At 45.2% G+C, this 101,048-nt stretch overlaps 3 protein-coding genes across 8 annotated transcripts; 1 reads left to right on the top strand and 2 right to left on the bottom strand.

Annotated features, from left to right (window-relative positions):
• Positions 1-5,813: 5,813 nt before the first annotated feature.
• RCAN3 (RCAN family member 3) lies at positions 5,814-28,594 on the bottom strand. 2 transcript variants are annotated; one of them, XM_077337629.1, is made up of 5 exons: positions 28,365-28,594; positions 20,010-20,262; positions 11,753-11,926; positions 9,999-10,170; positions 5,814-8,624 (listed from the first exon to the last, which is right to left on the bottom strand). In XM_077337629.1, exons 2-5 carry the CDS (start codon positions 20,202-20,204, stop codon positions 8,416-8,418), a joined length of 750 nt encoding a protein of 249 aa, XP_077193744.1. In that variant the 5' UTR covers positions 20,205-20,262; positions 28,365-28,594; the 3' UTR covers positions 5,814-8,415. The 2 variants fall into 2 exon arrangements, with proteins under 2 accessions (XP_077193744.1, XP_077193745.1); XM_077337630.1 differs by lacking the exon at positions 28,365-28,594 and adding an exon at positions 27,009-28,039.
• Positions 28,595-33,653: 5,059 nt separating this feature from the next.
• NIPAL3 (NIPA like domain containing 3) lies at positions 33,654-56,240 on the bottom strand. Of its 3 annotated transcripts, XM_077337627.1 has the most exons (13): positions 56,072-56,240; positions 53,209-53,487; positions 49,884-49,952; positions 49,627-49,798; positions 48,532-48,591; positions 46,710-46,855; positions 45,317-45,413; positions 44,231-44,366; positions 41,738-41,826; positions 40,839-40,902; positions 39,244-39,338; positions 36,241-36,460; positions 33,654-35,315 (listed from the first exon to the last, which is right to left on the bottom strand). In XM_077337627.1, the coding sequence occupies exons 2-12, from the start codon at positions 53,305-53,307 to the stop codon at positions 36,261-36,263; spliced, it is 1,227 nt and encodes a 408-aa protein (XP_077193742.1). In that variant the 5' UTR covers positions 53,308-53,487; positions 56,072-56,240; the 3' UTR covers positions 33,654-35,315; positions 36,241-36,260. The 3 variants fall into 3 exon arrangements, with proteins under 3 accessions (XP_077193742.1, XP_077193740.1, XP_077193743.1); XM_077337625.1 differs by having other exon boundaries at positions 33,654-36,460; XM_077337628.1 differs by having other exon boundaries at positions 33,654-36,460; positions 46,710-46,831.
• A 2,856-nt stretch (positions 56,241-59,096) lies between these two features.
• On the top strand, positions 59,097-97,232 carry STPG1 (sperm tail PG-rich repeat containing 1). 3 transcript variants are annotated; one of them, XM_077337622.1, is made up of 9 exons: positions 59,097-59,148; positions 60,962-61,095; positions 64,598-64,701; positions 71,835-71,936; positions 75,572-75,745; positions 80,229-80,340; positions 81,372-81,540; positions 88,355-88,545; positions 97,092-97,232. In XM_077337622.1, the coding sequence occupies exons 2-9, from the start codon at positions 61,077-61,079 to the stop codon at positions 97,166-97,168; spliced, it is 948 nt and encodes a 315-aa protein (XP_077193737.1). In that variant the 5' UTR covers positions 59,097-59,148; positions 60,962-61,076; the 3' UTR covers positions 97,169-97,232. The 3 variants fall into 3 exon arrangements, with proteins under 3 accessions (XP_077193737.1, XP_077193739.1, XP_077193738.1); XM_077337624.1 differs by having other exon boundaries at positions 59,148-59,213; XM_077337623.1 differs by lacking the exon at positions 59,097-59,148 and adding an exon at positions 59,222-59,361.
• Positions 97,233-101,048: the final 3,816 nt, after the last annotated feature.

Genomic DNA, 101,048 nt, shown 5'->3' with positions numbered 1-101,048 from the left:
GTAGGCAAAGGGTGGGATTTGATTGGGGGTGGCAGTTCACAACATGACACTAGCTGTATTTTGTCCAATTAGAATCTTCCTGGCCAGATAATAAAAGGCACATAAATCAGATCGCCTGCGAGATATAAAAATTCACTTCCTCATTGCCAGCGACGTCTTTGGAGCCATAGGCTTACTGAGGCAAAGGCTTACTTCTCTGTTGCATAATAAAATGGATGTGCCTACTTGCCTCCTCCATTGTTTCCCATGTGCTGAAAAGAAAGGAAAGGGGAGCGTCTACAGGCAGAGTTTCGGTTCAGCCCCAAAGTCTATTGGAAAGTCGGTCTGTGATTTGGGGAGGGGCTGTGGCTAAGTGGTAGAGCAGTGGTCCCCAACCTGCGGGCCGCGGCCCGGCGTCGGGCCGCAAAGGCCATGGCGCCCCCCCCCCCCCCCGCAGTAAAAAACTTCCCAGGCCGCAAGTTTGCGGCCCGGGAAGCTACTTACTGCGGGAGGGCGGGGAGAGGGAATCAGGGCCGGGCCGCGCCTGTGCAGGCCGCGCCCGCTCGTGGGTGCGGCCGGGCGCGGCTCGCGGGCGCGGCCGGGCGCGGCCCGATCCGCGGGTGCGGCTCGCGGGCGCGGCCCGAAGCATGGGCGTGGCCCGCGCGGGAGCGGTCCCTGCGGGCGCGACCCAATACCCTGCCGGTCCCCAGCCTAATAAAGGTTGGGGACCACTGTGGTAGAGCACCAGTTCTGCACATAGCAGGTCCCAGGTTCAGTTCCCAGCATCTCAACTTCAGATGGGAAAGCCCTCTCTGAAATCCTGAAGAGCTTCCACCAGTCAGGGTAGACAAGAGGGACCTTGATAGATCAGTAGAAGGCAGGTTCCTGTGCTCCATTTGGTGGACTCTAACTGGGAAGCAATCTAGATTCAGGTGGGTAGCTGCGTTAGTCTGAAGCAGCAGAACATAGTTTGAGTCCAGGGGCACCTTTAAGACCAATGAAGTTTTATTCAAGGCATAAGCTTTTGTGGCACCCACAGTCTGTATCCTGTGGCACCTTTAAGACTAACAAAGTGGCACACAAATGCTTACACCTTGAATAAGACTTTGTTAGTCTTAAAGGTGCCACTGGACTCAAACTTTGTTCTGGGAAGGAATCTGTCACTAAATTCAGGAATACAAAATTCACACCAGCAAAATTTCCCAGGTTGTAAGATTTTGCAAGTCACAGCTTGCTTTGTCAAATGAAAATGGGGATCCATCGTTGCACTTCTGCATCCTGTCTCTAGGAGGCCCTTTAGAACAGCGGTCCGCTAGCTTTCCGCCGCTGCGGACTGCTGCGGCGGAGTGGGGGGAGAGGGTGGCCCAGGGGCCCGCGCGTGCGCGGCAGCCCCAGCGCAAACGCGCATGTGCGGCCTGCCGCGCACGTGCGTTTGCGCCCGGCAGGGGCGCAAATGCACATGCGCGGCAGTCCGCTCATGCGTGTTTGCGCTGCTGCCATGCCGGCGGCCGCGGCTCCCCCTCCCGGCCCCTCCGGGCCGCCAGCAAATTGGCTGCTAAAGTGGCCAATTAACTTGCGGCTCAGCAAGCTTCTCTTCCCTCCCCTCCCGAAACAAGAAGCTTGCCGGGCCGCGAGCTAATCGGCTGCTTTGGCGGCCAATTTGCTCGCTGCCTGGCGAGCTTCTCGCTTCGGGGAGGGGGAGGGAAGAAGGAGCTGCGACCCGGTGCCAAGGCCTTCACGGCCCGGCACCGGGCCGCAGCCCACAGGTTGGGGACCACTGCTTTAGAACATAACCACAACTTTTGACCTTGATAAAAGGCCACAGGGATCCTCATTTGTATCTGACAAAGTGAGCTTTGACTCACAAAGTTTATATCCTGGAAAATTTTGTTGGCTTTTAAAGTGCTACTGGATTCACACTTGGAACAAAATAGTTGAGGTGCTAATTTTGAGACTATGTTCATGCATAGCTTGTTGGCAGAGTTTAGATATGCAAAGAGGAACAGAGCACCAGAATGTTTAAAAGAATAAAGTAGTTTTATGAAGAGTAACAACTTTGTACAGACAGTGGAGAGTCCTATAGTCAGTCACTGACTAATATTCTTATTCTGGAGGCAAGTGGGGAGGAAGTGTGTTCAAAGCAGCAGGAAGTCTCCAGTGAACCAATCAGAACATAGGAGGAGACTATTTGAAAAATATCAGGAAGTACCTAACCTATGTTAAATACATGTCTCCTTCAATGCCCCCTGCATGATATTCTTCATGTCCTCTTGAATCGTGCACACTACATATCTTGCATATTCCAACATAGCTTGGGATCAGAATAACATGAGGGGCTAGACGGGAAGCTCTTGAGGACTGGGGCTGCTAGTAAGAGGGCTGCTAGTTGCCAAACTGTGTCTCACCAGATGTCCTTGTACTACAATCACCATGAGCCCTGGCCAGTATTGTGCTGTCAGAGGCTCGTGGTAATTGTAGTCCATAGACATCTGGAGATCCACAGTTTGGCCACCCCTGAGTCTAGTACTTTCCGTTTAAATCAGAAAAGGGGCACAGTGCCATCCTAAATAGAGTCAACAGCCTTTTGTGGCCATTTAGTTTTGTGCCCTTAAAAAGGTAAAGGTATCCCCTGTGCAAGCACAGGGTCATGTCTGACCCTTGGGGTGACACCCTCTAGCGTTTTCATGGCAGACTCAATACAGGGTGGTTTGCCAGTGCCTTCCCCAGTCATTTGTGCCCTTATAGAAGGGTGTAAATGTTTAGGACTGGCCTGTAAATGAAATAAGTCTACAGGAAAATGAGTGGCTTCTAAATTCCTGAATTCTTCATTTAGGTTTCTCAGTTGCTTCTGCAGAAATTCACTAAAAGCAACTAGTAGTATCACTGAACTGTGATCGCTGAAGCATTCTCACTGCCTCTCATCTATTTTGTAATGATGAAAATGACACTGTGTAGAATATGCAATTGCTTGTAGAAAGTGGGAAGCTCAATCAGCCCATCAAACTAAGAAGAGGATTAGAGAAGAATCATTAACCAAAGGATTTCGAGAGGCAGCGTGCCCGCAGGATTATTCCTCAAACAGAATGTATGTGCTGTGGTTTAATACTTGCACCCTGCAAGGACAACACCACACTCTGAAACACAAATGTTTGCAAAAGCAAACCACACGCTTAGCTGCACCAGGGAGAGGCACTTGTACATTTGTCATCGCACGCATTTACAGATGGAATTGACTGAAACAGGAAAAGTGCTGTATTTATCCAGAAGGAAGAGGATTCAGAAGGCCACACAATCCCCCTGAAGAAATACACAAAAAGGGGTTTGGGCGGTTAAAAAAAATGGTATAAACTATAATTTGTATGCCAGCTGAAAAAAAGCCCCCATTTTTTACTTGACAGCAGTGTGTGCATGTGTGTGTGTATGTGTAAATGCTGGTCTTCCTTTCAGGCAAATGGGTCACCAAGAAGCAAACCAGTAATAAAGTGGGAGTGGTGAGTGAGTGTACTCTTGGGTAGTGGGCCCAGGGTTGCTGTCCTCTCTCCTCTTTCCCTCCCTTTAGGTAAGGTTACTTTCTAGGCTTGAAGTCCCACTAGGAGACTAGGTAGTTTGGGAATGGTATGTATGTGCAATACCTTGCCATAATGAATTGTAAGGGGGTGGGATCACAACAAACTGCCTGCCACAATATCCCATTCAATCTGGGCCTAAAACACATCTGACTTCACCAGAAAAATAGAGATGAAAAGTGGAAAGAAATGTGATGGGTTTGGGGGGGGGGGATAAACATCAGCAGATATGGCTTGTAAAAATTATTGCTGCTTTTCACTTTAAACAAACATGTCACATAGTAAATTCAGCATAATGGAATTTAATGCACTGGTAATAAGTAATCTTCCATCTGCTTCAATGTTGTTGTTGTTTTTAAATGATACACAGGAAAGTGATGCAGCACATCTTCCAATTTAATTTGCATATATAATTTTAAAAATTCATTTACATGATTACCTATCCCACTCATCCTCAGTCTAAATGGCAGAGCAATAACAGATACAACAGGAAAAAATGCTCCTAACCAATGACAGGAAACCAACACAGAGATGCATTCCGGACACATTCCTCCCCAAACTGAAAGTTCCCTACGCCGAATCACCCAAACCTAGGCTCTGCCCTTATGCCCATTACCCTTCAAGGGATTTGTTGCAAGGATCAAGGAAAGAGCTCAGAAGTTGGTATGAAGAATGATACAGGCAACCATTTATCAAGCAGTCATGTACCACTGTTGGCACATAACCATTGGGAAAACTGGCTGTATCTGCAAGATGATAAGGATAATTTTACCATTCCTCTGCTTCTCCAGATTTCTGTTCAAGTAGAGAAAAATTATAAAGATGGCTACTGTACTTTTCCACATTACCACATTCCCTTTGCCACATCACTTTTGGGTCTATTTCCTTGCTCCCCCCTTCTTTATCTTTAGCTCACAAGTCAGGGAACCAGAAACCCCAAGCTATGTGAAGTGAAGAAACAAGCTTAGCTTCATAAACAGGAGACAGGTAGCATCCTTCAGCATACAAACCAAGCAGCAGCAGCAGCAATGAAACAAAACATTGGAACTGCAATAAAAGCCCTCAGACCAAGTGATTTACTGCCTGTAGATATCCAAGGGTGTCTCTTTTTTTCCTAATGGAAAAAAATGTTGATTGTTCATGTTGAAAAGCTTTTGGACATTGGATTCTCCCTCCCTTTCTCGCATCCTTTCCAAGCATTTAATTGTCCAGGTAAATACGCCCCCAGCATCTCGAGATAAAACTCTCTCCCAATCAGTGCTAAAGGGAAAAAATTACGTCAGCAGTTGAAAGATATATAGGCCATGTCAAATGCAGAACGTATGTAACACTTGAGGGCTTTTCTATGGAGACAGCTTTGAAAAGGCAAGCAAACGAAGAATGAGAACTAACTCCACAGACATGGAGAGCGTAAGAAAGCCTGTGTGTGGTTGCAACTGGCATCCATAGAGAGAAACACGCACCACAACGTTCCTGGGGATTTTACAGTGTTAATATAGGTTTATTATTGAGTACCTAGAAACAGGTTTATACAGCCAATTTACAACAGAAGTATCAAGTTTGTCCATGAATTCCCTGCAGACTGATGCAACTCTTCTCTCCCACCCACCCTCACTCCCCAAATAACTCTCAATGCACTTAAAGTTTGCTTGCTACCTTATACTTGACAGGTGCGGAATAATCCTTTGAAGCCAAGAATACTTTTAAACTTCTACCTTCACCCCATCCAGCACCCAGTCCATCTTGCTACATTTCACAGGCCCACACGGGAGACCGAAAATCTGAATGGCACCCTCTCACCTGCTAGTTCATGTGAAGCTCAACCCACCAAAATTTTGAAACCGGAATTGCAGCAAGGATGACAGAGACCTGCCGCCACCGCTACTTCAGAGAAAGAAAACAAGGCACGGAAATGGGAAAGCATTTTTATTAGTCTTCTTTAAAAATACCAGCTGTGGTAACACCGAACCATTGTACATGCATCTTTGTGTCCCAACTATTTTGATTCTAATGCCACAATACTCTCAAAGCTCTATGGTTCTGACCCACCAATATAGTGCTTATTTGATTTATTTACAATGTTGATAAGCTCTCTTTCTGCCCTCATGAGGGCCACCCAGTATTCCAGACCCTGCTCTTAAAATTACTGGCAGGCCCCTTTGGCACAGCTGCTGGTCCCACCCTCCTCTCTCCTCCACCCTCTCCACTGTCAACTGAGGCAGCACCTTTCATGTGATCTGATTTGGCACAAGGGCTGCTTTTTATTGCTTGGGGGGGGGGGGGGGGAGAGACAGGAGCCTTAGAATTTTGGCAAGTGCTTGGAAAGCAATTTTTGTCATTAACATGATTTGTCTGCTGCATGCAATCCTGAAGCAGACAGATTCCCAAATTCATTTCTTGATGGCTTTTCCCCATTTACTTTACCAAGAAGAAAAAGGCAGCTGTGGATTCAATACTCTTCATTATTCTCTACTAAAAATAGGGCAGGGGCTCTGAGTATTTATTTAAAATAATTCTACTGTCAATTAAAAAAAATACAGAAAAACATTTAAGGTGGAATTGTAGGATTCTGTTAACATACAATTAGAATACAAGACACAACTTTGTTATACTGGAAGAAATTTCTGTTCCCCCAAAACGCTTTTATAATACTGTTGTAGAAAAACAACAGGCAGAAGAAGAACTATATTTTGTACCCCAGCTTTTACTACCTGAGGGAGTCTCAAAGTGGCTTACAATCACCTACCCCTCCTCTCCCCACAACAGACACCCTGTGAGGTAGGTGAGTCTGAGAGAGCTCTGAGAGAACTGTGACTGGTCCAAGGTCACCCAGCCGGCTGCATGTAGATGAGGGAATCAAACCTGGTTCTCCAGATTAGAAGCCACCACTCTTAACCACTATGCCCAGCTGGCTCTTAACCACTATACCAAGATTGCTGCTTTGCTAGAATAAATTGTGTTTAACCCCTGCTTTTATGTGTCACATTTAGCTCCAAGGAACTCAAAGACAGGTAATATTAAATGTCATTCTTTGACAAGCCGCTTTAGACTGATTAAGTATCATTGGCCTAAGGCAAGCTGTAAACTTCTTTGCTTATGGGATATGAAACATCTAGATCCATTCAAATTACTGTATTCTGCACTCTTAAAGCCAGCTTTCAAGCAAAGAAGAAAGGCTTGGATTATATATACTAACAAAGAAGTTTAGCTGGCCTCAGAAACCACTTAGGTGTGGGTCCACATTTTCTTCTTTGCCACAGGAAGTGGTCGGCCTTTCACCTTTCATTGGGTTTTGAAGCCCCTTGGAAGCAAAGCATTTCTTGTTGCTCAGAGTCTCCAAAATGTAGAGGTTGGAAGAGGATTTCCCCCAATTAGAATACTTGCCACATGCCAAAGAGCATGCCAAGGAAGAAAGATGACAGACAAGGGGGGGGTGGATGGTGGGTGTCTCTTTCTCCCACGGTACTGGTCACTGTAATTTTACAGACAAAATGGGGACAGAGAAAAATATTGCAAAAACCTTGTGAAAATATTCCAGCACTTTGGCTGCTGTGTGTCCCCCTCCCCCAATTCTATATCAGTAAAATATTAGCTGTTGGAAAGAGCACATTACAAAAATGTCAGAAACTGGGATCTTAAGGTGGAGTTCTCTTGGAAAATGCTGGAAAGAAAAGGCTTATACAAGGAGTACTGGCAGCATTTATGAAATCTTATTTCACAGGCTAGTTGTGGGGATAAAATGGAGGGGGGTAGAATGATGAAACGTGGGGTATAAATGAAGTAAATAAATAATAAATGTAACTGAAAATGGGTAGCTGATAAAAGGTTGGTAGGTTGTAGATGGGAAGGGGATATCATGATTGCTAGGTGAAAGGAAAGAGGAAATATTGGGGGGGTTGCCCCCCAGAAGTCCTTGTAGGTCCCCCGCTTGTCAAACTCTATTATTCTGCAACTCAAACTAATTAGATACAGAGAACAAGTTGTTGTGCTCTTGCAAGAAGGATTAATGCGTTCAAATACATTCGAAATACTTTCCAGCCTTGTGTGGGGCGTGGCCGTACTCCTGCACAATGGGGCTGTGCAGGGAGTGGGAGGCAGGTAGTGAGACGGCACGACAAGAAGTTGCCAGGAGCTGTACAGACTGCCTTATTTCTGCTGCCAGCTTAAATAAATATACACCATTTGGAAAAGCCACATCCTAAGAAACATTAGGAAATAAGTACAAAAGGAGTTGGCCTCTAATATGCAGCTTCCCTGCCTGCATTTCAGTTTTCACAGTTGCAGTGAGCACAAAGACAGCCTATCAGACTTACTTGTGGTTTTTGCCTCACATTATTTCACAAAAGTACTTTGAAATTCAACACACACACACACACAAAACTATGGCATTTCTAAGGAAGAACGAAAGCACAAAACAGACCTGGAAATTTGCTTCTAAAACCCCAAACCATTTAGAGATTTCTCTACTTGATAACAATGTACATTGTACATAATGTTTTATCAATATATTACTTCGAACATCATGTTAACTGGATAATGCACACAAAATATACATGAGAAACTCGCGTACAAAACCACGTGGCAACCAATACAAAGATGGCAGCGTTCGAGTTTCTTCCAGCCTTTTTATACACCAAGAAAATGGCAACACACACACATTCCAAAATGGCATCCTCCTAGTCTAGTGTGCTAGGACTCAAAACCCCAAAGGATTTGCTACATCTTGGGAGTTAAAACCTTAAAGTGCTCTTCAGGACATTGGCATCTAAAGTCTTTTTGATGCGAGATGACTACATGTCTGTCGCCGCTACACGTCATGAAGCAACACAAACATGATTTCCACCCACGGCTGCTGTTAGATCTGCTCAGATCAAAAGTGCATCCCACCCCCTACCTCTAGCGTACATTCAAAAGTTTTTGCTTCACTCAGCAACGTGGATGGTAGATCGGGGCGCCTTGTCTGCACAATCTTATGTTTGGGATTTTTAATTTCATCCTCCTCTTCCGTTTCGCTTTCACACACATGGACAACCACGCTGGGTGTGGATTCTGTTCCTGCGTGAAGCTCATACTTCTCCCCTAGAGGCAGAACAGGTCACAACATTACAATACCAGCAAAGTGATACTATCATAGTTTCAGAAACATAAAGTTTTAGTCCCTTTTATTTCTTCTAGCATATATGGAAAATAACGAAGTCTATACACGTAGGTTGCATTCAAAGTGGGTTTGGGATATGCACTGTCAGGTAGGTGTCACCATTTCCCCTCATGCCAGCCATGCCCCTACCACCACCAATGCAGCCTTTTTGCTGTTTTTAGATTTTTTTTTCCAATTAGTAGTACTTGAGGAACAACCAGGAAGACATTGGCACAAGGATGCACCCCAAAATAATATTGGGACAGAATTCAACCTCATTTACCACTAAAGCCATGGGTGATTCCCCACATGATGCCAGCAAGCTCCCAAGGCAAGGATAGGAAGCTCTCTTCTCTTTCCTCCATAATGGAAGGAAATTGGGCAGAACAACCAACAGGAAGGGCTGGGTCTCCATGGGTGTTCTGGGCAGCATGCAGCGGAAATCCTAGCCTCCCCCATCTGTCTGGGAGCCCCAAGCAAGGAAACAAACACCAAGGGTGGTACAGCCTGCAGGTGGAAAACATATGCAAGCTGCCTGCCACTCACCCAGGACTGTGCCAGGGAGGGCTAGGTATACAGCAGGCTGGCATCCTCAATTACAGTTCCAGAGAGTACACCCTTAAAACATTCATTTCCTTTAGGGGAACTGTTCTCTTTAGTCTGGAGCTGTAATTCTAGGGGGCCCTCTCTTCTCCCTGGCATTCTCTCCTGGCCCTCCACTCAGTTTGCCATTTAGGCCGGGGCCGTGGGGCTTTTCTTGGCCTGCAGGTATACCTCAGAGTTGGCAGGAGGCGGTGTGGAGGCATGTGCTGGTGGCCTCTGTGTCAGGTGGGCAGGAGGGACCACCTAGTGACCATTGTGCCCCAGGGTCCGTAAGAGGGGGAGGCTGGCGGTTGGGGGAGTGGGCAGGGGCGGGCACTCCCCCTCAGAGAAGACACAGGCTGGCTTCCCTGAGCTCTGTAAGCCATTGCCTCAGGAGGGTGAAGCTGAAGAATCCCCATGCACCCCACTCACCTCAGGAGAGGTGCCTGAGGGGTCAGAGACTGCGAAGAAGTGGCAGAATTGTGGGAAGACCGTTAGGGGCAGGAGTTCTAATCTGATTGGGCAGCCAGTGGGCAGACGGCCAATCAAAGGCATACAGGTGCCAATGATGGATCTGATCGGCCCAACACCAGGACCCCTTACTCCTTTTATTTAGTCGCTCATGGTTACGCACACCTCCTCAGATACAGTGCATCTGTGGTACTGTGCCTGCTTGATCATTTTTGCTAAGCAATGGGAGAAAGTAGAGCAGGAAGTTGGAAAGAATGCCATACCAGGCCCCAATTTTGATACAGCACAGAGCAAGTCGTAGTTTATCATAGGTGTGGCATCTTCACTCTGCTTCCATCCTACAGGTGGAGAGGCTGGTGGTGAGATCAGAAACTGTTTGACAGGCTGTGGGGGCAAGAGGTAAGATTTGTCTCCCACTTCATTGGCCATCTGCACCTGGGGGAGGGAAAAAAGCCAACACTGCCACAACAATAATGCAAGGCTACAATTTTCAGATATGAGTCACAAGAACACTCTTTTTTGGTGGAATTTTTGATAATCTAGCACCTTATCCTATCTCACTCCAGTACTAGTAAAACAGTTTCAGTGACTAGAAAAGGAATGTGGATATGAAATGCAGTTTCTTCCCCTTAATTTCTTATCATTAAACACTGACAATGTACTTGGCACTGAACCCCTAACAAAAACTAACAAAAATTCTTACCCTTGTTCATTCTTCCAAAATCCCTACAGAGTCACTTGTGGTCCTTGGTTTTCATTTTACAGGCGGGGATATTCAGGCAGGGGTATTCAACAAGGGATTTGGGGTAATGAATAAACAACAATTTATTTTTATTTAATAAATTTTTATTCTGTTCGTCTTCCATGAAGCTCAGCATAACATACATAGTTCCTTTCCTATTTTATTACCACAAACCCCTTGTGAAGTAGGTTAGCCTGAGAGATAGTGCCAACCCCAAGGGCACACAATAATGTGAATTCAAATTTTCTTAATCCAGTCCTACAATAACCACTATTTCACCTGGAGGGAAGAATGAGAGCCATTTGCACATGATAAACATCATAATGATGCGCAGGGCTGTGATTTGCAAGAGAGGAGGAAAAAGTACAGAATGCTGTATCTGCATTCTGTGCTTCTTCTCTCCTGCAAATCATAGCCCTGCACATCATTATGACCTTTTTCATTTGCAAATGGATCTCATTTTTCCCTCCAGGTGAAATAGTGGTTATGGTGGGACTAGTTGTGAGACTACTGCGAATCTGGGGGGGGGGGGAGAAGGGCTGAATTAAATGATAGAATATGACTGTGTCCTCCAATAGGAGGGATAACAACCAAAGTCTAGCAAACCTAGATCGAGTTATTCAGCATAGCTTTTTAAAATGCAGAATTACACAAACTAGGAATCTAAACATATTTCATAATGTATGTTGGACCCAGGTTTCTTTCTTTGGCGCAGTTCTGATCATTTTGCAAGTTTTAAAACAAAGCGCTGAACACACCCAACTCCAATTATGTTAGTTACATACCAATGCAAGACTTCTATGAAGAACGCATGGGTTCTATATACACAGGTTTCTACCTGGAAAATGTTCTGCCCCCAGGTTACCAACTGTCTAAAGAGTGAGCAGTTTTAAAGGATTGTGTAGCACTCGATTTCAAAAATGGGAGTCAGGCAACCTATAAGAAAACTCTCTCTAACCCCCGGGAAGCAGCAGGACAGGCAGAGCTTATCATTACAAGTATGTGTTGCTCCTGAAGGAAGATACTTTCATTTCTTTTACTTGTTTTTTTAATTAGCAAAATAACGGTATAGAGGTTGGCACCTTTTCTTCTCATTGCATTAAAAAAATCAGGTATTAAGTAATTCCCAGAATCCATTGGCTAACTTTTGACAATCATCATCATCATCATCATCATATTAATATAAAATGTGGCAAAATTCACAAAAAGCATAAATTCTAGTATGAGGTGCTTGCTCCAGGGTTGTATCAGAGAGAAAGGAAGAGGCCAACATACCTGAGCAAAATACAACTTCAACTTTTTCCCATCGAAGTCAGTCTCATGTAGTTCTATCCGTGCCCTTGCTGCTGCTTCTGGATTGCTAAAGTTTATCCTTACTCTTCTAAAACTTTTAAATAACTGGAATGTAACGTGATCATCATAGATGGAGAAAAGCGCTTCAAACCGTTCCTAAGGGTAAAAGAAAGAGCAGTCTTATTATCTCTGGCTATTAGTATGCAGCAAAAGGGCATATCTGGTATTTATAATTATTTTTAGGTAATTTATAGTCCATCTTTCTCACTAAGAAGCAAGGTGGATTACACAGTGCAAGTCACTACAATCAACAGGCTGGGAAATCCAATAAACAGTGCAATCCAATAAACAGTTTGGCTTGCAGAAATTTGGTACAAAACTGAAACAAAACATAACCATTTAAATGTGTTAAACGAGGCTAAACTTACAGCAACAGAGAACTTAGAAACATAGTCCACAGTCCCCCCCTAGCCCTTTACCAAAGCATCTTTTGAACCCTTTCACTGTATGACAGTCCTATTACCTTATGTAAAGAAGCCTTCTTGAATAATTTGCATAGTTTTTGGGAGGTCACAAGAGAGGGAGCCAGCTTGGTGTAGTGGTTAGGATTGCAGACTTCTAATCTGGTGAGCCGGGTTTGATTCTCCGCTCCCCCCACATGCAGCCAGCTGGGTGACCTTGGGCTCGCCACAGCACTGAGAAAGCTGTTCTGACTGAGCAGTGATATCAGAGCTCTCTCAGCCTCACCTACCTCACAGGATGTCTGTTGTGGGGAGAGGAAAGGGAAGGTGATTGTAAGCCACTTTGAGACTCCTGGTAGAGAAAAGCGGCATTTAAGATGATCCTCCTCCTCTTCTTCAGGCAGCCCATTCTACAAGGTGGGGACCACAATAGACAATGCCTATATATGAACAGTTTCTGGGTGGCACCTACAGAATGTCCTGCTCAGATGTGTGAAGCTATCATGGTAGAGCATGAAGAAATAGCAATCCTGCAGGTATGATGGACCAAGGCCACAGAGAATTTTGGATGTGATCACCAAAACTGTGCCCAGTAACTGATAGGCAACATGACCTGGATAGCTCAGGTGAAGCAGGGCCAACCCTAGCTAGTACTTGGATGGGAGACCACCGAGGTTTGTGATGCAGAGGAAGGCAATGGCAACCACCTCTTGACTTGAAAACTCTATGAGGTTGCCATGTCAGCTGTATCCTGATGGTACTTTCCACCATCAATTGATGGGCAGCCAATGGAGCAATTGCAGAATGGGAGAAATATACATGTGTTGCCTAGCTTTTGATAAGAACTAAGTTGCAGCATTCTGCAACAACTGGAAACTCCAAGCTGAATTTGAGGGGAGACCTATGTAGAGTGCATTTCAGTAGTCTATTCTTGATGTTACTGTGACACAGTTCCATGTGGCCGAAATGGCCACAGCAAGGGAGGGAATCATCTTGTGCATTAACTTGCTTCGCCATCTGGATCCAGTATAATCCCTAAATTCTTAACGGAGTCAGCTGAACCCCAACCAGCATCACTTCCATCTTGTTTCAGTTTTAATTTGTTCACTTTCAGCCCTCTGACCACAGCAGCCAGGCAGTAGATTAAGGTAAATGTACAAACTAGTGCCCTCTACTGGCAATATTTTAGGTTAAAGTATTACATACTGCTACTGTTTAAATGCTATTTAAAAAATAGTTTAAAGAGTTGCTGTATTACATGAAATTTACATCTCTATCTCCAAATTAATCCATAGATGACATGGCTCAGTTGGGAACTGAACCCAGGTGTCTTAAGGTGTGAGAGGAAAGCTGCATGTCACATGATTTGATCAGCAAGTTGTTTTGTCACCTCATGCCACTTCTATCTATGCCCCAGCCTTCTCCAGTCTTTCTGTAAGGCAGATGCAGGATTGAGCTCAATATTCATTGCAACTGAGCTGATGCCAAACAGACAAATATTCCATGAAATCAAGAATCTGTGTGCATAAACAACACCCCATGTTTGGGTTGTAAGCAATTGCCACTTGCTCCCAAGTCTTGTAAAAGAATTTACAGGCAACACAGTCCTTGCCTAATTGTAGTCACTCTGTTCCATAATTTTCCACTGGCAGCTTGTGTGTAGCTTCTCCAACAGGCCACATGTTATAGTTGCCTGCATTTCTGATCCCATTCAGAACTCCTATGTAACATGCAGCTAGGACAGGGCAGCTGTCCTAGAACCCATGCTGATGAGCCCCTAACTTCCCTGTAGCTGGCTGCCTTGCTGAAGCTATGGTGACACTGCCCTACAGCTGATCATGTTGCCTTCCCACCAACACCACCTTACAGCTGAAAGCTGCCACCATAACTCTATAGTCTTGGTGGGAGCAGCTTCACTCAGGCAGCAGCTTGGGACAATCAGGTGAACAGCACAGGGGATGCAGCCTTCCCAGGGTCCAGGGATTCTGAGGTTTCACTGTCAAGTTTCACCTGGAGCCTCAGAATCACTATAAGTCTGCTCAAATAGGACAAAAGTAGGGTATGCAGCTTGGTGTATTGGTTAAGAATGGTGGCCTCTAATCTGGAGAATCAGGTACAATTCCGCACTCCTCCTCCACATGCAGCCAGCTGGGTGCCCTGAAGCCAGTCACAGTTCTTTCAGAGCTCTCTCAGCCTCTCCCATCTCACCCATGTTGTGGGGAAAGAAAGAGAAAGCAATTGCAGGCTGCTTTGAAACTCCTTTGGGTAGTGAAAAGCGGGGCACAAAAAACTAGCTCTTCTTCTTCCTTTTGCTCTGAGCTAAACTTTAGCTCATTATTTTGGAGACATGGAATGCCAGTGAGTTCTGAGCCATGAATGACAGTGTTTATACTGAGTCTTTCCTTAGCAACATGCTTTAAGCAGCTGCATCATTAGGTGGTTAGTTTTTATTCCAGGAAAGCATAATCCAGCCTCATCAAGGCTCCTCTAATCTTTGAGATTTGACGATATTCCAGAAAAGAAGAATCTGTTGCTAGATTACAAATGATCCAATACGTGTTTGGATAGTCATAAAAACAGGACAGATTCAAATGGGTAGCCATGTTGGTATGAAGTAGCACAATAAAATCAGAGTCCAGTAGCACCTTTAAGACCAACAAAAATTTATTCAGGGTGTGAGCTTTTGAGTGCAAGCACTTTTTCTCAGACTATGATCATGTGAGAAGTCTGAGGAAGAGTGCTTGCACTCGAAAGCTCACGCTCTGAATAAATCTTTGTTGATCTTAAAAGTGCTATTGGACTCTGATTTTATAAAAACAGAATATAAGGGAAAGCACAAAATCACTAAAACAAAACAGACAGACCATTGCATGAGAAAGCCCTTTAAAGTCCATTAAATTCATCACAGCCCAGAAATCTGCTGACATATTTAGTATTGTGATCTGGAAAACTCATCAGGCTCTACTAACTGCTTTTGGAACAAGCAATATGGAATTTACAAGACTTAAGCAAGAATGCCTGCTATCAAGTAAAACACTGCCTCCAGCATCTACGACACACTTCAATGGAAATATGCACTTTAAATCTAGGGATAAGGTTAATTTGCATTCACTGGAAATGAAGCTTTTAATGAAAGGGTTAAACGAATGTGTGCCCCCCACCAAATTTACTTGTGTCATTTCCTCCCCACTTTCTTACAGCCACAGGAGTGTTCTTACATAATTCCTCCTCATCTAGCCAAAGGCTATTAAGTGAGCTGCTTTAAAAATGGTGTGCATATCTGGTTTGCAACAACATGCTGCCAGCAGAGCATACTCACTGTGTACATTTTGCAACAGCAATGAAAAGAAAAGCTAAAAGGAACACGCTACATCAAGTTACAAACAAGTAAAAAAAACAACGGATGAGATGAAAGGACATTTTGACTTTCTCCCACCACCTCCTCTAGTTTTTTTAAAAGCTCTAGAATCTAGAAAGTACACCTATAACACACGCTGTTCCTGCAACCATTGAAGCAAGTAAGCTTTCACCAGTATATGCCTGCGGCTACTTCCAACCAAAAATACAGCTCTCTCTGTCTGTCAACCCCTTTTATGCCTTAGTACTAACCCAAAAGCCCCCCCTATCCCCTGGCACTAGGAATTGTACTTTGAGAGAAATGCTTGCAAGCAGAGAAAAAGAAAGCTGAACACAGTATTTCAATGTTGCTGATCAAATGTGCTTGCATAAGAGAGGTGTGATTCTGTTAAGTCACCATGTTTTTTCAGAACACCAGGAAACAAACACTTTCAAGCAGCCGGTTGACTAAATCAGGCTTATCAGATAACATATTAGGCAATTAATGAAATGAGATAGTAAGGGGTAGAGGAAATAAAATCCAAATAATCCAACCAGGTATTTTACAGTGAAACATCCTAGGATGGTTTCCTGCCACTGTCCCTGCACATGGTGAGCCAGAAACAACTACACAGGGCTCTGCAGAAAGAAGGCAGGACATATAAGGATTTCCATGGTGGACCAGGCCAACACTCTTCCGCTATACATCTTATGAACTTCAGGCATTATGGAATGGATGCTTTCTAAAAATGCAGTGAATAAGACAAACCTACACGTTTGTTTAAAGGAAGTATAGAGTTAAGAGCATACATTTCACAGATGGTGAAGATACAATCTAGATTTGCTACTGTTTCAATGGACTTACTTAAGGTGATTTTTTAATCACACACTGTCCCATGAGCTCTGAAAAGAGGACAGTCTTAACAAATATAAAGTGAACCAAGAGCTACAGCACACAACTCTTTTATTTCCCAAATATCTTGGAAGTCTGGGACTTCTCAAAAAATATTAACAAAAGGTGTATGCAAGAGGACAGAAATTGGAAAAAAACTGCAGCCCTTATCCAATGGAAATTCCCACCACGGTCCTATTGTACTGAAACCATGGGGACCCACATTCTGTCCCCAAAAATCCCTATGGAGCCAGTTTTTGAACACCAAATAACAACAAAACCTCCTTTGTGAAGCAATACACCATCCCATCCTTATCCATCCATTGTGCCCCTATATATTTGTCAAATGTTCTGGTGGGTGGAGTGTTTCTGACCTGCTAAGATGGTCTAGTCAGACTGGGCTAGCCCCTACACACACCGTCCTCCCAAGCTGGCCGCTTGCATCTCCGGTAGCCTGGCTACCGTGATTCACGCATGTGCCACGCTCCCCCAGGGTGGCGGCGGACTGGAGAAGGCAGCGGCGGTGGCCAGGAGGAGGCGGTGGCAGAGCTCCCAGGAGGGGGCACCAGCAGCTGCCAGGAGGGGGTGCCGGAGCCACCGCCAAAGAGGTGGACATGGCCCGCATGAGGAGCCGGTGATGGCAGCACTGTCAAGCCAGCGTGCAAAGCTGCACCAAGCACGCCACTTAGACTATGAGTCCTCGAACGAGCCTCCGGCTGTGCAGTGGTAGAGCATGGCGCCACAGAAGGCACCCACCTCAAGGTAATTGCGCGCCCTCTCCGCCCCTTATCATCGCTCCCCCCCAAAGGCTGTCCCACTAGTGCCCGCTGCTTTTCTGCTTGAAGCAGTCCTTGTACTAGTTGAATCATAAACACCCAACCTACAGCAGTATCAAAGACTGCCGTTCTGGGTCTTGCATCTCAAGCTCCAGAGTACACCCTGTTCATGTTTTCTCATTTATAAGCACAATAACTCCCCCTTTCAACTTCTCCCCCAGCACCTAACAATTTAAAACCTTCAAAGGAAGATCTCTTCCCTACTATTATACATTCTCTTTATTTTCCCTCATCCATCATGCTTTTCTTCTTATTTAGGGTGGTGGGCACAGAACAGCTCCTTATATTGCTTTTAAATGGATGTTTGAACTCACTAGGGCAGTGGTTCTCAACCTTCCTAATGCCGCGACCCTTTAATACAGTTCCTCATGTTGTGGTGATCCCCAACCATAAAATTATGCAAGTGTTCTTTCACAGAAATTAAACTGAAACTGAACAGTCGCGTGAAAATCCATGGTTCATGATTGTATACAAACTGTTTTTGTTCTGGGGTTTCCCAGTTCAGCTCTGCCTCTCGTCCCACCATGCTGATCTAGCTCTTTTCTGCTGCTCCAGACGGACGAACGCTCTATCTCGATCTACACCGCAAGGCTGTTGTGTAGATCGCGCCCACCCCCGGCCAAGCTGCTAGCCCTGCCGTGACCGCTGTGAAAGGGTCGGTCGACCCCCAAAGGGATCCCAACCCCAAGGCTGAGAACCACGGCCCTAGGGAAAGTGCTAGCAAGGCTGTTGTGTGGATGGTGCCCCCCCCCCGGCCAAGCTGCTTGCCCTGCTGCGACCCCTGTGAAAGGGTCGTTCGACCCCTAGACTGAGAACCACAGCACTAGGGGCAGTTCTACAATAAACTAAATGCCAGCACTAAAGGGATAGTGACATGAAGTCAGAAGCTGAAATCTGTTGTTCATGAATTCACTAATAATGGCAATTTTACCTAAAAAAGAAAATTACTAATATACCTAGCTAAAATTTGGCTGACATATTGCAGAAATGTGAAACACTGGTATGAATCTCATACTTATGTCCTGTTAACTCATCTAATAATAACTGGGAAAGAGTCACGAATAATAATATTGAATTGTATCATCCCAGATTATTTTCAGTTACAGATACCATCTCTGAATGGTATCCGTAAACTGCAGAACAGAGTACAAAATGTATAAATACTGTCCTATCAATTGGTACACTGCGTTTCATCTATTAAAACAAATGAGACATCCATCACACAATGCTCTCTAAAAGCCTCCTGTTTCACACAGCAGAAGATAAAATGTTTTGTCAGCAATACGTATTATAAAAATTGGGATCCGAGTTCCTTTAGAAAACACATTCAGCCACAATTATAGCTGTCATGGAAACATTCCTACCTATGCCTGATCTACCTAGCTTGATGTGATTGTCATGACAATGAAAAGTAATAGTGGTATTTTATTTCCTCTGCTGGAAAAAAAAGAACATGGAAACAAGATAGGGGACAGAATACTATTTTACTGAGCAGAAGCTCTTGACTTCACTTTCTCTTACAAAAGAGAATGACCATTTGTTTATGTGAAACTTCAGCACTTGCAAAATGGAGCTAAAGTGACCCAGAGAAGAGCATTCGCAATGAATAGAGAAGCAAAGATGTTTAAATCCCAGTACTGTGTGGAGCTCAAACCTAGTGATCTTTACAATGGTATGGTGGATGACACCTCATAACACTGACTGTAGAACAGAACAAGACATCATTAAAAGGCACTGCTACGGATTGCAGAGGGGTAGCTGTATTATCTTTCCCTTCTTCATATTTTGTTAAGGGCTAAGTGGGCGGAGATTGGGCGGGGCCAGTCCGGGTTTGGCCCCTGACCAGGACAGACAGCAGCTCTAGCCAACTGAGTGAAGGCACAATCTAGGCCCTCACCAGGACAGCCCAGAAAGGCTCCTAGGCCCTCACCAGGACAGGTCAGAAAGCAACGGGGGGGCCCCGGGTGTGCTTCTAGGCCCGAGGGGAAGGCCATGCTGCCGCCAGGGGTGGGGAGGGGGGAAGCAGGCCTTGCCACTGGGCCTAGAAACGCCGCACCCGGGGGCAATGCCACCTCTATGTGTCTGCTGGGCGGCCACGGCAAAATAAAACAGGAGAGCAGTGAGCACTCAGATCTAGAGGTGTGCAGAGTTCCCCCACCCTTTTTTTCTCCAGTTTCGGTCTATTGGACCCTCCAAATTTTTTCTGAAAAATCCTGGATTCTAATACCAACAAAATAGTTGGATCTGGGATTTTTTGGAACTCCCAATTTTTTTCTGGATCCAATAGATTTGAGATGGAAAAAAAATGGGGGAAAGTGGCAAAGCCACAAAACACAGCTCAATGACAGCTCCTGCCTCTCAGGTGTTTTCCCAGTCTTTTCTGCAATCACTTTAAACCAGCCTGGTTTGAATCACAGAGTTGGATAGGACCATACAGGCCATCTAGTCCAACCCCCTGCTCAATGCAGGATCAGCATAAAGCACCCATGCTAAGTATCTGTCCAGGAAGATCTGAATGCATACCTCTAACCAGAATGCAAGTGAGCTCTGATTCATGAAAGCTCATGTTGAAATAAACGTTGTTAGTCCACTGGACTTTTGTTTTATGTTGCAAGCAAGGCCATCCATCACTTTAAGCCACAGTAACATCCTTGATTTTTGTAGCAACATTTATCAATCAACATATCTCTCTATTTCTTTGCACATCTCCTTACCTTTTGTTCTTGAACTTCAAATACTGCTTCATGAACACTACATGCAAAAAGTGAGGTAGGCAGGTCGCTTAAATCCATCATCTCTTCCAAGTCATCTTTATTTTCTCCAAAAATCATCTCTTCCTCTTCTTCTAGATCACTGTTGTAAAGGTCCAACTGGCTGTCACTCCAGGCCTTCATTGTCTCTCTAATCATTGCCCACTCAAATCAACTTTCCTTTCTCTGTATTTCACGGTCTGGGACAACAGCTTTTCTAAAGGAGACAAAAAAGAGAAAGGCATGGCACGAGGCAGATTTACCCCCCAAAATTCATTACTTCTGTTTTTAAAGATTATTCATGATGTGCAAGAAATAAATACTTGTGTGAACTGCCTTTTACCAGCACCGCAGAGCTATTCTTAGTTCAAGGTTTCAAATGCAAAGAATAATCTGTTCATCTATGAATGATGATCATCATAAACCAATCAATCCCTAAGGATGAGAATATGGCTTACAACCAGATGAAATAAAGAAATGCTATTTAAAATACTTATGCTGGTATCTCTTTTAAAAGCTCTCCAAAAATTAAAGCAGCTACAGGAAGGGAGCATTATGGGACCCAACCCAACACTGTAAAGACTCTGAACTTTGCCCTAGCTAATGTTAGCATTCAGAATAGACTCCAAACCAGTGGACAGCTCATATACAGAAGACAGAGAAGTAACCTAGGAACACAGGAGTGATGCACCTAGATTCAGAAACAAGTAACAAGGTCACAAAATCTGAGGAGAAACAATGCATATTAAGTAAAACAGTGGAACATTTTTTTCTCCTAAGATTGTGAGAAGATAGGGACAGTGAGATAGAGGTGTAGGCAAAGCAGGTAAATGCTTAGTGCTGCTTTGCTGCTTTTCATGGCTGCTTACTGCTTTTAGGATGGTGGCTACTCTGATGTTGCAGCAGAAAATTTGACATTATGTCTTAATCGCAGGCTCATAAAAAGGCATCAGAAAGCAGACACGTCCCTCTCCTGCAGGGAGGGCTGTTTTAAATTAAATCAGTTTTAAGTGAGCTGAATAAGAACAATTTACGTAACTAATTTTTAAATTATTGTTTGTGTTTTGAAATGTTTGTGTTTTGAAATCACTTCCTGGTGACCAGGAATACCAATGGTCGATATAATATTTAAACTATCATTTACAACGGAAGGAAACCATTATACACTCTGGGAGGAGACTAATCCAAAATGTCTGCACAGTCTACAAGCTCTTTGCAGTGGAGAACTCTGTTGTGGGGAAGATAATGGAGCAGATATTAAAGGGAGCGATCTGCAAACATCTGGAGGACAATTTGGTGATCCAAGGAAGTCAGCATGGATTTGTCTCCAACAGGTCCTGCCAGACCAACCTGGTTTCCTTTTTTGACCAAGTAACAGGTTTGCTGGATCGGGGAAATTCGGGTGATGTCATTTACTTTTAGTAAAGCTTTTGACAAGGTTCCCCATGATGTTCTGATGGATAAGTTGAAGGACTGCAATCTGGATTTTCAGATAGTCAGGTGGATAGGGAATTGGTTAGAGAACCGCACTCAAAGAGTTGTTGTCAATGGTGTTTCATCAGACTGGAGAGAGGTGAGTAGCGGGGTACCTCAGGGCTCGGTGCTTGGCCTGGTACTTTTTAACATATTTATTAATGATCTAGATGAGGGGGTGGAGGGACTACTCATCAAGTTTGCAGATGACACCAAATTGGGAGGACTGGCAAATACTCCGGAAGATAGAGACTGAGTTCAACGAGATCTGAACACAATGGAAAAATGGGCAAATGAGAACAAGATGCAATTTAATAAAGATAAGTGTAAAGTTCTGCATCTGGGTCAGAAAAATGAAAAGCATGGCTACTGGATGGGGGATACGCTTCTAGGTAACACTGTGTGTGAACGAGACCTTGGGGTACTTGTGGATTGTAAACTAAACATGAGCAGGCAGTGTGATGCAGCGGTAAAAAAGGCAAATGCCATTTTGGGCTGTATCAACAGAGGCATCACATCAAAATCACAAGATGTCATAGTCCCATTGTATACGGCACTGGTCAGACCACACTTGGAGTACTGTGTGCAGTTCTGGAGGCCTCACTTCAAGAAGGACGTAGATAAAATTGAAAGGGTACAGAGGAGAGCGACGAGGATGATCTGGGGCCAAGGGACCAAGCCCTATGAAGATAGGTTGAGGGACTTGGGAATGTTCAGCCTGGAGAAAAGGAGGTTGAGAGGGGACATGATAGCCCTCTTTAAGTATTTGAAAGGTTGTCACTTGGAGGAGGGCAGGATGCTGTTTCTGTTGGCTGCAGAGGAGAGGACACGCAGTAATGCAGGGGTAGTCAAACTGCGGCCCTCCAGATGTCCATGGACTACAATTCCCAGGAGCCCCCTGCCAGCATTTGGTGGCAGGGGGCTCCTGGGAATTGTAGTCTATGGACATCTGGAAGGCCGCAGTTTGACTACCCCTGCAGTAATGGGTTTAAACTTCAAGTACAACGATATAGGCTAGATATCAGGAAAAAAATTTTCACAGTCAGAGTAGTTCAGCAGTGGAATAGGCTGCCTAAGGAGGTGGTGAGCTCCCCCTCACTGGCAGTCTTCAAGCAAAGGTTGGATACACACTTTTCTTGGATGCTTTAGGATGCTTAGGGCTAATCCTGCGTTGAGCAGGGGATTGGACTAGATGGCCTGTATGGCCCCTTCCAACTCTATGATTCTATGATTCTGTACATATACTAATGAAGCAAGAAACACTTAGTTGAAGGCCAAGGCTGAAGTCATATAGAATAAAGAGGGGCTTATTATGTCTATTTAGCTTATTTTTATCCAACTCTTCCTCCAAGGAGCTCAGGGCAAAGTATAAGGGTCTTCCTTTTTCCATTTTATCTTCTTAACAACCCTGTAAGGTAGGTTAAGCTGAAAGAGTGCTTGGCCCAAGGCTCAGTCCCCCCGGGCCTAGGCCACAAGTCCAAACACTACACCACTCCATAAGTAAACAGACAAAACTGAGTATGCAGTCCAAAATCGGGCAGAATATCCCTGAGATAGCAAATAGATGGCCATGGTATTTGATTGGTAAGTACAAGAAGATTTGAGGAGTGAATATATTGCAAAGATCAGATAGCTAGAGGAAACTCAGCTAGAGGAAACTCAGATAGCTGGAGTATAAAATTGTGTGCATGGACTGCATAGATTATCCTGGTGAGATTCAAGATGGCATCTCCTGGATCCTAGGACCTGTGATAACCATGACCTAGTCACAATGATCCACACTCTGAGTTGCCAACAGGCTTATCACTGTAAAGTGGAGGTCTGCCAAAGCTGATGGACCTGAGACTACTGAACAAGACCTGGAGCTGAGTGCCTGTCCCTCCTCCTTTTGCATATAAGTCTGGGTCTTCCCAAAGTTAGAATAGTTCAATGGGACCCAAAGGGGGCTCAGACTGTGAAAGGCCTACTGCCAGAACCAGCCTGAATCCAGAACAACTTTATATCTTACTGAATTGCGTTGTATCTTGCATGTACATTTTATGTAAGAAAAGTGAGGCATTTATTTAAATAGGCAACCAAACAGAAGTTTGCTGTCAGTGCATGATGGAATTAAAGTGTTGGGAAAGGATCAGGACAATACTATGCCTAAAAATAGATCAAAACGATTCAAGAAATGGAAAAAAAAATCTGTTCCTCAAGTAATTAAAGTCTGAACAGAATATTCCACTTGTTGATAGGAACTCCAAATGAGACTACAAATCTGATGGTTTAATAAGAGTCTCAAGAATTTCAGCAAGCAAAAGGTATGGCAAGACAAGAAGGGATTTACAATTACTGTAGATCAGTAGCATGAAGTTTGCACAAAACATCCTTGTTCTTGACTACTAATCAGAATAGTCTGATTAGCAACACACTATTTCAGATGAGTAAAGGAAGGGGCAGGGAGCTGATTGTTCTAAAATTATCAATTGAAATGAGTCCCTAAACACAGCAGAGCTTTTTCTTTAAAGTAGGGAGGGGAGCACAATGAGAAAGGAGGAACACCCAAAGAAACTGATTTGCTTAAAGGACTGGCAGTTTGATTAAAGGACAGAATTCTGTTTTCTTTAACACTCTTTCCTGCTTTGCAGTCCATGACTGTTAAGCAAGATTCCCAGAGGGGGGAAATCTCTTAATAAATACAAAAAGTTAATCTTATAAGAAATATATGATGCAGTGAAATATTCTGCACTATTCCACAAAAACAGGAGGCTGTACCTCAACATTTATAGCACAGAACACTAGCTCCCAGCTTTGGAGACTGGTGAACTGAGATGACATAAGTAACCTCAAATGACCTCTGTTTCAATTTTTTTTCCAATCTACAAAACAGAACTGTAGATTCACAGCTGCATGTTTCTTCAAGAGAAACCACTATAGCCATAACAGAATACAAATTGGCTCATAACCCCTTAGTCACTTTATCAGATTATGAGAAGATATTGGGTCATGAGACTGCCATTTGATGATGAATTTACCTGATTTCCCACAATAATTTTGCGGCAAGGAACTGCAAATTGCCTCAATGGAAAAATGTTTTTTGGGAAATTTGGAGCAAAAAAACAGAAAGGATAGATTTTTTCCAAGACTATTATAGTTACTAGTATTTCAGTAACTAGTTCATTAAAAAAAAAGCAAGGACCCTGTTAAGATTATATACATGTGTACGTTGTATAATTAAACACATACTGATTTCAATTATACAATATTCCTTTAAATTATCCCGAATGTAATACATGAAATTTAAAACACAGGCTCCTGCAGTTATTGGCTTATACAGCAAGGCCATGTTTTAAATCATAAGAAAAAAGGAACAAAAGTTGTAGGTAGCTGTGAAGACCCATGGGGAAAATATCCTTTATTAGGATTAACCAAAATATCACAAAACAGAGATTAGTCTTAAATACCCAAATCATGTACAGCCTAATACTGAGTGTTCGAAGTAGTGGAACGGATTTTTGTTAAAACAATTTGATAGAGGACAAAGAGTAAGCTGCTGTGAAAGATTAACTGAATGGAATCTATTACTGTCAAAAAACTTATGACAACATGTTTGGCAACTGTCAAGTATTTTCCCACAGTAGAGAAACTTGTTTGTTTGACTCCAAGACATAAGAACACAATGAGGAAATAATTGAGGGGTGAGAGAAAAACATATGAGGAGAAAATACAAACAAATTCTAACAGAAGAGGTCTGCCATCTACTAGCATTTGTCTCAAATCCCAAACATTCATGATTGTAGGAAGCCAGATTTGTAAACTGACATATGATAGAAAGTTAATCTCCAAAGTTAATTGCTATAGCACTGGTGGAAATTTACTCAACTTTGACATGTAAATGCAAATGCTGTTAAAGATTATATTCCATTTTCCATTGTAAAGTAATCACTGCATCCTGAAGGAAGATATCCAGGGGTGAAACAGTAGCTTTGTAATATCTGTATTATTTTGACTGAAATTATATGTTCACAACACACTTCCAAAAGGTGAGAGCCCTCCCTCCCACTCCCCAAATCAATGAAATAATTAACGATATAGTTAAACTGAGGAGTCAACTATTCCCCTTCTTCCCCAATGTAAGAAGTACTACCCTCCTACCCCCTCCTTGTCTTCTTGGTATGTGAATGGCTTCTTATCCTGAAAGGGAAAAAGGACAAATGATCCCTACAGGAGTAAAGTCTGAAAGCAACATAGGTGGGGAGTTAGCAGCAGTAAATAAAGTGCTCAAGGATAACATGTGCATATGATGGAGGGGAAAGGCATTTGGAAGAATTAGTCTTCTGGAAGTCAGATGGATAACGTGACTGACTGACTCAGCAAAGAACATGTTTACAAAGAAGTAATAATGAATAGCAAGGATACAAATGGAAGGAAACAGGAAAGCTACACAGAAAAGGTGAGACATGGCAACAGCATCTGTTTGAAAACAGGGAAGTAAGCTAAGCAGAGGAGAAAAGCATAGATTCCTTATGAAACAGACAGGACAGAAACATATGAAACAACAATTGGACAACACAAAGCAGAAATTGAGGGAATGGCAGGGAAGGAAGCAAGAGTACAGTAAGTCTTCATGATAGAGAAGTTAAGAGGCATTGCCAATACATTTTTTTAAGGAACAAGAAAGTATGGAGGACCATACTGCAAGTCAAAAACAGTAAAAGGAGAATGGGTGAAGGCAATAAATCCCTGCAAAGATAGGGAAGGGGATGGGGGGGGGAGAATCCAGGGAAAGTAACAAGAGATTTATGGGGGCAACAATAACTAACACTAATTGATGTGTGTGTATGTGGGGGGAAACAAGCTCCCTTGCTAAAGCTCAATGGAGCAATTATGAGATTTGACATGGGCTGTGTGAAGGAAAATATTCACAGAGATATCAGCAGTATTGTGGAAACAAAAAGGTTCTACAAAAGGACAGGTGAAGGTAAAATGCCTTTTTCAGGGAGAGAAGAGAAGAAGAGAAACATGAAGGGAAAGGACAACAGATTTTTGAAATGGAAGAATCGAAGGGGTTAAGAGAAGCATCTGTGGACAAGAATTTTTTAAAGATCATCTTTGAAGGAGAAGGATAGTCTGTGGCTCAGCAGCAGAGTAGCCACTTTACATGCAATAAGTCTCACGTGCAATCCTCTGCATGTTAAGGATCTCAGGTAACAGGTGATAGAAAAGTTTTTTTTTTTTCTAATCCTGAAGTTTTACTTATTTACTTATACTTTGCTTATACTCACCCTTCCTCCTCAATACAGATCCACAGCAGCCTACATCTTTCTCCTTTCCTCCATCTTACCCTCCCAACAACCCCATGAAATAGCTTAGACCAGCGGTCCCCAACTCCCGGTCCGGGGACTGGGACCGGTCCGTAGATCAGTCGGTATTGGGCCGCAGCTCCTCCTCGTACTCCTCCCCAGCTGCTGCCTTGGGGGCTGCCCTGCCACTCTGCCGCCGGCTCACCTTTGGTGCTCTCCAGTGGCCACCATGGCTGGGGCTCCCAATCGGCGTGGCACTGCACAAATGCTGCTGGCAGTGCCTCCCAGCAGACGGCAGGAAGTCAGGGGCACCACCAGGAAAGCAGGTGGAGCAGGGGCTCAGGCAGCGACGTCCTTCAGCAAAAGACTACCCCCCCCCCGGGCCTCAGTAAAATTGTCAAGCGTTGACTGGTCCCCGGTGATAAAAAGGTTGGGGACCACTGGCTTAGACTAAGAGTGTGTGACTGGCTCAATGTCAGCCAATAAACTTCCACAACCTATTGGGGATGTGACCCCTAGTCCAACACTCTAACCAGTGCACCACACGGCTCTCTGGATAGCTGCTGCCAAACAAACAAAGCTGAGCTAGATGCAGTTATTATAAGACAATTTCTTATGTTCAGTGTTCCCCTGTCCCAGAACCCTGTTGCCAACAGCAGCCAACCTAACTGACTTTGAACACATGAAGCTGCCTTATACTGAGCCTGGCTATTGTTCTGCCAAGGTATTGCCTGCTCTGGCTGGCAGGAATTCTCCAGGGTTCCAGACAGAGGTCTTTTACATCACTTGCTACCTGCCCCTTTGCTTTTCAAATGCCAGGAATTAACCCTTGGGCCTTCTGCATGGAAAGCATTGAGAGACAGTCCCACCTAACTCGGAACCAGAGCATGAAGGCAGATGGCCATCCTCCACCCTTCGTATGGTATGTAATAACGATCTGCCTCTCACTGGTCAGCGGAGCAGCCAGGATGCTGGGAGAACCCGGTCCAAATCCCCAGTCTGCCATGGGAGGTCACTGAGTGACCTTGGACTAGTCTAAATTTCTCAGCCCAATTTACTACACAGGCTTTTTGCCAGGAGAATAAAAGAGAGGATGGGAGAACCGTGGCATAAGCTGCTTCGGGTCTTCACTGGGTGCAAACAAATATGGAGTATAAATAAGCGAACATCCTGGAGAGATATACTGCCCCTGTTCACAGAGGCTCCACTTTACACACCAGCGGATGCGTCCGAAGGGAAAAAGAAAACCTCCCCCTTCCCGACTGCTCTGCAAAATCTCGAAGCGGCAGCAGCTGCGGGAGCGGCCGGGGCCGTTTTGTGCCCTGATGACCCTGCGGGGTGGGGGAGAGGGGGCGGCCCAGGCAGGCAACAGGTCGACGAAAAGCACGAAGCGTCGGGAGGGAGGCCAGGGGGTGCAGGAGACTGGCGGGGCTGCGGCGGAATGAGAGGGGAGGCAGAGGACAGGGAAGGACAAGCAGCACAGCCGGAACGTGGCTTTTTTTTTGGGGGGGGGAGAAACCAGCCCTTGCTCGCGCGCGCTCTCTTGCTCTCTCTCACTCACCGCGTCCTTCTCCTCAGCCGCCGCCTCCCAAATTAATCTCATAGATGTGGATGAGGGAATGGGGGGGGGGACCGGAGCCTCCCAAAGCACCACGAGAGCAGCTACGGACGATGCTCACCCCGCCTCCCTCGGAGCCTGCGGAGCGGCGCGCCTCAAGAAAGCCCTCCCCCTCCACACTCCCTTTGCCAGTCTTGACGGAGGGACGAATTCGACACCTCCCCCCCCCGCGCGAGCCCTCCCCTAAAGGCTAGTGAATCTGCGCATGCGCGCGGCTATTCCGACTCCGGCTTCTTTAGGAAGGAGTGACCCGGATGGAGGAGGTGGGGGCGAGGGAGCAAAGGCGCCGCTTCTCTGCGGGGAGTACCGGGAGAGGCGTTGGCGGTTTTTGCAGTTGGTGGCCTCGGTCACGTGGCGTAAAGGGCGGTTTTGGTTGGGGGGGGGGAGTGCTGGCGAGGCGCTTCCGAGTCGCTTCCGAGTCATGGCGTCCACATGAATTAATGACCTCCTAAACGTCCTATCGTCTTGCAAACTGAGGGCCGCGGCTTGCTTGCTTGAGGCGTTCCAGCTTAAGTTGGTCTTCCAGTGGCACCTTCAAAACCAGCAAAGTTTTATTCGAGATGTGAGCTTTTGTATGCATGCGCGTTTCCTCAGACAATAGAAGTGGGCGTGCACACGAGAAAGCTTATACCTTGAGTGAAACTTTGTTGCTCTTAAAGGGGACACGCCACTCAAATTTTGTTCTGCTACTTCAGACCAACACAGCTACCCACCGAAATTTGTTCAACAATTTACCTAATTCAGCTTTTCCAGTGACTCTTCTCATAATGTGACCAAAGTACCATAGCCTCACTTGAGTCATTTCTGCTTCTAAGGAGAGTTCAGGCTTCACAGCATCCGAGTGGGTAGGCTGCAAGAGTTGCATCCACGCTTGGTTCTTGGGGCCCTTTCTTGCATGCCCAGGGAAATGCCAACTGCCACTTTAGAAGTAGGAGGTGAATTTCCTCCAAGCCAGATTGTGGGTAGGCAGGTAGTTGTGAGTTTGCTGTATTGTGCAGGGGTTGCACTAGATCAGTGGTCCCCAATCTTTTTGAGGCTGGGGACCGGCAGGGCAACTGCCCGCCCGTGCATCATACATGCGTGCCCACGCATTGCGCATGAGTGGTCGGGCTGCACATGCGCCATGCGCGGCCAAAATTGCACATGCGCAAAAGTGCTGCACATGCGCGATTTCGGCCGCGCATGGCGCATGTGCAGGCACAGCCCTGATTCCCTCTCCCCCCCCCCCACAGTAAGAAGCTTCCCGGGCTGCAAGCTTGCGGCCTGGGAAGTTTTTTACTGTGGGGGGGGGGGAGAGGGAGCTGCGGCCAGGCACCAAGACCTTCGCGGCCCGGCACCGGGCCTCGACCCACGGGTTGGGGACCACTGGACTAGATGACCCTGGAGACCCAGTCCAACTCCATGATTCTGTCATTTAGAACCCACTTGTATGGCTTCTTATTGGCTGACTCTTACCCCTCCAGCACTACATTTGAAATGAATCTTCCTTCTCTAGCACGGAAAGAGATTAAAAGGAACACAAGGAGGTTTCTCCTGTGCCCTGCAAAACATACATTCTGGCACGCACATACTTAAAAATAGTTTTACTTCATATATTTATGTTATATTTATAGTCTGCCTTTTGTCACTGAGACTCAAGGCAGATTACACAGCAATGCAACATGTTGCAGAAAATCAAAGCAAGCAGAATTGGAAAACAGCTGAAACAACATAAGTATTAACACAAAATAATGTAGAAATTACATAGTAGGATAATACACATGGCAGTAGCTAGTATATACTACACACACACAGTGGTACAGTCCACATTCCTTTATTAAAGCAGCATTCTGCAAAGCGGTGACAGGGTTGTCATCCTCCAGGTGGGGCCTAGAGATCGCTTAGAATTATAACAGACAACAGAGATTAGTTTGGAGGACTCTATGGTGGACTCTATGGCGTTATTACCCCTAAGATCCCTTCCCAAACCCTGCGTTCCAACGTTCCAACCCACCCCCCTCCAGTCACAAAGTTTTCTGACCCAGAGCTGTTCTACATCACATAATGGGCCAAATGTGAAATGGGATAATTTTGATGGTTTATGGCATTTTTGTGCATGTGGACTAAACCTGGCATGAGACAGGGACCTTGTGATTATTTCACTATATACCCTTCTTGGCTCCTTTCTTGTAGCAGCTTTTCCTTGCCACACTAAACCTTAAATCTGGGTCTGAACAACAAAATGAAGTGACCCCCTTACCATGTGTTATTTTCAACCTACATACCATTACCAATGAAAGCCAGGTTATAGTGTCTCACCAGTATCTGGGAGACTCAGATTTTAATCTTCACTCTGCCATAAGGAGCTCACTGGGTGACCTTGGGCCAGGTACATATTCTTAGCCAAACTTACCTCACAACGTGGCTGTGATGATTAATCTGGGTCCCTATTGGGGGGAGAGTCGGGGTAGAAATGAAGTAAATTAATAAACAATTGGATGAATAACTGGGAAACGAGTTTTCCAGAATATACTACTCTCCCTACAGCAAGTGCATGGTTATATGCACTTAACATAGTGGCAAATAGGAGCATGCTTACAAGCTCTAGTAGTGGACATAATCTATTGATACAGGCTTGCTAAGCTCCAGGTGAAGCCTGGAGTTCTCCTATAATTACAACTGATCTCCACATTACAAAGATCGGTTCCCTGCTTTGGAGGGTGGACTTTGTAGCATCACATCAGGACCCTTTGCACTTAAAGCAGCTCTAAACAGTCCCAATTTAAAAACTTCCTAAAGGGTATCTGATGAAGGGAGCTTTATACCCCTATGGTCTGGTTGGTCTTCAAGGTGCTATTCAAATTTAACTCTCCTAAAAGGTTCTTGTTTCCAAGATCATTATATATATATAATATATATATATATATAATATATATCATTTTATATATATACACACACACACACACACAGAAAAGTGGCATAGATGTCAACAGCTATTACAAATAGTGAAAAAATAGAACCTGTTTAAAACCCAATGGCCATTTTAACATAATAAGCAGCTTCTGAATTACATGCTCCTTTTCAGTCACCAGTCTTCTTTCTATTATCATCCACTAAGTGCCCCCTTATTATGACAGCAGATGGTTTCTAGTTCTCCCCTTCCCTTAGTCTTTTAGTACTCAAATATCAAACAAATGAAAGATTTTCTCCAGATCAGCTTCTGTTTACATCTTTGGAATAAAATCCATATGGCCAGTGCTTAGGCAAGTTTAATTGGCAGCATTCCATGTATGATCAACTGCATTTCAAATTTATTAGTTGTATAAGTCTTCAAATCCCGTAGTATTCCTTACACTCGTCTGACTGCTTTGTAGTCAATGGGCTTAAGCGTCATAATTCCTCTGGGGATTGTGCAATAAGAAATGTACATTCAAATTAAGATATTGTATCTTATGCATCTCAAAGCTTTTGGATCCACTTCTGTTTTCCTATATGCTTATACATGCTTGTTCTTTAGTTTCATACTAGAATTGTGTTTTCATTCAGGCTATGAGTGAATGGATACAATCCTTCACCAGTTTTGCATTCCAAACATGCCTTTGCCAAGATTACACATTCTGCCCCCACATCCATATTGAAGAGTATTGGCAAGAGAAGATAGTGCTTAACTCTTCCCATGCCTACTGTCCTTGCAAATGCCACCTCTGTCATTCCTATTAACCCATCCCTCCCACCCACTCCAAGCAGAGTTTATTTTGCTCTCAGAGTCCAGATTCTTGAGATGGGGCGGGAGCAAAAAAAGCCTGATGGGGCCATTGCTGTGAATAATAGGCAGGGGAAGTAAACATTAAGGTTCTTTCCATCTGCCAGTTCTCCACTGCCAAAATCTTATTACCAGCATCAGAGTTTTATATGCCACATATCTCTCAAAATGGTGAAGGCTTCCCATGTGCTATCTGGCAAATGCCTTCACTTATCTTCTACTGAATTCTCCAGTCCCACTTGCCTTTATCATTTAATTTCCTTCCATGTATAGGCCAGCTTTATGAGCAAGATTTTCCAAGAACAAGGGCACCACAGATCTTAGTCGGGTGTACCATAAAACTCAGTTTATTAACACATACTAATGTGAAAGCTGTCAGCCAGCATTCAGTCTGACAGTGTGGAGTTATTAAACAAGGTGCAAAAAGCCTACTAGGAGGCATGGGGAAGTGCATGGGGAAGTGCTGGAAGTGCATGGGGAGGTGCAGAAGTGTTCATACTGTAACCAAGCACATTTTTAGTATGACACTTCTGGAAAGATGGTACCTAGGCAGGTTTGAGAAAACTGGTGAAGAAGAGCAGTTTTTTTTTTGGGTACCCTGCTTTTTAACTAGCCAAAGCAGTCTCAAAGCAGTTTACAAATAATCTACCCTTCCTCTCCCACAACAAACACCCTGTGAGGTAAGTGAGGCAGAGAGGCCTGAGAGAACTGTAACTGGCCCAAGGTCACCCAGCTGGTGCAAGTGGAGGAGTGGGGAATCAAACCTGGTCCTCTAGATTAGCAGTCCCCAACCTTTTTCCGGTTGAGGACCACCTCCGGGGTTGAGGGAAAGCTGCCGGCCCGGCTGCGCGTATGCAAGTTTTCGCCAGCAGGTGGTGCTAACATGCATGCGCAGAATAGCTACGCGTACGCGTTTTCGCCAGTAGGAGCATCCGCTGGCATGCCAGAGGCCGCGCTTGCCTCTTCCCCCCACTCTCACAGCAAGCTTCTCGTAGCAGGGGGGGGAGGGGGGAGAGGCAGGTACGGTTGCTGGCGGCCCGGCACTGAGGCCTTTGTGGACCGTACTGGGCCACGGGCCGCGGGTTGGCGACCCCTGCTCTAGATTAGAGGCTGCCACTCTACTACTACACCAAGCTAGCTCTCGAGAAATATGATGATATGTAGAAGAAAAAACAGAACTGCTGCAGCTTATGGGGGACCATGTAGCAAAAGGTCATCTCTCCCCAAGAACCCTGAAGGCTCACACCTGCTATTATGTATCCCTCCCCACTAAGTGACAGTGGCAAAGCCAGGGGACCACCTGTATGTTGATTTCCTGAATAAATATGTTTGCTACATACACATTAATACCTTCTAAGACAATCCTGACAACAACAAAGAGCCTTGGAATGGGAACATAAACAGGTCAAAATGCAAAGTACAAGGTGCTTCTTGCATTGTGGAAAACAGTACATATACTTATACAAATCAAAGAAAGGAAGTCAACAAACTTTAGGAAGAAATTTTAATGCCAGAACTATAAGAAATTTCCTTTAGCTCTCAGCGTTCTATGGAAACATTTTGGCCCCGTGATCTGCTTTAAAAAAAAGGCCTCGCCACAAAGTTATTTTCAAACTTTAGCCATCATTCTGGGGAAGTTTAAGAAGAGGGATTTTAAAAATGATCTAATGATGCACTGTTCTTTCCACATGGCCCTTCTGAAGCAGGAACCAACAATGTGACTACTAGACTTTTTTTCCCCCGTCTGAAATAACAGGGTGGATACCAGAAAGGCTCATAATATGGGAAATGGAAGATTTAAAAAGCCAGACAGCTAGCCCACCACAAAACCAGAGCAGGAAGAAAAAAAAACCCTGCATATGCAAACCCTCCTGTCCACAGTTTGTACAAACAAAACTTTTAAAACATTTTAAACAAAAAGTGCAAACTATATGCAACTGAATTGTTCCCATTTTATAAATACCACATCAGAAACCATCAAGAATAAATAACGCAAAGTTCAATCCATTCACGCAGACTACCACTTGGGATTTCAGCCCAAAGAGAGACACAGATGAATCACTGAGACACAATATTCTGCCGTTGGAGGAGCCAGTTTAAAACACATGCCACTTTGTGGTTATAAACAGACGAGGTCTTTAGTACATTCACAATGACAAAAAGACAGCCTTCTGAATCAATAATGGCAACAAGGAAATTCAAAGGACTGTTTCTCCCCACACGCTCTCGGCTCCTCAGCGATATCACTCCTTAAAGACAGCATTTTGCATAGTTCATAAATCAGCTAAATGAAATTTGTGGGGGGTTCTTCAAGTCAATAATGCTGGGTCAGTGTTTGCCATTAGCCCAATAACATGCATGACCCTGCTGTATTAGTCTAATAGTGAAGTTATCTTGCTAAAAAGGATAGAATGTGTTGTGGCAAATGTACGCCAAAGATAAAAATCTGACCCAGTCAATGAAAGCAATTGTGCAGAGGTTTACACACACAATATAAGCAACAACCAATGTTGTTTTCAAGCAGACTGTATAAAAGATGGTGGTGGTAAAGCCAATCAGCATTCCTGACATTGTGGAAATGCAGAAAGGAATGTTCAGTGCCCACACACCTAAGACATTCACAGAACAATCCTAAATATGTATACTTGGAAGCAGCCTCCATATATCCACTGGACAAATTCCCATTGAAAGAATACAGAATGCAGCAGACTCAGGCATTACGAAAGGTAACAAACCAAAAGGTAACTCAGTGACACTTTTACAGCAGACACATGCATTGGTATCGCTGGGATGCGGGGGAGGGGAGCAGAATTTAGGATTCTATAGCCTCCCTTGTATGATGAACAGAGGAATGGTCTGCACAAAGGAGGAGGCAGACAGAGTAATACCTAAGTATCTCTGCAGGGCACACCTGTTCTAGAGCAACACACTTCTAGTTGAGTGAACCTTCCAAGGCTTATTGCAAGTTCATTAGAAGAAGTGGTCCATGTACAGATACCTGCTTGTCCTTCCCCCTCTTTTAAAGCTCCTGCATCTGATGAGGATTGCAATTCATGTGAGTCATTGATTTCAACAGGACATAAGCGTAAATAATTTTTCTTTGGCTCAAAGCTGTAGAGCTCCACATGCCCAATGTAGAAAGCAACTGCAATCTAAAAAAAAAAATCTCCATTTTAATTTCATCAACTTGCCAAAAAGCCTGGGCTCCAAACCACCTGTTACGGATGGCTGGAAAGCTGACAGACATCTATATATTATATTAAAATATATAAAATACCCTAGTGGAAACGAGTTAGCCACCTGGGGGGAAAAATCCTAATATTAAGGGGTATTACAGTGTAGCCAGTATGGAAAGCACAGATGGTTAGGTGCAAATACTAAACAATGGCAAATATTGTTAAAAATCAGTGGATTTTGAGTATCTGGGTTTTCTAATGGTAGGAGCTACTAAATTAGTCCACGTTCTATGTGTGTATTTTTAGGAGTTAGGCAAATTATTTGGTTAACTTTCACTGAGATAGAGATGGTACGATACCAGATCAGTGCTGAAGGAGAAACTTAAAAAAAAAATCATTCCTACTTAAATATCATCAAGCTTCACTGCCCCTGCAGGTTTTCTTTCTGAACTACAAAGCAGCTAGTGGATAGCACAGAATTCACACTTGAAGATCCACTTCATATGAAAGAGGCCGAGCCCAGTGGAGAGCGGTACATGAACACAAAATACAGCTTACACAGTGTGAGTGTGTGTATGTTCAGGACAACATACAGCTTAAGCACAACATTATTGCCTCCAGTTTTACCATCACAAGTACAGTCACCACCATATTGCCTTTTGCACTTCCTTCTGTGTAGCAGCTCACATCCTCAAAAGGAGGACTACAGTTTAGCTTACAAAGGAATGCTTGAGTTTACAACAATGGGGAAACCTTAATTAACACGACTAATTCTTAGAAGTTAAACATCTGATACTTATTTAAGCCACAGTTCAGCTGATTTTTGTTTTTCCAGTGGAGCAAAAAAAAAAAAAGAAAAGAAAAGAAGAGAGATAAACACACACACACTCTGCAAGCTTACACCAGTCCTTCTGAGAGCATTCACTCTTCTTTGCTGTGTTCTGTGATCCGGTAGGGAGGGATAGGTGGTCCTTTGGAACCATGTTCTTCTTGAACTATTGGTAATGTAGCAGGCGCATAGATTTCAGAGATGGCATCGTTGCTCTCCAGGGCACCATAAGAAAAGGAAGTTTTGAGGTCAGGTTGAACTGCAGTTCCGTTGTCATGCAAGTTCTGCATGCCTGAAAATGGGGGAAAGAACAAAGCCAAGCGTCAACAGCAGGGGAGGGAGAAACCACTGATTTGCCATGGGTCAGAGCCTCCTCCACTATGTGGGAAAAAATCTCACTAGCCCCCAAATCCCACCACTTATTTTTCAACGACAACAAAAATGCTATGCTGACCTTCCACATCATTCAGAGAAGCATATGCCATGTGAAACAAACTTGTAAGGTACACTGAAAACCATCTTCCAAATATTTTGATGATCAGCAGAATTTACCTGAAAAATACTACCCTCAGGGCAGGGATTCTCTGCCAGGGTTCTGAGGAACCCTGGGGTTATGCGAGAGCTCCCCAGAGGTTACACAGCCTTTCTCAGAAGTTTGGATGGCTGCTGACATCATGGATTCCACTTCCCCTGTTGCTCTACAGGCCTAGTCTCTGTCTCCACAATGGAAATGGTAAATGATTGATTGGCTGGCTCCCACATCCACTTCTCTGAAGGGGCTTGTCACCACTTCCTTAAGACTGAAAAATATTTCAGGAGTTCCTCCATGGCCAAAAGGTTGAAAAAGGCTGCCTCAGAGAATGGTTAAAACTTAAGGTTTCCACAAAAAGCCTTCTCATACGCAGCTTTTACATGCCTTCTGAAAGGCTGCCAGGCATTTACAAACAAGATCAAGATGAAAGAAGGTGCTCTCCACAACCAAACCACCTTGTCTACAATGTTAAGCCCAAAGAGCTCCCTGCAGACTCTGCATTGGATTAGGTAATGATATCTGAAACTCCTCAAGAGGAAATGTCATTCAGAAATTCTGCTCTCTCAGCCAATATCACCTCCTCATCAGGATTCAATTTCAGGTAAGTAGTCAAGCAACTTTGGAAGAAAACAGTTCATTGTGGTAGCATTCAGGTTCTAGTTTCGGCTCAAATATATGTTGGCTTCATATAGAGTTAACAAAAACATCTTCCTGAAAAAAAATATTTGGAACTGTATGCTGATGAAATGTTAAGGAATCTCTTTCTCGGTATAATCCATGAACAAGAAGCAACTATTAAAAACCAGACTCTTCTGAAGTTGAGTGTCATGATTGTAAACTCTGTTGTGTTCTAGGGATGGGCATGAACCAGTTTACAACCCTAAATTCCTCATAAATTTGGCCAGTTTCTGCTCTCCTGAACATTATCTGGACCTTTTATCTGGTTTAGGGTTTGGGCCATTTAAACCTAGCAGGTGACTGGGATGGTCCACTCATTAGCTGTAAGGTTTTAATGACTTCAAGTCCATTTAAACTGTCCATTTTGCTCCCCTCTCTTCCATTTCAGCCTCACAGTGGACGGATACACCATTCAAACTCCCTGTTTCTCTTCCCCTCTCCGAGCAGGAGGGAGAAAAATCCACTGCTGAAATGGCTGGCAGCCATTTCAATCCTCCTTTTTGCTTCCCTTTTTTTTGGGGGGGGGGAGTTTAAATGGCTCCCAACCATTTCAGCAGTACATTTTGCTTCTCCCCACTTCCTAGTGGGGTTCATTTTAAGGCCTTTGGTTTGAATGAGTTTGGTTCAGAATATCTTGAACAAGAATTTTCCAGTTTGTGCCCATCCCTATTCAACACAAAGCACTTCAAGCAGCTAACAAACAGGCCACTGCTGAATGGTATGTGTGTGTGTGTTTAAATTCACGGTAGATAAACTGCTGTATACCATGACTCCTCCCCTCTCGGCCTCCAACCATTCATCTGGGAAGGTACAGAGTCCAACACCCCACCCCATTCCTTATGAAAATAGATTCAGGGTTGTGGAGAAAGGAAGTAACATGTTTTATGTCACTCGCCATTCCCCCAAAATCTACAGGAATCAAGATTGTGAAGGGAAACAGGAGCGGGGGGAAATGGCTGCATAATGAGAGTCTTCCATGAAGACTCCAATACCCTTCCATGAAGACATTAAAATAATCTTGGCCAGTTCTTAAAAGAAAGCCCATAAGGCAGTGGTCCCCAACCTGCGGGCCGCGGCCCGGTGCCGGGCCGCAAAGGCCATGGCGCCGGGCCGCGGCTCCCTCTCCCCGCCCCCCCCGCAGTAAAAAACTTCCCAGGCCGCAAGTTTGCGGCCCGGGAAGCTTATTACTGCGGAAGGGCAGGGAGAGGGAATCAGGGCCGGGCCGCGCATCACGCGGGCGCGGCCCGAAGCGCGGGCGCGGCCGGTCCATGCGGACGCGGCCCGATGCCCTGCCGGTCCCCAGCCTCGGAAAGGTTGGGGACCACTGCCATAAGGAATATATGGGCAAACAGTCACAACAGGCAAATATTGCTAAAGAAAGAGCACAAAGGGGAAACCAGGACACATATAGGCTTCAGCCCATATTCCCCCTTGCCCTAGGCTCTTTCGTGCCAAAAGTCTTTCCCACATAAAAGCCCTTTCATTCCCAAAGTGAAAGCAACTCGAGATTTAGTACCTGAATGCTAAACATTTCCCAAGAACATTTATTCCCTTCAACACTACACAGGCCTTCTCCAAAAGATAACTAGTTATAAACAATATATATGCCAGGTGATCTAAAAATCCAAAAGGCAGGATCGGATGAGGCAAAACAGACAGAACATGGAAAAATACCACAGGTGAGGGACCCCTGATGGAAGACAGGAAGCCAGTAAGAGTGACATGACAGTGACACTCATTCCACCATCAATTTGACGGACCTTTCACAGGCAGGAAATAAAAAAATCCTGGGGAAGGATGTGGATGACTAACATAATATCTTGCCATTTTAATAGGCCTGTAATAGGATAGTTTCTAAACATTACCTGGCATAGCATCCATAGAGATGTAAGGTTCAAAAAGGATAGATTTCCTCTTGTTTCTCGTGATCAAGAAGACCCCTACAAATGCAATGAGACACCTGAAAGAGAGAGGGGAAAAAAACAGTGGTGAGAAAAAATAGTTCAGCAGAGTAAATGCAGCAAAAGAGGATCATCATGGAAAAAGTTGCTGGCTCTCCTGTTTCTTTTCTTTCAACTTGTACACCTATATACACTCAACGTCATATTTTCCTTCATATTATCCCACCTTATAGCACTTGCCAGTTCTCTGGGAAAAATTAAAATTCTGCGTTCTGTACCCACCCTGTATAAGAAAAGCAGAGACTTGTTTTTACAACATTTCAAAAGGGCCATTGTATTTGCTCCCCTAATTTTATTATCTTCCTTTAAAGCAGTGGTTCCCAAACTTATCTGGCCTACCGCCCCCTTTCCAGAAAAAATATTACTCAGCCCCCTGGAAATTAAAAATTTTAAATTTTAATAGTTATTCATCGCCCCCAAATGCACCTGTGGCCCATTGCCGCCCCCCTGGATCGCTGCAGCACCCACCAGGGGGCGGTAGCGCCCACTTTGGGAATTACTGCTTTAAAGCCTGCTTTTCTTCTCAACAGGGACCCAAAGTGGCTTACATACGTAGTTCTTTCCTGGACTTTATCTTCACAACCCTGTGAGGTTGGGTTAGGCTGGTAGAAAGTGATTGGTCCAAGATCAGCAAGCTTTCATGGCAGAGTGGGGATTTAAAGCTATCTTCAAACCAGAGAGAGACCATTATATATAACCTATCCCCTCCTGCAGAAACTGTTGGAATTCCTATTTTAGAGACTTCCCAGTTGTGCTAGAAACTATGGATTTTGTTAATTAACCAAAGCTGGACAGGAACAGGCTGCAGAAGGCTGAAAATGCACCATTAGAGACAGGGTGCTCAGTGACCCCGGGTGTAGGGATAAAAAACTGAAGGTGAAGAGAAATCAAGACCTGGCGCACTTACAGAAGGGTAGACTTTCTCATGGAAGAGGAGAAAGAACGGATTTCTAAATTCTCTCCCTTGCAGTTTCTCGTAGCCCCCAGCTCACAATAATTTAACAGCTCAAAGGATATTCAAAAGCTTATTTTGTTTTTTTTTTAAATAATAAGGTGGTGAACAGAGAACTAACACAGAGAATGTACCATGAACTGAAAAGGTTGATTCTGGCATTTAAAAATATGGAACCATCTGAGATCCCAAACTACAACTGACTCACTATTTTAATGATTGTTGCAGATTCTGTAGGTGATGCATTGCTCAGAGTCTTTGCAAGCAGTTTCTGGAGTAGCAGGATTGAGAACTGCTGCTGTTTATGGTTGTTCCCCCCCTACCCGCATACTAAGGACTGAGCTTGAAAATCAAGCACTTGCATATTAACAATGTGAATTATAATGATTTCACACTCACACATATATATATGATTATATATATTTAATCATTATATATATTCAAAGTTGCAGACTTTACTCTGCTATGAATTTGGCTGCTTGGGATCTTCGGTGGGGTTGAATATAACCACAGTTCCAAAGCCACTGCCCCTATACTGTAAACTTACCCCAAGGCAAACATACATATATGGAGGACATCCTCTCCTGTAAAGTCCAAGTAAAAGGTTGCACCTGACCCAGAGGGAGGAAGAAGATGAAACAGAACGTTTAATGAGCAAACACTACTCAAATGCACAGGTGAGGTGGTTGACCTCATTCTTATGAGGATTATTCCCCCCTCTACTTCCCACTGTACATTAATGGGTAGACTTGTGCAATTTCTCTTTGGCTGCCAGCTCAGGGCAATGGCAACAAGGCTTCTACATAACAAGTGTCTTCACATTTTCAGTTTAATTATACTCCATTTTCCTCCCCAAGGGGGACCAAAAGAAATTTACAAGTTGGTTCTCCCCTTTTCCATTTTGGCTTCACAACCAACAGCCTTGTGAGGTAGATTAGGCTGAGAGGGAGTGACTGCTTGAGGTCAGCAAAATTCAGTGGCACAGTGGGAATTTGAACTTGGTTCTCCCAGGTCCTACTCCCAATGTTTTAACCACTACTCCATGCTCTGGTGAACTGCTCTGTTAATCATTTTCTCACAGAAGGAGGGAATCTCATTCTTCCTATGCTGCCTTCCTCTTTTTGGTCCATTTTCACTTCCTCCCCACATTCTGGCTCTGCTTCCTTCCTCACCCACTCACTTCTCCCCCACCCCAACATTTCAGCTTGTCCTGATTACCCACTACCTTCTCTCCTTCTCAAAGTGGAATACATGATGACTGAAATCTTGTGAGATGCTTTCAGCTCTTGGCAGCCATTGTAAGTTGCTTAGGCAACCAAAAATGGCTGCCAAGATTTCATGCAGTGATTGCATAAGATTGACACTTTAAAGAAAATATTGCTTTATTTTATTCCCTTCTTTTAAAAAGTTTTCAGATTTATCAGCTATATGATTGATTGATGTTACCTGCAGTAATCGCTACCGTGGTCGACAAAATATAACCGACACTAGCAATCTGTGATGCATCATAGAGCTGTGATGCTTGGGTTAAAAACCTACAGTCAAAAAACAAGAATAATCAGATAATAAGTTGACAGTTGGGACACAGTTAATAACATTTGCTGGCAGACTTTAAAACATGAAGCTGCTCTGACCTTAATCACATTGTTGCTATCTCAAGGTTAGTTTTGTCTACTCAGATTTTACAGATCTGAGTTATTTCACATCACCTGCTACCCGGTTCTTTTAGCTTTAGTTCGCAGGGCTTGATCCTGGGATTTTCTGCATGCAAATCAGATTGCCACTGAGCCACAGCCCTGCATAGATTCACTTGCAAGGGCAATTTTGTTCCCCCCTATCTCCCCCTCCCAATATTTCTGTCTGAATCACTTAGTAGATGGGCCCTGGATTTTCATTTGCAAGTCAGAGAAAGAAGGAAGTCTCTTGAAGTAAGAGGACCATTTGACTCCATGTTACTAAAATGGGCTCACAAACAACTAGATTAACTCATTGGCAGGACTCCAAGCCGAGCCCTGCAATGAGTGCTTTTCCATCAGCAGAGGGGGGCCTTGTTCAGTTCTTCACTTCAGTGAAACCTGTGCAAGATAATTTATCAACAGATTCTACCTACAGACAAGGCCTGTCAGACTCTCTCAAGGGCATCCAATATCTGCCTCTGGCTTCCGTTCAAACCAAACCATCCCACTGGCAAATGCACATCCCTCAGAACATTACTGTCTTTTAGGCACCAAGTCAAAGTACTTCTTTTTAAGTAGGATCTTAAATAAGGGGTTGCATCTTTTTGTGCTCTTTTACAGTCTGCTGCTCCAGATAGATAAATGTTTTAAAATTACCACTTTACACAGCGCTGTTTTTATTTCATGTGTTTTTACGATCTGGCCTGTTTTTTATTGGAATGAATTACTCTGCCTCTTTTTAAAAACAAACAAACAATGGGAGGCACCTCAAGCAAGGCTGGAGAAGTGGCATGCTAATTTTCTGAATAAATAAATAAACTGATGAGACTGATGTGGTCCAGATATGGTCCCCATCCTTCCAGAAGCATGGAGGTTATCTTGGGAAAAGATACACTTGCTTCCACCAAGCCTGAGAGTAACACCTACTCGAGGGGATGAAAGAACATTTCTCCTAACAGGTGCAAAACCCCGCAAAAATGCACACCAAGATTACATCAAGTCCAGTATCCCATTACCAGTGTGCCCAAGGCATTTATTTATTACATTCCCCCCATCAAGGAGCTCAGGGCAGCATATAACATTCTTCCTTCCTTCATTTTATCCTCCTGTGAGGTAGAGGTTAGGGCTGAGAGAGCCCGACTGGCCAATGGCGAAAGCCAGTATGGTGCAGTTGTTAGAGTGTTAGACCTTGTAGAACTCAGGTTCAAACTTCCATTCAGTTTATGAAACCAACTGGATGATCTTGGGCCAGGCTCTCTTCTGTAGCCCAACCTACCTCACAGAGTCGTTGAAAAGATAAAATGGAGAAAAGGAGACTTATGTATGCCACCCTGAGGTCACTGGAAAAAGGGAAATAATTAGAAATATCCTAAATAAACCTAAGTTGTCAAGTTGTTGCCACAACTTGTGGCATTGAATTCTGTAAAATAATATTGCACTATTTGAAAGAGTACTTTGTTCTGAGATATACCAAACCCACCACCAATTGGATTTACTTTTGTGTACATTCCTGTCATGTTCCCCTGTACCTGCCCTCTCAAAGAAACCCTAACAAACCCCACAAATGTTTAGCCTTTCCCCCACAGATACAAATGAGCATCCATGTTCAGAGACAGGTTACCAGATGCTCAGGACAAACAACAAGGAAGGCCACCTCCCATTTGTTAACAGACCTCCTGGGGGAATCTGACGGGCCACCAGGGGAGCCAGAGCACCAAACTGGATGGACTTTGCAATCTGACCCAGCAGGGCAATCCTCTTTTGTCCCAGCAGTTGACTTGCAGTGGAAGTAGATATTATGCAAAAAGCTGTGAAGCAGGAAGAAGAGCTGTTTCTTTCTACCCTCCACTACCCGAAGGAGTCTCAAAGCAGTTTACAATCGCCCTCCCTCCCTCTCCCTACAACAGACACCCTATGAGGTAAGTGGGGCTGTGAGAGCTCTGAGAGAACTGTAGATTGCCCAAGGTCACCCAGCTGGCTGCACATCGAGGAGGAGTGGGAACACAAACCCGGCTCTCCAGATTAGAAGCCACCACTGTTAACCACAAGCTGGAAGCAAGGAAACAAATTAAAAGTCCCTAAAATACCTCTAATGTCTGCCCAAGACAGTAATAACAACACAATCACCTCCTCTTTTCCCCTCAGGGTTGAGTTTAATTTTTTAAGTACATAATTCATTTAAACTATATTTATGTTGCCATTCAATAGCAGGCTACAGATTTTTTGAGAGTCAAGAGAGGGGAGGAGGTTCTAAACCACTCACGTTGCCTGGAAGGCGGCTGTTGCTACCATGCAAACCACCATGATGTAGAAAATAGGATAACCCAGCTGGAGGTTTCCTCGGATTGAGACTGCAATCATGCCTGCAACTGCCTTCACTGTAATGGCCGTCATGGACCCTGGAAAACATTAAAGGCAAAACTCCTGAGGCTAGAAGTCAAGGAAAATAGACATCCCATAAACAGACAACACTGCCTGGTTCTGAGCCAGGTCTGAGTTGACCAGTTTAGGCTGTCCAGGATCTCAAGAGAGCTCCTTCACAACAGCAGCTACAAGTTCGTTTCAAATGGAATACTAAGGGTATTGAAAGAGCCTCTTGTGGCGCAAAGTGGTAAGGCAGCTGTCTGAAAGCTTTGCCCATGAGGCTGGGAGTTCAATCCCAGCAGCCGGCTCAAGGTTGACTCAGCCTTCCATCCTTCCAAGGTCGGTAAAATGAGTACCCAGCTTGCTGGGGGGTAAACGGTAATGACTGGGGAAGGCACTGGCAAACCACCCCGTATTGAGTCTGCCATGAAAACGCTGGAGGGCGTCACCCCAAGGGTCAGACATGACCCGATGCTTGCACAGGGGATACCTTTACCTTTAAGGGTATTGAAGAAGAGTTGGTTTTTATACTTCACTACCTGAAGAAGTCTTAAAAAGCAGTGTGCAATCGCCTTCCCTTCCTCTCCTGATAACAGATGCCCTGTGAGCTGGGTGGGGTTGAGAGAACTGACAGAACGGCTCCGTGAGAACAGATCTAACATGACTGTGACTAGTCCAAGGTCACTCAGCTGGCCCTGACTGTGGCTCAGGAGATCCTCAAACGTGGAATTTTAGGAGTAGGTAGCTGGTACCACTGCAAAATGGCTGTCCTGCTTCCAACAGACCCAAATGTGATAGTCTGGGCTCTTTTTAAGGCCCTTCCTGTTCTGCTACTCACAAGAAGCAAGCGGGCACTGGAATGCCACGCTGCAGATGTCAACTGGACCTAAACATGCAAACATGCCTTCTGTTGCATGCAAAGGTTAGAAAATTGAGTCTCTTACTATCCTGACTGCATCCACAGCAAAACACATGTGAAACTTACCTAGCAATGATACCAACAGAAGAATCACAACTATATAGTTTGCTTTCCTTTCCTTGTAGAAATACAGCAGTAAGCAGAAGAGGATTATCTCCACCAGCTAAGACAAAGAAGATAGTAAAAGTAATGCAGAGCTATAATTAAGTCCAAAAAGTGTCCATTTTGCAGGTGGCCACATTCAGTGGCTTAGATCCCTGGCAACCTCAGAACTGATTTTTCCCCCCATGAAATTTATGTTACAAAAGTGTCTCAGTAAAAGAAACACGACTTACACCTCCCAACATTAACATCATCACCACCACAAGAAAGAATTCACCTCTTTCCTGGGGTAGTCATTCTCAATATTAAGAACACAAGAGTCACCGAGCTAGATCAGATCAAGAAATTCATCAAGTTGGACCCCTTTCCAATGTGGCCTGGCCAGAGCTTGTTTTGGGAAGCACCCAAGCAGTGCATGAAGGCAAATGATGACTACGCCCTACTTGTCACCAGGGTTGGAAGATGTTATTCACACCACCAGCCCGAAATGGATAAGGCTGCTTGAAGGCTGTACACTCCCATGGACAGAAGCATGGGGGATTGCCCCCTTCCCTCTACTTCCTTTATTGTGGAAGGCTTTGCCAGCTTCCCAAACCATTGTTGTCATGACATTGTATTGTCTACATTTCTGGAGTGCATCTTCTTTTGAGAGTAATCTTCTCCCTCATATATTCTCCTTTCCAAAAAACCTCTAGTGGGTTATGAGCTGACAGTATTCTCGATAAAATTTCTGTCTTTTTAATTTTTTAATTGAACGTTTTTGAAACCCAACACACATCAGTACTCAAATATGTCCCATAGACATATGTCTGAGTAGAACATACAGTCGCTTTCTTACAGATGGTATAGTCTCCAAATATTTTCCAGTAGTTTTCCACCTGTATTTTTAGACCTGTCTTTTTTGGTATCTAATACACCACTCATATCTCCTAATATTAACATTTCACGTTCCTGAAAATCTACGATATCTTTAAAAAGCTTTCCATAAATGTATTCTGATCATTGTTTGGAGCATGATATTGTTACTAATGTTAGGATTTGACCTTCCTGTAATCTGATCTTCAAAAACAGATTATCTTCCCTTTGGGTCTTTTGAATTGTTCCATTACTTCCACATGTGGATTTTTTAAAATACAGAAAGCCACTTCTTTCTTTTTGTTCTTAGCAGATCCCTTCACCTTCCAGACATAATTGTCTTACACTATTTATTTATTCACGAGGAAGGCCATGGACACTGGGCATACATTTTTGAGCCACCTTAAAAAAGATTTTGTTAAGAGTGCCCTACACCCATCCAGCCTCATTTTAACAGGGGTGTGTGTGTGGGGGGGAGGGTGGGGGGGTATGTGTCCCTTACCGTGTACAGGAGAAAAGGCCAGCTGACTAAATGCTTTGTGATGTTCTCTCCCGTCATGGGCTCATGACTGTTAGGCCCAAAGGTTATCAGCAGGTATGTCCCGACGACAGCCAAGCCACAGCCTACGAAGGATAAAACATAGCGTCCTTTGGCAGGAGGAGGACAGGAAAAGCCTGGTTAGTGGGTTAATCAGAAGGTGCAAAACTACACAATACAGACAACAAAGCAAGGCATGGAGGAATTTGTGAACTTTGTGGTGAGCAAACCACTCCCCACTCCTCACTGGTAACCTCCTTTCCTTCCATTAGCTCTTCCTGACAGACGACTCAAGAAGATGGCGGCAGGTTTATGACTGGCTTTCCCACCTTTTCTAAAAAGACTATGGTAGCTGTTACCCAAATGAGGATAAATGAGTGACAAGGATTTTAGAGAGTATGTCTTGGGTGGGTTAAGCTCTTCTCCCTGTGATGTTTTCCCCACAGAAACCATTCCCCTCCTACTTGGAGGGAAAACATACAGGTCACATATAGTAAACACCATTTACTCCTGCATGAACTCTATCCCTGAGAATCTCAGCCTTTAAAACTTGAAAGCAAGAGGCTTCAAGATCATCATGGTGGTAGATAAAAGGCTTAGGTGGTGATTCTGCATTAACTCTGGATCTGATGCCACAAATACATTTCTCATTAGAGAAAAAAAAGTTTTCTTTTGAAATAGAATGGAGAACTCGTATAGACTTCTTGTCTCATCATGACAAAATGATTTGCTAACTGAAGGATTTACAGACTAAATGAGGGGATACTGAATACCATAGATCAAGTTACATAGAAATGTTGAATAACTTTAGATTGTTAAGCTACAATAAGGTATCTTAATGTATCTTATTAGGTATGAAAAATGAGAGACTGATGAATCGTATTTTATATGTTTTCTATATGTCTGTTCCTTCTATGGTATTTTCTTCTTATTGTTTTAAACTTTAAACTTTCCCTTCTTACCAACTTCATTTCTTCTTTTTAAAAATGTAACCTAAAACTTCTCAGGGGGGGGGTCTCAGCCCATAGATTGGCAGAAACCAAGAGATAAAAAGATGGCTTGATATTGCAGAGGCCCTTTCTGAGGTGATGAGTTGTGAGTACACAAATCAACTGGTGAGTGAATTTTTAAAAGCTTTGTGTTGGGACCCACTGGAATGCCACCAGTTTGGGAATCAGTGCTACAAGGGAGGCTAAAACTCAGTTGAGGATCTTGGGAGGCTGAGGGACAGTGCGGGAAACATACAGACATCACAGTCCACAAATTGTTGTTAATTTGCCATTCCTACGGCAACTTGAAGCCAGGAGTACATCCTGGGCAAAAGGTTTCTTTTCTTGGTGAAGAAGGCTAGTGGGGAAGGTTCCACAAGTACAATGCCTGTCAACTGCCTGCCACTGTTTTAAGCCTGGTTTGTGAACTGCTGCTTGTCTGCTCCCCTAGGATGAAGCAAGGATCGCCTCTAGGTGACCAGGCAAGGAAGCTTTTGAAAATGTGAGGGTAATTTTTTCCTTACCTCCCCTCCCTCTTGCAGGCTGCCAAAAGCACTGGAAACTATTACAGGCAGGCAGGCAGGCTAGATCATTTAGCAAGTTAGTAATTAAAAAAAACAGAAACAAAGAATGCTGGGAAAAGCAGCCATTTGTAAGAACAGCAGGAATTTCTGGACTGGAATGCCAGCAAGCAATTTGGTATGACTGGTATGGCTGGGAATGAAGGAAGCAAAACAAAATAAATCATGTGGTACAGAGAAACAAATAACTACAACAATTATGCATCTGGAACTTACTCAAGAAGTCTTTGGGCTTCCATTTTTCCTTAATGAATATGATTCCTATAATTGCACTTGCTAAGGGGATAAAAATAAAAAGTTAAGAGTTCATTGGTGGGTTGTCACCAAAGGAAACTGGAGCTGGGGGCATCAGTTTCTCCCCCTCTATCAATACTTCTGTCTTCCCATCCCATTCCCTGCCTGATCTGGATAGTTTTTATTTTTATTTATTATAATTACATTTATAACCCGCCACTCCTATAACTAGTTTGTGGTGGGTAAGAATTTTTTTTAAACCCCTGATCTTGTCACATTCCAGAGGCTAATCTCCAGCCCCACCTCTGAAGACTGGCTTTCCAATCTTCCCTTCTTGGAGCGTTACTTTGCAGAAGGATCCAAGTTAGCCCCACCTTAGTGATATCTCTGAGGGCTCCTTTTAATTCCTCTTATATCACATAATAGTTGCTATTCACATCTTACAGAGAAGAGTAAAGTGCTTGACCATGATATGGTAGGAAGGTAGGGGAGACACCCCTGATAATGAGGGCTCATACAGATGAAGTGAAGACCAAACTTTGCATTAAAAAGAAATATGCAGAAATGGGCTCTGCAGCCCCAGTTTGCCTGGGTGCACGCAGTGGGATTAACCCTTCAACCCCCACTCAGCTTTGCTACTCGTAACTGAGTTCCTTGCATTTTAAAAAGGAAATGTTAATGCACATGTCCACACCCCTAACCTTTAAACTGTTAAGTGCACAATGGGGGACCTATTTTGAACACCAAAACCTAGCAAAGTTTGAATGGTTAAACTTCTCCCTTCCCTTCCCAGCACGGCTCAAAGGCAAACTGAGGCCACAAAGCCTGCAACTAGACTTTTATGAACACAAGCAGAGCGGGGTGTGTCATCTTGTCATCTCTTTGAATCCTCAGCAGCCCAGTGCTTACTGACAGGGACCCCTCATAGGGTTTCAGCACAGATCTGCACCCACACTCTCTGCTGCTTAGAATGCTGGGCTTTTTACTAGTTTTCTATTTAGAAGCTGTTAACTATTGGGCCTCGCCCACCCTGGGATAGCTTTAATCAATACAATGAATGCATACAGAGGGACTTACCTATGACCGACACGGCACCAAGCGGCACAATCAGGGAAAGAGGAGCAAAGGCATAGGCAGAGAATACCCCGAGTTCTCCAAGGAGGAGCAGAAACAGCCCACACCACCACGTCTTGGTCTTGAAGTAGATGCGGTGGTCTTTGCTGCCAGCCAGCCGGATATGGCTGTACTTCTAGGAAATGAACAAAAAGGCAGTCAAGCTACCAGTCACAACAAGGTTGGTTTCAGAGTCAGTTCTTTGTCCTTCTCATGCCCACCTGGAGGTTAAGTGCAATGCTGATGAGGAGATGCCCAAAAATCGCCAGCAATGCACCGATCAGGTTTTCCTGCAAGGGAAAGAAATACACAGCTATTAGTTTTCCCTTCCACATGTCTGTGGGGGAAATATATCAAGCATGAAATACTTGGAACGCAAGGATCCAAAAATCTGGGGAACGTAGCCTCTCGCACACACCCTTTCCCCATTAGTTGTTACAAAGGCCCCTTCTCCTGAGGGCCAACTCAACAAGATGGCGGCAGTTTCATGACTGGATCGTTGACTTTTCAGAAAAAGTCAATGGCAGCAGTTGTCCTCCTTTCCCTCCCCCAAGCTGGACTGTCGTGTGCATGTAATTTGTAATTGGGGGGGGGCATAACTGTCTTTGGCTTTCATGTTTCCCCCACTGAATTCATTCTACCTTCTTCCCTACAGGAAAAAACAAAACCCAGTTGTCTTTTGCATCTCCTCCAGAGAGGCAAATAGCTAAGGGAGGGGAAAGATGCAATAAAAGGATAGCTGGAAAACAGCACAGAAGAACAAGTTACAGTTCCTCTTCCCCCAGTCCAAATGCCACCTCCTCCCAAGATGCTGCTGGTTCAGGTTTTTATCGAAGCAGATGACTCCAGCAGAGCCCATCCACTATCCTGTCTAATTGGGACGTGGGGGAAGGGTGACCCCTCCCTTCGCACAGAGCTTTTCAAGAAACAGCTACGCTCCCTCATGGCGTCTGATAATCAATCTTTATTTCTCTATCCCGCCCTTCTTGTGAGGCTCAGGGCGGGCTCCATCCAAGTATAAAACACAACAATTACTAAAATCACATTTTATAAACCCGTTTGCCATCTAAATAATATTAAATGTTAAGCGGGGTGTTCCTATTTTGGCAATGTATTTTGCCTTGTTGTTGTAATAGGTTTATCTTCAAGGGGTGCTTTCAAGGAAGGCCAGCCAATTAGATGTTATAGAGTGTTACTCCTGGCCTCAACCACAGGCCTGGTGGAATAGCTCAGTCTTGCAGGCCTTGTGAAACTGGTTAAGGATCTGCAGGACCCTGATCTTGGATGGCAGAGTATTCCACCAGGCCGGGGCCCAGGCTGAAAAAGATATGACCTTTGTTCAAGGCCAGTTTCACCTCTTTGGGGCCATGGACCATAAGCAGATTTTGGTCCACTGACCGTAGTGCTCTTTTGGAGGTGTGATGGGAGTGTAATCTCAGAGCTTTTCAAAGGATGGGGAGGGGGTGGGGAATAAGGATCAGTGGCAGCCAAGCGACATGGCTTGGCACTAAATCAAGGCAAAATATACAGACTGCTCTACACGAGTGTGTATGATGTGCTTCCCATATATTATCTCAGTAATTCCATCAATCCTACAAGGCAGGGCACAATACAGATGTCTCCCCATGGTATAGATGTCAAGCTGAGACATCGTCCCCCTCTCATCTCACCCCAGGCCACTTCCACTGCCCACTCTGGCCAGGCTTTCCCCCCACTTTCTCTGAAGGGAGATGCCTCCCTGTAGAAAGCTCTGCTCTTGAACCACAGGCCTGTGGAAACAGGAAGGTATAAGAAGGTCCTCCAGCCAATCCCATCTAAAGCTTAGAGAAACATCAACCATGCAAGAGGAGAAGGGCAAGGACCATTCCATGGAGCTTGGAACTTAGCAGGTTCTGCGGGTTTTGGCCAAACCTTAACAGAGCAGGTTGAGGCAACGGCCTGCCCAGAATGTTACAGCTGTGCTCATTAAATGACATCAAAAGAGTCTGAATCATAGCCCGACAAAAGGAAGCCGCACAGTATTTTTAAACAAGCAACTACCCCACATCAAATTAAAATGACCTCAATGATAACTCCATCTATCTAGTATTTTCTCCTTGCAAGTTGTGGGACTTTTGACAACCAAATCTAAAGTTTGTTTTTTCTTTTCCCTACCATTTCTTAGGAATTCTAAGGATTTGCATTTGACTTCTTTGTGCCGTGTAAGAGTGCAGCACAGAAATCAGAGTTTCAGACGTGGGATGGAGAGCCCTTTGATCAAATTCCCACTCCAGCCCTGACCAAATGTGATGTTTTCCTCATGTACATTTACAGTTAACTGCACTGTGTCCATCTGGCTACTGCCATCAGTGTGGAGGTGGTCACCCCCCACAGATATGAGAAAAGTGTGATTCTGAGGCTTGAACAAAAGGGAACATGGAGATTTTTTAACTACTCTTGTGAGGAGAGAAGGGACTGTGGAGGAAGCAGATGGAGAGGCCACTCTGGTGGCTTTCACCCTCTCAGAGGCCATGTCTGCTGCCACCACCATCTTCCTTTAATTCTTTTCTCTTTCCTGTGGTCCCCTCTTGGTATGAAGCCTCTTTGGAGGAAACAGCACATGTACAGTGATGTACAGTTTCTCTCCTGTGCAGCCATATTACTCCCTACCTATAAGTAGGGTTGTCAAAGTTTTCTCACAGTCATCTAGCCCAGGTTAGTCATCTAGCCCAGAATCACATCTCCATTTTTTCCCCTCTGCAAGGTGAGTTTGTGTGTGTGTGTTTTTAAAAAAAAAATCAGTTTCCTTCTCTACAGAAGGACCAACAACCTCTATGGTGATAGACAGATAGACACTGGACTTATGATGTCCCTATGAAGGTACAAATGGAGAAAGGTCACCTCTGGCCAAGCCAGAAGATCAGGCATAGACTTTGGGTCAACCATACTCTTTCTCTCAGCCTAACCAACCTCACACTGTTGGAGAATAAAGCAGGGAAAGGGAAAGATTAAGGACAGATTAAGAATGAAGCATGTTTTAGTTAGTTTGTAAGCCTTCTGGTAAGAGCCTCTTGTGGCCCAGGGTGGTAAGGCAGCCGACGTGCTGTCTGAAGCTCTGACCATGAAGCTGGGAGTTTGATCCCAACAGCCGGCTCAAGGTTGACTCAGCCTTCCATCCTACTGAGGTCGGTAAAGCTTGCTGGGCGGTAAAATGGTAATGACGGGGGAAAGGAATGGCAAGCCACCCTGTATTCTGCCAAGAAAATGCTAGAGGGCGTCACCCCAAGGGTCAGACATGACTCGGTGCTTGCACAGGGGATACCTTTACCTTTAAGCCTTCTGATATGGCTTCCTTAGATGTGACTCAGATTCTAAATGTGTGCAACCACTGGTTGCTTTCCCCTGACGGTGTAACTCTCAGAATCATTGACTAAACTAGGACTGTGGGGAAACCTGAAGCTGCACAAACAGGCTTCCAACATAATAACGAACCATCATACTACCGGACAGAAGTCTCCACTCTTTAATCCCCCTCCTGTACCAAGCCTTGGGTGAAAACAATCTTACCTTATATGAGAAGGAATCCTCGTGGACCAGTCGGGGTCCAGCTGCAGTCGCAAGCGGAAGGTGCTGCAGCTGCAGACCAGGGCCGTTCATTCGTTCCATTGTGGCTCATTCGTACTCTTGACCTTGCTGGCCCGCTCAATTAACCACAGCAGTGCTTTAAAAAGGAGACTTGGGGGGATGGGGACTCATCATAGTCCACCTCTACATTGTGCAGTCCAAGGTGCAGAAACACTGCTCAGCAAGTCTGGGCGTCCATTGTCATTCTCCTGTTTCCCCACCCTACAAACATAAAACACAGAAATGGAGGAATTTATCCAAGAAAGAAAGCATTGCTGTCCTGATTCTTTTGTTTTCCAGATGAAGAAGCTGAGAGCTGAAATTATGAGGTTGGCTGGAGGACAAGTCAACATTTACTAGGTCAGTGGTTCTCAGACTGCATCAGGGCCCCCAAACCTGCTGCAGCTCTCTTGCTCAGATGAATCATGAGGCCAGGAGGGAGTGGGTGGAATAGAATGAGCTAGAAGAAAAGACAGAAGGGGGAGGACAAGGTTGAGTGGCAGAGTACCTGCTGACCCGGCACCACCTGCTTGAGCACCCTGCCAAAAAGTGAGAGATTTGCAAGTGGCTGATAGCTAGAACTGTAACCAGCATCCAAGCAGGGTGTCTTTCTACCTTTACCAAAGTTGACTATTTCCTCTCACAGACATTTATAGGCTCCTGGATGCAAAGGTTTCTCTACCCACCTTCAGCCTGGAAGGAATCTAGCCCTCTAGAAGATAATCTTGATGCACCTAGACAAGCTGAAGCTCTGGTGCCATCTTCCCACACTCAGTGCCTTGGGGGACAGGACTGTGTATGTCACTCTGAACCCTGCTACCCCTTAGCCACAAAGACTGCCTCCATAAATGTCATTTGCATTGGAATAAACATGTTGGGATCTCATCTCAACTCAAATGCCCCTTCTAGGCCCTTTATAAACCCCAGCCCAATGCATTGTTTGCCTCTAGTTTTATCAGCCCAGCCCCGTGTGTGGTTGCATAATGGAACTGGGCTGCTAAGTATGCACAGATGCAACCGCAGCCCTTGCAGGTTCGATCACAAGCTGTGCTTTTGATCAGATTCAGCATTCACTTGCAATGCAATTCCTCTCTATCATGCTCAACCACTTGGCTTCACTCCAGAATGTCATAATCTCTCCATGCCCAGTATTTAGAGGTGTCCAACAGGTAGTTTAAGGGCTGCTGCACAGCAGCATCATGTGCATCCCCTTGAAAATCCAAGAAAAGACCTGATTTTGGCTTTTCTTTAAAGTTTTAATTATGTTTTTTGTTATTGTTTGTTTACCCTGTAAAGGTAAAGGTATCCCCTGTGCAAGCACCGAGTCATGTCTGACCCTTGGGGTGACGCCCTCTAGCGTTTTCATGGCAGACTCAATACGGGGTGGTTTGCCAGTGCCTTCCCCAGTCATTACCGTTTACCCCCCAGCAAGCTGGGTACTCATTTTACCGACCTCGGAAGGATGGAAGGCTGAGTCAACCTTGAGCCGGCTGCTGGGATTGAACTCCCAGCCTCATGGGCAGAGCTTTCAGACTGCATGACTGCTGCCTTACCACTCTGTGCCACAAGAGGCTCTTCTTTTACCCTGTAGGGCTGTCAAAAGAGACACCAAAGCAAGAGACATTCAGAGCTGGTTTGCCATTGCTTGACTGTGTAGTGATGCTGGTATTTCTTGGTGGCTTCCCATCCAAATATTGACCAGAGTTGATACTATTTAGCTTCCAAGAATAGGCTAACCTGGGCTAGAACAAGTTAGCCTGGGCTATCCAGACCAAGTTATTTATATATTTACACTCCACTTTCCTCCCAATAAGTACCCATCCCTCTCCCCTCCTTTGTTTCTTTTACCCTAATGACCTTCTGAGATAGGATGAGGGGAGAGTGTGTGTCTGGCCCAAGGTCAGCCAGTGAGCTTCCCTGACAAAGTGGGGGATTCAAATCCAGATACTAGTCCCACATTCCAACCACTAAGCCAACTTATTTCATAGAATTTTTATCTGCCCTGCTGAACAGGTAGCTTAATTTCTGGTACTTTTCCATTCTGCACACATTGGATTGTGCACTTTCAATGTGCTTTCACAGCTGGATTTTCCTGTGCGAAACAGAAAAATCTACTTCTAAAGTGCATTGAAAATGGCATTAACCAATGTGAGTGCAGAATAAGCCCTGTGGCCTATGCTCTATTTCGAAGTCAGAACAAAACATGTTTATTTATTTATTATATTTAACATCCAGGGGGTGGAGCTCCAGTACTGTATATTTTCCATTCATCAGGAGCAGCTCTCATTAAACGCTGGCGATCCCTAAGATTAGTGCAAGCCCCAAAGAGCACATCAGGACATAATTCTTAATGTTCACGTACCGGAAAAGCAGCCCTGGCACCCAGAGACTTCTGCCAACCTACATTTGTCAATAATCACAAATAAGGGTAGTTGTGTTAGTCTGCAAAACATACAAGAATAGTGTGGCACTTGAAGGATGAACAACATCTTATTTCACCACAAACTGGCCGGAAACAGCTGGAACGCATCCCTCCAAGAACATTTTGGGAAAGCAACTTCTAATCAAAAAAGAGCGCGTGGGGACCGGGGGAAGGGAGTTATCCGCCCTGCAAAGTTCTTCCTTTTTACTTTCGGGTTCAATGAAATCCACATTGAACCCGCTCCCGGCCCCTAAGCAATAGCTTCGGTTTATCAGCCAAGCCTTCCCGCAAAGTGCGGCGTCTCAACTACACAACCACAACAACATACGTTCAAGATCACAGCACAGCGGCACAAAATGCTAAGCAAGCAACCCAAACGCTCACCGGGTTTCCTTCTCTTCCCACTGAATGATGCCGCTGCTTTGCACGGCCGGGAAGCGAAATCAAATTTATGCAGCGCCGCCACCAAGAAGGGAGAAAAAGAAGAAAAACCCTTTGAACGTCTTCTTCCTCAGGTGCAGTTCTTGTCCAACCCGGATCTCGCGTTTGCGTTTCCAACCCGAGCGCGGCGATTTGCCCCGGAAGCTGCCAGTCACTGCCCGGGAACTTGGCTCCGAAAGGCGATTGGTCGCCCTGGAGAAGGGAAACTACAATCGCAGGTTGGCTGTGAAAATTTCTGCTGAGCTTGGCTGACGCGCGCAAGGATGCGAAAAGAGACGGACAGGAAGCAATAATCATCAGTTTCTAATAAGTCAGGGCTGTTTGTAGGCATTTAAACACACCGAATAATCACATGCATCTCTTTAAGGAGAATATAATATTTATGTTTACACACATATTTATAATTTAGATGGTCGCAAACTGAAAGTAGACTTTATTTGTATTCTAGTGGGATCAGCATGACCTAGATGGCCTGAGCTAGCCAGATCTCAGTTGGTCTTGGTAAGTGCTTGGATGGGACACCACCAAGGAACGCCTAGGCTGCTATGTAGCAGTGGCCAATGATAAGCCACATCTGTTCTCCTTTATCTTGAATCCCCCCACATCCTGGAGAGTTGCCATAGGTCAGCTGTGACTTGATCATACTTTCCAGGAGTAATCATAGACCCTAGCCCACAAGAGGTTATACAACAATACAGAGCAGTGCCTAGTCTAGTCTGCTTTTCATAACTTTTATTGTAAAAAAAAGGCTATAATTTGTTGTTTGCATTGTACTGTAACTTTGTAACCCTAGTTCACTGGTTATGATGTCTGATTGCATTGTTTTATATCCTATAATCTTCCTTGGTGCTCAGTGGGAAAGGCAGATTATAAAGCAAATAAAGTTAATTTTAAAATGCAGGCTGTATATTATTAGGGTTGATGAAAATGAGAAAGGAATGTCCTGTTCCTTTGTTAAAGACTTAATGGAAATTTTTATTTACCTCCATACCATGAAAAACTTCAGGAGCATCATATTAACTCCCCATTCAAGGGATGAGACATTTTTCTGCATACCTGCTGGCGATTCTGTATCTTATATAAAAATAATTTTGGGGGGGGGGTATTTTATTGCTCCTAGTTAAGTGATTTCAGTTCCATTGGACTTTGATAACTTTGGCATGTTTCCCCCTGTGAATTCAAGAGGACATTTACTCCCAAAATGTATAGGCTATCTTGTGCTAGATGGTTGTGTTTTATTGATTTCCTTTCAACCACATATTCTAGCCATCCTAGACCTTGCCCTGCCAACAAAAATATGTAATTCACCAACCGGGCCATCCTAAGCAGCATGACACCCTTCTAAGCTGATGTACCGCTGTCTAGGATTGCCGTGTGAGTGTCCTAGCAAAGGTTTGCTGTTGGGGTTATCCAGTGCTGGCTCTTTTCTGCCTCAGGGATCTCTAACCAGGGTTTTAGGGAACCATGGGGTTATATATAAGAGATCCCCAGGGGCTGCAAGTCTTTCCCCAGAAGTTTGGATGGTCGCTGACATCACAAAACATCACTGGAGCCCACTTTCCCTGTTGCTGTACAGTCCTAGTCTTTTTCTCCACAATGGAAATAGTAAACGATGGATTGGCTGGCTCCCGCATCTTACCTCTGCACCCACTTCTCTGATGGGGCATGTCACCACTTCTGGGTTCCTTGAAGGCTGAAAAAATATTTCAGGGGTTCCTCAACGGTAAAAAAGTTGAAAAAGGCTTCTCTATCTGCTGTTCCCCCCAAATTTTGCAACACTTTGTGCTAGAAAATTGTAATTGTCTTTCTGCCTGTTTACATCAACAGTTAAAATTATGTCTCACCTGTCATGCAAAACCTGTGGTTTAATGTTTATGTGTATGTGTTAGGGGCAGGATACAAAGTAAAACAGTGATCCAAAAGTACTTTAAAGACTAACAGAATTTATTCCAGCATGAACATTTTGTGGGCTGAGGAGGCTCACTGCCTCCTCAGTTACACAGAAATGTACATACAACAGGCCAGATTAATAGAAAAAAGGAGGTGGGGAAGGTGATGTTACAAGCGGGGAGTCCTGCCAGGAATTCTCCAAGGATTACAGCTGATTTCCAGATCACAGAGATCAATTCCCTTGGAAGAAATGACAGCTTTGGAGAGTGAACCTAATGAGCTTCTTCCATACCCTAAACCCTGCCCTTGCTAGATATATCCCCACATCTCAAGCTGCAGTTGACATGCTATAGTAGTTAGAATGTCAGACTAGGATCCAGCAGACCCAGGTTTGAATCACTGCCATGGAAGTTTGCTGGTGACCTTGGGCTACTCACACTTTCATCCTAATGAACATGAGGAGAAAAATGCTGTAAACTGCTGAGTCCCAAGAGGAGATTAAAGCAGGTTACAAATATCTAAAGAAAGAATTTAGCACCTTGCTTGAGAATTTGATCAAAAATGGGGTCCTAATCTTGAGAATAAAGCAATATGGCTATTTGATGAATACTAGGGGGTTCCCCCAGCCCAGAGAGGCACTCTGCATATACTCAGAGACATGAAGTGTGATCCACCACTCCCTCCCAAGGAGGTAAAGGCACATGCTGAAAGATGCCTGAGGGCGTAAAAAAAATTTGCAAACTGAAGCTGCCCACGGTACTTCCTCAGCACCAGAAACAATAACCACTACGAAATCTAACTGGCTCTGCTTTACATTTCATTGCAGCCTTTTTTGTTCCATGGTGAAATTTGCAAATCTCATCCTGAAAGTCACCTTTGAAAAGAATACAAAGTGGCCTTGCTTTGCCCAGAAGCACACAGCCGAACTTGCAGGGATGCCATCAAGTTCAGTTTCCAGTCAGCCTCTGGAAGAAGAGGCCACTTCAGAAAGCTTCCCTGTGATTGGGCCACTTTTAAGCTAACAAATGTGACAAGCAAAATGATTGGGAGATGCTTTTGTCCCTTGTTGCCTAGGCAACAGAATGCCACCTTGCTCGGCATTCTGTTCTGAGGCAGCCCCTGAAAGCCAGGTAAGAGCAAGGTCAGGGGAGCCGGACTCCATGCTGCAGCTCCCGAAATAAGCCAGCCCATGCAGGTACTGCACAGCCACCAACTCGCAGCCATGAGATCTGGCTCCAGCAGTAAACCAGAGACAAAAAGCTTTGGGAGCCAAACTGGGGGAGTCCCGAAGCCTTGCAGGAGGTGTAGGGACTCCGCTGGGTAGACCTGCAGCTCCCCATTAGGTAGGTTTACAAATTTCACCCTCCCCAGGTCCTCCCCCCCCCCCAATCTCCAGGACTTTCTCTCCCTGGGATTTGACAGCCCTACTTGCCACACTATTTTGAAAGAGGGCTGGGGGACAAGCAGTAGGGACAGATGATGCTCTGACTCCCAGGTGGAGGCAGAAGAAGGAGGAAGCAGCAGCAGGAGCACACGTGCATGTGGAGTCCTAATCCGTGCAGGGAGGAGCAGTAAGCCACAGAGACTGGGGCGGGTGGAAGGCATTGTGTACTCTGCGTCAGGCTATTAGGATAACAAATACATCTGTGCTAGTATTGATCCCTCATGCCATTGCTAGCTGAGGCCCCAGAGTAAAATAAAAATGTAGGCTGCTACTTAAAAAAAATATGAATGTTGTTCTCTTGTGCTTCCCACTTCTATGAGCAGGCGAGCAACAAGATGTTCCTGGAGATTCTGGGAATGGAACTGGGGCGGATGGGATTTGGGCAGAGGAGCGCCTTGGTGGGGTATCATGCCATTATCAACCCCCTCCCCCTCAAAGCAGCCACTTTTTTAAAGTGAATAGATCTCTTCTTGGAATATCCAGGTCCCACCTAGAGATTGGCAACCCTAGATTGGGTATTTGTAAGCTTGCCCAATGGGGTATGTGGCCTAAGGTCGCCAGATGCCCATTGGGGAATGAGACCGGCAGACATTTAACTTCTCCACTCCAGCAGGCAGTGTGATGAATTACCGTCTTCCCCCCCCAAAAACCTCCTATCTGAGATGATGCAACATCACAACTCTCTAGGAATTGTAGGAAAGTGGTGATTTCTATAGATGGCCAGTCATTGGACAGTTGCTGGCAGAATCACCCACATGTACCCACTGCCCTCCCCATCTCCTGCCAGGCCTGCCAGTCTTGACATAGCTTCTCTTGGGGCCATTTTAGATCAGAAAAACAGCATGAGGGGAAGATTGACATGCCCTTTCTCTAGATCCCATGGTCCTGATCTGAATCAAGTCTCCCACGCATCTGGGAACTGAATTACCAGCAGGAATCCTGTAATGCAGTGGTCCCCAACCCCAGTCCAGGAACCGGTCCCGGTCCGTGGATCAGTTGGTACCGGGCTGCAGCTCCTCCTCATCCTCCTCCCCAGCTGCTGCCTTGGGGGTTGCCCTGCCACTCTGCTGCCGGTTCACCTCTGGTGCTCTCCAATTGCTGTCATGGCTGGGGCTCCCTCTTGGTTTGGCACTGCACAGCTGCTCCTGGCAGCGCCCTGCAGTGGGTGGTGGGAAGTCAGGGGCACCAGCAGGAAAGCAAGTGGAGCAGGGGCTCAGGTGGCAGCGACATGCCTCAGCAAAAGACTAACCCCCCCTGGGCCTCAGTAAAATTATCAAACGTTGACCGGTCCCCAGTGATAAAAAGGTTGGGGACCACTGCTGTAATGCATCTGGCTGGAAATCCTGGTAGTAGATTCGGACATGAACTGAGGCATTCATAATGTGTATTTAGGGTTGTATGGTCAGTAAGAAGGACTGCATCCTTTTCTCTTCCCAGATGTTTAGCAAAAGATAATTTCCAGCCTCCTTCTTGGCTTAATGTATCTCTTAATATTTTAGAAGCAAGATGGCAAGGCTGATCCAAAGAGATGGTTTAGCTCACGTAAGATAGCTGCGTTACCACGGAGAATTTCTTTGAGCCTTCCTGCCCGCAGCTAGTAGATTCCAAAGGAAGATGGCCGTAGTGAAAACAGGTATGGCAGATTTCTGAACAAGCCACCAATTCATGCCTCTGTCTACCCTTGCCTTATTGCCCATCCAAAAGCTACAACAAAAGCACTTTCAGGATTTCAAGTGGCATGGAGCTTCTAACTTTTAATTGTCGTGGACTACCCTACTGTCTGTGGCATGGCAACAGAATATGGTTGTATGTGAACCACCTAGGAGCCAGCTGGTGAATTATTTCAGCTTTCAAGGCAAACACTAGTGTTCCACCATTACAGCTGAACTGCCATACTGTGATTTGGGAGAGCCTGTAGTGGTTAAGAGTGGTGGCCTCTAATCTGGATAAAAGGTAAAGGTATCCCCCTGTGCAAGCACCGGGTCATGTCTGACCCTTGGGATGACACCCTCTAGTGTTTTCTTGGCAGACTCAATACAGGGTGGTTTGCCAGTGCCTTCCCCAGTCATTACCGTTTACCCCCCAGCAAGCTGGGTACTCATTTTACCGACCTCGGAAGGATGGAAGGCTGAGTCAACCTTGAGCTGGCTGCTGGGATTGAACTCCCAGCCTCATGGTCAGAGCTTCAGACAGCACGTTGGCTGCCTTACCACCCTGCACCACAAGAGGCTCCTAATCTGGATAGCCTGGTCTGATTCCTTGCTCCTGCACATGCAGTCAGCTGGGTGACCTTGTCCTGTTAGAGCTGTTCTCAGAAAGCAGTTCTTCCAGAAATCTCTCAGCCCCACCTACCTCACGGGGTGTCTGTTGTGGGGAGAGGAAGGGAAGACGATTGTAAGCCATTTTAGGGACCTTTTGAGAAGTGAAAAGTGGGTTATGAAAAACAACTTTTCTTCTTTAACTGCAAACCAGGATTCCAAACTTAATACTAATCCTAGGGCCAGTTCTTCACACATTATAAAGTCTTCCTGCTCTGCACCTGGCCACCTTGGATTCTGTTAATCAGATGTTCTCTGGATGCTTAGAACAATCTCCATGCATATGTGTGGGCTAGAGATGCCAGCCTCCAGGTAGGACCTGGGGAGCCATTGAAATTATAGCTCATCTCCAGACTACAAAGATCAATTCCCCTGGAGAATATGTATGTTTTGGAGGGTGATCTCTGACATTGTACCCCACTGAGATCCGTGTCCTTTCCAGGCTGCATCCTGAAATCTCCAGGAGTTTCCAAAAATGGATTTAACAACCCTACCCCCTCCATACCCAGCTGGTGGACACAGGACTCGGGGAGTTAGAGACTTGCACCTTCCCCTTGTCCACTTTCCTGACCTGCACTGGCCTTAGGGAGCTGCTGTTTTCCCCAGTGGGGAAGCTTATGTGTAGGATGTATATAGACCCCCATAAGGGAAACAACAACTCCCTGCAGCCATTTCCAGTTGGGAAAATAGTGTGGTTTGGAAGGCGAATGCCTCTTCTCCCTGTCAGCTTTAGGCCTGATCTGAATTGGTCACATGCCTCTGTGCAAATTAAGTTCCAGGAGTGCAGAACTCTCTCGTGTAGAACGCCCAGACCACACCTGATTGACAGGACCCATGGCAGCCAAATGGACTTTGTGCTATGTGAACTGGCTCCTGGCTGGTCAGTTTGACATTACATAACAGTAAAAAGCACAGCCTATATTCATTCCTTATTTCCTAAGGACTGCTTCAATACTATAATGCCTATAGGTTGCTCATTGCCTTTTCTACAATCAGCACCAAGAAGAATTGCAACTGGGGTTCCTCTAAAAAGCCAGCAATGCTCCTACACATGGACAAGATCCTCCTATATGTTTACACTGAAGGTCCTGGCTCTCCCTGTAATTATACTTCGGTCCCTTTGTTTTATAGGCTACTTAATTGCTCCTTGTTCTCTCCATAGCCAGCTAGCTAGTCCTTAACTATTTATTTTTATTTATTATATTTATATACTACCCTCCCCGAAGGCGCGGGGTGGTTTACAGAGAACAGAAAAAAGAGATACAGATAACATATGGTAACAACAGGTGATAATAACAATAACATTATAACAACAACATTAACATGATAATAACATGAGAGAATAATGGAATTGCAAAGGAGCCTCAGCTCAACTCTTACTGAGACCCAGTGGATTGTGCAGGTTTGTAGCAGTCATAGTAGGGGGTGGGGTAGATAGGAATAAAGAGAACCAATGTGGTGGAGTGGTTCAGAGTGGCAGCCTCTAATCTGGAGAACCAGGTTTAATTCCCCACTCCTCCACTTGCAGGCAGCTGGGTGACCTTGGGCTAGTCACAGTTCTATTATACCTGTTCTCACAAAGCAGCTCTGTTAGAGCTCTCTCATCCCGAGAGGAAGAGAAAGCGATTGTAAGCTGCTTTGAGACTCCTTCAGGTAGTGAAAAGTGGGGTATAAAAACCAACTTTCTTCTTCTTCCTTAGTAGTCAAAACCAGGGATAGTCAACCTGTGGTCCTCCAGATGTTCATGGACTACAATTTCCATGAGCCCCTGTCTGCGTTTGCTTTATATCTGGAGGATATGGATGCTTTATATCTGGAGGACTGCAGGTTGGCTACCCCTGGTCAAAACCATTGCTCATTACTTCCAAATGACTGTACCTGTGTAAAAGCGCTATTGTGATAATAAGCAGTTTTTTTAAATGCTGAATTTTGCCAGCAAAGTGAAATATAGTATTGCTCCTGACCCCACCCTAAAGAACTGATAATTAACAGCTGACTCATGAGGGCTGAGGCTGGCATAAGGAGAGAACGGGAAGTAATTAATTAACCATAGCCAAACGGAGGGAAATGTATAGGGTCATTAGTGGTTTGACTCCATACAAGGGACAGCCTAACAGAGCAATTGTATTTTATAATTTATGATGATTTTTTTTACAATCCTTACCCAAACCCTTTAATTACTTCAGAGTGATTTGTTCTGATAGTTAAATGAACTCAATCAACGTTAAAACAAATATTTTCCTTTGCACAAATATTAGAATTGGACTTCATAAAAACTCTCTCAGGACCCCCCCCCCCTCCCCACACACACATACACACATATTATGGACCCTAACAGTTTTACAAGCCTTCCTATAGGCCTGGTAAAGCTAGAACTTTTTATACTGCTTCAGTAAGCTCATTCCAAAGAATGTGCACAGCAAAACAGAAAACGCCTCACCACCGGCAGCAGGAGGGAGAGCCACCTGTAAAGGAGGAAGCATGCCCAGAAACTATCAGGGGCCATATAGCCACTGCATAGGTTCAGCAAGAAGGGCAGTTTTTTTTTTATATTAAGAAAACTACCACTAATCAGTACTGGAGAAAAGATGGGAGGGGGATGCATTGGGTAACTGACAACATTTTCTGGATTCTCCATGAAAACCGAATGTATTAATCATGGCAGGTTCAGACAAACAGTGTACAAGTAACCTAGCCAATGGGGAAAAGCAGACATTACATGACTATGTAATTAGACAAATCAAATTTGATACATACATTGTACATTTTCCCCCTTTGCGTATGTGGTAAAGTTCTGTAATCCCCTTTCCTTTCCAGACAGGCACTTTTCTTCCATTCCTTTAAAGTTCCAGACTTCTGTGATCTCAAACACTGAAAGGAAAGGTTTTAATTCTCAAACAAAGAGATTTTTGTTTATCCCGGTAAGCAAGTTCCTTTTCCTGAAATTCAGACACTGTTTCTAGAAAAAATTCGGTCACACCAGAAGCAACTAACAGTCTTGTGGCACCTTGAAGAAGTAGACCTTGACCCCCAAGTGTCTCCCTGCCTGGATCCTGTTGACCAGACGTGCACTTGGAGCTCCATGCTGGGAACTTAACTCTCAGGGACATGGGTCCTATTCAGGTTGGAACCCCAGGATACAGGGAAAGAGAGCTCAAGCATTCCCCATCAACTGTTTCCCTAGCTGGAAATGGTTCCAGAAACTGTAGGTTGCCCTGCTGGGGAGACATGCTGATGTGTTACAAATGTAGCAGTAGGCTACATGTAAGTTTCCTCAAGATTCTTAGGCTAGTCTTAGACAGTTCATGGGAAATACCTAGTGGATGTCTCATCTTTTACAGCTTCACACAGAACATTTTACATATCCGCTAAAGTGCATAGGCTTCCCAGCAGCAAGATAGAATACTGGCAAATCTCTACATTCAGTCAACAGAGCAAAGGATTTGGGATACATAAGAGTTCTGGGGTTTGTTTGCAGCTAGAGTGAGTTTCAGCTGGTAAAGCAGTGCTACAAAACAATTTGGAGAATTGCTTCCAGTGGTACTCCCATACCAGCTGGAAAATTTCCACTCGGCTGGTCACCAGGTCTTCTCTAGATGAATGGGCAAAGAAGTTGGTTGTTTGGTTTTAAGATCAAAAATGATTAAGAATGGAAGTATGCTTTATATGTCATTCTGTTACCTGTTCCCCCAATTATTTATAAAATCATGCAATTGCTGGAGCTGAGGTTCTGAGTGCCACAGGAGATTATTAAAGCATTTCCTTTCCTCCTTCCCCCTAAGCCAGTTTGGTGTAGTGGTTAGGAGTGCGGACTTCTAATCTGGCATGCTGGTTTCGATTCTGCGCTCCTCCACATGCAACCATCTGGGTGACCTTGGGCTCGCCATGGCACTGATAAAACTGTTCTGACCGAGCAGTGATATCAGGGCTCTCTCAGCCTCACCCACCCCACAGGGTGTCTGTTGTGGGGAGAGGAATGGGAAGGTGACTGTAAGCCGCTTTGAGCCTCCTTCGGGTAGGGAAAAGCGGCATATAAGAACCAACTCTTCTTCTAATGCACATAGTCTCTCCTAAATGTCTCTTACCTCCATTTCTCTGAAACCCTAAGACATTCCCCAGTGGAAGTGAATGTGGCAATTTCAGTGGCATATAAGGGAAGACAATGTAATAGTGTCGCTTCTCCAGCCCCCCGTAATGTAATAGTGTCCCTTCACCTTTAAATCACAGCTCCAACAGCTAAATTACATATTTAAAGAGTGATGGTCTATGGCAGTTTCCAATGGCCAGTTTCAGGTGGGTAGCAGAGTTGGTCCAAAGTAGCGAGCAAGATTCAAGTCCCTAGCACTTTTGAAAAGTGACCACATTTCTCTGCCAAATTTTCTCAGACTATGATGGGTGCTCTTCTCTTGACCAGCAGGTGGCAGCAGAATTTCACAGAAGGGATTAGTTCAGCCCCTTGGAGAAAGCCAATGCCCAGAAAGGAGGACAGGTTTTCTCCAGCAGGAGCAGCTGTGCCCAAAGCATTGGTGACCCCTGGTTGTTTGGGAGTGCATGTTTTTCACTGCTGCACTCACAGAGACAGAACTGCACAACACTGCAATCCTTGTTGGCACTTCTGGCCTAAAATTGCTCTGATTTTGCGCACTAAAAAGAGCCAGCTTGGTGTAGAGGTTAGGAGTGCGGACTTCTAATCTGGTGAGCAGAGTTTGATTCCACGCTCCCCCACATGAAGCCAGCGGGTGACCTTGGGCTCGCCACGGCACTGATAACACTGTTCTGACCAAGCAGTGACATCTGGGCTCTCTCAGCCTCACCTACCCCACAGGCTGTCTGCTGTGGGGAGAGGAAAGAGAAGGTGATTATAAGCCGCTTTGAGACTCCTTCAGGTAGAGAAAAGAGGTATATAAGGATCAATTCTCCCCCCCCACACATAATATTTGGGAATGCCTCCCCCCCCCCCCTTTATGGGAATGCTCCTTGGAAGGCTGCTGCAAGTCAAGCCCCAATGATGGAAGCGCTACCAAGAAAGGATGATTTCTTTGCCCTGACCTTTGTTTGAACAAAGCAACCACACACATGAATAGTCCCCCATCTAGACCTGCTTTAGGGACCCCTGAGCGGTTGCACTTCTGCAGCATGTGTATGGCACGGTGAAATGATGCACTGAGCAGTTTTCCATAATGCACAACACACGGCCCCAGACACGATGGGTCTTTTCACACTGAGGTTTTGTGTGCCAAACATCACGTGAGCTTTTTTTCTCACACCCTGTTTTCCATTTGTTTCTTCCTCATTTCTCCACGCTGTCTCCAGTTGGTTTGAGGGAGCACAAGGAAAAGCTGAGGAAAACACGGAAAGAGAACAACTCCAAAACAAAGAAGGGACGATGCCCAAAGGGGGAAAAGCTGTAGTTTGTCACCCAAACCCCAAGTAAACCTTCATGTGAAATACCCTGGGATCTCGATGATTCAAGGGTAAAGGTAAAGGTAAAGGTATCCCCTGTGCAAGCACTGAGTCATGTCTGACCCTTGGGGTGACGCCCTCCAGCGTTTTCATGGCAGACTCAATACGGGGTGGTTTGCCAGTGCCTTCCCCAGTCATTACCGTTTACCCCCCCCCCAGCAAGCTGGATACTCATTTTACCGACCTCGGAAGGATGGAAGGCTGAGTCAACCTTGAGCCGGCTGCTGGGATCGAACTCCCAGCCTCATGGGCAGAGCTTTCAGACAGCTGCCTTACCACTCTGCGCCACAAGAGGCTCATGATTCAAGGGTACACAAATGCTATTGCAAGTCCCTGAATACCTTTCTTGCAATAGCATTTGTGTACCAATAGATTCAAGGGTACACAAATGCTATTGCAAGAAAGGTATTCAGGGACTGTCTATGCAGTGCACCTGGTGTATGTTGGGACATGGGTAAGGTGACCAGATTGTCCCACTTTTGGAGGGACATCTGGGGGCACCTGGCAAATTGTACTTATATTGAAATTAAATATATATATATATTACAATACTATTGCATTCTATGCATTCTATGAAAATATTAGTTGCTCCTTATAGACCAAATTTTTAATCAAGAACTCCCCTGGTCAATGGTGTCCCACTTTACCAATGTTAAAATCTGGTCACCTTAGACATGGGTACACAACCGGACTCAGTCAGACGTGCATTGGGAAAACTCATCTTTAAAAGCACTTGTGCTCTCTGTGCTATGAGGGAAAGAAGGAGCTTTCTATTTTCCCCCCTCCAGAACCAAGGCAAAGTGCCCTTCCTATTAGAACAAATATGGTAGAAGCTTCTTCCCTCTCGCAGCACAGAGTGAATGAGCACCTTTTAAGGTGGGTTCCCCCAATGCATATCTTACTGTCAGTTTGTTCAAACCCCAGTGACCAAACACGTGTGGGGTATGAAACATAATTATGCCCTTAATGTCTCCTTTTACTACTCCATGGAGTTACTATCCTACTTGCTCAAATGTCCAGGAATTAATACAGATATCTCATCTGGAGATACTTCTCCTTTGTATTATCTACAAATCAGGTCAGTTGCTAAGGTCTCAGACTAGAAGCCTGAAAGCTTGAAAGGTCCGGAGCTAGACCCATAATGTGCTCCTTTCCGTGCCCGAGAATTTCTTGCTTCAACGCACTAGTAGGCAGTGAGCCAAACCACAAAGGCATCAAAGACTGGCAACGGCTAGATTATCCCTAGGCAATAGGATGGCTTCTTCAGACATTATTGGAGAGGGCGGGGCAATGTATCACATCCCTTTCTTGGGACTATAGGAAACCTGAATTTCAGAGCTGGTCTGGGGGGCCTAACAGACTTCACCACGTGGCCAGATTTGTCCTGGTTTTCCACACTCAATTGCTATCCAGAACATTAGTGGGAAGGGGTTAACCGTTTCGCTCGACCTTTCTCAACCTTTTTTTTACCATTGAGAACCCCCTGAAATATCCTTCAGGCTTCGCAAAACCCCAGAAGTGATGACATCGTACAGAATATGGCAGGGAAGCACAGCTGTGTACATACCCACTTGAGGCCCCTCCCCACCCCCTCCAGGCCCAGGACTGGCCATTTTGGGAAGGATGGGTGGATATATCTATATATATTCCCAACCCTTTCAGGGTTATAATAAGTGCTTAAGGAGACAAGAAGTCTTTTATATGCGAAGTCTGTAAAAGATAGCAGCTCGCTAGGATTTATTTAGGCTGCATCCCAAGCATACTTTGGTAGGGAAAAAGCTCATTGAGCATGAGACTGGCTTCTGTAAATAAGCATAAGTTTAAGATATTAATCGTAATCCGATATTCAATTTTAATCAAATAAAAGATAAGGCATGCATCTAATACATGGGGTAGAGTTCTGCCTACTGGTACATGCCTGTCTTGTTTCTTTAAATACAAGAACTAGAGGCTGACTTTTTGACACTCAGGGGAAGGGCCTGACATATACAAGCGGAGATCGACCCTTGCAGCTACAGCCCTTGCAGCCTGAATGTGCTGTGCAGAAGTTCAATGAGAAGATGCAATACGTGCCCCTCTCTGCCTGACAGGCTGCTCTCACTAAGCCTCGGGATTGCTGGGTAGCCTGTCCCCCCTCCCACATGATCTTGAAAATGCAACAAAATGTTACATAATTGAACATGACTTTTAAGCGGTATTCCATGTATTTACAGGAGATTTCAGGTATGCTGTGTACACCACAATTTTGCCTGTAGCACCTGTCACCTCACACTACTGACACAACTGTCTGATATTGTCCGTAGTTGTGTTTTGTGTATATATGGTGAACCTATACATCTTCTGCTGTACTGTCTTCTTCACCCAGGTGGCCTCATAGAGAAAAAAAAGTCTAAATTGAAAGAGTCTTGGTAGGAAAAGGATTAGTTTCAAGCACCAGAGGTCAGAAACCAGGAACTCCAGGAAAAAAAAGCACAGGGTTTGCTGAACCAGCATGCCTGAGGAAGAAATTTCTGGCCGATATCAGCAGTCGTGTACCTACCCTATTTTGCACCCAGGGCAAGCTAGTGTGTGGAGCTTGGTGATGCAGGGGCTGGCGTCTTTGCAGAGAAATGCTCGACTGCAAACTTGCCCCCCTTCCCAGTGTCTGATGTCCTGCCACCCCCATCGAAGGCAGTGGCAGAGGGGCTGGCTGACTCAGGTCACAAGTTCCTTGGCTTGTCTTTGCTGTTGGGAAGGTGGGACTGGCAGTCTACATCAGCACCCATCCCAGAGGGACGATCACCAGGGTTTCCTCCCATCCCAGAGGAAAGATCACCAGGCTGTCGCCCCGTTGTAAGCAGCCATCACATCCACCCTGAGGTCCACAGCATTGGGGGAGGGGGGCAGGCTGCCTGCATCCAGCGTGTGTGCCACTGAGCTATCCTTCACCCACTGGGTCACTGGATGTGAGCAGGTCGCAGCATGTAATTCCAGCCTATGGGTGTTTGACAGGGCCTGGTGTGCCCTCCTCAGGTATAGTGCCCAGGGCATGAGCCCTGGTCACCATTACTTAAGAACACCATTGTCTGTCAGAGCATAAGAACCTGGACTGGACTTCACCAGAGATCTAGCTAGATAATCATTCCCCTTTCCATAGCGGTCAGTCAGATAGCCCTGAGAAACAGCCTTATTTCTAATACATTCTGCCTGCTTGTCCTGCTAGAGGCTGATGTCAAAAGCCAACCCTTCAACAGTATCAGAGCTGAGTAGTTGTTCCACCAACTCCTGAGCAGGAATGGAGGCCTTCAAGACTCCAGCAAACAGATGATGAAAGCCCTACTGCTCCAGAAGCAGACTACTAGTTTTTAAAGGGGCCCCACCTGGTTATGTCAGTGTGCCCTCTGACACGGTTGGTGTGGCCAGGGGCTGCTGAGGCTTCAGGGGTCAGTTGGGGACAGACTCCAGGAGCCTCTGGGAAGTGGGGATTCTGGTTCCAAGTCTTAGTCAGGGTTGTATCCCAAGGTGAGTGGGCTGACACAGACTTTCGGGACCTCTGACCGCATCAAAATGGACTCCTGGATGTGTAGTTAATGGCTCCACTCCCTCCTCATTTGAATATTTTATCTCTCTGCTTGGAAAAGAGAAGTTGGTACTGTGGTCTGTGAGAGCCTCCTGGCAATTTTGGGATTTTACAAACTGGTAAAGGGTGCGAAAACAAAGTGGCTACCATGCCAGGCAGAACTGATCACAAAACGGTTCACCATCCAACTCCTCTTAGTAGCTTGATTGTAAGAGTCACCCTCAAGACAACTGGATTGACCCTCAACTTCTTGACATGAGCCATGCCCGTTCTTAAGCCCTGTTTGTTTGTTTGCAACGTATTGTCCTGGACAGCCAATTAGTTTCGTTTTCTTTCATTCTATAAATAGAAATCCCACCCAGAACACATTCTGGAATAAAAAGAAAAGCCCTTTTTGGAAGGGCGGTTGAGTCAGGGAGGGGTGAGGCACCTTGAAATAATATACTCTGCCCACACACTGAAATAATTTTGGCCAAGTCAAGATGTAAAGGTGGGATTAGGGATGCAATGGATTTGAACTCCCCAAGCCTCTCTCTTGCTGCTGTGTAGACACCGGAGAAATCTAATCCCCTGCTTCAGGCCCATTTTGCCATGCAATTTGAGACTATCCATTAAAATGAGATTATTTTGATTTTGAAACAAGCAAAGAGCCTGCTTAGTGTACAGTGACAATTGACAAAAACCAGCCAAAAAATCCAGAGGCTTAAGTCATGGGAGGGGATGCATTGAGCCCACGTTGTAATGCCATTGTGTAGAACTCCACCCACAAGGTCATGCTCATGTCATGCGTATGCTGGATGGAGGAAAACAGCCTGCCCTCGTTTTGACATCTCGTGCCTTTTCTCATAGGACTGACAATCGTTGGTAGAATGTTCAGTTGATCAACCGAATGCCTAACCAGTTAATGAGTTTAACAACAGAACAGGGTTCATTGGTGTGTAGAAAACTCCATCAAGGCTTTCCTGTGTATTGGCAGTATCGCTTCACAATATCCCTCTACCTAATTGCGATGATATGTTGTGTTTTTCCTAGAATGACAATCCTGGCCCGGGATTTTATAATGTCACTCATCAATCTACGCTTTTCAGCAACGTCTCCCAGTCCCGGAAGGGAACCTGTTCTTTTCCTTCCTTGGTAAGAGAAATGGTAGAGTGGTTGTAAAATGGAATGGTTCAGGAGGACGCTAAAGGGAAGAGGGCTGTAGCCAATTGCATTTTTCAGTGCCTCAGCAAATGCCTAAATGTTTTGAAGGAGGTGGCTGGGAAGGGTGGACTTTGGGGAGAATTATGACATTGCTTCCAGGTGATACTCGGAATTTCCCCAATCTCTGTGGTATTTACCAAAAAAACATGAGAAAACTCCTAGAGCATCTCCAGGGAAGCTACTTGCTGGCCATTTTTTCTCCAGTTCCTCAGTTTCTGAAGAGTATGGGATTGGGGTCAAGGTTGGGGGCACCATCAAGCCTCAGCCAACTTGTGGTGACCTCATGGGGTTTTCAAGGCAAGAGACATCCAGAAGAGGTTTGCTGTTGCTTGCCTCTGTGTAGTGACCCTGGCTTTCCTTGGTGGTTTCCCATCCACATACTATGTAGGGTTGGTCCCGCTTAGTTTCAAACAAGATTGGGCTAGTCTGGACCATCCAGGTCAGGGTAGGACTGGAACACACTCAAATCCCTATTCTGACTTGGAAGCTCACTAGGTGATTTCAGACTAATTTCACATTCTCAGCCTAACTTATCTCTCAGGGTCATTGTGGGGATAAGATGGGGGAGAGCAAAACACTACAGGGGTGGCCAAATTGTGGCTGTCTAAATGTCCATGAACTACAGTTCCCATGAGCCCTTGCTGTCATGTGCATGGTAGTCCATGGACATCTGGAGAACCACAGTTTGGCCACTCCTGCACTATAAGCTACTTTGGATCTCCTGTGTGGAGAAAGGTGGTTATAAATGAAGTAAAAAATATATATGGTTGAAGATGAAGGGCAGATAAGAAGTAGGTTGATTGGTGAGTGGGAAGGAGAAAAGGAAACATAGAAAAGTGAGGATATGGGGGTTGCAAGGAGGAGGAAAAGAAGAAAAGGTATGGAGAGAGGGATTCCAGGGGAAGGGCAGTCTCTCAGCAAGCCCTTGCAGGTTCCCCACTGTGCAACTGGGCCCATGGCATTGCCAGGCAGCTGGGTCTGCCCTGGTGCAGTGGCTGGAACCATGGAATTTTGCCAGGGTGAGGGAAAACTCGAGACATTGGAGCAAGTAAAATATGTTGATCAGTGGAAAGGAGGAAGCAGGAAACAGGGAGCTTTTCAGGCAAGGGAAGGAGATGTCCCCGTAAGTCTTTGTGCATCCTCTGCTTGTCATTTACTCCTTTCTCTAATGCTGTTTTTGCATTGTTTATGACACGTCATGTCTTGTACTGTTTCTATTGCATTGTTTTCTAGTTTTGGAATCAGCCTTGAGTCTCAATGGAAAAGTAAACAAATCAATAAATGTTGAATGTCAAGAAGAAAAGGCCAGAACTATGAAGCCCTTGTCATTCTCTCAGTTACTGAACTATTAAATGGTCACACCTTAGCTTTTTATTCTTACTGCAGTAAAACAGTGACAGTAATAACAGCATTTACTATTGTCAGGAACAGACCCATGTGTGTGTGAGAGGGATAATTAATTATGGCTGAGATGGCTGTAATTAAACTTAAATTCTACCCTTAGCTTACCCTTGGAAGACAAAGACTTTTGAAATTAATGAGATTTAATTCCAGGCAAATGTATTAGGGACTGGAAGTATTCTAGCAAATGGTGGTTAAAAATCCAAAATATCAGTTTTTGCACTGACAAAGCTGAAAGAGATAGCATTTCAATGTAAGATGAGTGCACTTTTGTGACTCTATCAAAACCTTGGTCTTATCGGGTGAGGAGTTGGAATTCTGGAAGCTCCTTCTCCCCTCACGGCCATGGTTGTCATTGTAATAGACTCAGAAGCCCAAAATATCATGTGAATCAACCCTTCGTCTCAGTCCCTGGGATAGTTTGCTAGAGAGGCAGATGTGACTAATAAGGAATCATAGAGCTAGTTGGCACTCTTGGCCCAACCCTAAGGATTAAGGTATCTGCACAATCGGGTCACTCAGAGTTTGAAACTTGTGTTGGCAAAAGGTGGGTTAAAAATGTCAGAATAAATCAATAAAAATGGGATGGATATTTCTGAAATCCTCAGGTTCTCAAAAGGAGAAAGTATGTGTTGGTTAAAAAAAAGGTTGCCGACTTTGGGTTATGAAATTCCTGGAGATTTGGGTGGAATCTGGGGAGGGCGGGGAATAAATCAATGGGGTCCACCCGGCAAAGCAGCCATTTTCTCCAGGGAAACTGAGACCTGTAGCCTGGAGATCTGTTGCCATTCCAGGCCCTGCCTAGAGGTTGGCAACCTTAATTAAAAGGGGGAGGGAACGCTATCAAGCACAGACTCAGGTATTACAGAGGAGAAAACACAACCTTTGGTGACATTTTAGGCAGCAGTTCCAAACAGTGTCCCACACTGGGCAGCCCCCAGTAGGCAGTGAGGTGGGGGTTGAGGAGGGAATAGGAAAAGGAGCCATATGGGCTGTAAGGGAAGGGAGGAGTCAGGAGGGGCAGGAAGGAAAGCAGTGGTGAGGTGAGGTGGGGTAGGGTAGGGTAGGGGGACAGGAGTGGTGATGAGAGGATAGGGAAGGTAGGAGAAATCAACACTGCTGTGTCTGCAGGGCAGTGGGAAGAGGAGAATGGGGGAGAGTGAGTGGGCTGGGGGAGATATGACTACTTAGGCCTGACAGGTGGGCAAGCAGGTGATAGGGAGTAAGAAAACAGATGGTGAATGTATGGGAATGTGGGGAGAGGAAGCACAGTCAGAGCAGAAGGTAGGCACAGATGTAAAGGACAGCCTTGCTTGGGGTGGTGGTGGAGGAGCAGAAGCCAGTGTGGAAGGATCAGATTTCCTCTACCTCACAAATGCTCTCCGGTCCCTCAGTCATAAATCTTGAAGGCACATAGGAAAGAGGGCACTAACCTTCCTCTGAAAATGTCACTAAATGATTATACAGGTTCAGGCCCTTTCTCTACCACATCACTGCCTCATCCTGCCCTCCTCCAAGCCTCAGGAGCCCCGGTGACCATATTATGAGAGGAATGGGCATGTGACAGATTCTTTACCAGGTTCAAACCTATCTTCAGAAATAATGAGTGAATGGCCAGGTCTTTTCCCAGCACTCATTAGGAAAACCATGTGAAGTACGTCAGTTTTGATTATCCTCACATTACAGATGGGGACCTGAGGCCGAGAGACAGCAGCTACTCAAAGGCTTCCTGGCTACAAACGCAGGAATACCTGATGCTACTCTTGAACACTCTGAAAGGCTACATACAGGTTCAAGAGCCTTTGATTACTCAAGGACCATTTTGACATTTTCAAGTCACTTCAGCCCCAGCATTAATCCCTCTTATCGTGTAAACAGAACAGACACAAATCAAAGGTTATTTTCTTAGGATGGAGGTGGCGGAAAGTGCGTTCAAGTCAAAACTGACTTACAGTGACCAAATAGTTTTTTCAAAGGAAGAGATGAAGGAAAGTGGTTTGCCGTTGCCTGCCTCTTCATAGCACCTCTGAGTCTCCCATCCAAATGCTAACCAGGCTTAACCGTGTTTGGCTTCCAAAATCTGATGAGATCAGGCTAGCCTAGGCATATTCTTAGGATAACAAATGGTGTAAAGAAATCCAGTTTTTTTGTTTCCTTCTTTCTAGGATGTGCGTGTTGCTCGACACAGAATCCCCAGCTATCCTGCTGCAAATGCTTACAACCTCCCACCTACTCTCAAGTCCAAGCAAGATTTTAGCTTGGGATATTCCAGCATGTTTCAAAAACCAATTGCTAGGAAAATATCCAAAGCAGTGACTCCAGCCCCCAACCAATACAACGTAAGATGGGTTGGGGCAGTGGAAAGGGGAGGGAGAGCGGCCAAGAAATGATGAAATCCAGGCCAGGCTTCACAGGCTGGCCAAAACCAAGATGGGATAGCCATTGAAAGGGTTTGTGTGTGTGTGTGTGTGTGTGTGTGTGTACACCAGCCTTTCTCAACACTTTTACCATTGAGAAACCCCTGAAACATTCTAAGTGTGTTTTCAATTTACTGAATGTCTGTTTTGTTTTTTAAGCCCTATTGTCCCAGTTTTTCTCCTTTCTTGGCTCCAAAGCTGCCATTTCCCCCTGATCTCAGTACCTTGGAGATCAGTTGTAACTCTGGAGAAAACTCCGGGCTCTACTTGGAGGTTGGTCACCTAAATTGCTTTCTTTCTATTGTAAGGTGACCAGATTGTCCCACATTTGGAGGGACATCTGGGGGCACCTGGCAAATTGTACTTATGTTGAAATTTAAAAAATATATATTACAATACTATTTTTGTGTTCTATGCATTCTATGAAAATTTTTGTTGCTCCATATAGACCTAATTTTTAATCCAGACCCCCCCCCCCGGTCAATGGTGTCCCGCTTTACCAATGTTAAAATCTGGTCACCTTATTCTATTGTCTTCCTGACAGAAAATCTTCCCCAAGCTTCTGTTATCCCAACATATAGAACAGTAAGTACCAGGATTCATCCCGTCTTTCCCTCCTTCGAGGGCTGGTGGTGGAAGATTTCTATCAGGAAGACAGTGGATCTAAGGTTGCCAAAGATCTCCTGGAATTATAACAGAAGTTCAGCCTGTAGAGATCAGTCCTCACAGAGGAAATGGCTACTTTGGAGGGTTGACTTTATGGCATCGCACAACTTCAAATTCCACCCTCACCAGACTCCACCTCAAATACCCAGGAATTTTTCAGTCCAGAGTTGGCAATCCCAAGTGGAGGGGACATTTAACTTTTTCATCTACCAGAGCCTATTTGCTGGCAGGGGCTCCTGGGAATTGTAGTCCATGGACATCTGGAAGGCCGCAGTTTGACTACCCCTGGTAAGTCATGGGCTTCCCTCCCATTGGGCCCCCACCTTACCATGGCTGTGGAAGTTTTTTGCTCCAGCTTGGCTTCTTAAGTGCATTGTTTTTCTATTCTGACCATAAGTTATTTTTGTGGGTTTTTTAATCCATTTTGGAGGAGGTCTGAAAAACATGAAAAAGAAAAAAAGACACCAGAAAGGATACTATGTGTAAGAGAGATGGAAAAGTCCACACAGTTCAGAAACAGAAACCTGGACCAGAAAAGTCCCATGTCAGGAAACATTGGTCTATTATGCATGCACATCTTACTGCAGATTTTCAAAGGCATAAGCATTTTAATCTTGACATCAGATTCTGTGCTCGATTTATACACCTCCAGTTGTATTTATTTGTAAGTTACCATTTTAAAAATGTACTTTTCTAAACCTTTGGAATGTCGCTTGTGACCTGCGGTGATGGTGTCCAAAGTTAGTTTGTTTTTTTTTAAATGTCACAGTTGCTCTATTGCATCTGTGCAGTCACGTCCAGCAAGCACCTTCCATCTCAATCCTTGCAGTTCAGGTTTTGCATGTGCATGTTAATGTTAGTTCATTGAATGAAAAGGAATAGAAAAGAACACAGGCAAAGGGGGAAAACTGATGTCATAATTTGGGGAAACACGTAGAGTGTACAGAATGCACATTAGAATACACTGTTACTGGCACTGCAAACTGTGGCTGGTGGTGCTGTGTGCGTGTGCACGCTTGTGTACCTGTGTAAAGTCAGCTGCAACTCCATCACACTTTGCACAGGGCTGCAGTTTGTATGGGGGGGAGGTTTCTAAAATCTTGTGCCACTAAATCGGGGGAAAAAATTGGGGGTTATTTTCACTGATGCCCTAGCATAATTACATAGTAATGCTAATTTCCTGACCTTCCATGCAAGTTTGTGTGGCTTTCTCTTTCCTTTAGTTTGAACATGCACATTGGTTGTAATCCTGGCAGTTTTTTAGAGTCTGCTCTGTGTGAATTGTACTCTGTCCTCCAAATAGATCAGTCCCAAGCCATTCTTAAGTTTGATGATTTGCAGAAGGTCCATGTGCCTCAGCCGCCATTTTAATGTTAGGCTTCTGGAGAATGCCAGAATGGTTTCCCCCCAAAAAACTTTAATGACGCATTAAAAGAAAAAATGCATTCAAAGCTTAGGCTTCCCATCCCAGTGTCTCTCTGGCTCTACATCTCATGTCAATTTCATTCTGTGTTGATGATCCCCCTCATATGTTTACATGCAGCACTGAACCCCCCCCCCCTTTTGCACTGGCATGCTTCTGTTTGCCTCCAATCCCCCTTTCAAGTCAAAACCAACAGGAAACGAAACATTGTGCAGATCCTTTTAAAGTTTCTCCCCGTCAATTTTAAATCTTTTAAATTCTGCATTGCTAGACTCTTCATTGTAAAAAAAAAAATTGTAAAATGGGGGGGGGAATGGAGCTTGAACAGCACTGAAGGGGGGAAGATGGTGGAAGATGGGAAAAGGGCAGAACAATTTTGATGTGGGCAGGGGAACAACCTTCAAGGGGCTGCAAAAGAATGGAGGAGAAATCCAGGGGAATCTGCACACCTTACACTGGGAGGCAAAAAATAAATCGGCACAAAAACACTCTCGGAAACCCCAGAAAAACAGCAACAAGAAAGTGAATGGAGAGCTGAAGGAAGGAAAATTAATGCAGTATGACAAAGAAACCTAACAGACAATGCATGGTGAATGTTAGGGGAAACACCCATGCATAATAGGCTATCATCTCTGTTCTCCCCATGATTTGTCTTTCAGTCCTGAGTCATCTGCCCAGCTGGTGACACCAGTCCTACATCAGGAATTTACTGAAGACAAGAGACAAAGCACATCCCTACCTCCCCACCCCCCGCCCCCAGAAGACATTCCCTAGTTTTGCAGGTTCTTATTACAGTCTTGCCATCCACACACCCAACAAAAATATTAGGGTTATATTTTAAAGTTCTAAACTGGATTTCTCCTGGGAAGAACCTTCTGGAATTAATCACTAACTCATGAACTACTCAGAACAACAATGTGTAACCTTTTGGCCAAGTCAAACAGGAAATGATCCATTTGTAAGGCACCAGGGCTGGGATAATTTATGGCTTTGGGCAAGATAGATGGATTTTTTTAATACAGTCAAAACTAGCAAACAAAGTCTATGGGCAAGAGAGACATCATGGGAAGAAAATGAGGGGCCAGCTTTGCCATCTGTTGGGTTGCCAATGTTCAGGTGGACCACAGATCAGTTCCCCTGGAGAAATAGGTACTTTTGAAGGTTTGTCTCTATGACCGTTTACACACTGGAGGTTTCATGCCAGGTTGCAGGCTGGAGTTTTAGTTGTGGCAGGTTGCCCCACCTCTTCCTGCACCCACATGGGGGAGCATTTGGCCTGCACGGGAGCTGGGGCAGTGAAGTTCCCAGTACATAAATGGTCTATGGTAGAACTTGGGGAGGGAAGTGATGTCATAGAGTCCACCCTCCAAAACACCCATTCCCCTCCCCCCCGGGAACTGATCCCTGTTGTGTGGAGGTCATTTGTCATTCTATGAGATCTCCAAGTCCTAGTTCTACACAGATATAATTCCTATATTGTTTAGTGAGCTTGCTCCCAGGTAGCATCTTTAAGATTGCAGCCACTGTCACCCAGAGCTTTCTTGCAGATTTTAATTTCCTTTAAAGGTTTATAGTCCCTCTTTCATTGTTCAGAACAGTTTACAAAGGTCCATATAACATTCCATGCAAGTCAACAGCACCCAATACAAGACTGTCCTGTTGTTGATAACTCTTTTTTCAAAGCTGAGATTCTCAAGATGCTAACTTCTGTCCCCCAGAACTTTTGATTTTCCAGCACAAATCTATCAGACCAAGTGAGCAGGAACCTATGAAAGCACATATTGAAATAACTTTTCTTAGTCTTTCAGTTGCTAATAGACTTTTTAATTTTGCTATGACATCCTGTCCCTTTGCGGTCATCACTGGATCATGGCCACTGACATTTAGTAGAAGATAGAGGCTACAATGCCAAGAGCACTTCATTGGGAATAAATGCCACTGAATAATCTGGGACATATTTCTGAGCAAACCTGCCTAGTTTGCTACTAGACTGTCCAGGGCTACATGCTAGCAGCTATTATGCTATTCCTGCTTTTCACATCTGGATTGGCTTGTCTGCACAGTTACAAGTGATTGCTATAACGCAACAATATCGCCATGCCAAGTGTTGTGTAGATACAGCCCAATTCAGCTGCTGGATGTTCATGTGGAAGCTAGTTGAGTCTTGAAGATTAATTCTCTGCAGGTGCATTCACACACACTTCACAAACCACATTAGACCCATGCATTGTATTAAGAACAGGCGGTTGGCATCTGATTGTTGGCTGAAATGAACACCAGAAAAATGTTATACAGAAACCTCATTTCCCTTCACAGGTCTCCCCAGATGCCTGCAAGAGGAGCCAGAACATAGGTGCCAAGTCCGTGTTCTCATCCAAAACGAGACGGGACTTGCCAATCAAGAGCAAGGACCGAGTTCCTTCTCCTTGTGAGTGAGCAGATTTTACCAAAACCCCTTACCCTCTTGCTTTGTGTAACTCCCAAAAGTATGTCAGAAATCAAAAGCATAATGGAATCAAATGATTTCCTCTCCTTTCCCCAACCAAGTGGGAGGGTTATCCACTTGTATAGATCTAAGTGTCATCAAGTTTCAGTCAAGGGGCTTTCAAGGCACAGGACAAGCAGGGCCGGTCTCCCCTCCAAGTGCCAAACCTGCTTAGCTTCCGATCTCTGAAGAGATTGGACCATCCCGTGTTGCGCCTTTCCTGCATCCACCTGCACCCATAGGAACTGTTCACATCAGTGACTGGGTGGAGGGAAGAAGCAAGGCTGGGTGGGGGGAAGAAGCAGCCAACACAAAAAGTTTGTGTTGCTTTTCCACAAGCAGTTCCTAACTTGTCATGGCAGTTTTCCACAAGCAGTTCCTAACTTACAAAGCTAGAATATGTCACCACAGAAGTTCCTCTTTCCCTCTCCCCATACTATAGAGATACAGGAAACTTTATTCTCCCAGCGCTCACAAAGTTGTTTCCAAAAGTTCCAAGATATTCCCTTTTCCTGTCTTGGTCTAAGGTGGTCATCCACTGTGTGTTGTCCATGGGTGTTCTGGCTCCCACTTACTCCTTTCTCAGAAAGCAAGAGCCAGCCTTCCCCCCTGCCACACACACACACACACACAAATGCAGTGGATGTTTCAGAGCCCAGGGATCTTTGCGTCTGCAGAGAGCACCTGTTTGGAAACAATTGCCTCCATCATAGGAAGACACTTGGACTGGAACCTTCTAAACTTTTGTAGAACCTCCCATTGTTTTGTGATTGGTGCTGCCCTCAGCAGACACTTGGTTGTAGCACCACCACCTGTTCTTAAAATTCCAAGATGCACACACAGCTTCAACAAGACCGAGGAAGTCTGTTCAAAGTATCCACTGTACCCTAGTAGTTTATCATTAGAGGGCAATTGCAGCGCAAGATTGCATTGGCCAGTTGCGGTGACAGTTTCCGTATCTGTTTTAAATGTAGGTCATTACCAAATTAAAGACTCTTTTGTCCGGCAGTCACCTGCGGCGCTGGTGTCCTGCTTCAAGTCTACAACAACTCGTGAAACCAAAACAGAGTCCCTGAGCCCAGGGCCTGCAGCCTATCAGCCCATGGGGAGACACACTGCAGTACAGCGGAAGGTCCTTGGCATGTGAGTTCTCTGAGCTGTGTCAGTGACGTGAGCTAAAGTGTAACCGTGCCCCAAAGAGTTGGCACCAAGGCTCCTTTAAGAGAAAAAATATCTGGTCCTGGAAAAACTGGGGTGTTCTTATTCTAAGATACTAAGAATAACAGTGGAGGGAACATTTTAACTTGTTTAATCGTGGGGCAGAGACTTTTGTTGCATTACTTTAGACGAGAGCACCGTGTACGTTGAAGGCAGAGCCATGGTGGTATAGGGTTCAAAAAGTCGGATTAAGATCTGGCAGTCCAGGGTTCTGCTGTAGGAGCTCACTGGGTGATGCTGGGACTATCACTATCAGCCTATTCAACCTCCCACGGTTGCTGTAAGGATAAAATGGAAAGGAGAATGAGGTTGTAAACCACTTTGACTCTATGTTGGGGAGAAAAGTAGGCTATAAATAAATCTTAAAAGTAAATAATAAAAAGACAGGGGGTTTTGGGAGAGCAGGAAACATGAATCTGGGAACACAATGAATTGATTGATTAATTAATTAATTACGGCCTGCTCACTTTCCAAGAAGACAGAGGCAGCAAGGCTTTGGAAGGCTAGTCTGAACTGCAGTTATGTATGATCTGAACAGGAACTAAAAGTGGCTATTATTCTATGTGGAGATGACAGGAGGGGTCATATCTCTGTGCCCAACCTTTTTGGCATCCTCGGGCACCCTTAGAATTCTGACTCAACATGTTGGGTGTAGCCTAAAGTGGCTGCTGCAAAATGGCTCTTGGAGCTTACCGTGAAGATCCTTGTGCTGTGGTGGCAGCTGTTGCGAAACTAATGTTTTTACAAATCTACATAGCCAATCAAATCTTCCAATGGCCAATCAGAAACCGTTGTGGAGCAAAAGCCCCTCTTGGTCCACATACTTTCTAAAAATCCTTGGTAGACACCAGGGCCTATTCTGCACACAATAGATAATGCACTTTCAATGCACTTTAGAAGTAGATTTTCCTGTTCCGCATAGGAAAATCCAGCTGCCAAAGCACATTGAAAGTGCATTATCCTATGAGCCCAGGAAAAGTGTTGGTGGGGAGCTTGGTGCCTACAGGCACAACGTTGGGCAACCCTGCTCTGTGGTGGAAGCATTAGAGCAGGAGTAGTCAAACTGGGGTCCTCCAGATGTCCATGGACTACAATTCCCATGAGCCCCTGCCATGCCCTGCCATGGACATCTGGAGGGCCACAGTTTGACTACCCCTGCCTTAGAGGGCTTTCAGTTCACTTCAGTTCAGTAGCAGGATCTCATCTCAGATGGGTAGGTCTGATGATGGCTGCTCAGTAATGAGGGAAAGGGACCCTGCTCATTCTCAGAGGCACTTTCCATTATAACTACATATGAGTTTACCAACCTCCAGGTGAGGCCTGGAGAATGCCAAGAGTTACAGCTGAACTCCAGTTTATACACATAGTTTCCATCTCCATAACTGAGCTGCAATGTGGGAGCAGCGGAAGGTTAAAAAAAAAAGATCACGGAGCCGGACCTGCAGGGGTCCCATCTGCATTATGGCAAGTAAGAAAGTGAATATCTATTTTCATTCTGTAAGGAGCCTGACTTCCCTGGTCATGCACAAACGCACACACACCCCTTCATTCTGAGGCCTAATAAATCTAACTATCTGTCAGTTACTCAACCAAGCCATTTTTTTATGGCAACAGGTCCTGTAAACAGCCATGTTGGTTTATTTGAGATAAGATTACGATCTATCTCCCCTGCATTCCTGCCCCTGCACTCCTCATAGCTGGAGCCCTCTGCACGTGGTCAGGGGTATCTTTACTACATCACATGCCTTTTTCTAAATACAGGTCTTTGTGGAGGAAGAGGGAGGGGGAACTGGCACTGGCTTAGCATGTAATAAACCAACATGACTTAGGGAAGATGTAAATCAAACCTGACGGGGCAAAGGAACATCCATCTGTGTTGGCAGAAAATGCCAGACCTATCAGCCCTGTGGAGGCTAATCCGTCTCCCATTTATGTCAAGGTGATTAATGCCTCTGGGGCCAAAGCTGCAGCTGGTGCAAAGCCATCAACTCCAATAGGAAGGCGAGACCAGTTTGCTCCAGATGAGCCTTAGTCCCATGGATTTCAATGCGGTCCCTTCCAGTTTATTCTCACCAAAGTCCCCAGCTGCACCTCTCAGCCGGAACAGGACTAGACTGATCAGAGAATGCTCGGCCTGTTGTCAGTATTCCCTATTGACTCGGTGGGGTTTGGTGTTAGGGGTATTGCAGAAATTTAGGAACAAAAACTAAGAGAGACTGATAAGCAGACATTTCCCTTATCCACCCAAAAGGTACTGACGGCAGAGCTGAATTTAAGCAAAAGCTAAGTAGTGGAAGAAGAGATTTTTTTTTATACCCCGCTTTGCACTATCTGAAGCAGTCCCAAAGAGGCTTACAAGCACATTTCCCTTCCTTTCCCCACAATAGACACCCTGTGAGGTAGGCAGGGGTAAGAGAGCTCTAAGAAAACTGCTATGTAAGAACCGCTCTAAGAGAACTGTGACAGCCCAAGGTCACCCAGATGGCTGCATGTGGAGAAGTGGGGAATCAAACCCGGTTCTCCCGATTAGAGTCCCCTGCTCTTTAGCCCCACTACACCACATTGGCTCTTAGTATGGTACATGTGCTGCCTGTCATAGTGGTATGCACACTGTGTTCCTAGGAAGAAGAGTAGGTTTTTATACTCTGCTTTTCTCTACCCTTGAGGAGTCTCAAGTGACTTACAAGCACATTCCTTTCTCCCCACAACAGGACCTAGAGAGATAGGTGGGGCTGAGGACATTCTATGATAGTTGTGACTCATCCAAGGTTATCCAGCTGGCTGCATATGAAGCAGTGAGGAAGCAAACCCAGTTCTCCTGAGTAGAGTTTGCTGCTTTTAACTACTACACCATGCTGGCTCCAGGGATCCTTGGAAGCTTCCCGAGGGCATCCTCAATATAAGGCAATTTACTGCAGTGCATTTAGTTTTCTGAGGGCCCAGCAGGACTATCCTGCCCCCCCCCCCCATGCAGAACGGAGAATACACCATATACACCATGGAACTCAGCGCTAAGCAGATGAAGGATATTAGGAACTATACTTTAGAATATGTCAAGGCAAATTCCTGACTGATAGGTCTGTTGAGAGCGATTAGCCACTTCAGCTAGAAAGGAGTCCTTGTCCTGAAGCTGCTAGTGGGGGTCAACCCGAGGGGGAAGCCTTTGCCTCCCTGCTTGTGGGCCTTCAGGGGCACTGGTTTGGCCACTATGGGCTAGGTCTGACTCAAGGCACTTTCTTTTGTGAAGTAGAAAGGTTCAGCAGGAGATGCATGGGGCATATAAAGCAGCATAGACATTTATAAGTAGGACAATCCCTGCCTCACCCCTGTAATACTTCAACGAATCATAATTATTCTAAGGGAGCATCTGTGAAGCCATAACTCAAGTGACAAGCCCACAGCAGAAATGCATTCAGTGCCACTTGTAACCCAGATGTAACCTTCTAAGCAGTTGGCTTAGTGGGCAATCTCCTGTTCTAGCTTATGGTGGAAACCATTTTTGAACAGCTCCAGGTAACAAAAGAGTGACTGAACTGTGAAGCAGCCCTCACCTTTTCTTGGAGCTCTGCACAAGCATTGATTGGTCTACCTGACTATTGGCCCAGGGATTTTTGGTACCCTAAATTAGGGTACCCAAGCTATCCACCCAGTCTGTGGGGAGGTAGGAAGACAGTGCCCACCATCTTTGTCCCTGGTAACTGGGCAACAGCAGCTAGCTTCCTCATTCCCCTGTGTCTACTCTCCTTACTGCCTGCACTGTGGGGAGAGGCTGCTGGCTCTCCTTGATCCCCCTAATAGACAAGGCAGAGGTGAGGAGGAAGAGGGCCAGGACTGTCCTAGCCCCAGCAGGGAGGAATGAATGAATGAATGAATGAATGAATGAAGGAAGGAAGGAAGGAAGGAAGGAAGGAAGGAAGGAAGGAAGGGCTTCCTAATGGCCATCCACTTTGCCAGGGCTGCCTCCCAGGACAGATCCCAATATGGGAGGGGGGTGGTTCAACAGGGCTGGTTCAATCATTTAGGGCTGCCCAGTGGACCCCTGTTCAGGAAGCCACTTCCCTTCCCCTTGTCAAAGCCAATAAATGGACAAAATAAAACATCAAACAAAAGGTGTAGTAGTTACATGTTCTAACACTTTGGACTTAGCCTTTGTGACCCAAGGGCATGTCTGGTTGAAAATACACCTCAAAACTCTGTGGTGCAGGGGAGACGACTGAAGATGGCACCGTGCTAGCCCGTTCTGTAACGAGCTCTCGAGCCAAGCAGAGGGCCGGGAACAGAGGCACCTGGCAGACCTGAGCGGGATGCGAAAATCTCACTCGCTGGTTGCCCCAGGGACCGGGAACGGCATCCTGAGGGTCCTACAGATCCGCGGAGAGTAAGTTCCCTGGATCACCGCTGCCTGTGCTCGAGGCCATAATGGCGTACTTGTAAACAATTTTCCAAGCTTGAAACGACCAGCCACATAAAATCCTGCATTTCCCCAGATTATCTCTTTCCAGCTTAAGAGCCGAAGTCTGATGAATCAACAACGCAAAGGCTGTGAGTTTTCTGTTTGCTTTCCTCTTTTTTGAAGCTGGGCACTAGCCCCCCTTCTTCCCCCCTAACCAATTTACAAGGGAATTCTTTCTTCTGACGGGAGGCAAGCCAGATAAATGCACTCATTAAAACAAACAAAAGAAAGAATTTAAGAATTTGTTAAGGAGAGCTCCGCGGGAGATGTTGACAGAATACGGAGATCGACTAACTGATAATTCCTGATTGCCCGAACTCTCGCGAGACGCCCTGTCTGTGATCTGTGACTGTTTACGGCAATGGAAAATTTAACTAATGCACAGATGTTTCATTTGTTACACAAAGACAACTCAGAGATACTGAAAGTAGTCAAAAAGGTTGAAAAGGAAATACAAGATACCAAGAAAGAGCTCTGAGACAGAATCAACGGTTTGAAAAAAACAGCTGATGAAAACACAACTCAGCTGGCAACACACCAAACGAGAATCCAATGTCTGTAAGTTAATCAACAGGAGCGGGAGAGAGTTGTAGAAGATAAACCTGAAGCCCTGGAAGTAGAATCTAAAGCTAAGAGCGTAAAAATCAAAGACGTCTCGGAAGAATTTGGGAAAACAGACCTAAGGAAGGAAATCACCGAAAGCCTGGAAGACAGAGGAGGTAGAGATTCGGATTGACAAAGTATACAGAGTCTACTTAAAGGCGACTGCACACAAGAAGCAACCAAGAGACATCTTTGTGGGCTCTGACAGTAAGGCTGCAAGAAATACTCTACTCAAAAAACTTCAGGCGATGCTGCTGAGTTTGGTGGATCAAGAAGCACAAATATTTCAAGACCTGCCAGCAGATACATCATGGAAAAGAGCACAATTCCATCTTTTGCGACCACCTGAAGAATGTGAAGAACAGTGGAGCAATTACCTGGACTTCCTTAGGAAAGACAGCAGCAACCTTTAGGATAGGGCTAACATACAATGGGAACTGATTATATATTACTTAAGATAATAACAGATTATATTCTCATATGTATCAACAATTACTTTGCTAAGAAAGACAGCAGTAACTTTTAGGTTAGGACTAACATGCGATGGGAACCAAATATGTACTTTTTAAGATAATAACAGACTATACTCTTACATGTATCAACTATTATTTTGCTAGCTGGTTGTTTCTTTTTTCCTTTCATCTTTTTGTAAGCGCTTTATATACAATAAAAATAAATAATATATATATTTTTTAAAACTGTGGTGCACAGAGGGAACCCCTCCCCAGACAACTCAATGTGGAAAGTGGCCTGAAAGTAGAAAATCTGAAATCTACCTTTCTGTTTTAGAAGAGACCAATGAATGGTCTGTCCATAGATGTAGTTGAGGAGGCCCATGCTGGGTTCTTAATCCCCATGAACATAGGGCCCCAATTCAGACCAGGATTACGACATACCTAAGGCAGGAATTTAAGCACTTCCTGCTGCACTGTTTTCCTCGACAGGAAAATGATATGGGCCAGGTGAATAAGCCTTCTTTCCCCAAGGGCCACAGTCCTGATCGGAATTGGTTTGTGCATACATGAGAACTAAGTCCTGAGCTCAGCATTCCAGGTGCATGTCTGATGGACAGGACTTTTTTGTAGTCTTTTGGGGACATAAGGTCTTTGTCAGGTGTGAAGTAGAGGTCATAATCACTCAGAAGGGAATGCTTCCTGGTAAGTTTCAGGTGCACTGGCTTGCGAACCAATCTTTATCCTTCATTTCTATCCAGGGCCCATTTTGTACACATTGGATAATGTACTTTCAAACACTTTAGAAGTAGATTTTCCGGTTTTGCACAGGAAAATCCAGCTGCAAAAGCACATTGAGAGTGCATTATCCCTACATGTCCAGAATGAGTCCAGATCTGATAGACTGCAAAGCCACGTTTGTTCTTCCAGATGAAATTGCAACTGGAATACCTATCAAAGACATCCCCTCTTCTGATGTTGAAATACACCAGGGGACACTGCTATCTACAAAAACAGCTGGTTGCTTTCCATTAAGCCCACAACAACACCCTACTACAATTTGACATGATGCTTCTTGGGGAATCCCTAATCCACAGCAACACTCTAATATGAGATCATTGGTCTTAATTTAAGCACACTGACCACGGGCCATATAACCCAACCTGAAACTGCTTATGTTTCACTGAGAGCCAAAATTTGTTTGAACAGCATCTCTGTTTGCTTCTTCTAGGCGAAAGCACACCTTGAACTTCTCTGCTCCACCTGCCCCTCGTCCCAAAAGCCCCCCTGCCCCTGGACCTGGTCAGTACGAAATAGTAGACTTTAACGGGCCCAGCAAGCATTACATTTCCAGTGCTGTATTTGTCTCAAACACAGACCGTTGTTTCAGAGATAAATTCCACCAAGAACTACCTGGGCCAGGTAAGAGTATAATTATTTTTAAAGGCTTGCATGGCATTTACAAAGCAAGAGATCTCACATTCCTTCATTTAGCAATCTGAGGCTGAGAGAGGACTGAGGCAGATAGATGTCTATGGATCACCAGGGTGGGCACTTTGCTCCCCCAAACTCAAAGCTATTTCAGGTGACTGTAGGTTTTGAATGCCATTAAGAGGGTTGGGGCAGAACCCTTTCTTGTGTGTTCCCAATCCGAATCATGATTATGTCTCCTTGCATGTCTGTTTTGGGGCTGTCTCTCCAATTAAACTATCAATTTTAAAACAAATTCGGGGTGGGTCCAATGCGTCTCTGGGTGGCAATACCCCTGGGCCCTTCTGATCAACCTCAAAAAGTTCTAGCAACACATCTGTCTCCATCATTTAAAATAAATCAGATACCTTCCATTTGAAAAGAGGCTACGCCAAAAGCAAAGTGGAATTAGCTGGGGGTGGGTCTTAATAAAGGGAAAAAAGGGGAGCGGGTATCACCAAAAAAATATGCTTTTCTACCTTAAGAAGCTGATATTCACTTTGCAAGTTTATTCTTGCCAAATTTAAATGGTGTTGATGTGTATTATTTTAATTGTGCATTGTTTTATTGAAGCTGTACACCGCCCCGAGTCGGTCTACTGGGAGGGTGGTATATAAATGGAATAAATATAACAAATCACTCCAGCTTCATTAGTTCTGCCCAGTTACATTTTTAAAATGGGAACGTTAAAAACATGACACGAGGTGGGGAGAGCTTTAGACACACAAACAGGTTTGCAATGGCTATAGCAAAAAAAGAGAGAAAATAAAAAGTTGTATTTTTATTTATTTAATTTATTATATTTGAGGAAGCGATGTTTGTGTTGCTGTGGCAGCAGATTTATTTCATCCATTTGGTTTGTGACGAAGTAAAAAGGGCGGAGGGGGTGGCAGAGGAGAAGAAGGGTGACAAGCAGGTGACTCTGAGGCCTTGTAATGCTTGACTTGCCCCGCCGGGAAGTGTTTTTAATAGCTGGCTTCACTTTCTGTCAGATGCCCAAGGCTGCCTGCGTATTTATTTATTTCAGCTTTCTTAATTTAACCTGGAAACCGCCCTGTTCATCCAAGCACAGGGCAGGTGACAGGATGATGAAAGCAAAACACCTCTTCACACATTGCAGAGTACACAGGATGGATCTGAATTGCCACCCTTGAATGTTTCCACATTAGGAGACATACCTTCTTTTAGCCTTGCTTTGGATTTCGTTTGGATGCTGCGAGTCAACTCTGGTGCTGCCACAGTTGGGCTTTCCTCTCCATTTCCGAGGCTGAAATGTGCTACATGCTTTCCATAGTCTGATGGAGGCAGCCTCCCATCGTGCTTTTCTCCCTTTTCTGTTTCAAAATATGTGATTTTTGCAAAATGTACCTGCTCACACCTTTGTTTTTATTGCACCCCCTAATCACACCCCTCTGTGCCTTTGATCACCTCCCCCCTCCCTTGTCCCCAACGTGTCTTGAATATAATTTTATAAAAATGAACTCTGGGTTATAATGTTATAATGTTATAACACTGCTGTTCAAGACTGCTTTTTTTTTAAGCACTCCTTTTTTTAAAGCACCACCTTTTAAAAAAAGCACATTTTTCAGAATGGAGAGAGGAAGATGGAGGAAGGGAGGGGGAGAGAGGACAGTGATCAGGAAAGGGGCGTTCCCAAATGCCTCAAAATGGGGGAAACCAGATTGCATTGGGTGGCCCTGAATTAGACCCTGTTAGACCCTTCTTGAAGAGGTGAAATCCAGTTTCCTGAGGATTCCTTTTCTGTAGGGCAAGGGAGGGGGCAATTCAAGACTATGCCTGAAGAAGCAAGTTTTAGTGTGAAAACAGATAAAGAAGACAACCCTTTAAAAATGCAAATTTAAATGATAATGCGAGTTGTAGGTTCTCCTCAGTTCCAGTATGTGCAATGGCCAATTAGGCTAGGAACTACTATTGAGCCTGTTAGGGAAACACTTACTTACTACTCTTTCTTTCTTTCTTTCTTTCTTTCTTTCTTTCTTTCTTTCTTTCTTTCTTTCTTTCTTTCTTTCTTTCTTTCTTTCTTTCTTTCTTTCTTTCTTTCTTCTGATGCTCGGGAAGATTACATCACAACGAAATCACATGTGAAGGTTTTAAAAAAGATATAAAATATTACTAAATTCAATACAATTAAAATCTAAATGCAGAAATTCAGTCAATTGCCTAGTTCTACCTACTGGAAAAGGAGAAGTAAAGAGGCAGGAGTGACCTACTGGCCCTAGCTGACCTATAAATTGGGGGCTTTGACAAGGAGGCCAACAAAATTCAGATGTTGTTTTGGGACTCAACCCAAATAGTACCCCCTACCCCTGAAGTCCCCAACATGGTGCCCACGAACTCATTTCTTGGTGCCCACCAAGAGTTTCTAGACAGTGGGTAGAGCTAGGTTTGACTTTTGCTTACCAGGGCTTCTGATTGACTATTGGAGATTTGATTGGCAGTGTACATTTTTTAAAAACATTAGTCTGGCAGCAGTTGCCACCCCATCACGAGGATCTTCACTGTTTAGGTATGCCAGCCCACTGGTGGGACCTGGACTAAAGGGATCAGTTCCCCTGGAGAAAAAGCCTGCTTTGGAAGGTGGTCTCCATACAACACTAAGGGCCATTTCGCACGGCTTCAAAGTAGCACAATGGTTGCTATTTGGAAACGCTACTAATTTGCCATAACCCACGACGTCGTAGACAATCTGCAACAATCCTGAAACCAATCAGCAAAAAGCGCTTCGTTGTGGCGCTTTCAGGGGAATCCAGAAAAGTGGATTCACCCTCCGGATAGCGATACACTCCTGCAACCAATCTGCAACAGTAGCGTTAAAGACCTGTGCGTTACCATTGTTGCTGGTTCTTCAAAGTCCCTCCCCCTGGCTCTCTCCTCCAAACTTCCGGCGAAGCGATCGCCATTTTTTTTTCTCCGAGCGAGCGGGGATAAACGCACCGGCGAGCCTCTTTCTGTTTAGAGGCTTCCCTGGCTTCAGTCCTTCACCTTTAGTCACTAAGCACAAACCACTGAAAAGCCCGTTTGCTGAAATAAAGTCCCTTTATTTTTTACAAATAAATTCAGCCGAAAATCGGGCCCGTGAGAGGGGGGGGGATTTTTTTTTTATCACTCGAGGCAGCGTGCAAACGATCATACAATCAAGCGACAGCTCACATTAGGCAGCTGGATGGGTCTCTCCGTAGCAACGAATCTACCTAGATTCGTTGCTATGGGTTGTTTTTTTTTTTTTTAAAACCTTTCTTAAAGGGAAAGGGGCTGTTTGGGAGCATGCTAACGGCTGCCCATTGGCTGCTTGACGGCCAGGGGCGGGATGAGCTTGGCAATAGCGCTTCCTTTCTAGCGATTTCTGCCGAGACCGGAAGCCTGTGGGAAACGCTACAAAACGCAACTGATTCCACTACAAAGGCAGGTATGCATAACGACGAATTCCACTATTTTAAATGGCGATTTTTCATTCCGCAAACAATTTGCAACAAAGATCCCTGTGCGAAAAGGCCCTAAGGTTCCTCCCTGCCCTAAATGCCACCCCCTCCAGGCTCTACCCACAAAGTTTCCAGGATTTCCTAAACCAGAGCTGATGACCTATCACTGTGCGACTGAAGGAAAGTTGTGGTGGCCATTTTATGGCTTGCTTTGCCTCCTGCAGTAGCCATTTTGTGACAGCTGTTGTGACTATGTCCACCATGCCGAGTCAGAATTCTAAAGGTGCATGGAGGCTCAAAAAAAAAAAAAAAAGGTTGGGGATCACTGTCCTACTGACATCACATCCCCTCTGAGCTTACTCTTCCTCAAATTCTGCCCACCCTGGGCACCACTCCGAAATCCCGAGGAATTTCCCAAGCCAGAGCTGGCAGCTCTATGGCCATGAGTAACATGATCTAGTGACTAGGAATTATTAGAGGAAATAAGCACTACAGGAAATACAAATCTAAGCTCTCCTGACAGATTAATGTAGGGATAGAAGCCCAGAAATATCAACGGGGCCCATTATTTACAGTTTGCTGATGGCTTGATTCGTCAGTAGGATTCATACCTTTGCTGAGCATGCTGGATGGCTGGGTACACGTGCCAGCAGGGCAGCCAGGTGCAAAGGCCAGCACTCCTGTAGCTTTGTCCAAGATGCCAAAAACAAAATCAAAGAAAATCTTCAGAGGAAAAGAACTGAACATCCCAGGGAGCAGAGGGATCTTGTTCTGGCTCTCGAATTCAGACTGCCTTCTCTTCCCACTTTTTTGGGGTCCATCTTACTATTATCGTCACTCCATGCTTCCTGAGCCATGCCCTCATGTTGAAAGAGGCTTAGGGGGTGTTCCCTGAGGGCACCTATTTCCAAGAACACCAGTGGGGTCTGTAAACCACACCCCATATCCTGTGCACCAGCTGCATGTCTTGCAGTTTCCCTTCTCAGTTCAGTTCATGGCTATATCATGTATGGAGAAAGGGGTCCCCTCCCACCTTCATGACCTGAAATGATCCATAGGGATGTGCGTGTGAGTGATTTTGGTCTTTTTGGGGAAACCAATATGTTTGTGCTTCTGCAGGGCTGCTGCTGGTCAGAAGACCAGCACAGGGCAAGGCTTAAACCTCCTTCCTCATACTTACCACAGTTTTGATGTGAACTGGGCACCACACGTGCAGGAACTGAGGAGAACCTATCATGCTTGTGTGAGAGTGACACACAGCACAGGAGCAAGGGGGCCCAGGCCCTACTGTACTCCATAATGTGTGAGCTGGAGTCAGAATTAAAGGAGACAGGCAGGATGCAGGATCAGTCAAAGAGACAAGACACCGGGGGACTTGTGCTCTGGAAATAGGGTTGCCAAGTCCAGGTTGGAAATTTCCTGGAGATTTAGGCATGGAGCCAGGAGAGGACGGACCTCAGTGGGATGCAGTGCCATAGATTCCCCCCTCCAAAGCATCTGTTTTCTCCAGGGGAACTGATTTCTGTAGCCTGGAGATGAGCTGAAATTCTGGGGTATCCCCAGGTCCCACCTGGAGGATGGCATCCCTACTTTCCAGAGTCCCCCTCCTCCCCAAAAAGGTGGTTTCAGGCATGTGATACCTGCCCTTGGAACACAGAATGGTTTCATGTAGGGCTGTCAGTATTAGCTTGGGAAATTCTGTGAGACACAAGGCCCTTGCCTAGGGAGACCAGAGTCTGGCGAATCTGAATGGAGTCTGATGAGGTGAAAACAAATTAAAGATTTAAATGAATGAAGAAATTAAAGACGAGAAAGCAAGTGAAAGGCAGGGAAAAGGGTAAATAAATCTTTGTTTCCCTTACATCCCATAGAAGTAATTGGAACACCATGCAAATAGCTTTTTAAGTTGTTGATGATAATTTCCCAATTTATAAAACTGTGTGCCTGCCAGCTCTTTCCCGACAATGATCTGGGTTAGCAACTGTATTCCCCCCCCCCCCCCACACGCAACATCACATCCAGAAGAGAGATCAGCAGAAAATATATCTCACGTTTATTCCAAGGAGCAGGGCCTGATGCAAGCTGCTCTGGGTATAATTTGAAATTTGCCACTCACTTGCAAACTCACTTGCCTAAACGTGGTCCAATGCTAAATTCTGGTGGACACCCAAGAGGCTGTTCACATGTTATAAAGTCCACATGATGGGTGTGTGGAGTCAGATGCTTGCCTGGAGTCCCCCAAGGGGAACTGAATTCCCAGTTGCGCAAAGGCCCAACACACATTGGAACCAGGACACTCAAGGAGATGTTGCAGCATGCTGTGATGGTTAAGAGTGGCGGATTGTAATCTGGAGAACTGGGTTTGATTCCCCACTCCTCTACACACAGCCAGCTGGGTGACCTTGGGCCAGTCACAGTTCTCTCAGAGCTCTCTCAGCCCCACTTATCACAGGGTGTCTGTTGTGGGGAGAGGAAGGGAAGGTGATTGTAAGCCACTTTGAGACTCCTATGGGGAGAGAAAAGCAGGATATAAAAAACCAGCTCTACTCCTTCTGGCTCTCCACCACTACTTTCCCGACCCACAATGCCCCTATGCATAAGAAGGAGTGGGGGGAATAGACCAGCAATCTAGACATAAATTGAAAAAAGCCAAAGGGGGTAGCTTTAGACCTGTTGGTTCAAAGCCAATAAAATATGGACAGAACAGTTATTCTTTCTCAACCTAACCTACCTCTCAGGACTATTGTGAAGATAAAAGGTAGAAAATAATGTAAGATGCTCTGGGTCCCCTATTGGGGAGAAAAAGCAAGGTATAAATTAAACAAACAAATAACTTGTAAAATGCTTCCCAGAAGACCAAATATAATGTCTTTGATGGTGATTTGTTATATCATAACTAACAAGGCTACATATATAATAAACAAACATCCCAGTGTCAAAACAAGTCCCAAAACCATGTCCATGTACCATAATGGCCTCAGTAAAGCCTTTATATAATATTCACAGGGGGAAATTATTGTCTAGAAATAGAGACAGACTGTGAGAGTCTCACTGGACTGTGTCTAAACCAATATTCATTTACAGGCTGATTTTCAGTAACCTGTAAAAGACAACAGAAACGACGCTTCTGCTAGTTTTTTAAAAAACAACAATGGATTTTGTTTTTAATGCATTGCTGTTTTAAACATGGCAAGGACGGCTCCAGTAAGATGAAAGGACTGCAAATTACAGGGGGGGGGGGTGGCAGCGGCACAGAGACAGACTGACACCCTTCTGAAAACAGCCCTCGGGGGCCTAAGGAGAGGCTGAGGCTCCATTGCCAGGCACCTGCTTTGAATGCAGATTGAGCTGCCGGCACTGGGTCCTAGAGGGACTAAATTCCAGGAGCTCCGACTGCTTATACGACTTTTCCCATCTGATCTTTGGTTTGGATCTGGGCAGCGTGAGGGGGCCCCAGAGGGAATCTTTGTCTGGGGGCCTGGCTGCAGCTGCTCAGGGCAATTATCCTGCTCGTGGAAGGACCCGGGTTCATTATCTGGTATCTGTAATTAAGGACTTTCAAAGAGCAGGTGCTGGGAGAAAGTGCAAAGGAATTCCCACCAGCCAGGACAGACAGCGTCGGTCACTGGACTGACTGGGCACGAGGCAGATTTGGATTGAAGTGCATGGCTGTTTTCGGACGACAGCTCTGCTAGGCAGGAAGGGATAAGAGCGGAGCCTGCCAGCCCTGCCTTGGAGTCCAAAAGACCCTTGCAAAACTAAAGCCTGCCAGATTGCCCAGAATAAAGAGCACTGGTGTCATCCAGGGATAGGAGGGTCAGACTAGGATTGTCAGCATGTAGTTGGCAACTGGTGGTGGAAGACTCACTTGTGTGTGTTTGGGGAGGGTCTTGCCAATCACGTTGTGACATCACTGTAGAGTCGCCAGCTGTGGATTGGGAAATACCTGGGGATTTAGCGGGTGGAGCTGGGAGTGGGTGGGATTGGGGGGTGGACCTCAATGGAGTATAATGCTAAGGGGTCCACCCTCCAGATTTTCTCCAGGGGAAACTCATCTCCGTTGCCTGGAGATCAGCTGTTATTTCAGGAGATCCCCAGGTCCCACCCGTGGACTGGCATCCCTACCTGGCTGTGTGCTGATGTCACTTTAGGTCATGCCTGAAGTGACACCATCATGTCACTAGCAATGTTCTGACATTAGTCCAAAACTCTTTAGTTTAACTAGGGATGCCAGCTTCAGGTGGGACTTAGGCATCCTTCGGAATTACAGCTCCTGGAGCATGGCTTCCCCCTCTCTGTCAGAGAGAGCAGAATCCCAGCCAGGGATGCAACTCCACTTCACATCTTGGGGGAGAGAGAACTATCACGGGTGGTTCGGGGTGCCAGCCTCCAGGGAGGACCTGGGGATTTCCATGAGTGACAGCTCCACTGCAGACTACAGAGATCAGTCTCCCCTGGAGATGTTCTAGATGCTTTAGAGGGTGGACTCTGTAGCATTGTAGCCCACTGCGATCCCTGTCCTCCCCAGGTTCCATGGCAAAATCTCCAGGAGTTTCCTGACCTAGATCTGACAACTCCACCTGCCCCCCCATCACCTGCTGTTGGCCAGAGGGGACCTAGGCAACCCTAAGTTTACCTGAAGCAGGAGACCTGGCTTCCCTAGGTCACACTAGGATCTGTGAGGCTCATGTTCAAATGCAGACTCTGCCATGGAAACTCACTGGTATCCCCCCCTTTCCTGGCTCATTACACTAGGGTTGGTTGCCAACCTTCAAGCAGACCTCTAGGCCCCACCTGGAGGTTGGCAATCCCGCTTGCAGTGCTGCCCTGTGATGGGACTATGACTTTGAATTCTGAGAACCTGAGCGTGAGCTCCTCTGCTTTTTCTAAGCAATTTCTTATGGTGGAGAGTGGCATGGCTCTTCCAGGCAATATGTGAGGTGGTGCAACCATGCTTGTGTATTCAGAATAGTGAAAAGCAGCCATTTGTGTTACAAAAAGCTCAGCTTGAGACCAACACTAAAGCCTTTCGTGCCCGATTTTTGTTTTCCATCGTAGGGGCGTATGACTTGCCAGTACCCCAGAAGCAGTCCTTCATCTACAACACCGATAAGAAATGGGTGCCCGTACTTTGATGCAGAAGACCTGTCAAGGATTTCTTTTACCTGTAATCCGACAATGCAAAAAAATAACAACCTATCCATTTGGGATCCTGTATTTTTAGTGGATCACCGAGTCATCCCTTGCTTCATTTCTGCTGGCCAGCCAACAGGAGAAGCTGTTCTCAACCAGGAACAGCCCTAAATGCTTCTGCCTGCCCTCCTGGTCTGCACATGGAGGTCCAGCCCTGGCCTCTTCATTTACAAATCTCTTAAAGCAACTGGCTTGCCTCTGGATTAGAGGTTGGGGAGGTCTTGGACCAAAACTAAGATGGGGAAGGGGGGGGGTAATTTGAACTGAAGTGCAGGCTGGTTGTTTGAAGGCAGACCCCTGACAAAGCTCAGGTAATGTTGCACCAAGTCACTGCAGAAAAATGGCTGTGCAAAAGCAAAAGGTCTTGTGCATCGTACCACCTCTGTGGGAGAGGGAACCTCCAGTTATCTGTCTCTGCAGATACCTCCATCCTTCCGCCACCGGGGTGGGCAAGCAAGAACCCTCTCCCTGGCCTTTACTGGGCCATTGTGGGCCTAATGAGGACAGCCAAGATGTTAACAAGTGTTATGTAAGGAAAGAGATCCAGATGGAGAGCCGTGTTTGTCTGTAACAGTAGAAAAGAGCAAGAGTCCAGTAGCACCTCTTGCTATTTTCTACTGTAAGGAAAGGCTGAGGATTCGAAAAAAAGGCTACTGAAATGGTGATACGATGGGGGTTGATTAATTATGTCTGGGGGCAGAAAAAGTGGGCAGTAGATTCGGGATGAACAAAATGAAACCCTTCATTCAATGAGTAATGAAATGGTGAAATTCACTGCCAGGGAATGTGGCGGCAGTGGTCCAGAGCATGTCTGGATTTCAGAAAGAGATTCGACAGATTAGTGGAGGAAAAGAGGCCCATCGTTGGTGACTAAAGGGAACCTTCATGTTTCAGAGAAAGGCTGAATGCCAGTGCCAGGTCACAACATCAAGGGAAGGCCACAGCCTCTACACTTTGTTCATCTCTCCAGGGTAGCTGACTGGCAGGCCACTGTGTGAGACAGGATGCAGGACTAGATGGACGGATCCAGCAGAGCTTTTTTTATTCTGTTACATTTCCATCCAAAGCTTCTGCTTCTTGGGCAAGAAAATCAGGCGTGCATTGAGTGTCTTCAACTCTAGTGCCTACAGTAATCGAGCCATGAACAGAATCTTTATCATCCTCAGCCTTTCCACAGAGGCACCTTCAAATTCAAATAGTCTCCAAAGAATACCAGAGCAAAGGTTACCCAAAATGCCTGACCTTTTTGGAGGAAGCCAGAGAGAAACAACTTCGGGGCGGTCCAGACCAGCCACCTCCTGGCGTTGACTGGAAGATTGCTGCTTCCACTAGAGTCCAGAGCCCTTGAACGTCACATGGGGCATCCACAGGACTCACGGCCATTCCGGTCACGTCAGGAGCTGTGTGTTCATCTTCAGAAGAATGCTAGTAGGTTCTAGGTGAAAGGTGCAGCTACTTGTTGCGCAAGATGTACCTGGTGCACATGGTCTTCCTCAAAGCCATGCACCTTACAAGCTACTTCCCCCTGCTTCCAGATCTGTCAGTATCTCCCTTAAATTATCCCATCAGCCCTCCTCTGTCAGGTGGTGTCAGCTGGCCTGGAATGACATTAGGGAGACAGCAATTTCTTCATTTCATTTGACATGAGTTCACCTGGGAGATTAGAAGGGGGCATCAGCTGAGCTCACAGCGGTGCAGAGTTTTGCATTGAGTAAAGCAGTGGTCTTAATTGCCTTGGGTTGAATCCAAGGCCACAGCATCTCCAAGAGAGCAGCAGCCTCTAATCTGGAGAGCCAGGTTTGATTCCCCACTCCTCCACATGCAGTCAGCTGGGTGACCTTGAAGTTCTTAGGACTGTTCTTACAGCAGTTCTCTCAGAGCTCACAGAGCCGCACCTAACTCACAGGATGTCTGTTGAAGGGAGAGGAAGGGAAGGGTGTTTGTAAGGGGCTTTGAGACTCTTTTGGGTAGTGGAAAGCAGGGTATAAAAACCAACTCTTCTTCCTGCCAGCCTTCAGGTGGAGGCCTGCAGGGTTCCTGGAATTACAGCTGATCTCCAGAGACCAGTTCATGAGTGCCTGAGGGCAGGGGTAGTCAACCTGTGGTCCTCCAGATGTCCATGGACTACAATTCCCTTGAGCCCCTGCCAGCAAACACTGGCAGGGGCTCATGGGAATTGTAGTCCATGAACATCTGGAGGATCACAGGTTGACTACCCCTGCTGTATAGCATCATGCCCTGCTGGGGACCCCTAAGGGGAGAAATACCAGAACTGTGAGGTGGAGATTGTGGAAGGAGGGGGTTAGGAAGGGGAGGGACTTCAGTGAGATGCGAACTCTCTTGCCTGAAGGCGGCAGTGGCCTTGAGCATGTCTTTTGTTGCCTGGAGACCAGTTCTAATTCCCAATTTCCAGGCCCCACCTGGAGGCTGGCAAGCCTAACTGAGGTCCCTCCCCTGGTCTCTGCCCCCAAATCTCCAGAAATTTCTTGACCTGGAGTTGGAAAACCTATCTAGCAGAACTGAAACACACAAAAAAAGCTGCTTCATAACCCCAAACACATTTTGACTTTTTTTGGCCTCAAAAGTACTACTGGATTCTAAATGTGTTGCTGCTTCAGACCAACACAGCTACCCGCTTGAATCTTTTTTCCAAGGGATACAATGGGAGGGGGGGTGATCTTATATTTCCATACATATTAGTTGCTTTTTGTATATATATATATTTATAGCATTTTAAGGAGATGAGTCATCTAACTTGCAAGTAAATAAGGCAGTTTTTCAGCACCGCCCTCCAATACACCCAGCCTCAGTAGCCCAGCATGATCTGTCTGTCACACTTTCTCTTCCTTGTCCTACCACTGAGGATTTTAAGGAGGAACAACAGCAACAATCCTGTGAGGTGGTCCAGGCTGAGCAACCAGCCCAGAGTGACTCAGATGGCAGGAACCTGATTGAGGAGTGAGTGTGGGTGGGTGTGAGTGGGGGGGGGGGGGTCTGAACCTGGATATTTGAGATCCATACAGCCCCATGGCGTGATCGCATTCTTCCTGGACAGGCTGAGGGGAAATCCTGGCACAGAGGCTGTTTTTCTGAAACCTCCAGGGGATGTTTTTTGACCTCTTGCAACTACTGTTCCTTCATTGGGGGGGGGGGGCAGAAATGAAAAGCCACTCCCCTTTTTCGTTTCGTCCCCCCCCCCCACTTCCACAGATATTTCCCCTCAGAGCAGCATGCACAAGATGGCCCTGTTGCCGCCAAGCCATGCATGGGCCCTCCTCCTCTCTCCTCTGCTATTGGCAACCCCCCACTCTCCCTACCTCCCCATTTCCGGTTTGCATTTAGTGTAACCTTGTAGTGGTTTTGACAATCCTCGCAGAGCTACTGTGGGGTGGGGGAGCCAAAAAGCACCCTCTTTCTTCCATTGCGATTCCCCCACATTATTTTACCTCAGCCTCACAGTTCTTCTCCCTAGCAGTTTCCTGCATGATGTAAATGGTTACAAAAGGCTGCTTCTAACCTGGCAAGTCTTCTCTGCTCCTTCACATACAGCCAGCTGGGTGACCTAAGGCCCATCATAGCTCTAGAGCTGGTCTCACAGAGCAGCTCTCTCAGCCCCACCTACCTCACAGGGTGTCTGTTGTGTCAATTGTAAACCACTTTTAGATTCCTTTGGGTAGTGAAAAGAGGGGTATAAAAAACAACTATTTCTATTTCTTGGCTGCTTCAACCACACACACCTCACTCACTTCCCCTCACCCCCAGCAGCCTCCTGCCTTCCCTCCCTCCCTCATACCATTTGCTTGCAGGCTGTATAAGAGCCCT

Source organism: Paroedura picta, chromosome 5 (assembly GCF_049243985.1).
Source record: "Paroedura picta isolate Pp20150507F chromosome 5, Ppicta_v3.0, whole genome shotgun sequence".
Taxonomy (NCBI): domain Eukaryota; kingdom Metazoa; phylum Chordata; class Lepidosauria; order Squamata; family Gekkonidae; genus Paroedura; species Paroedura picta.
The sequence above is the reverse complement of the archived record's forward strand: the minus strand, read 5'-3'. Positions and strand labels throughout refer to the sequence as shown.

What these genes read in the sequence shown, in the direction of transcription:
- RCAN3 (XM_077337629.1), bottom strand. Translation starts at nt 20,204, where the DNA reads ATGATTAGAGAGACAATGAAGGCCTGGAGTGACAGCCAGTTGGACCTT. An exon ending in TTGAAGTTCAAGAACAAAAG is followed by an intron (nt 11,927 to 20,009) that starts GTAAGGAGATGT and finishes TTTTACCCTTAG; the next exon opens with GAACGGTTTGAAGCGCTTTT. An exon ending in TGTATCAAAATTGGGGCCTG is followed by an intron (nt 8,625 to 9,998) that starts GTATGGCATTCT and finishes TTCTGCCTCTAG; the next exon opens with GGGAGAAGTATGAGCTTCAC.
- NIPAL3 (XM_077337625.1), bottom strand. Translation starts at nt 53,307, where the DNA reads ATGGAACGAATGAACGGCCCTGGTCTGCAGCTGCAGCACCTTCCGCTT. An exon ending in GAAGCCCAAAGACTTCTTGA is followed by an intron (nt 46,856 to 48,531) that starts GTAAGTTCCAGA and finishes CTCCTGCCAAAG; the next exon opens with GACGCTATGTTTTATCCTTC. An exon ending in ATATGTATGTTTGCCTTGGG is followed by an intron (nt 39,339 to 40,838) that starts GTAAGTTTACAG and finishes TCTCTCTTTCAG; the next exon opens with GTGTCTCATTGCATTTGTAG.
- STPG1 (XM_077337622.1), top strand. An exon ending in AGAGATTTTTGTTTATCCCG is followed by an intron (nt 64,702 to 71,834) that starts GTAAGCAAGTTC and finishes TGTTTTTCCTAG; the next exon opens with AATGACAATCCTGGCCCGGG. An exon ending in CAGCGGAAGGTCCTTGGCAT is followed by an intron (nt 81,541 to 88,354) that starts GTGAGTTCTCTG and finishes TGCTTCTTCTAG; the next exon opens with GCGAAAGCACACCTTGAACT.